We start from the raw sequence: 121,896 nt of genomic DNA on the forward strand, positions 1-121,896 counted from the left end.
GGCCTTGTATTATCAGATCATAAACTGTTCTTTCTATATACCCTTACCCCATTTATTGGAATGAATGGATGGTGCCAAATAATTCACTATCATCTTCTCCCCATTTCAGCATGTGATCTTGCATTTTGTTTATCACTCTATGCTCAAATGCTGCTCTTGACAGACATTGTTGATATCTTACAGACTTTTCTATGGTGTTCCTCATGTCAGCACCTAGGCACTTCACAAACAGCCACTAATTTTCTCTTGACTGTTATGAGCTGTATCAGTGGTATCATCTTTGCTTGCTGAAAGCAAGTTAAGCTGATATATAGGTTGCACAAGAAATCAGTTTTGTGATGTTCCCTGAGATCCTTCAATTCACATCAAATACCTGGATGGAGAACCATTTATAGAGATTCAAGTCCAAGTATGGATGTTTATCTTAGGAGCAGGGCAAAGAGCCAGGGAATTGGTGAACATACACTATTCAGACACTATATACAGATTTCCATTTCCTTTCATTCCAGTTTTTAGATGGAAACAAAGGAGGTATGACCAAAATTGCTCACTAACTTTTGGATTCTTGGAGCTGATTTTCTGTAGTAATTAGTAAGTTCAGACTGCCTTTAGTTGCCTGGAACTAAGTTCCAAGAATACTATAAAAAGGAAAATAGAACAAATTATCACAGTCACTTTGGTTTGGATGAATAGCTGGTATCCTTTAGCTCAACTTCTGACTTAACTGTGAGTACCTGCAATTCCTTTAAGACTTACAGTCTACTGAATGTTAAATTACAACTATGAGATTTTTAAAATTCCACAAATCAGGCATGAGGATTTAAAGTTTGGTATAGAAAATGGGGAAAACAGAATAATTTCAATTTTCAAAAATTGTGATTTAAATTATTCCAGTATGGCCATGGAATTTTATAGAAAAAGACAAATGTGTAATCTGGGCAATACTCAAATTCCTAAATCCAGCAACTGTTTTGCATATGCTACATCATTCTTGACATCAAATTCCTCCTCTTCTACAGCAAATGAGGGATTGCCTGCCTCACATTTAGCATCTTCTTCAACACAAATGTTGACTTATTCCCAGATCCAAGAGAGACAGGATTTTCTGAAAAAGAATGCGCTCGTTAAATGACCCCTGTTGGAAAGGGACTCACACACCTGAGCTGAATTAGCATTATAAAAGCAATCCCAGATATGGTATTGCCCATCCCCTGAATATGAGTCACTGATGTTCTCTTAATGCAATTTTCTTTTGTCTGAGTGTTTCAGGATGCTAAATCAGAAAGAAGCAAATACACTATTAAAGTTATAAAGATTTCTTATTGTTGCTGGCTCATTCCACATCTCCAAGCAGTAAGCATAAAGGAATAGAATTCAAATTTATAACTCATGTTAGCTACTCTGGTCAAGAGCAAATCAATATTTTAACATTATAGCTTGTTTCAGTTGGTCTCAGCTGCTTTCCTACTTGAATATATCCCAGAAAATGCTATATGGAAGTGCGACTTTTATTACTAGACTATATCAGACATTTATTTACATTTTTAAATTTTTTTGTCTTTGACTTCATAATTCTTTTATGCTTATGCATACATACATGTTTCAGAACTTCAGCCTTACAACAATTAAAGATAGAATGTGGATAATTTTTTATCAATACTGTACTGACTGGTCCATTTTGACATTTAATCTCCCTATATGTTTTTCTAGGTTTCTAACACAATATTTGTATGTATGTCTGCATTGCCTTTTTTTTTGGTCCTTTATCTTCTTAAAAAGACAATGTAAAATACAAAATTATTATCGGTATTATTTAAAAAATGACTTGCAATTATCCATCATGCTAATTCCACTTGTGCTGACTGAATTACAAAAAAAATCGCCCTGAGGCAAACACCAGAAATTGTACAAAGAAAGAAAAACCCCAGCAATGACTTGTTTTACTTTCCTTTTCATAGCTAATGTTAACTGTGATTCCAATAAAAAGATGATCAGCTAACACTGAACAGCTGTACATGGTGTTTTGTGCTTTGAAGTGGTGATATTTGGTTGGAACCTCTAGGTTAATAGTGAAGGATGTATGAGGAGCTGCCTGTAGCTGTTAGGCCATGAGTTGTTCAGACCTCCCACCTTCTGCTCTTATGTTTGCTACGTGCACTGTGGATATTGGTAAGGTTCCCTGTATCTCAGTTTCCACATATGCCAAACCAGAAACAACTGTGTTTTAACAACTAACATGTCAAAGAGCATTCACTTGTGATGTTCTCCTCTGTATCACAGAAGTTATTCCTGTCATTGTCTTCTATGGCTTGTTTCCAGTGATGGGGGATCCTGGGCATTCCCATTCTTACTGGCTTGATTTGGAGGGATAAGAGCTGTATCTGCTTCAGGAACTTTTTTTGCTTTGGAACAGGAAATGAAACATTTTAAATGAGCAGGTTTGAATGAGCTGTATCCTACAGGTTTAGAGGCACTGTTGAAGAGTTGGACTGTTACTGTCGATTTTCGGTAACTCTTGCTACACAGGGGAAATTTCAGGAGTGCAAAGGAAAGGTAACATGCTAATATTTAAACAGAATAAAAGGAATTAACCAGGAAATTATAAACTTGTCAGTGTCACATAATTCCTTGGAAAAGTAATGGAACAGATAACATGAAACTGAATTAATAATGCATTAAAAGTGAGTAGCAGAATTAATGCCAGTTCATTTGTATTTATGGAAAAAAATCCTATGAAACCAGTTTCACATTATACTTTCTGTAGTATGGGTTAGGATAAAAGCTCAAGAAAAGGTGATTTTGAGGTCCACCAAAGCTGCAGACTTGACAAAGTAGTTACACCATTACAAATCAATGTTTTGTTTGGCAAATTTAAAAGTGACTAGGGTTTTTCATCATCTTGCAAAGCTACTTAAATAAGCCCTATTAGCAAGGCTTTGTGCATAATATTGGCTAGGGATTTTCTCCTCCTTTTGACAACAGAAAAAGGTATTGTTCCCGGCAGCAAGGGATAAATGTGTTTGGGCTGACTTTCCTAGGTGCCACCCCATATACAGTGTGTCTTTAGTGAGGGTGGTGAGGCACTGGAACAGGCTGCCCAGAGAAGTTGTGGATGCCCTGTTGTAGGCCAGCTTGGATGGGCCACTTGGTCTAGTGAAAGGGGTCCCTGCTCACGACAGAGGGGTTCAAATCAAATGATCTTTAAAGGTTCTCACCAACCTAAACCATTCTATGATTCTGTAATTGCCAAGTTCTAGGCTGCAAGTGGGAATTTTATAGTAGAGTCGCACCAGGACTGGGTGTGGCCAAGGCTGGAACTTTGGAGAGGGGCTGTTGCTCAGCAACCTCTCAGCCTTTCTTAAACATTCCACTGCAGTTGGCACATAGGGTCCCTCTCTTTCACTCTGCCTGCATGGGTATGTCCTGTCATTATTGTTAAAGTGCTAGTTTATATAAATGTTGGCCTTTGTACTTTGCATCCAAGCTCTTGAACCTGAAGTTTTTTTGGCAACAGGTTCTTGAGGTTGTTTAAGACTTCAGAGTATGTTCAGAAGGATGTATTTCGCAGGTGTTTCATGTGTAAAGAATTTGGGCACAGCTAAGTTTAAATTGGCTACTGGTGTCCTCATTTTGGGATTGCCTGTTGCAGAGAGATCACACCTGAGCCTCTGTTACATGTAGGCTGGTTCTTGTGCTCTAAAACAGTGACTTTATGTTGTGACTTTGAGTGGATTTAACTTTTCCTCTAAATCAGTTTTCTTGCATCAGAAGCACTTTGATGTTTAATTAATTTTTCTTTCATGCTTAAAACTAATTTTGTAATGCCAGGTCATGTTAAGACACGGTGGAAAGTTGGATACAAAGTGAAGCAGTCCTAGTGTTTCTGTATGTGTGTCTGTATCTTAATTCCCTTTGTGAAGCCCACACTGACATTGTTTTTAGAAAGGTTTACAAAGTGTAACAGCAATGAGATGTTTTTTCTACCATCTACAATCATAGAAAATCAGTGTAAGACCTTCATTCCAGTTACAAGAAGAATAAGCAATCTTAAGAGTTGAAGCTGATGGTCCTCATCACTTCCTTCCAACACACTCTCTGAGTCTGCTGTCTGAGGAAGGCTGTGAACTAAAAATGACTTAATGCCATCATGCAGGCCAACCTAACTGTGATGACAAACTTCCATAATTTCTTTCTGTTATCTTAATGTGATCTTCAGAATTCATTTTTTAATTGCTAAATTAGATTTTTTTTATTGTGCTCAGCAAGAGGGGAAAATAAACCTGAAAATGGTTCATGTTTGCAAATGCTTAACCACTTGTTCTTAAATCTCTCTGTAAAAAAATAAACTTTTGGACCTAATTTTATGTAGTGATGAAAAACTTGGCTGGAGGTCAAAGACTTGCTTTGTGCACACTGTATTGAAACATTATACGATTATGTGTGCTGGTTTCAATGAAGCTTTTTGTACCTGGCTATCTTTGTTCTTACATATCAATTCTGTATCATTGTACTTCAGAAGCAGTCTTGCAAAAAAGTGGATGACAGGGAGAAGATTTGTAGGGTATTTCATGTAGAGGAATTATTTAGTTGTATTTTTAATTTAGCTCAACAAACCTCTTCCAAAGGACAGTTGAGTCTAGAAAACTATTTATTTTTGCTCTCCAGTTATAGTTTAATACCTTACAGTCATGACACATCTCTACACTCAAAGGGTGAAGGAATATCTTCTTCAGAAGAAACTCAAAAATAGCAGTGAAATGCTGCAATACATGCCATAAACTATGCTTTCTGAATTGCCTTATGACTGTTGAATGGACTCTGCTTATGAATAGCTGTTTCAGGGCTTGAGTTTTCACTTCAAATCCTACTAAAAACTGATGAGTGCTGTATCTGTGTTTGGTTTTTTGCCAGCCTTGCTTGTGAGCTCAAGTAGTCCTCTGCTGTGAGAGGAAGTCATGTTAAAATTATACTCAGCAGCCAAATTCCCTCTTAGTTTTCCTCTATTAAGTTAGTCCATTGCCGTTTTGATTGACAGGTGCTTTGTTTTTTGAACATCTTCATAGCCTGCTTTGATAGGTCTTTTTTGTTTAGATGTGAATTCCTTTATGTTTTCTTTGGTTTGTTTGTTTCTTTGTTTGTTTTTTAATGAAATCAGATTTTTCTACAGTACTTTGTTTATCATCTCCCAAATACCAGGATGATTTTTTCTTGCCTGCTAGGAATTGCTTTGTCCGAGGTTCTGCTACACTCTTGGATTATTTACCTGGGATTAACTGATGCACAATTTTTTGTATCTGGTGATGTGTTTAACTATCACATGTACTAAATCCTATTTTAGAGCAGAAATACTTGTTATTAATCCTGGGTACCAGAGAGATGCTCCCATTCTACCCTCCTGTGCCTAATTCAATCTTTTGTGTATATGGAGTGCCTTGAAAATGTTACTATATAAATACCAAATATGCCCACAGGTTTTTTGCATAATTCTGATTTATCTTTCTTGTTTCTTTTTATTAGGAAAGCCTCAATATGGAAAGAACTAACAATGAAAATCCTGATGATCCAGGTAGCATTGCAGGCTATTTCTGCTTTAAATTTTCTTGACTACACTCTAGCCAAAAGCCTTGTCTTTAACAGTTGAGATGGGCTGAACTACTTGTTGTTTTTCATCTATTAAAGAATTTATGTTGCTATTGCCATTACAAGCTCTAGGGCTGTACTGTAGTGAGCTTAGAACAGGTATTCAGAGGAAAAAGAAAATCCACTTTTTTTTCTGAAATGCTTACAAGATAAGAAGTTGTGGACAGGTGGGAATGTGTCATATAGTGTGTTTTGAATACATCACATTTGCAACAGTACTTACACGACTTAACATTGGTTGATGTGCAGTGGTTTCACCAGAAGGAAGTGAAGGAAGAGAAGGCGATGGCCTGCGTCGCTCCTTCCGGCAGAGGAAAGCTGTTGAGCGCTACGAATCTCCCTTGGAAAGTAGGTGTGCTGGGCTACCTTGGCTGGGCACCTGTGCTCACCAGCCTGCTCTATCACCCTCGCTTCTCAGCTGAACTGGGGACAGAAAGTAAGATGGAAGGCAATCTGTAGGTTAAAGCAGTTCACCAAAGCAAAAGAATAAGGTAGTGCACAAAGAACAAAAAGAGGTTTTGTTTTCTATTTCTATTTTCAAGCAATGTCTGGCCACTTCCCAGGAAGCAGGGCTTCAGCACGTGTAGTGATTGCTCCAAAATGCAAACATTTTAAAAAACAAATGCTCCTCCTTCCTCCTACTTTTCATAACTTTTATAGCTAAGCTGATGTCATATGGTATGGAAAATCCCTTTGGTTAATTTGGATCAACTATCCCAGCTGTGTCCCCTCCCAGGATCTTGCCAGCCTACTGCTTGGGAGGGGAATGCTGGGGAGACAGCACTGATGCTGTGCCAGCACTGCTCAGCAGTAGCCAAAACACCAGCGTGTTATCAACACCTTTCCAGCCACCAAGGCACAGCACTGTGAGAGTTGCTGGGGGGAAAATTAACTCTATCCCAGCCAGACCTAATACAGTATGCTGTACAATACTATATATTATACAGTTTTCTCTTGAGAGCTAATTTCTTGTATGAAAGTGAGGGGTTGTTGATTTAGGTTTCCTTTTTTTTTTTTAAATGAAAATACATGCACAAAACTTCTCTTTATACTTCTTACTTCATTCTGCCAGTAAATTTTATTGAATGCATGTATCCTGTGTGCATTCTATTGTTTTTCTTGCAATTTGGCATCCTTATTGTTGCTTTTCAGTTAAAAAAATTACTTATCAATGCTAAAAATAATAACAATTAAAGAGATTTAATAGTCTTACTCTTGTGGTTTTCAATTTTTCTTAAAAATCAGGTGCGTGTCTTTTTATTTCTATTGTGCACTGATCAAACCACCCAACATCCCCTTCTTGAAACTTTCCCTGAGCTTAGAGATGGATAATACATGTCTCATTTTCTGCCTTTGACTATCCTGATTTCTCTCAAACTTGTTTGTAACAAATTCTAAATTCTTTGCTTTCAACAGATCTAAGAAAACGTAACCAAAGCTCGTCCAACTATACTCCACCTGTCAAAGAGAGAGATTCAAGAAAAAAACCTAAAAGGCTGGTGTATGGTTTATGATAGTTCTCCTTTATGAGACGACTGTTGATATGGGCTGATATGTGTTGTGCTCTTCATATGACTGAATAATGCTTTCAAGGTTTTTTGGACTGGGGATAATTAGAGATTAATATAATTGCAGATTACTACTGTGATTGTCTGAGGGTATAAGGAAAACATACACTGAAGGAGAGGCCATCGTTTTTACTAGTCCTTAGATTTTATTTGAAAATGCTGTATTTTTGGTCACTAATAAGGTGGTGATGAGAGTTGTGACTAAGATTGTGTAACTGAAATTTCATTTTTCTGGAATGGAAGCCATAATGTCCCTCTGAAAATCTTAGGCTTGAAGAGTGCACAAATTAAAATTTAAGACTTAATCTTGAAGGGTACAATTTATTAAAACTGAGGACAACTCACCTGTATGGAAGAACCTGTATGGACGTTTAAATGGATTTTTTTTGTCAATCACTGAAGAGAGTTCACATTTCTTTATAAAGCTATCCTTAAACAAGAAAAATGCCTAATGAAATTCTAAATTATAAGTTGCAATACTCATATTTGTAAGTGCTAAGAGTTGTTAAAATAATTAACTCAGTTTAAAGTTCTTTATTAGTCATGACCATTATACATAAAACTGTTGGAATGAATAACTATTTAGGAAGTTTATGCTCATTTATAAGGTCTTTTGGGTTTACTTGCTATCATTAGAAAATCAAAAATTATCTAACTGCATCATAAATTAGAAAGCACTTTTTTCTTTCTCCTTAATTCAAATTAGGTCTCCTTCAGCCAACCCTCAGAAAGATGAGCTCCGAATAAAGGGACCTCTGAATGATCACACGAAAACTGAAGCAACTCGGAAAGGCAACTTAAATGAAGTTCACAAGGATCACTTGAAAATTGGAGCAAGCCTGGCTGGTGTGGAGCAAATGCAAATAGATGGTTCAGTAAGGATTTTTACTTCATGGTGTCAGTGGGACATTTGCAGTATTTATGGAAGCTTCCAGTAATGGGCTCTCTGCAGCTCCTTTGACTTACAGTTTTCTCTCAATCAATTTCAAATTGCCACTAACTTGTTCTTTGTGCTGACATCTAATTTGTGATGGAATTTTATAGATATTGCAGCTTTCTTTAACATGTGTTCTGTTGACTTCATCTTTAGGCACAATTTCAGGGTGTGGGTGGTCTCTCTGACCACATTTCAGCTTTAAAAGAGATGGTCATTTTGCCATTGCTTTATCCTGATGTCTTCGAGATATTGAAATTTAAACCTCCAAGGTAAGAGACACCATTTAAAATTGTAAATTCTTAACTCAGTTATTTTCAGGAGAATATCCAGCTGGGGTATCAATATATTTCCATGCTTCAAGATTTTCAGCAGTGTTTATGATTCTTTTTAGCACTAATAAAAAGTAATTAAAAAAAAAGGATAGAATACGGCATACATGTATGTTCAGAGATTTACTGTGTCAAAACTAGCCTTTAAAAGTGGAGTTGGAGATTTTTTTTTCTTTAGAGTCTGGCATGCAAGTGGACTTGATCAGTTTGTGAGTAGGAAGGCATTATCTGCTGCTAGTTGACTGTAGTTTGTTTTGTGGAAGCCCAGTTTTGTCTTACACCAACTCTTTTTTTTCTCTAGTATTTTCAGGTATTAGTTTTACAATTGATGGGACTTGCAGCTAGAACTTTGCAGTGTTTTTTATATTTGGGCTAAAATAAGACTCTGTCCCTGTTGTCATCTTATTGCAAAGCTCCCATACCTTCTTGGTGATTTCTCATGGGCAACTCCTCACAGCACTGACTCCTTCCTCTTCACAGCACAGCCAATAAACTGCAGCTCCCCTCATAGCACAGCCAACAAACTCTAACATCTCCTTACCCAGCTCACCTGCTCTTTTGTAGCACTCCCTTCTTATTGGACACAGCTGTGGCCTATTAAGGGCCGGCCTGTTCCTAATCTTTGGTGATTAGTGCAGCTGCAACTCCTCAGGTGTGAGACTACCTTCTGCACTATTTTCTTACATTCTATCCCTCCACATTCCCCCTTCTTACACAGCTAAGTGAGTTCTTTGTTATGAAATGAAATTATTGGAGATTCATTAGCTTTATATATCCTTGGTCATGGTATATTGAAATAAGACTTTAAATTATTTGCTTCCAGTGAATTTAAAAGTATTACAAACAAAAGGAAATCTGTGTTTTGCTTCTTTATTCATTGAAATTCTTTTTGAAGCAGCAGTGCATTGACTCTTCTAGTTGATGGAAATACAGAAATGCAGAATACCTTCCCACTTTTAGACTACTTTCTCTTCCTTAATCAGCAGCAAAAGGAGACCAAATCCAATAACTCAAAGCTTTTTAAGGGAGAATGAAATACTTTGCTCTCAAATCTTGACTTTTGTGAAAACAAGAATGAATATGCAGTTTATCACTGAAAAAATGAACTGATGATTCCTAAGATATCTCAGTCTCAGATTCTGCACTGGAAATTTGCTCTTGTTTTGCTTCACTCTACTGCAACCATCTCTGTTGGTTTGTCAGAACTGGGATGCTACTATCTTTTTGTACATCTGCATTATTCTCTTTATTAATTTTGTTTCCTTTGTCTTGCAGAATTGTGTAGGAACACTTTTGACTTTTCTCACACTTAAGCTGTTACTAAAATATCCATGAAGTGTTCAGCCTAGGAGTGCAGAGTTGTGTATTTTAGGGATGGGGGTTGAAATAAATACTTTTCCATTACATTTTTTCTTATGTGAATTTTTTAAAAAATTCTTTCTTTTAAATTGTAGAGGCTGTTTATTCTATGGTCCACCAGGGACTGGAAAGACCCTGGTTGCTCGTGCACTTGCTAATGAATGTAGCAGAGGTGACAGGAAAGTAACCTTTTTTATGAGAAGTGCTGCCGACTGCATGAGTAAATGGGTAGGAGAATCTGAACGACAGCTGCGTTTAGTGTTTGAGCAGGTAAGGTTGAAACATGCCATGTGTTCTGTTGGAATTGTAGCTAACTTTTTGTGGTCAAGAACTCACTCTCTTTCATGTTTTGTAATCTTCCACTGAAATGGGATTACCAGTGTTCCCTTTCTCAGTGGAGTCTCTTGAGATGTATTGAAAAGATTAGTAAAGCAAACAAGAAAATCACCACCACCACCACCCTGAAAAAACCCTTCACCATACACACAACTCAGTAATAAAAATGGTCTCAAGAAGCAAGAGATGGTAGCTTTAGGTGACAGGGAAACAGATGCACATGTTCATTTAAATTAGTAATGGAAGGTCACTTCCAGAGACTTTGAGCCCTGTCTGTTCTCATGGTTGCCAAATAGCAGTAAAAAAATCTGGTATGATTTGTTTCCTGTCACCCAGTCTCAGTGGGTTGACAGGCTGCTGTTTTCTGTTGACAAGCTGCTGTTTCACCTTAGGTTAATTAATAGAGATCCCTGATAAAAAAAAAAAAAATCTAGTTCCAGTGCCTTTCCAACCATAATGTGTTTCTTGTCTTTCAAGTAGTAATATTTTCCTGATGTCTGTGTTCCTGTGTTTTCTTTGTAGGCCTACCAGATGCGACCTTCAATTATTTTCTTTGATGAGATCGATGCTCTTGCTCCTGTACGGTCCAGCAAACAAGATCAGGTTCACAGGTAGGACATGTTTGATCTTTGTGAAGAGAAGACCACAACCTATTTATCTTGATGTAACACCTTCATTTACCCAAAAACTAGTAATTCAGTGCTAGTGAATTTCAGATTATTTTTAAACAATAAATGGAAACAATTCACTAAGCTTGATATCAGTACAAGGTCTGTGTTACCTTATCTGTATTTTGCTGTATTAAAAGAATTCTTTCACTGATCAGTATCTTGTCAATAGAAACCTGTCGTTTTTGAATGATCACTGGACAAGGTTATGTGGGACTGAAGAAAATTTACTAAACCAGTGAATGAAAATTATGTTTTTCGTTTAGCTCTGTTGTGGGGACACTTCTGACACTCATGGATGGTTTAGCCAGCAGAGGAGAGGTTGTGGTAATAGGAGCGACCAATAGACTGGATTCCATAGATCCTGCCTTACGAAGACCTGGGCGCTTTGAACGAGAATTCCGCTTCAACTTGCCAAACAAAGAGGTCAGAACTTCAAATCAGTCTGATGTGACAAAGTCCATCTTTGTACCAACCCCCTGTAACAAGGCAGCATCGTGGAGCAGTGCAAGTCTCCATCTGTAGTGTACAGCTTGGACACAAGAGGGATATCTGGAGACTTTCCATTGTACTGTGAAAGGCAAACCTGGTACTGAATATATAGAGGAATAAGATGATGTCAACAAGTACTTGTCTCTCTCTTGGACAGAGATATGAAGTACACTGCACAGGTGCAGCACTTTGAGTTCAGTGGCAATAGCTAAGCAATGAAGAAATTTGTTTTATAGCAACAAAAATATTGGGATGGGGATGTTTGGGAGAGAGATGGTGTACAAAACTGTAACCCTGCTTTTGTGTTTTTTCTCTGACTATCACTGCTATTTCTTGGTAATTTTTGGAGCAAAGATAAAAGGCTAATTGGATTGAAGGCTAGTAAAAGTGCATGAAACACTGCATTTAGCACAAACCTTTGTATACAGTATCTATGTGCTTTCAGGAACAAGAGACAAGGTGTCATGAAACAGATCTAATACACAATTCCCTGCTGTGGAAGAATTCTAGAAGTGTGCCATAATTAATCTGTGAACCAGAAGATACTTCACTGAAAGTCTTGCTGGGATCAGAGATGATAATGGGCCATGTTTGACATTTTCTGGATGAGTGACAGTAGTCTGAGTCATGGTTTTTGTTCTTGGTAGGAACTGTAGCAATTTTAAATATGACTGTTTTCTTTGAATCAACTGGCAGAAAAGCAAATTTGATAAACTACTGAAACCTCACTGTGAAATTTTCACAAAATTTCAGTGTGAAATTTTGCTAAATTTGAGAGAATTTTCTTTGATGCAGAATGTCCATTTGCAGATGAGGCCTTTACTGCAATTTGTTCTTCAAAATCATTAGGTCTCATGCTTATAAAACTCACTTTTTATGGAAGATGCACCTGCCTTTTATCTCCTACACAAGTTTGATGTAAGAATTTAAGAATGAATAAATTTCCTGCTTAAAGAAGCAGCAAATGTATTAATAACTGATGTTTAAAATACTTAGAAGTTTAGCAGACAAGAAAAGCATTTGTACTAGTGTGAGAGGTTTGGGGGTTTTGTGTTGTGGTTGTTTTCTTAAGAGAAAACTTAAGGCAAACTAAAATGCAACTGTTTTGTTTCTAGGCAAGATTAGAAATTTTCAAAATTCACACACGAGACTGGACCCTGAAGCCATCAGACAACTTACTTCAAGACCTGGCTGAGAAATGTGTTGGTGAGTTTGAAAGCAGTGTGGTTCCTTTTCCCCTGGGCAGCGTTCAACCACTCTGCCCCCAGCCTGTATCACTGCACGGGGCTGTGACAGAAGTGCAGGAGCTGGCACCAGGCTTTGCTGAACCTCATTCTCATTGATCCAGCCTGTCCAGATCCCCCTGCAGAGCCTTCTTGCTCTCCAGCAGATCAACATTCCCACCCAGCATAGTGTTGTCCACAATCTTACTGAGGGTAGACTCAATCCCCTCATCCACATCATTGATAAAGATATTAAAAAGGACTGGACTCGGTACTGAGCCTTGGAGAACACCACTAGTGAACCCTCTGCCAATTGGATGTAGCATCATTCACCAACACTCCTGGCCAGGCCATCCAGGCAGTTTTTAACCTATATAACACAAATATACGCTGATGTAACATTTGGTTCTTGTTTTGTTTGTCAGGATTCTGTGGTGCTGATATTAAAGCCTTATGTGTTGAAGCTGGGCTCTGTGCTTTGCGCCGCCGCTATCCACAGATACATGAAAGTGACAAAAGACTGAAGATAGATGCCAGATCGATTAAAGTAACAGCAAAGGATTTTGCCATGGCCATGCAGAAGATTGTTCCAGCATCACAGAGAGCTGGGGCTTCACCTGGGAGAGCACTACCATCTATTTCAAAGCCTCTGTTAGAAAACACCCTGGAAAGAATTTTACAAGCCTTGCAGAGACCATTTCCCCATGCAAAGCTTGCACTGAAGACTCAAGGTATTACAATAACATCTAATTGTTATACTTTGCAAGTGCAGAGTGGGAGCTGTGTGTCAGTGGAGAACTGTGAGTTCTCTACTGGAGCCCCCTATTACTGACAGTAGCTCACATCCCATTATAATTTCATAGATGGATCTAAGGTTTCACATATGAGGCACTTCTTTCCAAATTGTAGCATCATAGAATGATTTGCATTGGAGGGACCTTAAAGGTAATCTAGTTCCAACCCCCCTGCCTTGGACAAGGACACCTTCCACTAGACCAGGTTGCTCAGAGATCCATCCAGCCTGGCTTTGAACACTTCCAAGAACTGGGCATCTATGACTTCTCTGGGCAACCTGTTTCAATGCCTCACCACTCTCAGAGTAAAGAATTTTTTGCGATTATCCAATCTAAACTAACTCTCTATCAGTGTGAATCCATTTCCCCTTGTCCTCCTACCACATGCTCTTGTAAGGAGTCCTTCATCTTTCCTGTAGGTTTTCTTCAGGTACTGGAAATCCGAAAGTAGGTCAACCTGAAGCTTTGTCTTTTCCAGGTTAAACAAACCAAATTTTCCCAGTCTTTCCTCATAGGAAAGGTGCTCCATCGCTCTCATCATCTTGATGGCCCTCCTGTGGACTTGCTCCAACAGGTCAATGTCCTTTCTTTGCTGGGACCCCAAAGCTGATGCAGCCCTGCAGGTGGGGTCTCACCAGAGCAGAGCAGAGGGCAGAATACCCTCCCTTGGCCTGCTGCCCATACTGCTTTGGATGGAACCAAGGACACAATTGCCTTTCTGGGTTGCAAGAGCACATTTCTGGGTCATGTCCAGCCTCTCAGCCACCAGCAGCCCTAAGTCATTCTTGGCAGGGCTGCTCTTGATCTATTCATCCCCAGCTTGTGTTGATACTGGGAATTGCCCTGACTCAGGTGCAGCACCTTGAACTTGGACCTGTTGAACCTCATGAGATTCCCATTGTTGCAGTTCTTGAGCTTGTCCATGTCACTTTGTATGGCATCCCATCCTTCAGGTGTGTCAACTGCATCACTCAGCCTAGTGTCATCTGCAAATTTACTGAGGTTACACTCAATTCCCTAATCTATGTCATTAATGAAGATATTAAATAACAGTAGTCCCAGTAGGCACCCCTGAGGGACACCACTTGTCCTTGATGTCAACAGGAACTCTGAGCAATTGATTGCTACCTTCTGGATATGACCATCCAACCACTTTCTTAGCCGTTTAATAGTCCACTCATCACTTATCCATCTGTCTCCAATTTAAAGAGAAGGACACTGTGGGGAATGATGTCAAAAACTTTACAGAAGTCCAGATAAATGATGTCTGTAACCCTTCCTTTGTCCACTGATATAATCAATAATTATTACGAATAAAGTAAATAAATGCTTAAATGAGGGGAGGAGGGTTTTTCTGGTATCTAACAACTACAGAAATTGTTCCTGATCATCTTAATTCTAAGGAAAAAACCTCCCAAGGTTTGTCAATAGAGAGATAATACCTGATGCAAATCATAGGACATGGGACAGCTTTGCATAAGCTTGTGCAATGCCCTTAGATCTCTGGTAGGGTGTACCCTTCAGATAATAGCATTCAAATAACAAAATGCAAGAGAAATGTTTTCTAGCACTGGTTTCAAAGGTGTATTAAAGCAAGAGCGAAATATGAACTATTCAGTAAAGATAACAAATTTCTCTTGTCTTTAAATACTATTTTAGGGAATTATGGGATTGACAGTGATGATGACAACTCACCATCAGTCTCTGAAAAGAAGCCTGAGAGCAAAAAGGCAGAATTCCGCACTTTGAGCGGGTACATGTTTGTCCTCTTTATGGTGACATTTTTGAGATGGCTGCATCTGTAAAATGTTATGTAAATATTTGAGGGCTGCCAGATGAAGGAGTTAAGAGTGTGTTGAGGGGTGATCAATATTTGCAAGAATTCAACAGTGAAGATCCAGCTGGGTACTAGATCTAACTGTTTTGACTACAATGCCCTAACTTGTCAAACTGATCAGCCCAGCCTTCTTTTACTAAGTCAAACTGGTTCACAGACCATTAAAACAAGCTGGTTTAATCCATAGTATTCCTTCAAAGACTCAAGACCCAAAAAATGCTCATTCTGTCCTTTTAGCTTAGAAAACCTGTATGGATTTATGTAGCCATCTTTTACCCTTCTGCCTTCCAAGATGGTTGAATCAGTAGCAAATGATGTATCAGAAACAAAATCAAGAAATGGTTTGTTAAATCACTGGGAGAAAAATTTAGATGATGCCTCCATTTTTCACCTTTACCCTACTGATTTTTTGTTATCTTTTGACATTTTAATTGTCAAAGTCACGTAGTCCAATAGTTTTAAAAATAGATTATTGTCAGATATTTTTCTCCCTTCCTATGGCTGTGCTGCCCAGAAAATATGACTTGCTGAGGTTGGTTAGGTTTCTAGGGTCTTTTACTTCAACAAGTAAAGGTACAATAGTAATGTGGTGGGAAAATGCACAAACCTCTTCACAAGTGTATTTTATGCAAGTAAAGCAAGATGACTAGGAAATTAATGCCCAAGTCAAAGATGAAACAACTAGAATGACTGAATAAAATGAATATAAATCTTACACATATTTAGTGTAGTGCTTTAATTTAAGCAATCATGTTCTTCTTCAGATACACATAATGTATTTCACTAATCATATTAGTTTTTTTCCTAGAAATGTGGTTTTGGCCCTTTCTTCCCACCATCTCCAGGAACTGTGGCCAAATTTTAGTTAAATTTGACAGGTGTAGAGATCTCACTTAAAGTCAAGACAAGCTGTGTATGGACAGTAAAGAGACCCAGACTGGTTTGAGCTGTAAGAATTGCTATTTTGCCCTGTTATCAGATTACTGACCAGCTGTTTTGTGTGTGCTTGTCTGAACATTCCCCCCTGTTGGATTTAAGAACTGTTACTTAACCCAGCCAAAGGAATAATAGACATGCTGGGAACTGGCAGGATGTTTTAGCAGAGGAGTGATACCAATTTTTGAGAAAATAGACTTTGATAAACAGACTGGTCTTCTTGAACACAGAATCACAGAGCAGCTTATTATTTAGTAGAACATGGAACATATTTACAAAAAAAAAAAAAAAGGGAAAAATATTTAACATCTATGTACGTGTTCATCACACTTTTTTAAACTTGTTTTCTTCTTACTGTTGTAGAAATGCTTCTTACCAGCCAACATCTTTCAGGCCACGGTTCTTACTAGTTGAAGAGCCAGGATGTGGGCAGGCTTTTGATTTGGCACCTGCCATATTACATGCCCTGGAAAAGTTTCCAGCTTATACACTAGATCTACCCACCTTGTTTGTTGGCACCGCATCACAGGAAGAAACATGTTCACAGGTATCTCTTTTTGTTGCTGTTGTTGTTCTCATAGGATTCTTGAACTGTATATAAACTAGTAAAATAAGCACAAATCACTGTTAATGGAGTTGGCCTGATTTGAATTTGCTGTTACGTGTTTACTTTTGTTTGAAAATTTTTCTTTTCTTGTAGATGGAATGATACTGAATAAGGACATTTTTACATAGCCATGTTTCATTTCTATTTGAAATGAAAGAGGGAAGATGTCACTAGCAGCTTGGGAAGGTGGGAGGTGCTGCTAATAAGCCCTTCTTTGTGGCAAGTAATCCTGCTGGTCTTGATGGGATCCAGAAAGTTGGTTTTGTTACTTCTTAGGTCTCTGTGCTCCCAGTAGCTGTCTCTGCATCAGCCTGATGGTGTCATGCACTTTTTGTAACTTTATTTTTATTGTATTTGTAAAACAGCCAAAGTTTTTGTGAAAAGAAGTTTTTTAGAATATACATATGCAGTTTGTACTACTGCAGTGAAATGCAATGAAAGCATTCCAATTAATGGAATGCTTAAATGTGCAAACTGCTGTGTGTCACTTAACTAGAAAAAAAAATATAAGCAGATTACTGCAGTTTTGATTTTTTTTACCTTTAGGCAGGAAATCAATTTAATTACTTGACATTGCTGTATTAAAATATTTTTATCTTTATTAGCAGCATTTTAGAGCTGTACAAGTCGGGACAGACTCATCATGTGACTGGATACTCGTTTGCCATACAGGAGGAGCAATTTTCCTTTTTTTATGTCATGGTTGCACCTATGGCTATATAAATACCCTGACTGCTGCATGGATATATCACACATTTGTGACAGGGACTCCCTACATATTCTTACTCTGAAATGATGCATGGAGAAATTTGCCATGTGAAAGGACTGTTGCCACTTCCCTCATGAAGTAGATTTGTGTGCTCTTCTGTGATTGAAGTGCCATCTGTAGGCAGTGGTTTGTGGTCTTTCAAAGCACAGCATCTGGTCTGATGGATACTTTGATAATGAGAGGAATGAGAGGCTCTGAGCGATTTAGCTCTTCAGGCAGGCTAAGGACTAGTGACCTCTTATAAAATGTTCTTGAAATTATGATTTGTGACCAGGCTTATTTTACTGTGCTAGCCCTTTTTTTCAGGCTGTGCTCCAGTCTAACATGGGTATGGGCAAATGAACTGAACTGGAAATGGTGCAGGCACAGTTATGTAGTGATTTCTCCAGGCTAACACATCTTGCTGAAGGGTTAGTCTTGATTTTTCGGGCACATCATCACATCATCTGAGTTTTGAGGCTCTTTAGGAGTTACCTGACCCCTAAGTTTCTGTCTGCATAGCAGTGTCTATGTTTGAGTCAAAGTGAAAATGTTACCTTATTGTTAAGGAATTGTTCATTCATTGGTTTGTCTTGATGTCTTGGCTTTATGCACTCCTATTTCACGAGATAGTCTGACTGATACGTGGTTACTCAGTGGCCTGTTCTACATGATGCAATTTTCTTATCCAAGCTTTCATTTTACCAGTTGATACGAGAAGCTCAAAGAACAGCACCAAGTATCATTTATATCCCACAAATCTCTTCGTGGTGGGAGGCTGTTGGACCTACACTGAAAGCTGGTTTTACAGGGTTGCTGAATAACATTCCATACTTTGCTCCAGTTTTGCTCCTTGCAACATCTGATGTGCCACATGAAGATCTCCCTGAGGAGGTATTTCTGCCAATACTTTTCTTTCTTTGTTACTCAGTTTCTTGCTAATTTACAGCTTCTTGAAATGTTGGAGTACTCTGCTGCTCTTAAGCAGATTTATGCTGTTATTACTCAGGCATCAGAACCTCTTAAAATTTTCTTAGAATAAAAAATGCTGAAAGCATTTGTCTGAAGTGTTTTCTGAGTGAAGAGATTGACTTTGACCCAACTTTTTTTCCCTTCTCACACACTTGTGCTTACTAGACAGGCATATAGATACACTTCAGACAACCAGTTCAGTAGCTTTGAGATGGTTTGGTGTGTACTTAGTGAAGAATACACAGTGCTTGAAAGAGAGCTGGGAAAAGGATTGTTTTTCTGAAAACATTTTTACTGAAAAAGTGCTGTGGTCATACTGTTAGTGATAGAATGTAATTTCTAATTTAAATTATTTCACAAAAAAATCAGTTTCTTCATCTACGTGGAAACTTGGCAAATTAAAAAGCTAAGGACTAACTTCTGTTTAAGCAACTTGGAAAACAATTTTTAGTTGTATTTCTTAATGAAATTAATTAAGAACACGTGCTGTGCTTTCTAGAATCTGAGAGTGTTCATTAAAGGAAGGTGTTTAAAATATTATATGCTGCTCTGATTATTTTGTGTAAGTAGCAAAGTTTTTATAAAATTAATAAGTACCTTCTAAAATCAAAAAAAACCAACCTAAGAATCCCACATTACCAAAAAGTTATCACTTGTCTGCCGATCCCTGCCTCTTCCCTCTACAACTGTCATAAATATTCAAGCTAAAGGGCATCAAGCTGGGTAAATGTACAATAAGTAGTATTTGGGGAGGTAAATGTCACCCCTTTGTGATTGGTTTATCATACTTTTTCTCATGGATCTTAAATTCGAGAAGGTTGATTAGAGAAGGTATTTTAGTCTGCAGTGCTATGGGAATCCAGTCTTTTAAGGCCAAGAATTTGACTTTTAAAGCTTGTTTTATCTAGATGAGTATTCAGTGTAATTTAGAAATGCACTCATCTGTTTGGAATAGAAAATAAAAAGTCTTTGTGGCCTTATATCTGAAATCTCTTTTCTTCTCATGGTCTAGATAAAAACATTGTTTAATACTAATCGTGAAGAAGTTTTCAATATCCCACGGCCTACCTGGGCTGAAAGGAGAGGGTTTTATGAGAACTTGATTATGAAGCAAGCTGCTGAACCCCCTGCATCAAAAAACAATGCAGGTAAGGATTTTCTACATATAAAACTTTGTTACTGTAAGTTAACAGCTAATACAGTATTTGCTTTGGTGATAATTCTCTGTCAATCATCTTTCATGTACTTGCATTTGAGCACCATGAATTGACTAAAATTTTTCTCTGTTATTGCAGAGAGGTACCCTATTTCAGGTACAGGATACTTAGCTGATACTCTCTTCCACATTAAGAGAAATCCTGACTTAAATTTGCATTATTCCAGATTCGCAGGCACACCCTTCTGCAAGATGTTCTCAGGTGGATGGGCAACGACAAGTATTAGACAAGAAAGCAATCAAAATTCTAAAACGAGGAGTGTTTGTAGATTACTCTGAGCTCAGAGTAAGTCTAACTTCAACTTTGTTAATACTGAAGTAGGACATTTTCTTTATGGTTGTGAATTAAGTCAGTTGTTAACCAATGCCAGTTCAAACAATTTACAAGAGGGATATATAGCTTGTGAAATAATTCAGCCTGTAAGGGACTATAACAGTTGTTTCTGCAGCTGGTGTAAACTGCTGCTCTTGCTGTATTTTAGAAGATGGGGTTCTCGTCCTAATTTTTAATGTAAAAGGGCTTGTTAGATTTTAATATAGCCCAATGACAACCTTCTATTACTGTTAATTATTAATGCAGTTTTTATGATGGATTGTGGTAAGGTTGTTTTGTTTTTCTGTTTGCATGTTTTCATGTATTAGGAACCAGAAAAGGACCTTGATTTTTAGCAGTTATGGCTGTAAATCTGAAATTAGCCAGTTGACCTAAAGCACATCCTGGATAAAATACTAATACCCGCTTTTGCAGAATTCTTTCAAAATCCAGTGTTAGAATTTTACATTCTTACAGTTACAGAGTTATAAGGTTTTTCTAATCCCCTATAGGAGAGGAGTTGTTATCCTAGGCTATAGCTGGGGAAAGGGTCAAAAGTGGGCCTAGCTGCAGGGGGTCAAAGAGGTTCCTTTGCTTGAACTGGAGAGGGTATAAAAGAAGGACCTGACTTTCAGGGAATATTGCTTGGTCGAAAATTGGGGAAGTTGCTGGTTGAACTCCTGGAGTTTGGTCAAAGCAGAGGAGGCCACTGTTTATCTGTCTGAGAAAGGGAGTGTTGTTTGGATGTTTCCTCTGTATGGGGAGAATACGACCAGAGTGGTATCCCCTCTGATGAAGGGGCTTATCCAAACAATTTCTGTCACATTTTTAAGCTGTGACATAATTTGTAGAAGTGAAACTAGCTTTCTAAGGCTGGTGTCCTAAGGAAGCAAATTTTAGGGGATTTTGTTGTTCACATCTGCCTGCATATGGAGAGAAACCACATAGGTTTTTCTAGAGTCAGAGTGCTAATAGCATGTACTCCGAAGTTATTTCCAGCTGGAGAAAGGGTAAGATATTTCAGCTTAGATATATATTTTTCAGCTGTGAGGAGAAAGCTACAGTCATGAAACATGTCTGTTTAGAAAACTTATTTCCTTAACATGACTGTCACTGGAACTTGACACTTGTACTAGAGAACCTCATTGGAACTTTCCTGAAGTCAGTAAGCTGCATGAACCTCCAAAACATATCTGCTTGGTTTTGTATGGGATAGGATTTTTTTTATTATTTGTTTGGGTTTGTTAAGGTGGTTTGATTGGTGGCAGTTTCTGTTTGTTTATTTGCTTGGTAATAAGCATACAACTTGATGAACAAGCAGAAAAGCATGCACTCACCTGTGTGGCTGCAATTAGAAGTTGTTTCACTGGAGATGTTGGCCATGCACCGCTGTCATGTCCTATGTGTTGTGCTTGCAGCAGCTGAAAGCTGTGTGGGTTTTGTGCCTCCTAGCTGCAGTTGGATAGAAGGATGTTCAGGGAAATACTCAAATGTTGTCCTAACTGATCTGAACAGGGCTGAGTTAATGGCAAGCAGCTGTGAGGCAGTAATATTTTCATTTGATGCAGCTGCTTTCTTAAGCTATATCTCCACAACCTCACACACCACAGAGTTACTGGACAGCAGTGGTGCCACTAGCTTGCTAGTGTTGCATTTCCACAGATTATCACATTCACATCTCCACAAAAAAAGGAACTGTGACAGATTGGCAATTTGCTACAGGCAATCATTCTGCTAGTTCATCCACTTCTGAGTTTAAAGATAGGAGCTAGCTGGTGTTTGGCACAGTAACATCCAGTTAATGGGTAGGGGTGAGCACCTAAGGAGCTTCTATTTCCAGCTGGCACAGCTGTACCTGGAAGATCTAGAACTTGTCTTCCAAAGACATATTTTCCAGAGCCCTGTATTGGATTTCTAATGAAATACAACCGTGGCTTCTCAGTGGCAGCTACTCGATAACAAAGTGGATTGTGTCATTCCCCTCTGTTCTGGAGGCAGTTGATTGGCAGTTATGATCATTGATGTCATAGATTGATGAGTAAGAAAATATTGTATGAACTTTAAACCTTCCTTTTGTCTGAAGTGTGAGAAATTGTTTTCTCCAGTTAAATCTTGTGAGATATTTAATCAGCTCTCCAAAGTGCCACTTTTATTTCACAAGATATGAAAGTAGGACATACCTTGTCCTATTCTGAATTGTAGTTTCCACTTTTTTTTCTTCAGAAAGTGTTGGATGCTGTCGTCACAGCAACTGAGAATGTCAGTATATCGAGCATGGCAAAACTATATTCTGTTCTTAGCATGTGCATTTATCAACAGCGGGAAAATCCAGACAAAACCGTATTAGTGGAGGTAATTGTTTTTGTCTTATAGCACCTTCTGTCACATGGTATTATGTGTATGTATGTTATGCATATGTATGCGCTCACAATTATTTATCACTCTTTACTGCTAAGTTGCCTGTGTTACAAGACTTTCATTTCTGGATAGAAGACATCTACTCATATTGCAAACCCATTATTGAATTTTGCATAATTGTTGGTAATTTTGGCAGAAAAAGGCAATGGGTCCACCTACACAGGCCTCTCAAACCAGTAATCTGTCTGTCACTCGTCTTTCTGAAGAACTTTTCCAGTTTTATAAAGAAGGTGGGGGGCCTGTGAAAGGAGAGCACTTTTCTCAGTCTGTCACTTCCTATTTCTTCCCTTGCAGGCAGGCACATATGGTAACACTTGGATAGCACTCATTCCATTCTTGAAAAGAAATTAAATATGAAACATTACAAGAATTTCAGTATTTTCTGTAGGCTCAATAGACTTCCTTTTTAACTTGGCATGGCTCAAGCATCTTTAATATGATATGTGGGGAAGTTTCTGCCTACGATGCTTTGATGCTAATGAGTCCAACTCTCTAATCTCCTCCACTGAGAGAGGATTTCCGAGTTGTGGAACTCAGCAGAAATCTTCCAGAGGCATCCATGGTCCCAGGCAGGCATTCTCAGTATTAACTTGTTTTAGATAGATTGAGTATTCAGTCTTTAAGATCCTTGAATCCATTTGTCTTTCGGATGTTTATGCATGAAATTACATAAAATTATTTATGCTTCTAAGTCTGCCTCAAAAAAAAAAAAGAAGAGGAAGGCTCTTCTCTTTAGCCAAGCAGGCCATTCCTGAAAAATGTGCCCTTCTCTCATCTAGCAAAATAATGTGTTTTAGCATGAGGAAGGATTTGTTTGTGTTATATCAGGGCTTGTGGGCTCTTGTGACTGGACTTGACTTTTTGTCTACTTTTAGCTTTAGTTCCAGCTTTCAGTAGTGGCTCTTCAGGAACTGTCTTCTTTTTTATTGTAGAAAGCACCTTGATAGAGATCCATTGTTCCTTGAGATAGATCCCTGCAGTTTCTCTGGCCTACTCTCTGTTTTGGGTGCCTAAGGACTTGTTTGAAGCTAGTGGGGCTAGAAAAGAATTGTGATGGTGGTAGCACATGTATTGGCTAAATATCACTAACACTTGTATATACGTAGAGATTCTTGATTCTTTTGATGAAGAAGTTATCAGGGTTCTCAGGCTTGTATTTGCACTGACTTCTAATCTGTCTTCTTTTTTTTTTCCCCATTATTAGGAAATGAAGAAAGAAATTGCAGCCCTCAGTTGGCTGTGATACTTGGCTTCAGTGTACTTGACATACTGAAGTAATGTATGGCTCCCAAATAGATAAGTTATATTTAGCATGTTTCACTAATTGTAACAGCTATAGGAAAAAAGATCAGAAGAAAGAAGCTAAGTACGTAACTGAAACCAGACATAACAGAGTGCTGAACCAGTGACACTTAGTGAAATGACCAATATAATGCCAGAGTATGAGGAACAAAACAAGGCAAGTTTATTCAACTAGGTAATTCCAGAAGTAGATCATGCCCACTGGATTGAGAAAGGATCTGTCTGAAGAAGGGAAGGCATCAGCTGAAGAAAAGTGGGCACCAGCTTGAAAAAAGATGGAGCATGTGGGCTAATTAGCATCTGAAGCAAGAGAATCATTCAACCAATAGAAGATTGAATATTAATGAATAGGAAGACTGTGTAATTGGGAGCCAATCAACATTAGTGTCTGGAAATTTTTGATAATCAGTATGCCGACTTTGTGGATTTACTGCCTACCACCCTTTTCTGCACAGAACTGAAAATAAATCCAATACCTCTACTTTGTATGGCTCAGTCTTTTGCACACTGGGTGAAAGAACCCGTTTCAGGACAACAATGTTTTCTTTTCAAGAGAACAGCATAGAATTCTTCTAAAGTGTTTTGATTCTGATTCCTGCTGTTGTCTCAAACCTTCCAAACATTTTTTATTGCTGGAAGACACTGGAACTGCTTAATTTTTTTTTTGCTGCAAGTTTATTTCTAGTGAAATAAAGAGAAGCTGAGAGGCCAGGAGTAGGACACACTTGTGGCTCTGGCTGCCCTGTCACCTCACAGGGATGGGTCAGGAGGCACCCGAGTGCCCCGGGGTGCAGAAGCAGGCAGGCTGGGGTGGCACGGCCGCCTTGCAGGCAGCCATGGTGCAGCCACCTCCAGGGCTCCAGCTCCCAGTTCATCTCCTTTGATCCTCCTCCCTCAGGAGCTGATGCATCTGGATGTGCTGGTTTGCTGATTTATTTGTTCTTCCTGTTTATTTTGATTCAGTTTCTTACCTGTAAAGTTATCTTACAAAGATTATCTTAGACACTGCTTTGGTCTTATTTTAATAATGGTCACACAGAGAGTGCCCATATTTTGATGACAAAAAGGCATCAGGACCAGTGCTTAAGACAAAAATACATAACCTCTGAGTGCATTTTAGCTGGCCTGAAGTACCTGTGAAATACTCTTTAGTCAAGTGTTTATATGTTCTACTTTAGATGCTTTAAAAACAAAACTCTGTTTAGAAATCAGGACTCATTTGTGCTTAATTAAAACTCATAATCTAAACTGGTGAAAATGTTACTTAAACTTTTTTTAATCTTGGTCTACCTTAGTAAAAAAGAGACAACTTACATGACTATAAAGCATGTCATGTAGCCCACGCTTTCTGCATCTCAGTGTTGCTACTTCAACAACTGAATAATTCAACTTGCAGGAGTTCAGTATTTTTAACATAGCTTTCAAAAGCTAAAATTCTTATTTTTCCAAGTCAGGTTCTTCTTTCCAGACTGCCTTGCATTTCCATGGGAAGCACAGACCAAGTTGAACTCAGAAATGGTCTGCCCTGCCTTGGAGTGAGGCTTGTCATGGACTCTGTTTCCTTCCCAAGGAACACTTTCAGGAGTTTCAGCTGCATGGATTAGGGCTTTCTTTGGATTTTCTTTATCCATCAGTTTCAAAACTACTGAACTAAGAAAGAAGAAATCCTTGGAGGGGTGGATTGATGTTTTTTGGTGTTTTTTTCCTTGCAAAGGATTGTGGAATCTGCTTTAAATTGCTGCTTTGCTTTTACAGTCTAAGCCATGAGCAGACAGTGACAGTTTCTTTTGGAGAATGCCATAGGTGACAGTATCAAAGATTTTACTAATGTCCAAGTAGAAAAACATCCACAGCCTTCCCCTCATCCACCAAGCAGGAACACCATGTTGTAAAAGGAGATCAAGCTCAGCAGGCAGCACCTACCTTTCATAAACCCATGCTGGCTGAGCCTGAGCCTATGTTTGTCTTTTATGTTCCATATGATGGCATTCAAGATCCTCTGGACCATGACCTTCCCTAGCACCAAGGTCAGACTGACAGGCCTGTAGCTTCTGGGATGCTCCTTCCAACCCTTCTTGTAGATGGATGTTATATTTGTCAGCTTCCAGTCAACTCCAGTTAATCAGGACTGCTGGTAAATGACTGAAAGTGGCTTGGCAAGTTCTTCTGCCCGCTCCCCCAGTACCCTTTGGTGGATCCCATTAGAGCCCATAGATTTATGGGTGTTTTAAGTGATGTAGCAGTTTAGTAGCCATTTTCTCCTGAATTATATAGGCTGTGTTCTGCTTCCAGTCCCTGTCTTCCAGGGTAGGGGTCGAGTACCCTGAAGTCTGCTGTTTCTATGTTTCCTTTTGTGTCAAGTAAAGGATGGAGATTCTCCATAACTCTCCTTTTGTTGCTTATATATTTGTAAAAACATTTTCTCTTGCCTTTTATGGCCCTAGCAAAGTTGTACTTGAACTTTGGCCTATTCATTTTCTCCCTGAATAACCTCCTCACATCTTTGTAGTCCTCATGTACTTCTTCACACTTCTGTCCTCTCCATCGACTTATTTTATGTCTTAGTAGCATTTCCATGGAGAAGTAGAAGAACCTAGTCTGGTTTCTGCTGCTTTCAGCATGAGATTTAGTTTGGTGTACCTGTTATGAAACTTTGGATTCTAAACTGAACAAGCCCTGTCCCATGGCCATCAGAGATTTCCTCACATAGTAAATGTGAATAGTATCATCCTCCTTGCAGAAACACTGATATGAACAAGATCAACAGCCATGAAAAAGTCTATCTTCAGTTCCCTTTGGGTTTCTGTGGGTAAATGCCATCTTTCTGAAAGAAATCTTTTAATGTTCCTCTCAATGCTGTCATAAATGGAAGAGATCCAGGAGGAAACCTCTCCTAATTAGACTTTACTCCCAGGACAAGGTGTTTTTCTGCTGCATTAAGGGTATAAAAGTTTGGCAGAACACAAACAGCCTTGTGTCCCAGCTGGTCTTCAGAGGGGCTGGGTATGGCTGGACTTAAATTCTGATTAGAGGCAGTATACATTGTTCACATAAATATGCTCTTGCTTCTTTTCCTAGGAATTTCTGTCTGACAACATTGAGTGTTTCAGTGAACACTGTGTAAGATCAATGTGAAAAACATGGCATCTGTTTTAGACTCTAGTTTTGACAAAAGCATGAAAATACTAAGGGAAAATGTCAGTTGATGTTTTACAACATATTCTATTTCTATGTGTTCAATTCCTGTTCAATTTATGCAATGAAAAGAGCAAGCATGTACAATGAGTTGTGTCATGGTAAATCTACAGCTAAAAGTCCACAGGGGAATATGAGTATGTTAATGTAAGTACCAGTGTCTCAAAACCAGAATCACTCTTCTTAGTAAACGACTTCTTGCATAAAACCTATGTATTTCTTTGCAACTCCTTTGAGATCTCCCCTCCTCTTTGGTTACTGAGATAGTAGTTGCCCTATGGAGTATCAAGACAATGGTTAGGAAATGTCTGTCCTTTGAGTACTGTGTGTGTATGCTATGCAGCAGACTCAGAGTCTCCTTGGGCCCACAGGCTTTTCTTTGCATGGTGTAGAGCATCAGATTATAAACCTGGTAAACCTCCCCAGTCTTGGGGAAGTGTACAATGCAATGCAATGTAAGATTTGTGTACAATACTTTTAATTCAGCAATCCTTTTCTCTTTTCCTCTGTCCTCTTTCTTAATGTAGCCAGTTGGTAAAGCCAAAATTGGGTCCAAAAAAAGGAAGATTATAAAGGTAAGTATTAGTAATCCCTTAGGTGTCTCTTTTAGTCTGGTTTCTGAGAAGGATTGCATTTGGTCACTTTGTCTGTTTAACTTGGCTCCAAAAACTTCTGAGCTCATCAGTTAAATTCAGCTGAAGTTGTGAGGATACCACAAACATAATGAATTTCCTTGGAATTTCATGTAAAGATGTCGGTGCAAACAGGAGGGGATGCTATTGGTTCCTTTAATGGTTGGGAAGAATGCAGTGTGAATTCCTGCCTGCTCTTAGGCACTAGAGAATCTGTTCTTTAGCTCAGATTTCTTTGTAACTTGGATTTTTTGGAGACTGCAGGACAAAGATTAATTGTAAATCATTCTTGAAGAATGAGGAAATATTGCAGTATTGTAACACATGTGAAAATTAATTTGTTCATAAGATGCACAAACCCACTGATAGGAGGAAGTTGAACATACTACCCTGGAACCAAATTGCTGTGCTGAGTACACAAGCAGGCTTGGTGCCATGAGGCTGCTTGCTGGAAGCTGGGAAAATCCAGTAGCTCTGGGAAGCATCCTGCCAGTCTTGGGCTGAATGTGGAAATGGGCCTGAAATGCCCTTTGAATGTAGTAACTCAAGTGCTGCTTGTGCAATATAAATTGTTATTTACTGAGCTCACAATTAGTTTTATATTTGGGATTATGAGATCAAAGGCTAGCTGCACTTAAACTAACATGGTGATGTGTCTATTACTTTGTTCTTTCCACTTTTCCAGACAGAAGTAACTGGAATAAATTTGACCCCACATGGAACAGAAGTTGGATGTTTGTTGTCATCATGTGTCACAGACATCTTTTATGGAAAATCCTTTCCTTAGGATTTTTCCTCCTGAGAAGCTGAGAGGCCTCAGGAACAAAATGTAAACAATGGTCACCTGCTGCTGTGGAATGCAACAGGTGATCTGTGATTGTCCCATGTTGGATGTTTGTAATTAATGGCCAATCACAGCCCAGCTGTGGCTCTCTGCCACAGACAGAGAGCCGAGTCGCAAACCTTTGTTATCATTCTTTGCTATTCTATTCTTAGCCAGCCTTCTGATGAAACCTTTTCTTCTATTCTTTTAGTATAGTTTTAATGTAATATATCATAAAATAATAAATCAAGCTTTCTGAAACATGGAGTCAGATCCTCACCTCTTCCCTCATCCAAGAACCCCTGTGAACACTGTCACAGTCATGGCTTTCCAGTCTATAAAAAAGTTGCTGGACAAATTAGGCTTTTAAATGGGTAGTTTAAGCTTAAGTACTTTAAGTTGAATGCTGTGGTCATGACAATGACTTTCAATTCAGTATTTAAAGAAAAAAACTCCATCCACTCTACATATTTTTACATTTTGCTAGAGCAACATCAAATAAAGGGAATAATATACTTTCTGTCTCAAAGACTTTATACTGCATTATACTTTAGTCACCAGAACAGTGAAGACCAGAGCTTTCACAAAAGCTACAGGAAAAAATATATTCGGAAAACAGGAGAATAACTTATTTCTTCCATTTCTCCTTAGTCCCTTTTTGCACCAGGTAAGTTGCAGACTTTGACATTCTTTCCAACAGAAATTTCTGTTGAAGCTATTTCTGTTGATGTTTAGACCTTTCTGTTATGCTTCAATTTTTTCCCCTGAATTGTCTAATAATCTCAATTTGGGGTCTTGAGCTCATTCTAAGAGAAAAAAAATTATGGCACTGTTTTGAATTGACTTTCAGAAGCTGCTGAGGGAAAAACACATCTGCCAAAATGTGAGTTTTATCATTTCACTCTTTCCTCATCTGTAGTTTATTCTTGCTGCAGTCAGTGGTGGGCCTAGTTCAGCAGAATTGCAGTACAAGTACATGCAAAATATCAAAATGTCACCCAAATGTGAAAACATTCAGGACATGGAATTAGTGTCTTGAATTTTGTCCCTAGAAGAGGAAGCTTTCAAATTTGCTGTCAGAAATGGCATCTCCTCTGGGTGTTCATTGCCATGCTTGCTATCTTATACTTGCTGCTTGATGAAGTTTGTTGTTCCACTAATAGACAGGCCTTAGTATGTGTTCTGATGTCTAAAAATGCATTTCTAAAAGTATTTCCTCTCTGAATTTGTCTCCCTTCACTTTCTGGATTGATTTTGCCCTTTTCCTTATTTTCTGTTACTGAATTTCTGTTCATCATATATATATTATTAGACTGATCAAGACATTTGAAAACCTGCCCTGGTCACAAGGGAAATCTTCACTAAAATTAAGGGGTTCAAAAGTGTGTTTAATGTGATTCTTTCCTTTCTTCATTTTCTCTTAAGAGACCTCTGTCAGCATTCTCTGAGGACACTGAAACTGGACTTTGTATCTGAAATGCAATCACACAAAAGAAGTAATGCAGATATTGTGTATGTGAAATGGGGAATTTTCATTTGGACTGCATAAATTAGATTCCAAGTTAGGCCACAGTTTCACTCCAAGGAGTTCTTTTCAGCCACTTGTTTGCCAAGGCTGCTAGCACCTGTTCCAAAGCAGTAATTCCCAGGAGACTCTGAGTCCTGGAGACGACTTGCATTTCTTGTTCTTGATGGGTGATACAAAAATTCCTATTTCATTGTTTGAGTGCAGATTATTCAGTGTGCCTTGTAGCAGCTAGTATCAGGTTCATAACCTTAACTGGGACCTGGCTGAAGTGCATCCAGCCATTGATCATGTCACAGTATTTCTTCTAAAAATATTGATTGTGTAATGCAGACATAAGAGTGAGTTTTTGGAAAGGTATCTCAGCATCATGTGGAGATGCCTGAAAAAAATTTTAAATTACCTGTCACCATGATTTCTGCATGGTCAATGGTTCCATTTAGCCATCTTCCACTGAAAGCCACACAAACAAGCACTTGAGGTAGGGGGTGTGAGCAGCAACCTTCAAATGCAAGAATATGTCTCAGATCACAGTTCCTTTAGTGTCTGGTCCAGTGGAAGCATCTCCCTTCACCCATGGTTAACAAAACAGTCTTTGATTAAATGCTGAAAGTCTGTCATCAGAGAAGTCCTTTAACAACTAGGTGAGGGTAGAAGAGAAACTCACTTTTAAGCTGTACTGGGAGCAGAGAAGCCTCCCTTTCCCTCTGGTATCTCTCTTCACTAGTAGGAAAGACTACTGATTTATGTATTAGTCTTGCAGCATTTAGTTGTGCTTTAGTCTAAGTGCTCTAGACACTTATTACACAGGTAAAAGACAGAGTTACTACTTCTCCAACCCCCGCATACCTTTCCAGCCACTTCAGCTGAAATCTGGGTGGGCACTGGTACTTGCATCTTCCTTATCAGTGACTTTGAGGGCCAGGCAGTGTTCATCTGCACCAAGATGGTAGTGGAGCCCTGTGAGAGGGGTTTTCCTCACACCAGTGAAAGGGTCAGGAACCAGCAGCTCCAGGTAAACACTGCCATCACCGTGGCTGATCCCATCCCCTGTGCATTTACTGTAAGAAATGTAATTTTCCTGTTTGTGCTACAATATCAGCTGAGGTGCTCTAACAGGCTGACAAGTGGAAGGTTAATTCCTTCAGAGCCAGAAGGCTATTATGCTCCAGACCCAAGCTGGAGTAAGGTGAATTATATACTGTATATGGTGAATTATATACTGTATTATGAACTGCATACTGGCAGTACAAAACAGAGATCAGTGATCTGGCAGAGGAAGAGGCAGAAATACACCTGCAGGTAGCTGCAGCATGATGCTGATCAGTGAATAGCTGTCTGTGAGATGATCTGAAACACATGAAAATTGAGAAGCTGGGAGATGGGCGGGGAAGCAGTATTCATCTTTGTCTGCTGAATTTCAATATAGCTTAAGAAATCTTCCTCAAATAAAAAGTCCTAATTTGAGTTTGCAAATACAACTTTAAATTAAGGTAGGACTATCATGAGGCTTGCAGCAATCCCAGTGAAAGCAATGGCTCCCATTAACATACCAGGGTTCTATTTCTCTATTGGCTTGAATCATATATAAGATTGAAGGGTCTTGTTTGAACTTTCATTCATGTAAGCGTTAACGCATTTAAGAACACCCCGCCTACATTATAACTCTTTGAAGATCCTTTGAGTGTGTTTTTCTTGTTTCCCAAAAATTCTTTTTAAATTTATTAAAATGCATCTCTTAGAACATTTTCACATGTTAAAAAGAAACACTTGTCCCTTTACACTGTATTGATCTAAATGACATTATTTAAAATTAACCACCAAAACTGATCCCTTGAAAATTTCCCTTAATGTATTTTTCGAGAGTTTTAAGGTTTTTTCCCCTTATTGTACTTGCAGATAACACCTCTTCTTTCCAGTCTCCTTCTTTGTGCACTGAAAACCCTCAGTAACTGCTGCAGTGTTTAGTACTCTGTGGCTGCTCTTGCACATCCTCATGCTACCAGTAGCTGCAGTAACCTACTCTTCTGGATAAAAAATGGGAGTTTTCAAGCATCCTGCATGTGTTCCCAAGAAAAGGCAACTGTGTGACAGCATAGGAGTCTCGGGATGAACTGAAAGTCTGTGATAAAACACACCAATCAATACAACTAGGAAATAGGAATGAGTCTTTTTCTCCCATGGCCTCTCTTACTGTGTCAGCAGCCTGAGTTGGAATTGGAGAAGCAGATTTATCTGAGTTTTCCTTTGTCCCAGAATTTGGTATCCTTTCAGTCCCTTAAGTGTCCATTGCAGGTGCATCACACTGCTTCATTGCTGTAAAGCAGATGGAAGTCTGCTGCTAAGGGAGCAGACACTTCTGCCACAGTGGGCACAGCCTCTGGTAAAAAAGCTGAATGCACTAGTTTTGCATCATCCACTCCCTATATCTGCATACAGGGTATTTTGGAGAATAGAGTGAAACAAAAGCTTTGGTGAGGCTCTGATGGCCCTATACATGCTTGTAGGTTAATCCTAAAGCATCTTCCCTGAGTGCCTGACACTGGAGATCTCCCTTTACAGTGGCTCAGCCTGCAGAATGCACTTGCTTTTCTTCAGGAAACACTTGCAAACACTTTCTTGTAGTCACTGTACTCACTAAATTTCCCCATTTTTTTTTTCTCCATCAATTTCATTTCCTTTGATGGTATCTCTGCTCCAGAGTGTTTCTAAGTCCTTATTTCAGGTTCGGCTGGGGATCAATTTTGGCAAGCTTTGGTCCATGTCCCTGCACTTGATGGCAGAAAGGCATTTTCATGGCTTTTGACTTTAGGTAAATTTTTTTTTAAGTGTCCATGCTATGTCCCTCATATCTTCCCCTCCAAGTTGTGTCTTCCTCCTTGACTTTTTCCCCTGCGTTTGCAACATCTGTGAGCTTAGTTTTGGCATCTTTTGGTCCTTTGCAATGCAGCTCATTTCCTCACAGACCATTTTTTGAAGACACTAAGTCTCCCAAAGTTCTGGTTTTATTCAATTGCATTTGATACTGTCTCCTTCAAATTCATTTGATCCTATCTCCTTTCCAGAGTGTTGGTAAGCCTTTCTTTTCGGGTTCGCAAGATTCCATTTCCCTTCCTGAAAGGAAATGAAATTTCCTTTTCAATGGGGACCAATAGAGGAATCTGTGGTCCCTGCACTAGATGGCATGCCATACCTTTTGATAGCTTTGACTTTAGGAAAGTTTTTCACTTTGTCTTTGGAAAGATTTCTTTCTTTTTTTTTTTTTTTTTTAAGTATCCATGCCATGTCTTTTATATCTTCCCCTCCAAGTTGTGTCTTCCTCCTTTGACTTTTTCCCCTGCTTTTGCAAGGTCTGTGAGCTTAGTTTTGGCCTCTTTTGGTCCTTTGCACTGCACCTGATATAATCCCGGTCCATTTTCTTGTTGTCACGAAATTTCACAATTTTTTTTCCTTCCTTTGATTTCATCTCCTTTGATAGTATCTCCGTTCCAGAGTGTTTGTAAGTCCTTGTTTCCTGTTTAGCCTTCAGCAGGTATCAATTTTGGCAAGCTTTGATGCATGTGCCTGAACCTTATAGCATACAGGCCTTTTCATGGCTTTTTTCTTTGGCAAATTTTTTTTCTTTTTTTTTTAAGTATCCATGCCATGTCCCCCATATCTTCCCCTCTGAGTTGTGTCTTCCTCCTTGATTTTTTTCCCTGCTTTTGCAATATCTGTGAGCTTAGTTTTGGCATGTTTTTGTCCTCTGCACTGTACCAGATGTAATTCCAGTCCATTTTCTTGTAGTCACAAAATTTTACAATTTTTTTTCTTCCTTCAGTTTCATTTACTTTGATGGTATCTCCATTCCAGAGTTTTCATAAGTCCTTCTTTTGTGTTTCGGCGTTCATCACGGAAATAAAATTGAAGGAGAATTTTGGCAAGCTTTGGTGCATGCCTCTACGCATGTTGGCATACAGATGTTTTCATGGCTTTGGACTTTGGCAAATTCCGGTTTTTTTGTTGGTTTTTTTTTTTCAGTGTCCGTTCCATATCCCTAATATCTTCCCCTCCAAGTGAATTAATTGGTGTTTTTAATTGATTTTTTTATGTCAACACTTAAGTTCTATATAAATTTCACTTTGATTTCCTCATGTGTGTTTGGATGCCCCCTTCTTCTACAGGGTTCAGCAGAAACTCCTCTTGTAGCAAAGGCTGAGATGTCAAACACTGAGATGTGACTGACTATGGTGCAAGGGACATAGCAGAGAGAGAGCCATCACCGAAGAGTAGGGTAGTGTATGAATACCTCAAGGCTCCCAGGAGCTACAGTACCTGCCATATTGTAAAGAGTGCAATAAAACTCAGGTTTATGTGGAAACACTCAGCTGCTGCTGCATCTGTTCTTATCTGCTGGGTCTGCAGTAGCTGCTACTCCTTCTTATGATCTCATTTCTTTAATGGCAGTGACTCCTTGGGTGAAATTAGTACTTTTAATGGCAACTTTAAAATAGTAACACCCAAAAAGCAGAAGTATCTGTTGAAACATGCAGGAAGTAATTATACATTATTATTTATATACAAAGATTACAGCTCAGCTGACAAATGGCTCTGGTCCTCTTGACTGTCAATAGACAATTCAGAAGCAAAGGGATCTTTGGGTTAGAGGCCACTTTGTATCTTTACTAAAAGTATGAGGGAAAAAAAAGAAGACATATTTCTTGAGACATTTAATAACACCACATCATCATAGTCAGTTCTGCATGATACAAGTGTGCAGCAGCTTCTCTGAGAATTGGCTTGATCACCAGGATGTTCTTTTCCATCAACAGTGCTAATTGAATATACAGCTGGGTAACTCCAAAAAAATTGCCAGCAGTGAGACAATTGAATCAGCAGATGTTAAGTGGTGATTATTAGGGATGTCATTTGGTTGTTCACACATAGGTGTCTAACTCATTTTGAAGTATCCTACAATATTTAAGATGTCCTCTGGGACTTAATCTCTAGATGTAATTTCGAGGGGTCACAGACTTCCCTGAAGCTGCTCTCTGCTACAGAAGATTATCTCAAATATCCCAAAAGCATCTTCAATGGCACTTGACATTTATTTGTATGCAACAGAACCAAGCCCCTCATTTCTGAGCTCCAATTCCAATTAGGTAAGTAGAAGTAGATACCATCATCCTGCTGTGATGTTTTTTCAGACTATCTGCTGGGTAAAGAGCACTGCATTAACCGCTGTGCCAGAGGTCATCTTTGCAATCACAGGCCCATTGTTAGGAGTTAATCATGATAACTACTGGAAAAGGGTATCATCAAAGAGCCTTTAAAATGTGGACAATATGATCCTAATCATGAAGTTTTTATTCCTGTATTACATGACTTCCTGGAGCTCTGCACATTAAGACAGCATTGTCTGTTTTCTGAGAAAGAAGCAGTAATCAGCAAGAGTTAAGGTCAATGTTTTTTGTGCCTTCATCTTCCAGCTTAAAATTTCTGAACCAGAAGAGTTTTTTTTTTTTTTTTCTCTAACTATAGTAGATATGGTCCAGGGGATTTATATTTAAACTGAATGCTGAATACTATAAGGAATGTGAATCAATAACCCCCAGAAAATAATTTCTTAGGAGAATGAACAATGATACAATCATGAACAGTGGGAAATGAAACAAAAATGTAACACACAATAACACACATTTTATCATGAAAATCAAACATCAAGAGGGTAACTCAGCAGTCTTTTGTAAATGCATCTTTTAAGCATTTAATAGACTATTTGCCTGATGGAGTGTAATAGAAAATGAAATATTGAATATTTTAATATTCAACAGGATCTTGTTTATTCTGTCAAAACAAACAAAACACACACACTTCCCAGCTGCAGTAACAAACAAAGGGTGCATAACATTATCTTCAGAAAGCACTTGAGCTGAAAATGCTTATAAAACAAAACAGACATTGAGAAAATGTAACATTTAAGATCTTAAATACTTTCATGTTTCTTCCTTTCCAAGTTAAGCCATAAAAGCTAGTACATCCCATCTACAATTTTTTTTAAATGAGTTTTAAGAAAATCTTATCATGGTTCTAGAAATGTTTTGCAGGCAAAGCAAAGCTGTTAGGGCACTTTGAGAAATTAAATGGGTTCCTGATCCTGCAAACTACTGAGTACTTCTGAGTGTAATCACTTAATATTTCCCAGGCTTTGCTCAACATCATGCTTAATTAAACTTTTGCTAATAAACCTGAAGCACTCAGTTTAGCCCCATAGCTCCACTGACAAAACAGTTGTTCAGTCAAGCCTGCATGTGTATTTATTTTTAGTTGATGCATGCAGTGTTTGCATTCTACTTTATAAATAGAAGATATGAAAAAAAGTTTAAATTACTTAATAATGTAAATGGAACTTATTTTTTTAAAGGGTATGTTTTGTTTGGGTAGTTTGTTATATTTGAAAGGGAGATATTTCCCAAAAAAAACCCCATATCTTTACTATATTCTTATGTACTGCATTTTAGGATTAAATGTTCATAAATTTAAATCATCAATTACAACTTTGTTCTTATTGAAAAAGCAGGGTTAAGAACATAAATTGTAAATTTAGCCATAGAAGAACGACATTTTTTCTCTCTGTGATGTTATTAAGAAACTTAATAGGACATTATAGGACTGTCTTGTCCCTGGCAGTGCTCAAGGCTGGGTTCAATGGGGCTCTGAGCAATCTGGTCTAGTGAAAGGTGTCCCTGCCCATGGCAGGGAAATGGAACTAGATGATCTTTAAGGTCCCTTCCAACCCAAACCTTCTATCATTCTATGACAGAACCTTTCTATACTGCATCCCTTCACTGCACTTGTCTGACAGATTCTTTTCTGTGGTCTACATTTATTTTGCTTGTAATTTAAAATCATCAAAAATCAAACAAGAATTTTAAAACAAGTTAACTTATCTTCATTTTTCTTCTTTTTTTAATAATTTGAACATACTATGTATTTTCCCAGTATGATCTACTAATAGGCATCATATTTTTTGCTTGGGTTTTCATTAAATTTTCTTGAAATTTTCCCAGAAGAGCTTTGCCTTGAGAAGGGCAGGTAAGAACAAGTGTTCTCTGAGTCAGGCTTGAGTACAAACTGAAAAGTATTTCTGTTCATCACACATCCCACTGCAACCTAAGGGGGGAAAATGCAGCACATCTTTACCAGATAGATGGAGAAATTAATTGTTTTTCTGTTTAATAAGAGAAACTCTAAAACCTGAAGTGGAAAACAAAATATGGAAAACAAAAATCTGCAGTCATTTACAGCTAGCAGTGAAGATAAGAGTTTGTGTGGTTCCAAGCCCAGCTATGTTTGGGAGGCTGTGCTCCAGCTGGTACGGGCGGGAGGAAAGTCATGGGGAACTCACCCAGAGGCCCAAAGGAAACATCACTCCTTGGAGATCTCCTCTTTTGTCTCCATAACCTGTGAAAGACCATGAAAAATGTGGCCCATCTGTATTAATTGTACACAGCTTTTTTAAGAGTAGATGTGGTGTCATTTTATATGAAAATGAATTTTATTCCTTCATTAATGGTAACTTTTTCTTACTTTGTTCTCTTTCCTTGAGACTTTGTTTATTTGTGAACTAACATTTAATAGTAAAACAGCATCCAATTCACCAGTTTCTCTGAAATATTAGGCTTCCTAATAATCACTGCTAATTCATGAAAAGCTAGTGATGGTGATCATGGTAAAGGGGCTCTCAGAAACAGACCAATAAAAATACAAAGAAGCAGGACCATCAAGATCTTCCATAACTGATTTTTGAGCTCAAAGAATAAAGTAGGACCAATGTCAACTATGCAGCAAAATAAGTAGAATAGGAAAGAAAATTAAATATATCCATAAATCACTGGTATAGGCAAAACAGTCTGGTGGGTGTGGGCTGTCCTTCTGACCAGTGCTCCCCAGCTTGGCTGGCTTGGATGCACGTAGCAGCAGCAGCAGGAGCTGCTGGATGGGAGCATTTCCCTGGAGAGGAGGAGTTCAGCTTCTGAGGCATGATGGAAATGACTGTTTGAAGTGGTCAGATTAGCTGACTATGCACTGTCATCTAGGGAGCAGATGTCTAACCATGACATTTTTTGGTGCACCAGCCAGGAATCGAACCCGGGTTGCAAGAATGGGAGGCAATGCTAGGGGGAGGCAATGCTTACCAAAAAATGTCATGGTTAAACACTGGCACAATGCCAGTGCCTCCATGAGAATACTCTGTCCCTGGTTTCTGCTGTAAGATGTGACCAGGAATAAGCAAAGCAGGCTCCCACTTAGGAAAAAAAAATTATTAACTAAACTACAAGGGAAAGGGGAAAAAAAAGAAACACACAAGGAAAATGAAAACTTCACAAATACATCTCCTCCTCCTCCCCACCAAATTCCCAACACAATACATCACCCAAATCATCGACTCTCGGTCTGGCACCACCCTTCAGAATAGTCAATCCTCAGTTCACCAAGAGGAGAAGGAGTCCTTCTTGTGCCAATGGTGACCTCTTCCTTTCATGTCCAGCGCTCTCACCACTGAACATGGACCAGAGGTGCTTCTAGGGTCGACTTTTAAGGATGCTTCGTCCCACTCCAAAAAGGCACAGTCTCAACTTTGGGACATCTGTGCCCCCCATATTTTTAACCCCCTGGGGCTGAGGGGTACCCACACGGAACCCTCTTGGTCCTGAGGCATTGCCTCCCCCTAGATGCAGTCTCTGTATCACAAGGAAACATGGCTCTGTCCATGGCTACACAAAAAGAGTCCAGCATAAGCTACTCCATCATCTCTTCCACCTGAGTTCTTCTCTATTTCTCTCGTGGCCCATTTCCTCTTGTCTCATCTATATCTCTCTTCTCATTCAGCTCCAGGAAGATTAGCATTTGTAAGGTTTCCATCATCCAAGGAAAGGGTTAAAAATCTGAGGCTCTGTCTGTCCAGAACTCCCACGGCTGCCCTGCCGGGCACCTTCTCGCCGCACCTCGGCCGGCCACTATTAAATTTCAAGGTGGCACAAGCACAGGCACAGGCTCTCTCTCTGTCTCTCCTGGGGCAGGGGGTGGCTGCCCGATGCCTCTCAGTGCTCCTGCACCCTTCCACCCTGCAGGGGCCTTCCCCTCCCTTCTGTCCAGGGCCCGGCCTACCTCACCCGGCCGCATGGCTGCCCCCGGGCCTACCTCACCCGGCCGCATGGCTGCCCCTGGGCCTACCTCACCCGGCCGCATGGCTGCCCCTGGGCCTACCTCACCCAGCCCCATGGCTGCCCCTGGGCCTACCTCACCCAGCCGCATGGCTGCCCCTGCCCCGCCCAGCCCACAGCCGGGCAGGGGAGCTCTGAAACTTTCCCTGACCAGAACCCAAGAGAGCCTCCCAGGGGAGAGCCCTGCTTTAACCCCGTGCTCTCAGAGGCGGATCCAATGTCCCAATGGCCACATTAGGTGCCAATATTAAAATCTGAGCATCCATTGGCCTAACCACAGCATCCCAGAAAACATATTTCCTGTCAAACCACCACAGATTACTATTTGACAGGTCCATACAAAAGGCAGTAGGAGACTTGTATTCAAAGTTCAAGTGGAGTTATAGTGACACAGGATGAGAAACCTTTGGGTATATGGCAGCATCTTTGTAGAAGAGGCATTACAATAATTTGTGCTACCTAAAGTACAGTGTCTGCTTCAACCCCTGCTCTTAAAGGTAAGCATTGCATTTTAATTGTGTGCTTATAAAACTTGAGTTTTAACAGTACTGGAAATTCAGAGCTCCATAGCCAATATGAGAGAGGATACCTAAGTGTAAAACAACAGCCATTTTCCTAGAGGACATTCAGCTTGACAGTTATAGCTGCTCCCTTCTGAGTATTTCAGAATTTTCCTGAGGATTTGCAAGTACAAAGATTATGTAGCTATACATGAAATATTGTCTGTATGGTATAAATTAATTGTATCAATGATTCCTGTGACATCCTTTGACATTCTTAAATTGTTTCTTGCATTAGTGGCTCCTTTTAAAAATTAAGCTATAAATATTTATTTATGTACACGTTTGTAGAGAAATCCAATGGTTTAAAAATCACTCAGCCTCTCTGGAATATTAATGATATTTTTATCTGCACTGTGAGTATACAAAGGGAATTACTGAATTGGCAGGTACTAATTCTAGTTTTGTAAGTAACACCCGTAAGTGAAAAATAAAAGCCACATCACTCACCAGTTAAAGACATTTAAAAAGGGTGATCTATGAAAACCTTTAATGACAATTTTATTGTAAAAGGTCAATAGTTCACTTTATTTGAAGAGTGGTGTGGTCTAACTGTATTTATGTATGTGACATATAGATGATTTTTCACTTACACAAGCGGTCTAGCTCCAGTTACACACTGGGAAGAAAATAATTGCAACGCTTGATTTCTCAGTCTGTCTTGCATTAGACAAACACTTTTGCAAAACATATTGTTTCTGTTTCTCCTGTCTCTAAAATTAATACTTATCTTTAAAAATTAACATTAAAATTAGTATTTGATTCCCAGAATTATTTGAAATTATTAGAGCATTACTCTATAATTTGATAAGAAAAAGGAAACCTCCATGCATTATAGCTATCAACACAGAAGAAAGGAGTCAATTGCCTCTTCTTCCTAAACCTCAGACTATTCTCATTTGTTTATGTCTATGTTAGTACATCAAGTCAGTGTCTCAGGTCTGAAGGCTAAGAGGAACCAAATTCAGATCTCATGTTATTCTCTGAACTACATGGGGCAATTTTCTCAGAGATCCAGACCATGCCAAGGGAACAAGCTGACCATTAAACCAGTAATTCTGGGACAGCATTTGACACATCCCTAGCACTCTAATCATTAGTGAGGGTATGATCAGAAAATGGAGATAAAATTAAGAAAAACACTTTGAAAAACAGTCCAACTGCATGGCCTTTTCATTCCAAACCTCTTCTGGAATGTAATCTCATAGAAGTATGGCAGGCTACACCCACTCATATTTCAGATGCTGCTATGACAAAATGTCTTTTTAATTCTGAAAGTTTTATTTTTCAGCTTCTATGCAGACCTAAAATGCAGACAATTAAGTTCTGATACATCTGAAGTGGATTATTGCATCATTGTGTGAATGAAATGCCTTCCATGGGACTAGTTGTGGAACCAGTTGTGTTCAATACCATACACAGGATATTTGATCTTGAAAAAGATAATGAAAATAATTTATCATTAGGGAAATATAACAGGAAAAATGTGATAAATATTGCACTGATTTAATGCTCCAATTAGCTTAACTGCTACTTGAATTTAATTAAATATTACATTGCTTGAAGATGTCCATGGATGATTTGCAAATGTACATGTACAGAGGAATGGCACTAATTTGAGTGATTAAGGCTTAAAGATTTATTAGAGGATCTTGCAAGATCTACAGTAACCAAAATGAGATCACAGAAGAGGGTAAGTCTTACAAAAACACCTGTCTTTTTAATGAAGCTATTACTGCTGATGCCAGGGTTCATCTTTTAATTTCTGGTTTCTTGCTTCATTCTACACTGTGATATTCATGCATCTCTTGAAATGCCTCACTTCCGTGAATAATCTTACATTTCCCCTGGCACTTTGCAGGAAGCAAGGTGCTCTGTTATGTTTAAAATTCTGTGCTCTCTGAAGTGCATGAGAGTTTGACTGCTGTGGGATGTCTTGGAGCATATGCAGGACCATGTGCAGACAAACTGCAATTTAATTGGAAATTATACATTTCATAGCTTAATTGTCTACTTTTCATCCTTTCTTCCAAAATACAAAATTTCATTGCAGACACAATTTGAATACCTTTGTCACGCTGAAGAGGGAAAGAATTAATTAAATCCCGGGTTGTCAGTCAAGTTGAGAACACAATATGGAAATCCCTGTTAAACAGAAGGCAAGTAGCTGTGCTCAAATTGTGATAGAGACTAATGTATCTTGTGAATCAAGATGCCATCTCCAATCTGTAACATAATGAAATGCACAGATTTTTCCCTGCCCCCATTCCCACTCTTTTTGCTCCAGTCTGAAGTGCACTCTGTAATGCATTATTAAGCCAAATTCTGACCCAGTTTCTTAATTATCTGTAAGCTACGGAGAACTTCTAGCAGAATATTAACTAAGGCAAGAGATGTAATACAGACAAACCCATGATGGCATTAGAGAGAATCATTAGCATTTTGCTAAGAAAATCCTTCATTTGTAATATTTAACTTAACCTAACATGCAGAATTTATATTTTAAAGGGGTTAAGCCACTAAAACAACCCAGGGGGAAAAAAAGAAAAGAAGAAAAAAAAGAGAATTAAAAAATAAAATTAAATAGAAATATTTGGAGAAGCATTCCTGGATTCACAAACTCAAAATACTTATAGCATACTGAAACATTTCTGGAACAACAAGATTGTATCCACTGTTCTCAGTGGATACCATGGACAGTTATTACAATCTAATATAACAATATGTGCCCTGCTATTTATTTTGGATGATCTGTAAAATGTAACCCGCTATGGCATATACATGTGTACCAAAATTTTGGGGTGTACAGTCAGGATTCAGAACTGTCATAGATGACAATTTGAACAAACCCTCCAAACACTCTGGTGCCTGGTTAGTATCAAGTAGCTGCAGTTTTATACCTCCCTGCACTGCTGCATATTAGTGCAATATGAAAATTTTTCTTGGTGAAAATACAACCACAGATATACAAAACGAGAAACAAAGAACACATGGACCTCTTCCTACAAAGCTGCAGGAGTACATGAGTTTGAAGACTTGCTGTATCTCTGAAATAAAAGTGTTTGAGTGAATGAAAAACATACTGAAAGAGCAATTTATTTAGTGAGAACAATTTTTAATACAAAACATGTTGCAAAATTATTTGAGGAAAAATACTTTCCCCATCCCAGAATTGGATGATTTGTGGTATGTGCATATAGAAAGTCAAGCTTTAATTGTAAAATTTAGACAGCAGAGAAAGCCTGCAAAATGTATATATAATTTTGTGGAACAGGATGTATTCATTCAGTTCGAAGATCAAATAAAACCCATGCAGTCCCCTTAACATTGAATTAAAGAGTCACCTAACTGCAGAATATGGAATTTTAATATATGTTTTTAAAAATATTTCTTTCATGAATTCACCAATGAAAAAATCCTACTGTTTGAGAAACAATAAGAGTCAGTTAAATACAATGTTTTATTTGTAACAGTGTCAAATGCAGCTCATGAGGGAAGTTGGTTCTTTGCAAAACATCAGATGATTGGAAAGTGCTGATAAACTTCATGTACATTCAAGTACATTGCTTCAATTTGAAGTGTGCTTTTGCTACTGGAGAATCTGAATATATCATTCCTTATACTAACACTGTGAATTTCCCACTACAACCTTCCAAATATTCCTCTTCTGGGAATTAAGGTGTCCAAAATTTCTCCAAAGTGATGAATAGTAAGACTGAGGCACCTTTCCTTTACAGGTATGGAAAAAACCTCAAAATCAATATTTTGTACTCAAGCATCTAATCCAGCACACAAGCATTGAAACCAAAAGACCAATTTTTAAAGGCGATTTTTGTAAAAGACCACACGTTTTTCCCTTTTCTTTCTAGACTAACCCCTGTAATCAGTAAGGCCCAAGCATTCATACCAGACTATCCTCTACAGAGCACAGACACCTTTTCTCATGCATTTGCAGTTCATTTGTGTTTGACTGTAATCAAGCCAGGATTTCATCAGCTGTCCCTCAGCCCAAGGAGAGAGCAACTGTGACCGCCCGTGCTCCAGGGACAAAGCTGGACACCAGGACAATGTTTACCAATGTCAGTATCTCATGGAAACCACCTGTGACACCCCGACCCACAGTGCTTGGCTCTTTCACCTCCTGAAGTGCTTTGATCCAGCAGTGGACTGTGAGGAAATATGCATGGCCTCTTAGGCTGGAACCCATTCTGACTGATGCAGCCATGGCTGGACAGACCACCTGAAGGCCCTGATCTTGTCTCTGTTGGGGACAGAGAAATCCATAGTGAAAATAAGCTGGTATCTATTGTTCACATCTTAGCATAATCACCAGTGCTATTATTGTTAAAGGAAAGAGAGCCCCCTCCCCTAAAAGCAAAATCATCTCTTTAGACACAGCAACATTCTGCTGCCTTGTGTCATGACACTCCATGGCTGTTGCTATTTGTCTCACAAAAATGTCCAGTAATAGGGGTTTTGTGCCTTCTCAGGCCTCCACTTCTTCCATCACTTCCATCACAATTGTTCGAGGGCCAGTCAGGATGAGGTTGCTTACTGTCCTGTAATCCACATGGAGAACATTGAGGCCGTTGACAGACACGACAAATTGGCAAACCTGAGGAGAAAGCAAGCAGCAAAACGAGTTATGCATTAGACTTTATTTTGTTAGGTAATTACACAGATGTACTATCAACTCTTGGGCAGACAAAACCTCCAGAACTCTTCACATCATCTGATTTGGTCCTCTTAAAAGCCCCCACATTCTTAGAATTAATCTGGCAAGTTAATTTTCCATAATTTTTTTTGAAACATTACTTCAACATACAAATCAGTGGAATTCAACTTTCCAATCTTTTAACTTTTGAGATTCATCAATCATTTATCAATATCAATCATTTTTTCTTACAGCAATGTTATTTTTTCTTGTATCAGTGATATTTTACAGTATCAATGGTACTTTGCAAACAATATGGTATCCAGCTAAGGGGTCCCCAGCAGAGGAAGGACAACTGTTGGAGCAAGTCCAAAGGAGGCCACAAAGATGGTTAGAAGGATGCAGCACTTCTTCAATAAGGAACTAAGGCTAAGGGAATTAGGTTTGTTCAGGCTGGAAAAGATGAGATTTCTGGGTGACCTTATTGTGGCCTTCCAGTACCTAAAAGGAGCCTGCAAGGAAGACAGAGAGGGACTATTTTCACAAGGGCCTGGAGTAACAGGTCAAGGAGGAAAGGCTTTAAGATGGAACAGAGTTGGTTTGGATTAGATATCAGGAAGAAATGCTTTACTATGAGTGTGGTGAGGCACTGGCACAGGCTGATCAGAGAAGCTGTGGATGCCCCATCCCTGGAACTGTTTAAGGCCAGGCTGGATGGAGCTTTGAGCAACCTGGCCTTGTGAAAGGTGCCCCTGTTGACAGCAGCGGGAACGAGATGGTCTTTAAGTTTCCTTCCAACCCAAACCATTCTATGATTCTATGAAGACAGCTCTGGCAATTGCAGTCTTTTATCTTTAGTTTGTCTTAAATGCTTTCTTAGAAATCATTTTAGTCAGCTCTTGGTAATCACAGTAAAAATATGCACAATGTTTCCAGGCTCAGGGCAAGGTCTGGATGATGACTTCACTAGATTCAGTGCCAAAACCTCCAACGGTGTAACATCAACCAAATGGATCCAAATTTTGAGAAATACTATCATGGAAGATGAAGTCAGTACTAGGACAGATTAAAATGTCACTTCCATGTGATTGGTTTTGATTTCCCTCATCAAGTATGGCTTATTAATTAATTTCAAATATGCTAGTATTTTGTTTGTAAAACCTATAACAAATTTGGAGGTTTTGTATGATCATAGGACATTTTCAAGCAAAATATTCTTGATAGAAATATACCGACCAACATCACTGTGTATCTTAAAACATTGAAACAGAGAAAAAGTCACATCAACATTGTAAAAAATGCAGGAAAATAAAGATAATACTGATTCCTCAAGGATGTTAAGACTTCTCTGTATCTAATCATAACATTACAGTGTTTGGTAAAAAGGTCAAAAAATGTGTGTAGTGTCTAGATCTGTATTTTTAATGATAAAAATATGGAGCCTAAGTGAATAATAATATTGTCCTGATGTTTCAATGGAAACAATACATTCACTGGAAGGCTATCTTACCCATAAGTCACCTTGAATCTGTAGGAAAGAAGCTATGAAACAAGTATCACCAGAAATTTTCATGCTTTATTTTATATGGACACTCTGGATCAATTGTGGGGTCAATTTTATGAGGTTCATCAAGGCCACATCCTAGGTCCTGCACTTGGGTCACAACAACCCCATGCAGCCCTGCAGGCTGGGGAACAGCGGCTGGAGAGCTGCCCTTGGGAAAGGACCTGGGGGTGCTGGTCAGCAGAGACTGAACATGAGCCAGTGTGGGCCCAGGTGGCCAAGAGGGTCAATGGCATCCTGGCCTGGATCAGAAACAGTGTGGCCAGGACAGGGATTGTCCTCCTGCACTCAGCACTGGTGAGGCTGTACCTCAAATCCTGTGTCCAGTTCTGGGCCCCAGTACAAGAAGGACATTGAGGGGCTGGAGTGTGTCCAGAGAAGGGCAACAGAGCTGGGGAAGGGTGTGGAGCACAACTCAGGTGAGGAGCAGCTGAGGGAGCTGGGGGTGTTTAGCCTGGAGAAAAGGAGGCCCAGGGGAGACCTTGTCACTCTCTCCAACTCCCTGAAAGGAGGCTGCAGCCAGGTGGGGTTTGGTCTCTTCCCCCAGGTAACAGTGACAGGGCAAGAGCAAACAGCCTCAGGTTGCACCAGGGGAGGGTTAGTGCCAGGGCTACTTGACACAATGGTGTTCGGTCATAGCTTTGACATGATGATCTCAGTGGTCTTTTCCAAACTATTTGATTCTGTGATATGAGAACAAATTTCTTCACAGAACAAGTGGTCAGACATTTGAACAGGCTGCCCAGGGAAGAGATAGAACCACCGTCCTTGCAAGTGCTAAAAGCCCTGTGTGGATGTGGCACCTGGGAACATGGTTTAGTGATGAGCACAGCAGTGTCAGGTTAATGGCTGGACTTGATGCTATTAGACCAACCAGTCTTTTCCAACAGTAACAATTCTATCAGTCTATGATTTTTCACTTTTCCTATTTAGGCAGAAGAACAAGGCAGAAATGGGTGTGGGAGAGGTGGGAAGCAGCTCTGGTGTCCTCCAATGCTAGCTCTAAAGCAGATTTTCTCACATGCCAAGTCACTTAACTTTTGTGTGCCAGCAACTTCCCTCTCAAAATGTGTAGTGAAACTCAGTTTGTATTTCTGCAAAATGGATAGAATGTAGCTATCAATTTAAGAAAAATTATAGAGGAAGCGAACCCAATCCAAAAATGTAACGTTTAATTTAAAATGTCACCAATTACTTTAATCTCTGCTCCTTAGAGCCTCTGCAGAGGAAGAGTGGCAGCAGCAGCTCCTGAAGGGATGGTAAACTCTTGCACCTTACTCCTTACCCTCAGAACTCCTCTGCAGAGCTGAAAATCCTGGCAGTAGCCTTACTGGCAGCCTAAATGATACCAAAGTATGGCAATCAGTGATACAACTCCCATGGCAATAAAATTTCCTATATATGAATAGTTCAGCTGCAAGTAGCATTGGGAAAATGATTTAGTTTTTGCATGCAGACAAAGCCTTCTAAATGTGAAGGATTTTTGTTGAAAATGTAACCCGTCATTCCTCTGCAATATGTCCAATTAGTATTTAACTGGCATGTCTATTTAGTTTAAAATGCAGATTATTGCAGTATCTGTAGGTTTCAGCTTCCAGTGGTATTTTCTAATACCTTCTATGGCTTTCCAAGATTGTATCAAGTTTTACTGAATTATAGCTCTGGCTCTAAAATAATATTTGGGTTGATTTAAAACAGACCAGCAGAAACAACATTGTCTCTTCTGGCTTAAAGCAATTTTTGGAAGTTGAATGGCTGATCTTTGTTTTACTGTTGCATATTCTCAGTCTTCTTGACTTACTGGAATCCCAGTGTATGGGACTCATGTTTGGCCAGGTTCAATGGATAAATCTGCATGCTGGATCATGGCAGGGGCATTCAGGGGCCTTTGGGCAACGCCCCTGAAAGAGGAACAGAGTTTCAGACCAGCCAGTGACCCACACCAGGGCTGCAATGGTGTAAATGCAGATGGTACAGGCACAACGTGAACAGCAGTCTGGATGCCAAGGAGTGAATTTTTTGTGGAAGACAAGAGCTGACACGTCTGCATTCTCAGTGTGTTTGTTTTATCACATGCCTTTGGCAGCACGATTAGCCAGCAATGTGCACAGCTGAGAACAGCCCCCTTCGTGCCCTCCTTTGCAGTGGATCCACATGGCTTATTAATTTCATCATTCCCAGTGGAGAGGATTAGATGCAAGAAGTCCACCCAGGCCAGATGAGATGAGAAATGCAGCGGGGAGGGCAATACACAGAAAAGCACAGTCTCATCCTAAAGCTGCAAGAAAAGACCCATGAGGAACAAGAGATGGTAGTAAAGAGCCAACTACCCTGGGGCTAGAAAGCTCTCTCCATAGTAATTGCTTGACCAGTGCTCCTGAGGGCTGAGTCTCTGCAAATTCCAGACCTGGCTCCCTCAGGGATGAAGAAATGAGGAGCCATTTGCTGTGTCCTCCAATCCTGGTGAGGAGAAAGAGGTTTGCACAGTCCTGAGCCCTTTGTTATGCTGACTGCCCTCAACTCACTCAGTCTTCCTCTCCCCACTCTGATTTCCCATTCACTGCATCCAGCAAGGGGAAATGAAATGCAGTGCTGCTTTGTGCATTTTAGTCGTTATCAATCCTGCCCCAAAAATCCAAAAATGCTCATATTGTGTATTGCTCTACTGAAGTTAGAAAACAAGCAAGAGCAAGTGAGCACCCACTCACCAGCCCTGACTGGTGAGTCAATCCATATTTTATTATCTGAGGAATTTTCTTCAGGAGACTGGTTTACAAAAACACAATGATTTAATGTTACATTTATAAAAACACATTTGAAAAAGCTGTAAGTGCTCAGCTCATAGCTGCAGCTGCTAAAGGCTTTGTAACTACAAACATGTAAAGTATTTCTGTTGGTTTCCACACATCAGTGACTATAATAGATGATAAACTACAGTTAAAAGAGCCTCAAAGAATCTTTTATTGTTCATTTCCTCATTGCTCTCCAAGGAGCTTGACAAGAGATAACCATCCCTTTTCATCCCTCAGACTTCAAGAAATGACACAGCCCAGAATAAATTCCGACCATTTTGTTGGTCAGGATGTGGTGATCTAAAAGCCACAGAACTAATAATAGATAAATAAAGCAACACTCAAATGAAAAAAAAACCCTCCCTTAACCGATTTCAAATATTTAAGTATTACAGCAGTAAGCATTTATTGTTGAGTATTTCAATTTCCCGCCATTGGAAACAGCAGCTCATGGAAGCAGGGATAGCAGAAAAAGCACCTCTGTCTTTCTGTGAGTTTTCCATCATGCATACAGAAGGTTTAACCAAAACCAGGTGTCCCCCTAAAAAGATAAACTTCAAGTTTGGGCTTACATTTGAACAAAAAGGATCTGGAAGCCTGTAGTTTAAAGAAGTTAGCAAAGATTCGTCATGCCATTTATCATTGGACTGAAGATGGCAAGAAGAGGCGAGAATAATTTGTTACCGTAACATTTGCTGGCCAAAATCGGGATTGTGCTGTACTTGGAACTGTCCAGCCCTTCCTCCCCCTCACTGGTAATTGCTCTTTCCTCCACGGCAATCTTTGGCTGCCTGCCCCTCCTCGGTCCTGCCAAGCTGCCCTGCAGATGTACATCCACACCCCTTGATTTTCCTGCTGGGACAGCTGCCTGCTGCCAAAGCAAGGCCCTGCCCTCGCAGGGGGCTGCCTGCACCAGGGCTGGACAGCTGAGCTGTGTTGATCAGGAGCTGGGCTGAGGATGACTGTGGGATCCTTCTAAGGGATGTCAGAGACTGGCTGCAGGCACGGCTGTGGAACTCTGCAACTGCCTTAAAGCCAATCATGAAACAAAAACATTGCATACCTGTCAGTAATTCTTTGTTAGTTCTGCCTCAGGATGACCTTCATATTTATAAATGATACAGGAATGGTAGAGGATAGGCAGCTAGCCTAGATCCTTGGATATTCAGATGCTGTTTGCACTGTGAGCTTTAGTTAGCTTTCCCTGCAGAGCCAAGCCTTGCTTGCTGGACTTTTTTCAGTGCAATATACTTAAAAATCCTTTAAAAATGTTCTTTTCTAGGCACACTTTTTAGAAAGGTGTTGTGAAAGTTTATAAAGAGCTGGGAATTCCTAGTGTAGACTTTGACTTAAGTGATCATTGCTGTTTGGGACAGCCCTAAAATGACATTTTAATTTATAGATGCAGTGAGTCCAACTGTTCATCTCTGGTATAAAGTAAGTAACAGCCATGCACAGTCAGCATATAATAATTCTCAAAACAGTAGGATAAGACCATGATTACATGGCCACCTTAAATTGAGATAAATTTTACATACCTGCCCAAATTAAGAGGAATACAACTGCCACCAGGCAGCATGGCTGGGATGGCCAGGGACTGTCCTTTACTCCAGCAGCTGCTGGGGGGTGAGGTGCTCATTCTCAAAGGATTTATCATTTACATTTCAGGGCCAGCATCAGTGTCTGGAATCCACTCTGGTTTTGTTTGTTTGTTTGTTTGACTGTGGGATTTTAGTGGGTTTTTTGGTGTTTAGTTGGTTAACTGCTCTTTAGGAAAATACAAACACTACTAAAATTGCAGATCAAATAGGTACCAAAGCAATCAATGTTACCAAATAATGCAGGCTTGAAGTTCTCAAATTCAAAGCTAGATTATGCAATGACACAGTAAAGATAGTGGCAAAAATACTGTTTTGCAGCAGTATTGATACTTCACCTCATTCTCTAGGCAGCAATGGGAATATTCAGGGTCTAAAACTGCAAAGCACAAAGTCTATGCCAGTGCACTTGAGTTTTCTCCTTCAACAGCAGCAGTTTACCTTTACCTTCAAGGTAAACCAAACAAAAAGGTTTGATGGGCTGTTTGATAGCAGCTCTGACATCAGCAATTAACAGCATAAAGAGATGTTGAAAACACTGCCACCAATTAATTTCCACTGAAAGTGTGAATATTACTGTATACATGGCAACTGTATGAAGGAAAATTTTTAAAAATGCTGGAGAGAGCATGAAATCCAGTCTTGCACTAATCTTTTTACTCTGGAGTAGCCAGGATTTCACTCCTGGACTCTCTGTGGATCCAAACCAGATTTCTAGCAGCTGACAGCACAAAGCAGGCCCATGTTCTGCAGCAAAGCACATCCCTTTGAGACCAAGGTAGTTCAGAAGTTCTTAGCACATTGCACAGAAACAAGTTGTCCTCGTTGGGAAAGCTGTGTCTGAAATGAGACAGGCTCAGTCATCCAGCAGGAGATAGACTGGATTTAACCCCTTGCTCTTTTCATCATTTGTATCCACAGTGATTTACATACACTTGGATAGTCTGGGACGTGCTTCCTTGAGTACTATTTCTTCTTATCATCTGATGTGAAGCCAAAGTCACACAGATAATTCCCAGTCACACAAACCATTCCCAAAATGCATGAAAAAATGTATTGCCTTCTTTTCAGTTTCTTTAAAAAAAAAAAAAAACAACCTTATTAACATCAAATAAAAATTATTAATTAGGCAAATGTAGGAGTTATTTTCAACCTTGGAAAGTTGTTCTAATTTTCCTAAGAATAAAAATAAAAGATTCTAAGTATAACTTCTTTCAGAGATGTTCAAACAAAAGTGTATTTGGTTATTTTATAGAGTAGAATTCATACCAGAATTGACAATATAACTATTTCAAAAAGAAAAGTATATCCCAATGGTAATATTTTTGCTTTTCTTCTTGCTAATGAAAATTAAAATTAAATCCATTACAGAGACAGCCTGCTTACATTTCTGTTATACAGATACCCTCAATAATTATAAATAAATGCTTTTTTCATGTCCTACTAATCTGGCAGGGACAAGGATCAGCTGGGAGGCCTGAATAGCTCAAACTCATAATTGTTTCATTATTGAAACAATTCTGAAATTCACTGTGATCTTCCAGAGGAAAGTCCTCCATATGTGGTTAGCAAACCCATCTGTTTTCTGTGTGCATGAGAGACCCACAAGATCCTGATTTCTATTAATTATCAGGCCATGCTCTCAATAAGAACCCTTCCTTATGGGCACCCATGAAATCAGGGCTGAAGGGTTAACATTTTGCAATTGTCAGTGACCTGGACATGTCATCAGCAGGATACCCAACAAATCAAACTTTTCACTCTTCAGATACTTTTGAAAGCTCTGGGCCAGTTCTACAATTGAAAACATACTGGCTGATTCCTGTGATAAGGCCACAGCTCTCACCTGGGAAGGTTACTAAACTCCTGAAACTGAGAAGGAAAACACAAAGCAAAAATAAAAACAATGCAGCCTTTACCATTGCTTGTTTCAAGAGTCAATACAGCTGCTTTGGCTTTTCCTGTCTTGCTGACAGATTTCAGCAAAATTTGGGCAAGGCTTAGGTGCTACAAGAACATAACATCTGAAACACAGCTTTCCAGCTTTCTGCAAGGAGGAAGGGGACATCCAAGCTTCCCACATTGTAAAAGAAGAGGTATCTGTCTAATGGGATCCTTTCCCCCTTGCATGCCCCTTGCTCCTCTGCAGATGCTGGGAAACATTCCTCCCACTCCTGCCTCCCAAGCACCACTGCCCTCCAAGCAAACAGATGGAATTCAAGATGTCAGTTTTTAAAATCTAATTTAAATATGAAATGTGAAGGAATTGAGAAATGAGTGAAAGTAAAAACTTCCATTTAAGGCTGTTATTTTGTCACAAAGGAACAAAAAACTACACCATTTTCATTGCTGTCACCAGCTAGAAAGGAGCTATTTGTAAGTGGAAAACCAGGCAGATTTGCCTTGCCAGTTGTTAGATCTCTTGAATAAATCTTCCCAAACAATTACCACATCATCACCTTCTACCTGACATACCATATCATGGGTTTGGCTACAAGACCCTTAGTGACAATGAGGTTTTCCTCTCTTTAGAGTGCAAAAAGATAATTTTACTTTTAAAAGAAATGTGGAAAAAAGTGTTTGCTTATTAAAAGCTGGACCAGTAATCTGATTTGGGACCTCTGCTCACAGAGAGGGATACACTCAACCTGAGTTGCCAAGGAATCTGTGGGTTCAGATGTCAAACCCCTTTCAAATGGGAGGAAGGTTCATAGCAGGACTTGGTGGCTGCAGTCCCAAGAGATGCTCCTGTCCTTTGTGCTGGCTCTGGGAGCAGCACACCAAAGCCAGGCACCGCTCCCTTTTCATCCTTTTCATCCTGTGCCAGCAAAAATAAATAAATGAAAGGACTTGTCTCCAGGCAAAGTAAGTTCCTTGATGTGCCTGACACGGATGGAGGAAGGAGGCAATAGACACATATCTGGTTGAAGGCAAAGGGAAAGAGGGAGATGAAAAGGAGGTGAAAATAGGATCAGCCTTCCTGGCAGAGCTTACACAGACCAGTAAACTGCAGCCTTAAGTTTTCAGATAACTTAAAGTCCCAGTGAAATCCATGGCAAAAACAAGTGCAGAGAAATCTGAGGCAGGAGAACAACAGTGGAGGAGAGAGAGCACAGAGCTCAGCTTCTTTTACACACTTACACACACAGCCTGCATTTATACTGATACAGGATTTCTTCTGTTTTAATAGGTCACCCATAAAGCAAAGGAATCCCCATGCTCAGCAAAGAGGCCAGGCTACAGAGATGCTGGATGTGGTACCACAGAAGAGCCTAAGGTCTAAGACTAACTTCTACTTAAAAGTAAACACAGGCAGCGCTGAATTTTTTGTTCTCACTCTGCTAAGTTTTACACTGTCACAATGGAATGAGGAAAAGAGATGAAAATCAGAGGTCCTAAAAGTTATGTTTCCACTTAGATTTTTATCTTTGGTATTTTCTTTACAGAGTTCATGCAATCTTGATAGGATTAATAAAGTAAAGCTGGAACCTCACAATTCACAACCAACTGCATGTTGCTGGAAGGTTAAAAAAATCATACCATGGCCTTTCCCCCACAACTGAGGTTACTGGATGGAACAGAATAAATTGCAGATGTGTGTTCAGTTCTGTAAATATCTCCAGCGAAAGTGTAATTGGCTGTAGAGTGGGTGGTGTGGGAGTAGGCAAGTATCCAGGCTTTGCATAAAAAAGATTTTGTCTCTCGGGGGATGTGTTTCGTGTTCATTCTGTACAGCAGTGTGAAGCTGACCCACTGTTCCATCAGGGGGCTAGAAACTGGGTATCTGCAGAGCACACTGCAACTCACAGCAGAGAGAATGAACTCCATTTACAGAATTAAAATATAACTTCATCATTCTTGTGCTCCATCTTGATCTGTGACTGCAGAGTGGCGTGGATGGTTTGCCTGAGCAAGGCTTCATTACACATTTTCATTACATATATATTACATATTTCTTTCCATTTTAAAAAAGAGGCTGAATTTTTTATAGTAATCCAAACAAATTTGTCTCCAACTGAAAAAAAAACCCAATGTGAATTAAACAACATAATTCTTAAACTGCATAATACAAAAAAAAAAAAAAGAAAAAGCATGTAATATAGTAATATCTATTTTATAACATAATACAGTAAGTCACATAATATAAAAAGTCATAGATTATCAAGGGCTTCATCGTTGGTTCAGACAGCCTCTCCCTTCTTTCCTCCCTTCCAAATGATGGGAATCTCTGGGAATTCAAATCCTTTTTTCTTCACCAGAAAGAGAATTAAACCACTGCTGAGCAAACTCCACAAATGGAGTGGACAAATTAGAGAAGGAAAAGAGCTGACCTAAGAGCCCATGAGAACAACTCTTGCTTTGGAGCACGAGTCTCTTGGGCTGCCCAAGTCTCAGCTCTGCAAGTGGTGGAGTTTTGCTGACAGATCACTGAGCAGGAATTATTCACAAAGGTAAATTAATGCTATCTGTACATATCTGGAGAGTAATAACATAAGAACATAATACCCTGAAACACAAACCATCCATAAATATGGAGTAGGGGAATATAGGTCACTGCTTTCCACGGCCCTAATTGGGAATTGGTGTGTAAAATCACTGACTTAATGTGAGTCCCAGTGAGAAATACCCACAGGTAAAGCTGGACCAGGCTGGGCCACATCAGGAAAGCAAACCAGTGACTGCATGTCTAACTTTATAAGCATTTTTATTGTATAGTGCAATTTGATACCTACCACAGAACAGTTCTGAAAAAGTTAAATAACTCAAATGGCTAAAGATGGCTCTGGGTAAAATACTGCATCAGTCTCAGAAGAACAGAGTCTAAGCTTAGAAATAATGTCTTTTACTGCTTGGGTTGACCTTTCGGGGTCTTTTTTTTTTCTGGTATATCTGTAGCTAAACCATATTTGCTAAAACAAAATTGCACATAATGAATAAAGAACTTTAAAACTATGTATCAGTTTACTTACATGGTCAAATATAATTATGATGAACTGTAGTTCATTTAAGTCCCATATTGAATAAAAACAGTGATGAAGTGCAAGCAAGGGAATTGCAGGGGCAGGCAGATTCATGCAAGGCACCCTCAGCACCCTCTGGTATCCAGCATGTTGTGAGCAGGAACAGTCTGCACTGTTTGAGACAAACAGCTGCTCTCTGTTTGCACAGACAAAAGTGCAATTGTTTTTCCATGTGTTTGGCTAGCTAAACAGAGCCTTGGCTTTAATGCAACATGCTTCCCGAATCATTCCCTTACACCATGAAAGGAAGCCACTTTGTGTCTTGAGCAGCAGCAAGCAAAGAGACGGAGACAGAAGTGCAGGCAAGAGTCTTTAGAGCAGCAGCTGGGGAGCAGCAGCATCCTTGAGGTGCTCAGGGCAGAGAGCTGAGATAGCCTGGACTTGTAAAAACAACATCATCTGAGGAACTCTCCAAGTAATCAATTGAAATGAGTATGGCAACTAAACCAAGTACTACAAAATGCTTTTCATCCTCAGCTGAGAGCAGAAATAGTTCAAAATGATAGTTTTTTGCTGAACTGGCCTCTAATTCTATGTCTTTCTTACAGACACTTAGGATAACCTTTTCAAGATTTCAGGCATTCTGCTGATCAGTTTTTCAGATGACAGCAGTCTCTTTAGAGAGGCTGGGCTACCTGGGAGTGAGCTGCAATAGCCCATAACAGCTCAAGCATGGGGAGATGTGGAGAGCTTTGTGGATAATTGGCTAGCTGAGAAAGGCCACTTCGATGTGATACTGTTGGATAAAGATAGGGGAAACAAGCTGGGGATTAAGCAACCAGTGTCCAATCACTGACAGAGGTCATGGTGACCTTCGCTGAAACAGGGAGACGGGGGAGAAAATCGCTTGCCAGAAAATGAAGATAGCCTAGGTAGAGTAGCTATAAGAATGTAAACATAGAAACAAAATAATCATTAGAGCATAGAAGTAGGTGTGGTTGATCTAAGTGTGCTTTAACCAATAATGAGCTCAGCTTTTGCAATATGTATAAGCTTCATTAACACCAATATAAATATGTGTGAGCTATCAATAAACTTTGGGATTTGCCATTCACGCATATTGTGTGAGGCATTTCTTCCACCGATCACGACAGGGAGATCCCAGCTGCTCCATCAGGATCTCGCCATTCAATGGCCTATAGACCACACAGGAGCTTGGAAGCTGTAACAAAGCACAAGCACAGCCCTGTTCTACAGTGCTGATGTCTCTCTTTCTGAATGGTAACAGCTGTAAGACTCCAGAAAAAACCCAGAAAACACTTTGATAAAGGCAGGGTTTTCAGATATCTGGGTTATCCTGTCATAAAACACCACTTACTTGAAAAGAAATTTTAAAACTATAATTTATTAAAATAATGTGACTAAATTTAGAAAATTCACTGGTCTCCAATAATGAAGCTGCAGATTTGGGGGTTTTTTGTATTTGTATTTCCTATTGATGAGAAGGAGCCAACACACAGACACAAGTACAGTGGGTCACTTGTTGCCCAAGACCATTTTTAGGTGACAAGCCTACAAACAAGTTCAGTTCTAAAGTCAACCATACCACTGTGAATGTGGAAAATGGAGCTCTGAGATATTATGAAATCTGCTTTACTCACATAAGGTTTCAGTTGTTGTAAAGAGAAAAAAAATTATTTTATTGCCCAGTAAAACTCTCTCTGTTAAAAGTGTTTAGGAAAAATCACATAGAGGCATTGGAAACCTAATACTTCTATGCAGGCTAAAATTTGGGTCTGGGATAAGCAAGTAAAACCTTGTTAAACCTGTGTCCTGTAAGTTTGGCAGAGGGGAAGATGTTAAAGGAGAAATTTAAACTCAAAAAGTTGAACTCACTATTTTTATATTTCACCTGGGAATTCCCACTGTCTTAATTCCTTTCTCTATAGTGAGCACCATGGATCCTGTTGTTCAAAAGCAGGTCTGACAATCATGAAAATAATTTTTCTGTGTTTTCTTTTGTGTGTGCAGTTTGCAGCTCACATCCTGCTGGCGTGATGTTTGCGTCAATGTTCCCAACCGCATGGTGGGGGGTCTTTCCCCTCATACCTCAGTGTGTGACTTTTCACATGCCAAGTTTTGATTTCTTCATCATAGAACAGTTCCAGATAGTCACAGCAAGCACCTGGTCTCTAGCACAAGATTAAGGTGGCTGATTTTTTAGTCAATTTTATATCCACTGGCTCAGAAGAACAGAGGCTCATGATCCACTGAAGCAAGCACAGTCCCAGACCCAACTACCTGGGGGCGGCCATGCACTCTGAGGCTTGTGCACAAGGGTGGGGTTCACTTAACCTTCCAAAACTGCTTCAGAAGTTCTGCAGCCTCAGAAGAAATTTCTTCAAAACAAACTTACACAACTCTGTGGACAAAGAAGCAAGGCAAACCAAGGAAGCAAGCAGAAAAAACCAGAAATCCACCAAAAAAAGTAGGAATGTAGGATGAAATTCTGACATGTCAGAAGATAACAGGAGCTTTATTATGGCTTTAAAAGAACTAAAATTTCACAATGAAGAGTCTACTGATTTATTACTGAAAAATGGAGCAAAACAGGAGAATTTTTGTAAAGATCAGCAGAGACTGGAATGTGGTAACATTGGAAATAGAAAGTGTCTGTCTGCAGAGTACTTACAACCTGGGCAGGGATGGCAGGGTGGGATGTCACAAAGAAAGTATCTGGAGTCAACACAAACACAAATTTCAGGAGGGGGAGAAGGATGGCTTAGAAAGATGAGAGCTGTACAAACTGACATTTGAAACCTGGGGAGCTGTAGCTTTGCTGTATAGGAGTCACTGGGCCCAGTCTGCAAAATCTCTAAGACTGGAAAACCTGGATCTTATGCTGTGAACCACACCTCCCACAAGGAAACAAAGAAACTTTAGCAAACTTATCAGTACAGGTGCCAAAACAAATCTACTCATCAAATGTTTTGTTTATGTTTGAGAATATGTCAGATTTTCTGAAATTTTCCATCTCTATTTAAACCCAAACCACTTTACAAAAATTCTGGTGGGAAATGGTCAGTATTGCACAGAGGGTTTGTGACAGGAAAAGAGGAGAATCCAAATCCAAACTGGGACTTCCTTGTGGCCACCATGGGGCAGGTTCACCAGTGGAACAGTGTCTCCAAGAGTTTCTCGACACAGAGGTTCAGCAATGACAGGGCTTCCAACACAGAGGAGGAATAAAATGGACAGAGTAGCTGGTGCAGTGAAGAGGCATTAGAGAGAGATCTAATCCTGCACTGGGATTCCCAATACTGAGGAAAACACTTCCATTATTTCAATCAACCTAAAGACACTGTGCTAATGCAAAGGATGGTCAAGGACATAAAGACTGTGTTGTTGCACTTGTAGTAGCCTGCAATGAAAGCAAAGGAGAAATTTGCCAAGCCTTGTCTCCTTCTGGCAACTAAACAAAGTTATGGCAGTGACACACAATGCAGCTTTCAAAACTACCTTCTTCTTCAGTTAGAGAAGCCTCTACTTTGGTGAGAGGGCTGAATTCACAGAACTCCCAGACAAGAGGGTGTGCAATGCAGTTTTCTGCCAAGTCCTCACAGAACCATGTTACTGTGGTAATTTTCATGGCATTAATCCCAGTACAGTAAGAGTAACATGGTTCTAGGGTAGGTCCAATCTGTGTAGAACTGGTAAAAAGATTCACTCTAAAAATTTGGGAACTGCTCATTGAGTTTAATTAAATACACACAGGGAAAGTGGAAACCTTGAGACAGTTAGGGAGGCATCACCACAGCTCACTAGCAAACTACCTGAGCAAATGATGGCCACAGACAAAGAAGAGAAGGCAGACACAGAACAGGAACACCCAGGCACAGACTCATTCACTGATCAGGAAAGCACAATGAGTGCTATACATGTTAAAAAGTTATCGAGCACAACCAGTCAAGAACTCGTTTTTAATGGTAGAGCTTATTATTTTCACATTCACAAATATTTGACTTCTTCCAACTTCCGTTGAATCATTATGCTACTGACTAGCACAGCCTTACTGACTTTTTCTTTAGGGTCTTTTAGAAAGATTTCCACTAAGGATTAAATAAATAATAATGAAAAAGCTACCCAAACTGTTCATCAAACTGTTCTACATTGTGTTCACTGTTGCTATGCTCTTAACACATCCTAATGTCCTGGTCCTGCACTTGAGGAGGAACAACCCCATGCAGTACAGAGTGGGGGCCAACCTGCTGGAAAGCAGCTCTGTAGGGAAGGACCTGGGGGTCCTGGTGGACAACAAACTATCCATGAGCCAGCAGCATGTCCTTGTGGCCAAGAAGGCCAGTGGTATCCTGGGGTGCATTAGGAAAAGCATTGGCAGCAGGTCAAGGGAAGTGATCCTGCCTCTTTACTCTGCCCTAGTGAGGCACATCTGGAGGGCTGTGTCCAGTTCTGGGCTCCTCAGTACAAGACAGACGTGGAACTCCTGGAGTGGGTCCAGTGGAGGGCTACAAAGTCAGTCAAGGGTCTGGAGAATCTTGCAACGAAACGTTGAGGGAGCTGAGCCTAAGCCTCAAGAAGAGATGACTGATGAAGCTCATTAATGTCTAGCTAAATGGTGGGTACCAAGAGGATGGGCCAGGCTCTCACCAGTGGTTCCAAGCAATAGGACAAGAGGCAAAAACTGAAGCACAGAAAGGTCTACTTGAACACAAGGAAGGACTTTACTGTGTAGCAATCATGCACTGGAATGGATTGACCAGGGAGGCTGTGGAATCCCCCTTACTGGATGGGCCCAGTCCTGTGCAGTGTGCTCTAGGATGAGCCTGCTTGAGATGGGAGATTACACCAGGTCACCCACTGTGGTACCTTCCAACATGACCCATTCTTTGATAGTATGTAATGTAACAACCGCTCTTCTCAAGCATGATCTCAATGATGTTCGAGGCTAATGCTACCCGACTCGGTTCACTCTCCAATCTCTGTGATGGATAATAGCAGATAAAATCTGAGGTCCTGGTTACTGCTGCATAAAGTGAAAGACAGAGTCAAAACATTCAATTTTCTTTGGTTTTGCAAAACCAGACTGATTTTGTGGTAAAAAATCAAATTTTCTTAAAATTAGATTTTTCTAAAGTCATAGGTGCTTAAATACAGCTTCCACAATTCTGTAGAGGAGAATGGACCATTATACCATAGTTTATAAATAAATACTATCAGAAAATGAAGCACTTACAGACATGTGTTTGAAACTTATATATACATTTATATTCAAGCCCTACAGCAGTGGCATTCATTGTGAGTAGTGCTAGTGCATGTTTAGCTCTGCTGCTTCTCTATTTATGGACAAGCTATGAAAGCAGTTTGTCAGCAACTTCTTCTGAGTGTTCACATTACCAAATACATCCATTCTCAACTCACTCTAATGTAATTATCGAATTCAGCAGCAAGCTGATAACACAGCTAAAGGAAAATCCCAACCTGCCTCAGTGTTTTCATGCTGTAATTGAAAACAGATGGCAACTTGTGTAATTTATGCCTTTCTACAATCAGTAACATGTTAGTATAAGATAAGAATTCTAAGACTGAATTGCATCTGCTTCAACACCATATGCTAGTGCACAGCATAAATATTTATCCACGCCTACTCCATCTTCTCATTTAAAGCTCAATTCCATGAAAAAATGAAAGTACCCTTCAGATAGCTTCAATTAGCACTGAAGCATCCCTGGAGTGCTTTGAAGGGCTAGAGTCCCAGCGTCAAACACTGAGGTATCTTCTCTTTCCTCAGATTCACAGAGAGGGTTAAATGGAGGCATGTACCTTGTGCCTTATTGATACAATATAAATCCCAGCTTTCAAGCTCCCTCTAGGGTGCCTTTAAGAGTCATGAAGAAGTTTCTCACCTTCAATATCCAACATATCTCTTTCCCACTATCTTGTCAAAGCTGGAAATTGGACTTGGGATACTTTTTTCCTGGGGGAAGGGTTTTTTTCTTAGGAGTTTTAGACTGATTTATCTTGCTTGCCAAACAGTTATGCAATCCTCATGTTTGAGGTCAGGTTGGCAAGGACCATCTAACGAGTTTTGTGTTTCTCTGTAGCTTGAGGTACATTCAACTTCATGAGAATCTCACTGTTCAAATTTCTTCCAATTGCAGGAATATAAGGCATTGGCAAGTCCTCTGACATCACATGGTTTTGGGCTGGTTTTCACCCTGCTGGACACTTATAATGTGTGCCTTTTAGTCTTCCATGTTACAAGTCTGTAATATGCTGTTCTTGTGGCAGTACTTGAATCCTTTGGAGCAATCAGATAGTACAGATGTCCTTTGACTGCATGAAATGGGCTTGATGACCCTGATGAAGTGACATCCATTGGCTTCTTGATACAGTGGCAACTCAATTACACTTGAGGGTTGGTTCTTATTCTGCTAGTGAAATCATTTGAGAAACTGGACCTGAAATGATCATTTGTGAATGAAGACAACAAATGCACAGGCAGAAAATGTATAAAGCTGATCTGCTCCCTGTGCCAGCTTTTAGAGATCAGGAGAGCAGAACCATGCTGAAAGGGTCCTGGCTGCACATTACAGTTCCCAAGCTGAGATCCAAACAGAAGGTGTGGTACCAGTGACAACATGTGGTCCCTCAAACTCCCTGCTGCTGAAATGAAGAAGAACTAGGCTTGAAAAGCTTAAACAGCCACTGCAATTTGTATGATTTGAGGACCTTAGGTGTCACAGCTATAAATAGTAATTTGCTAAGAATCAGTTTAAGGCATCAGACAGCTTTCTATTAACAGTTTGAGTAGGGCACTGATTTCTCCAGCCAGTGGTAAGAACAGATGATCAGCAAAATGAGTGATTAATTTGTCTCTCTCACAAGCCTCATACTTAGCTAGGTCTGCTTGTTCCATCACACTCTGTTGCAGTTATGTCACACTAAATAACAATGTGATGCATAATTTAAGTCACTAGTTTGAAGTCAAGTTGTAACTTTTCAAATAATACTTGCACCTTAAAAGCAGAAATGAACTTATAGAATAAATCACTAAAAAAAGAGAAAAAGAGTTTTGCTGACAATAGCTGGCAGTATTTAGCAGTGTCATCTGCAGAGAACAGATTTTTTCAGCCAGTCAGTAATGAATATTAAAGCAACCTGGGAACTTCAAAATCCTGCTGCTCCTGTCTGCACTGCTGATGACAGCAGACAGCTAAACAGAGCTGCAAATAACTTAGAAGAATGCACCACAACACTGACTCCTTTCATAGCCTTGTGTCACCTCCAGCTCCCACTAGTTAATGCACTTGCAGCAGCCACTCTCCTCACAACACTGTCACAGGCAAACACACTTCAGCAAACCGGGTCCAAAAATACTTTAATAAAGCTAATTGACTAGATATTTATTGAATTATTTTCTCAGCTTCACACCTGAAACTTCAGACTGTGAGTGGTAAACCTATTTACCAGCCCCAGAACAGGTATCAAATCCTAAAGCTTATAGCCTCTCACACATCTTCAGCAGATCATGCTGGTAGGGATTTTGTCAGAAATAAATTGTCTTAAAATTCCCCCAGAAGAGGATGTCACACATAAGGAGATGGCAAGTGGTGCCATGCTGAGGTGCACATGTGTGACAGAGCCCAGGTGTCCCAGTGCCATGCCCAGGCACGGCCACTGCCGGCAGCCAGAGCTCTGTCCCCAGCTCACTGAGCTTTCTGCTCAGACTCCCAACTCACGGCACTTCAGAGCAGGCCAAGAGCCCAGACAAGCTCAAACTGAAAGCAAGCCACCACTAAGTGCAGCAGGCAGGTTGAGCCTGCAATGTTTACTGCTTTCTGTGATACATGGTAGAATTTTAAATGCACAAACCAAGGTCCTACAATGACACCATGGGCAGCAGTCCTCTCTCAACACTATGTCCAGCATAATGCAAAGACAGGAAAATAGTGCTCTCCGAAGCAGGCAAGTGCAAAATCACAAGCTTTACAAATAAAGATGTTCTAAAAACAATTACAGTGGATACATCTCCCTAGGAGGAAAATCCCTGCTGCTACTGCCAAGAACTTTTCTACAAACTGCAACGCCAAGGCTTGGCTCTTCTTCAAATTCTTGCCCTTTTCATCATAGCCAACTTTCCTTGTTAGCGCTTCTTTGGTGCAGCACTCTTCTTGCAGACAAAAGCCTCTTGCACCAGCCCACCAGAAGTTACCATGCCCAGCCTGTTTTCAAAGTGCCCTTCCTGCAGTTTCCACACAGGGGAATGTTTAATTTCAAGGAGCTGTCATCTAAAGCCTGTCATTTGATTTCTTTAAATTTGACAGATTGAGGAGTTCTGTAAACAGATGGATTAAGTGACATAGATTTTTTTAAAATTTCAGATACTGCACTATGATTTACATACTTATTGCTATGGGAACATCTAACAAAAGCCCTTATTTTCAAAGAAAAACACCATCTCTTCACTAGGCTAAAGGTATTCAGCATTTCCAAAAATGGGGCAACAATTTTTGTGTCTAAAGAGGAGCTCATCTCATATACAGCTATAAATTTTTATGTGCAATTCTGCTCTGAAAAACCATTTCATGTAAAGATAACAGCTTTGAAAACAATCAGATCTGTCCTTGCGTAAAATCAAGGCAATATATCCCAGTTTTACAACACTACTTGTTCCTCTCAGGACAGTGAACTATTTGTGTTCTTCAATCTTGAATGGTTCAGGTAGACCTCTGCAACACCATGGGATTACACATATGATACCACAGTGTTGGTTTTACAACTCAGGTTTCAGAATTGCTCCACTGTACTGCTAGTTTCTATATTCAAGAATAAAAGCTGCTGTAAAATACAAAGCTCCCAAGTTCAGGATCTAGAATATACACATGAATTAATAAATTATTTTAAAATTTAGGCCCTTTACATTTTAGGCAGGATCATTATTTGAAAATAACACTCTTCATAAAAAAATGTAACTGTATTTTATATTTAGGTGTTGTATAAAACATATTAAAAAACTTCCAGCTCACTTGGAACTCAAGCTTCTTTGCCAGCAGGATATGTCTGGGTGCTGCATGTACCAACAAGCTCTGCAGCTGCCATTCCCTGTCCCAGGGGTTTTGCCTACCTGTTCTAAAAAAAAAGCTTCAAAGACAGTATGTTCTTGAAAGTTCCATTGAAATAAAGAATCAGCAGCCAGAGAGCAGAAACCCCTGTCCTGCACTTGCTAAGGAGGGTCCCACGGCAGGGCTGGCACCATGCAGCAGGCAGGATGTGCATCCCTGGAGCTGTGGCCTCCAGCTTGGTGGGTGTGAATAGACAGGTGAGAGGCAACTGGGGTGAGTGTGATGGGAATGAGAGATGAAATAGAAGGCTGGACAAAATTCATGGCAAAGTGGGGTACATGAGGAATACACCTGAAACCTTCATCTGTGTTGCTGCTATAAAATAAAGCGTGGCATAAATGGGTAGTTTAATCTTTCTGGCCATTGGAGCAGGTGTAGCAGCTAACTTAATTTTCTTGCTTTTATCAGTACTTAACATAATACTTGGCCTTTATTTTTCTCTTTGTACAAGGCAGAGATTAATTCACAGATATATGCAGGATGTGATCCAAGCCCGCAGGTAAGTCAATGGGCTCTGCATTACAGTGCAAAAGCTAAAAGTGGAATGTGTATTTATTGATTCTTAAATCACTTATGAAGCTATTTCAACTCTTTATGAAAGTATTATCCATTGTTCTTTCCAAATTGTCTTGAATCTTAACTGCTTTACACTGAACAATAGGCTATGCTAGCTTTACTTTTACTAGGTATGTCTGACTTTGCCTGTTCCTAAAAGGCAAAGTCCAGAAGGTGCATAACAACAGTCACATAAATTGTAAAGAGGGAAGCTAAAATTGTGCAGAGTTGAAAAAACATTGCAATTAAAAAAAAAAATCCATCAAAAAATAACACCACCACCACCACCAAAACCTGAAAACCACATGAATGAAAACCCACCTCAAAAAGGGAAAAGTTCAAGAGAACAACTTGGAAAGGATAATTGAGTCTCATGTGAAAAAGAGACTTCAAGAATCTCAAGGACAGGAGAAAATAAACAGGAGGGGGTTTAAAGACAGCAGAACTCACTGTTCAGAAATGCCTGAAACTGAGACAAAGGCACTCAAAAGCACCTCTCCCTCCCCTAATAAAGGAAGCCCAAGACATTCACTGAGCAGCACAAATTTCCCTGGGAAGTCATCCCATTTTGAGAACCCACCTTCATTCCAGCCGCGGCCGCTGGCCCACTGGGGTCCACAGCCTGGATGTGGCAGGGTTTGCTGCCCCGCACCACAAAGCCCCAGCCCACGGCATCACCAACGATCTGGAAAGAAGAAAGGACATCATCACTTTCAAGCAGCTCCATGAAATTCAAGGGGGCAACTTCTAAATGGTCCAAGATGTCATTTCAACATCTCTGTACTTCCAACACATAGTAGAGTACAGGCTGCTATGTCACTCATAGGAAAGGCTCTACCCAAGTGATTCCTCTTGCTTTTAATGAAGTTTCTTTGTTGAACTAGGAGACTGTAAAAGCAATGCTCCCAATGACTAGGTTCAAGAACGTTTTTAAAGAAGGGCCCCAAAAATTTATGTTAGTCAAATTTTCTGTCCTATCATGTAGAAAGACCCTGCTAGAAAAGTTTGGTTTGGGTAGGTGATCCAGTCCTGCAGAGCAGGAGCACCAAGTCCAGATGAGTTTGTGTAATACAAATCTTATTGGCTTTATGTAATTTTACACCCCTTTTACGTATCACACTGGCATAAAGACAGAACAAACAAGTGCTGAATCAGACCTGAAATTTGTGGAAGTACTGATAATGGAGTTTGGGATTTTGAAGTATAAATCTCAGCAAATAAAAATAAGCTCTAATTATCCCACCAGAAAATGTCTGTTTGAATTGCCCATATGCATATAACATGCAGAAAATAAAGAAAAACACTGGAGACCTACCGTAAAAGTTTTTCTAACATATGGGGCTCCAGGCATCAAGAGCTCATCAGCAGTCACAGGTCTCTTTAGTACTGTAGAGGTACAGAAATGAATATTCAATAAAAACACTCCTCTGGAATTTCTCCTAATAAATCTGATACATTGTTGGGATACATCTTTTTGGCCCCACTTCCCATACATGCTTTCCATTCTTGCTGGCTTGCTTGAAAGCAGTAAAAGAACCAAGGAAAAGCCCACAGAATAACACTGAGTATAAATGCTGAGAACTTTGGAAAACTGGGGCATTTAGCCAACAGACTTTGTTGTCTGCAATCAGAATCCCCTAAACACTATCACAAAACTCAGAAGTGGCTTTTCCTGTGTCCAGTGTTGAAACAAGTGACCCACCTTCCTGGCACAGAACAGCTTTCCTTCACAGCTCACTGTGTGCTTGTTAGGTGCTCTCTGCTATTTCATCTGAGTTGGGTTTGAATCACAGAATTGAATAGCAAGAAAATCCTGCTTGAGTGAGGAATTTTCTCAAGAGACTTCTGCAACTGTAGGCACAGACCTACTACTCCCATCTTATCCAGGGACAGACAAGGTAACCTACAGGTGTCTGGGATTTTAAATGAAAGGAAATACCAGTAAGTTTCTGCAGGTCCCCATTGCCTTCCCATGTAATGGCATAATTTTCCTCCAAACAAATTAAATTTGAAGTTCTGCCAGATCAAATCAATACCATCCTGTGTACCACTTCTTATCTGTCCATAAATGCTTCAAAGACAAAGTACAACATAAAGATATATTCTGTTCCCCCCATTTGCCTGCTTCACCCTTAATATTATGGCTGTTTTTCTTTTAGTGATAAATAATTTTGACGGTGTCTGTCTTTTCAGTCACAAGTGGGAGACAAAATTTCTCACAGATGGTATTTGAAGATGTTCTTGAGTTTCTTAATGACATTCATGGGAGCAGGGAGAATTCTAGCAGACAAACCAATATCTTTGGGGTTTTTTTTAACCTTCCCATGCATTTTGATGAACTGTCATTTAGCCAGTGCTGCACTTTGCAGAGCATGTCTGGTCAATGTGAAAAAACTGAGTGATTGTGCTCATTTGACAAGTCAGAATCTGATAAATCATCCATGTACGGCTCTCTTATGTGTCTCTCTTCATTATACGTCCAGAATTTTTTTTTTTTTGATGATTGTTTTTCTACATGATTGGTCAAGTCATGACCTGGGTGTTTTTTAAGTGCTTGCCTGCAAGCAAGCTTGTCTGACAACAAATACACCTCTGCATTGTGTTTATCAGCATGTAGTTCAGTAACACACTCTGGGTCTGGTTAGCAGGAAGCTATTTGTGAACAAAATCTCCTTATAGTGAGCAGAGGATTAAGAATTACTTGTAACATTTACATCTGACAGCCTTATATTAACCTGTGCAAGCTGATGTGTGGATCTGTACTTGTGCTCTGGGAGAAATAGCCCTACATTGTCAGTAATTCTCTAATTCTTAAAAATCAGTCTGTTTATAAGCCCACTGCTGTCTTCTTTCAAATATGAGTCTGTTAAAGCTATTCACAGTTTGAAAATTAGTCCTAGGGGAAAGTTTCTTCTAAAAAATTCATGCAAGGGCAATGTCATCCTATTCTTTTTCTTCCAGTATTGTGTAATCAGCTGCATTAAAATAAACTTGTTCTCACTACTCATGGGCTGACACTTCATATAAAATCAGAACCATAAATGAACAGAATTGTTGGCATACTTTAGATAACACACACATTTATGGATAGCACATGAATGCTATTTTATCTGTCCCAGAAAATTTTCCAGGATGTAATTAATGTACTGGGGAAAAAGAGCTCCCCATACAAAAGCTACCAGAACATTTCTGCAAATTATACCTGAGAGATATTCTGCCAAAACATGATACTGTAGCACCCTTTCTCTAGGGGCAAGCCCCTTGCATGAAGGGGTGAGCATACTGGAAGGTGGTGCCGAGCACCCAACAATAACACATTCCGAGGATGCAATGGCCACTAGAACTGACAGCATCTCCTCTGCTGGGCAGCAGGTCTGCTGGAGGGGTTATCCTACTGAGTCCTTCCAATTATTTTAGTTCAGAGCTTCATACTGAATTCCCAGCAGAGCTTAAGCAGAGGGAAGGAAATGTGCTGAAAGGAAAGAGAGGGAAAATATCCTTCCCTTTCTGATGGCCACTCTGCTCAGCAGGAATGAAATGCACTTTAGTTCACTCATCTCCAGAGTAAATGGTCGATGTTTTGAACAGCATTCACCTCGTGCTTGAGGCACTCTCCTGTAATCACTTCAAATGCCAGCATCCCTCGGAAAGCAAAGATTACACATATCCACTGAAGCCTTACCCCGCTGTACAGTACTCCCCACACCACTGGCAGGGACTTGGTGAATTTGAAAAATAAGGAGCTAAAAGGGCAGCAGCAATCCTGTTTGATATTCAGGGCTATTTCTGAGGGAAACAGAGAAGCTGAAACAATATCTATCTTGGTCTGTTTTTCCCTTCCCAGATGTACAGTAAGAAACAATTTTAAGTGAACTGTGGAAGAATGGGTGTGTTCAACCTTCCGGCGTGGGATAGGAAATCCTTTCAAAAGGAAAATAATCTTCAATACTATTTCTACCTTCTGAAACAGATGAGTGTAAGACTTGAAACAAATTAAAATGTTCAAATTGTCTCTGACAGGCTGAAACAATGCTGCCTCAGTTTTTTTTAGAGCCTGCTGTTTTCTGAGGGTGTTATTCCATAGCAGCTCAAGCAGTCACTGGATAGTTAAACTCTCCTCTGACTTGCACCAAAGGAATGTCTCTAGGAGATTTGAAGTGGTTCAGAGCTTGGCAGTGAAGAGGCAAATCTAGGCCTCTGACTGCACGTAGTCCTAAGAGATAAACTGCAGCTCAAACCACAATTATGGACTTGACAGAGATTACTGGAGGCAGACGTCTGGCTTGTGTTCAACAGGACTTCAGGCTAGAAGATGATAATAGTTCCCTCTGGCCTACAAAACCTGTGACACTGTGAATTTTTAATGTATTCTTGGAAACAGAGGCTTAGGCGTGACGATAGGCATTCTTCATGTCACCTTCTCCCCACAGAGATGTCTGCACCCTGGCTGCTGTGCATGGTAAGCCATGCTGGTGCTCACCAGATTTGGGGTTGCAGAGCACAGGGGGACTGCTGCTGAGCGTGGGGCTGCTGCTGAAGTATCCACTGCTGCCACAGCTGCTCATGCTGCTCCTCCGCACTGCCGACACGATCTTTATCTCCTTGGTGGGACTCACTGCAAGCAGAGAGAAAACACAGAGAGAAAGGGAGATAGTAGCAGTTATTAGGCCATTTCCCTGTTTCTTTAAAAAAAAACCAAAACAGCAACAAGCCATGCTTACACTGGCAACACTGGGAATGGGTTAGTGTGTCCTACATTGTTAGAAGTCACTGCATGAGAGTAATGCTGTAACTAACAGTATGGCTGAACTGTTCCCATTGCAGTGCCTTCTAAGAGGCATTCCAATATAGGGAACTACATTTTTCCAGTTTTCCTTTCCATTCTTTCAGTTCTTTCTAAATATTACTGTACACAAATGCTGCAGGGCTCCTTCCCCTCACTTTTAATATTCTTGAAAACTCCCCATAGAATGTATGACAAATTATTTTGAGTCTGGGGGACGTTAACCAGTTCAGTTTGAACACGGACCCCAAATTTTGATCAGCATCTGAAATGCTGTTGATACAGATGCACCCCAGGGAGCTGTAGGTTTGGTAAAATGAGTGAATGGACAATCCCTATGAACAGGGACATATAATACTCAGCCCTACTTTTTTTTAACACTGAAATCCTTTGTCCAAAACCAATTTTTTAATACTCCATGGAGTCACTCTACCAGCAGCAGTATAATTAATGAGTCACCTGAGAGAAAACTGGTGTGTTTCCTGTTGTCATGGTTCTGCTTGCGCAGGCAAAAAGGGCTGTCATGGCTCTCTGGCATCAGGCGAGATTTCTCGGTGAGGAGCTCCATTAATCGCCGCCGCCGGCGGAAATTCATTCTGCACTGGTAGAGCAAGTTGCTGTCCATAAAATGGTGCTTGTTGGACACTGGGGAAAGAGATGGATACAAAGTCTATGCCTGGTAGGCATAGAAAGAAATCCAAGCCTACCCATGTGCAATTTGTGCACTAGAGACCTTGCTGTAAGGATGCAATGCTCAGAGCTCTCCTCTTCCCCTGTGCAGCCTCAGAAAGAGAAGGAAGGTGGCCAGCTTCACACAGGTGGCTTCAATATACACCCTTTACAGCAGCAATAGCAAACTAGGAATTGTAGTGGCAAATGCTGAGAAGAATCTTTTACATTACTTTGATTAATGATATGCCCTTCTTATTGCCCAGTGGAAATAAAAGTACCTCTCTGGGACAGGTTGCATAATGGCCCATCTCTGTGCATGATTCCTCTGTAAGCCTTGATGCTGCTGGCCCCACAGACCAGACTCAGCTCCTTACAACAAGTTTTGTGTAAATTCATCAGTAAATTCATTTATGTCAAGTTTTGTGTAAATTAATCAGTCTAGGGCAGACCCCAGAGATCTGTCCAACTACCTTGTCCAGAGCTACAGGGCAGCAAAGAATCAAGACCTGTGTATTTCCTCTGTCTTGTTCACCACAGACACTGTGTCCCAGACATTTCCTGCAGGCCACTTCCCCCCTTCGCACGGATACACAAGGTTTGGGAACAGGCACCTGGCCAAAAGTCATTTCTTACATAATGAAGAAAAATCTTAATTGCAACCTGTATTGACCCAGAGAGCAAACCCCAGGCTGCTGGTGTCAGAGCAGGAGCACCAAGTCTACTCTCAGAGTGCAACATCACTATAACATCTACGTCTTCACTGCCACCAATGCTGTGATGAAAAATGCAGTAGCTGGATGGAGCTCTGTGCCAGGTCCTGAAAGTGCTTTGACTCTTGCAGGTCTTGATTGCAGGAAATCTCTCCAGAGTACTCTGCATGTAAAATAGCTGCAGTAGGTGTTTGGCAGCATTTTTCTCCATTTTTGCCCAGCTTCTGTGATCACATTCTGCAGAAATAATTTCCCACAGTTGACCTTTTCAATGAAGAATCCAGATTCTGGATTTTCCCTGTTTATAAATTGCATTTCTTGCAATACTGAGTTTTAAGAACTGGTGGGCTGTAGATATTTATGTTTAAAGTGTAAAGAACAACACAGGTGTGCACTGAGGTCAGCCAAGTCTATGATTACTTGTCTCAGGCACTTGGCCTTCTACTGCAGACACAGAACTTTTGCCTTGCTCTTTGCTCTGCCCAATACATGGGGTCCAAAAACCAGCAGAGTCCAAGGTTCTACACAAGAACCAGAGCCTGGAGCCCTGCTGGCTGCTTTCCTTTCATTCACATCCCCAACACAGTCTTCCTTGCTCTCATCCCTTCTGAACACTCCCTGTGTATCAGGTTACTCTCTATGGAACTACAGAACTACACCACACATGACAATCTTCCAAAATAGGCTGTATTTACACATAAACTGCTGGTAAGCTGTTTGATGTTTGTGAGCTCCAAGAGGAAAGAGTCCAGTCCAGTCACCTCCAGGGATGTCAAATCACCCAGACAATAAGGAAGATGCCAGTCCTAGATATGGTCCTCAGGGCACTGTCTCCTATGTGGATGCAGAAACTGCCATATGAGGTCAGACCATCTTGCAAAGAAGCGTGTCCCTTGCCTGCCTGGGTCACTGTCAGAGAGACCACTGCCTGTACAAATGGACTTCTACCTTTGGGACAGGAATAATCAGCACACAAGAACTTTCTGAACTGCACATGCTGGTGCCCAAGCTGCCACACAGGCCACTGCCCCAGTCGCATGGCATAGGCTGTAAGGCATCCCTTAGATTGCCTGGCTCTGTCAAAGATCTTTGGAAGAGCCAGTGCCACTTGGCTTTTGTCTGCTCCCTTTTGATGCTGAATCTGTCAGGTCCTCAGGGATGCAAAATGGCTTTGTTAAGTCAAATTTAGCACCACAAGTACCTCCTAACGGTGTTCTGACACATTAATTATTGCAGGCACACACTGCTGCTGTGCTCCCCATTTTGGATACATATCATATGCAATACTATTAAACAGCTCTTACTAACAACCACTATTTTTGAAGAACGGAAGTAGAGGAGGAGAAATCTGGCAATCTGCCTACATCTCCCAAAGGATTTGCTATCAGAGGCAGAGTTAGTGCGTAGGTGTTTGCAGCTACCAGTTTCATTTTAAGATCACTGACATAATAAGTAAAAGTAGCAATATCTTCAATATCTTACCACATTAGTAGAATAAACTAATTTAAAGACAAAAAAAATTTTTGAGGCCATCTCAAACTCAGTCTTAAAAAGGCAAGCTTTACTTATTCAGCACTATTGTGATTCATAATCTTAAATGAAAGAGGACTCCACAAATGCTTCCTTGGAAATAGGGCTGCTGTGGCCAACCACTCGCAATGGAAGAAATATCAGAAGGGTTTCTGAGTCAGGTTAAATATTATGACACCACAGTTTTTAACAAAAATTATTCTGTTGTTTGTATCATTAACTGAAGTGCTCTGACAGTACTCAGAAATTATGATAATCAGAGATAAACACACACTCGTGCTGCAGACATTGTAAGCACTCTGAAATTCAAGAATTACTGACCACGAAACTAGATAATGTAAACCTTTTTATGCCATGATACTGAACACATCTTAGAATAATAATACTTGTTTTGAATTAAATATTGTAATATTTATATAATTAAACTAGCAAGGCTTAGGTTTTCCACTGAAGTAATTAATCTCTGCTGTAATTATTTCAGTCCATAGAAGGATAAATTTTTATACAATAGATGAGTGCAGTGGAAAAGCTAAGTCCAATGACTGTGTGTTGGAGAAGATTTGTATATGATTTACACAACAAAGAATTTCTAGCCAAAATGCTTAGGACATGTAGCATTAGTATAGAATTTGGTGTGCTTCTTGACTTTCATATTTTAACCTCCTCATTTCTAAGGATAGTTCACATATCATGTGCTTCTAACATCATGAAATTTTTTACATATTTAAAAATAAGCTAAAAATATAAACAGGAGCAATATAGCTCAGACTGTCTCCTTGTGCATACATCCTCAAATAAAGTCACCAAAATTATTACTGTGCCTCATGGGGCTTTCTTTTTTTGTTAAATCATCTGAGTTATTCATGATTTGTGATTAAATGTCCAGGCTGTGACTCTGCCTAAGGATGAGTGTATATGGAAAGGTGTGGAAAAAGGAATTTCCACACCATGGATCAGAAGGAAGAAGTTGAGGAGGGGGAGGCAGATGTGTGTGCTGGCTGCCTCTGAAAGCACTCCTCAGGTGCAGTGGCTGGCTTTAAGCAAGAGGAGAAGTGAAACATGCCCAAATCAGAGTTCTGGGACTGTTGGATGCAGAGCACACACAGAGGTTGGGTTTGTTACATGGCAGCTGCTGGGTGAGAGGTACAGGTGCAGTCACGGCTGCTCAGCCCGAGTGCTTCAGCAGCCCACACTGTGCTGCAAGCAGCAGAGAAAAGGGGGAGTGACCAATTTCCAAACCAATGGCACAATGCTGAGAGGGTTGCACAGACTTGCCCAGGAGCAGCTTCTTTAAAGGTAATTTAGAGGTTGTTACCTCTGGATGTTGACTCAGAGGCAGTAGCAGATAAACTTGTGGCAGCTGACAAGGCTCTTGCTCCAGGTATCTCTCATGAAATGTTCTAGAGAGGGATTAACATTACTACTCCTGAATTAGTTCACTGCCCTTCATAGTGCAGCATAGAAAAGCAAACTGGCACCCAATTCAGGTTGTTTTTAAGAGCCAAGCCACGGCTGATGAGTGTCAGGACCCCTACATTATGGATGATGCAAAGAGCAAGGTGGGGTGGCTTCATGTTTCTTGCTCCAGTTTAATTCAGGGCTGTTCAGGTGGCAACATGTTCATGTTGCAATGTGCACCTTATGCAACAGAAAGAAATGCACCGAAGAGAAAAAAGTAAAAATATGGCAACTGGAAACCTCCAAAACCATCCAAGTATACAAGAGCATTTACTGTCCTGGAAGGAAAGGCACCAACACTAACATATACTCACCAATGTCAAACTTTGGAGGTAGAGTCATAACCCCCCAGCCTGATCTCCCACGTACACAGGCCACAAAATTTCTCCCAGAAAAAGAATTTAACAATTATCTTTTAATCTTACAAAAAATTTAGTCTACTCATGCTTTAAAGAATTTATTGACCACTTTATTCTTCCTTTTACAACCTATTCAAGCCTTCAGTCATTTGCCCTGACAGAAAATAAAGTTTCAACTCAAAGCTGAGTTTGTTTAACCTTAGCTGCTAATCCCTGGATTTTGTCATGCCTTCATTAGAAAGTTATGCACGATCTGGTCAAAAATCTTAGCAAAGAAGTTTATGAAGAGGTGAAGCCAACTCTCAAACATATCTTTTATCAGCTAAATCAATGCTACTCCCTAAATTCTGACCTTTTTTAGCCCTTCTGGAGACCTCTTTGGAACTTCTAAAAATCCACATATCAGAACTGCATACCCACAATTACAGCCTCACTCCCCTTTTCTTACTGGGTATTGTTCTTTCTGTACATCCCAGGCCAATCATTATTACTGCACTGTACTGCACAAATAGCATAAAATGGGAATAATTTGTGCCCTGCACAGCACAGCTCCACAGCAAGGAGTGGAGACTTTATTCTCCTTTCCTAGATGCATTGCCTTGTAGTTATACTATTAGCTATACAAAAAAAAAAATCTCTTTTGAGGTACTCACAATTTAATTAATAGAGTTCAATTAATTGTTTCCTGTCTCATATATCCTCAGAGTTTGCAAATTTCATTGTCAAGGATTTTAGCTGGTCATTCACCATTTATGTGACTGTTAAGATGAGAAAAATCAGAAAAATTTATTTTGGATTTCCTCTGTTTGGGAGCATTTAATGTTGCAGCTTTGGTGCTTCTACTTCCTGGCTGCTTCACAGTTTCTGTTCAGATACATAAAATATAAATAGTAACATTCATGCAAATCTTCTTTCAGCTTCTGATTCTGACATAAAATCCCAGGATCTGCATAGAGCTCAAACAACCTTTTCTTTTCCACTTTTTCAAGGAGGCTGATGCACAGCAGAGATAGAAATATTAGCTTTACACTGATTACATAGGACTGAGGGAGCTTTAGAAAGTACAAAAGCCTATTTTAATAAATGGTATGACTCATGCCTGAAAAATCAGGCCATTTTCATAACTGGCTTTTCCCCCAAATCCCTCCCACCACTTCAATTCCCCATGATTTTTAGCGCTGATAATCTGTGTACATCTCCACCGTGGTGATTAATGCTTTCTCCCAGCTGAAAGCTGCAGCCCCAGCAGGACACATGCAGTGAGGGACTCCAGCTGCTCTGCACGTCCCCACAACCAGCACTGCCACCAAGCAGGCTCCTGGCTGGAGCCAGGGAACGGCTGCTCCATGTTGAGGGAGCAAGGGAAGGAGATCAAAGTCATGAGGAGCCAGATGAGCAGCTTTTCCCAAGAGAGCAGAGGACACATTGAAGCGTGTGCTTGTTTGTGTGACACTGTGCCTGTGCTAGGGTTAAGAGGAAGAGGCCATAAACATGAGCAGAGTGCATGGATTTTTCAGTGTGGATATGTCATATTTTTCTCCACTTAAACACAAAAGCAGCACTGATCTCTTTCCAGCAGTGCACAACACATTTCCAAGTCTTTGCACAAGGCAGCAGCCCCAGTCTATTCAAAAGTACACTTTATCTTTTTAATGAGGTAGTTTCTTCTATTAAAATGATGTGAAATGCAGTTTGAAGTTGCAGGAAATCATTCTAGACCTTCACTCTTACTGGCTGCAATAGTCTGTGCCTTCATACAGCCACTCACAGATGACCATATCAGTTTTGACCTCTAGAGTGGCAGGATATTACCCCAAAAGAGCAACATCATGCCAAGAACAAATGCAGGATGATGAGACATACACTGACAGGCTGCAGGGGCTGGCAGGGGCTCGGGGGTTATCTGAAGGAGAGCACAGCTGGAGCTGCTTCCACCTGCACCCAAAGTGTGCCCAGGGAAGGGTCTGGCTCCCCCTCCATGTAATTTTGCTTTCTCCCTCCCCTCTCCAAAGCAGAACGAGTGCTTAAAAGGGAAGGAAACAAATCACCACATAAAATACAAGTTCCTTAAAAAAATACCTCTCTCTATGGATAGCACACAGCTTGCTGACCCAGCCTCCTCTGTGCCTCAGGCCTTTGGCCAGCATAGTTTTGGTCCCTTGCCAGAGAAACAGTGGAAGTGTGTGTCCACTTTGGCTTTCACAAAGCAGTGGTGAGTCCGCGGGCTTGGCAAACAGCGACGCTGCTGAGAGCTGCAGGGCGGCTGCGCAGCGTTCAGCCAGGCACAGTGCCCACCCCAACACAGTGCCCACCCCAACACAGTGCCCACCCAGCTCACAGTGCCCACCCCTGACACAGTGCCCATCCCTGACACAGTGCCCACCCCGACACAGTGCCCACCCCTGACACAGTGCCCACCCCAACACACTGCCCACCCCAACAGAGTGCCCACCCCAGCCACAGTGCCCACCCCTGACACAGTGCCCACCCCAGCCACAGTGCCCACCCCGACACAGTGCCCATCCCGACACAGTGCCCACCCCAACACAGTGCCCACCCCGACACAGTGCCCATCCCGACACAGTGCCCATCCCGACACACTGCCCACCCCAACACAGTGCCCACCCCTGACACAGTGCCCATCCCTGACACAGTGCCCACCCCAACACACTGCCCACCCCAGCCCCAGTGCCCACCCCAACACACTGCCCACCCCAGCCCCAGTGCCCACCCCAGCCACAGTGCCCACCCCTGACACAGTGCCCACCCCAGCCACAGTGCCCACCCCTGACACAGTGCCCACCCCTGCCACAGTGCCCACCCCGACACAGTGCCCACCCCTGCCACAGTGCCCACCCTGACACAGTGCCCACCCCTGCCATAGTGCCCACCCCGACACACTGCCCACCCCGACACAGTGCCCACCCCTGACACAGTGCCCACCCCTGCCATAGTGCCCACCCCTGCCACAGTGCCCACCCCGACACAGTGCTCACCCCAACACAGTGCCCCTGACACAGTGCCCACCCCTGACACAGTTCTGCCAGCCCCAGTGCCTACTCCTGACACAGTGCCCACCCCAGCCCCAGTGCCCACCCCAGCCCCAGTGCCCACCTCTGCCACAGCACCCAGCCACCCCTGGGCTGCCCCTCTCCCACTGCCTGACACACGTGTGCCTGGAGGAGAGTAACTGGCGCTTTATTCAGCACTGGACAATGCTTTTCCCACTCCACTCAAAGCCTTCCTGTTTTCCTGCTAATCTGGCACTGCAAATGCATTTTAATCATGGCACCTATTCAGATTAGTTTCCTTGTACACATTGATGAATTCCACCTGCTTGGATCTCCCACAAATCCAGGGAGAGAGACTACAGATGTTCAGTCAGCACAGGGCCCTGGACTGGATCTTGGATTCCCTGCACTGTATAAACACAACACTTGCATTTCCACCTTTTAAGAATGTTTATATGCAACACAGACCATAGATAAGCCCACCTGTGCATGTATTCAACCATCACGTTAAACTCTTGGCAGTGCAGCTGTAGTAAATTGTATTTTTTTCTTATTTGGATTACAAGGAATTCACTTTGAACAGACAATGGATCTAAGCTTGAACTGCTCTTGTTTCCACTGATCCTCTTGTATAAAACTGCAAGGCAGATTCTGGCCCTGCAATACAAAATCCAGAGAGCTGTTCCAGCTCATCCTAATAAGGGTGAAGTCAGTAAGCATGTCCAGAAATAAATAGGTCCAGGAACTGTAAGTGGGTCCAGAAAAAAAAAGCTGTGCTATAACTGCAGCTGAGCTACAACTAGGGAGGGATTTCAATGAACTGTAGCATATTTATGTAGTCCAAAGAAAGTCTAGACAACTTTTATATTGTCTTTAAAGCATGAGGATTACAGTAAACTGCCAAAAAGTTCCTTGGGAACTGAAATTCAGAGTATCCTGTTTTTATTGAGGGGGTATGTTCTGATCAGTGCATTAACGTGTTATTTCTGCTGCCTTAAATTAGGTATGCAGATACATTTTTCTATATACATTTTGTCTTTCCAGCCAGTTTGCCATCTATTTGTAGTATATTTTCAAATACACATTACTTACTCTAGCATGAAAAGCCAGTGTTGAATCACACACATTTAGCAGTCTTTTTGGTTTGTATATGAGGATTTACCATCTTTAATTTAGTAAGTTTACAGAACATAGCCAACTGCTTTTCTTTGCTTCCAAATAAAGTATGGAAAGTACAGTCTGTGGCAAGGGAAGCAGAAGATGAAAAGGCCCATCTGGGTATCTCTTTTTTTTTTTTTTTTTGATGCAGCTGTTAAAAACTGAAACCCATTCTCTGTCAGAAAAATAAAATTCAATAGTTAATATGAAAAGAATTTTTTTATATGTTATTTACATAAAGCATGTGGCTCTTTCAAAAACCAAATCCATTCCTGCTGTAGATAAAGACAACAACAGCAAGAGCACAATGAGAAGCTGACATACTAAGGATCTAGGGGTTTATACAATTACAGTCAAAGTGCTTATTCTTTGACTTCTTAAGGGGCAAAATCATGAAAAATATGCAAAGTGGTCTCCAGATTTAGCATAAGCAGCTGAATTACTGTGGGTGAGGTTACTGTCCCTGCACATGGGAACTGTCACACAAACAAGTGAGTGCTTCTGCCTGGCATCAGCACGGGGGCAACAGGATTTAAAAAAACAAAGTTGTATTGCAGGACATCATAGACTAACTGAAGGCTTGTGTTTTACTGAGATAAATCAAGGCATCATCTGTAAAAATGTGATGTTTTATAATTTTTATCATAACGAAAGCTTGCATATATCCAAGAGCTGATGTGATTCAGGTTTTAGATTAACTAAAAAAATGTTTTAAAAAAATATATGTGTTGATTTTGGAGAAGAAAGCATATGATCAATTAAGTCAAGGATTTATGGTATGCTTCAATGATACTTGTAAGCTTCTATCTGCAGTTGATATTTCCAAGAAAGGGGTTCAAAAGAGAAATCTTGAATTAAGGAAGAGTACATTTCACATACATGGCAAGTTTTCACTTTGCAAGTGAATCATAATCAGCTAATCATAACCAGTTGGACATCTAAGGTAAATATAGCAGCACAGACTTCATTATTCACTGCAATTTTAGAAGAGAAGGAAAGCTTTTCAACAAAAGCAAGAGAAATAATACTTTGTTAGATATATAATCCACTTCCACAATTATAACAAACTTTCAATTGCATCATGTGTCTTGATGTTTAAAACAAAATGCACTGATCATCTTCAGAAAGAAAAATCTGCTGTATAAAGGTATAGAGTCCTTGCAAAGAATAGGGACAATTAAATATAGATATAAGACTTTCCTGCAGAGACAGGGACACAGCATGTGTCAACATTTACTGCTCTCACTAAGTCACTGCAAAGTGCTGGTTTTCATCTCAGAAAGTAATTTGCACAGTGGAGTTTGCAGATAAAAGATTAACTCTTGAAAGGAGATAAGCACTTGCTTCTGTGCTAAGCCAGCAGAACACGTCTACCTTGAACCCCCCAAGTCTGATCTAGTGAAATTATCTCAATAAAATTTTATAAAGTTGAAAGGTACTTTAAAGAAGGGTGGAGGCCAAAGATGCTGATACCATGTCTAACACATGTTACCACATATTTCTTACCATAAAAAAATCCTAGGACTGACAAAATCATATAATCATTTAGGTTGGAAAAGACCTCTAAGATCATGAAGCTCAACCATTCACCTGACACTGTCAAGTTAACCACTAACCCAGGTCCTTAAGTGTCACATCTACACATATTTTAGATTCCTGTAGAGATGGTGACTTCATCACTTCCATGGGCAGTTCTAATTCAAGACAAACGTTTCAGAGATGAAATTTTTCCTAAAACCCAACCTAAACTTGCCCTGGTGCAATCTGAGATCTTTTCCTCTTCCCCTCTCACTTGTTTTCTGGCAGAAGAGACCGACCCTTACCTGGCTGCAGCCTCCCTTCAGGGGGCTGGAGAGAGTGACAAGGTCTCCCCTGAGCCTCCTTTTCTCCAGGTTAAACACCCCCAGCTCCCTCAGCTGCTCCTCACCTGAGTTGTGCTCCAGACCCTTCCCCAGCTCTGTTGCCCTTCTCTGGACACACTCCAGCCCCTCAATGTCCTTCTTGTAGTGAGGGGCCCAGAACTGGGCACAGGATTCCACATGTGGCCTCATCAGTGCTGAGTACAGGGGGACAATCCCTGCCCTGGTCCTGCTGGCCACACTGTATCTGATCCAGGCCAGGATGCCATTGACCTTCTTGGCCATCTGGGCTCAGCTTCTTTTTCAATGGGCACCTTTCCAGTCACTCATCTCCAAGCCTGGAGTGCTGGATGGGGTTCCTTGCATGCGGTTGTTGTGACCCAAGTGCAGGACCCAGACATTGGCCTTGTTGAACCTCACACCACTGGCCTTGGGCCATCATTCCAGACTGTCCAGATCCCTCTGTAGAGCCCTCCTACCTTCCAGAAGATCAATATTCTCAATCAACTTGGTGTCATCCATAAAGTCACTTTTGCTGCCCTTGATCCCTTGATAAAGATCTCCTTAACAAAGATAACTAAGAGGGCTGGCCCCAATAATGAGTCCTGGTCCCAATACTGAGCCCTGGGGAATACTCCAGGCCTGGCGATCCGACCAATTTTTTGCCCTGTGAAGAGTGCTCCCATCCACACCATGGGAATACAGTTTTTGGAACCCATGGTCTACCTGGACTTCAGTAAAGCCTTTACCAAAGGGTTCCAAAGAAGATAGCTGCTAGGCTGTCATCTCTAAAAGAGACTCTTAGACCCCTCAATCATTCCGGAGAGCAAAGCCTCACCAGACCTATTCTGCTGCTGGTCTGAATCTGGGAATCCACATCCCAACCCCGTGGAGCAGAGTGGACAGCCATTGCAAAATGCTCCTTGCTGAACTGTGCTGTGGTCACTGCTCAGGGAAGATGCTGGGGGCACGTCAGGGAAGAAATCACACCAAGCACATGGACTTGAAGGTCAGCAGCAGCTTGGGAAACCACAACTACAAAAGAGACAGAATGTGATGTGGCATGAGAAGGTGAGTTCGGCTGCTCAGGCCCCCATTTCTCACAGGCTCAACGGGCAGCACACACGGTACCATCTGTGGTACAAGGCAATCCCTGTGTGTTTACATCCCACAATATATTGAAAAGTATTAATAAGTGAGCTATGGTTTGGTTGCTGCCATGGAAGAAATGCAAATATTTATCTTGCAAGTTGTAGGTGCTATCCTAAGACAGCACTGGTTTCTCTTAACAGTATTAACCAGATTAAAATTTAACTTATTTAGCACTGGAGATTCCAGACTTTAAAAGTTTCTGCAAGGCAAGCAGATGTTTATCCATCCTTCAGGCTTTCATACCCAATGAGTCCTTGGAGGAGGACAGGAAGACTTTGCCTGTCATGTCAGCAGTGCTCTGCTGTTGTGGCTGCAGGTGCAGGGTAAGCTCTTTGGAAAGGGTTATAAGCAAGTATGAGCCAAAAATGACTCCATAAAGAGCTCTGTGAATATCCTCTTTTGTCCTTGGACATCTCAGTATCTCTGTTTTTCAGACTGAGAAAGGGCTGTGACTATGTGTGGGTGCTCACACTGTCCTCCACCTGCCCCCAGACCATCCTTGCTTTGGCCTGATCTACCTGGCAGCTAGCAGAGAAATTCTCCTGATGCATGTGAATTTTGACCACAGTAGCTAATCTGTCCCACCATGCTCATATGGAGAAGAACTAAGAAAGATCCAGTCTCCTGGAGGAAAATTTTATCTATTAACATTACCAAGCTCTACATACCTCACCAGATGGGCTTTTCTACAGCTGAGAAATTTGTTCTGCACACCTTTTGTCCCAGCCTTTATGTGCATCACTAAACTTATAACTCTTCCCACAGTCTTTATTTCTATATCCTGGATGAAGGCCATCAGTGCTCACAAATGCCAGGTAACTACTGGCAACTACAATCCCAACATTAGCCTTCAAGAAATGCAAAATGCAAAATTCCCTGTTACTTATGGGGGCTTTATTCCATATTACATGGGATACCAACACACAGCAAAGGAAATCTGGGTCCTATTTGTGAAAATGGTGGTAATGGTGTTTTGTGGGTTATGATTTCACAGATTCACAGAATATTCTGAGTTGGAAGGGACCCACAAGAATCATTGAGTCCAACTCTTAAGTGAATGGCCCATATGGGGATCAAACCCACAACTTTGCATTATTAGCACCATGCTTCAACCAATGGAGCAAATCTCAGAGATTGGTGTGGGCCAGTGAGATTTTGGCAGGAAGCAATTCAGCACTTAAATACATTTCATCATTTTCATGCATGGCAGGGGAAATATGTATAGTTACATAGGTCCAAAGAGATCAGGAGGATTATTTTAAAGCTGAGAATTTGATGCTTTTGCAACATTTATGCAATTCCTCTTAAACCACTGTTTTCCTTTTAAAATTAGCATCGGTGTTTGTTTCCTGTGTGAAACCTGGTTGGTGTCAGACCAATTAAAGTGAAGAAAAATGTGTCAGGAAGCCATTTTGAATACAGTGCCTCAGCTGCAGAATACAGCTTCTCTGAGTAATTGAAATGAAAGTCAGTATTAGAAAAAAGACATTGCGTAATTCAGCTGTGGCTGGAAAATTACTACTGAGATTGGCAAATTGATGCAACTATTTCTATTACTTTAGGTGGGGTAGGAAATAATTCATAAGAATAATACAGCAAGTTTTATTTTATTCCATATTGTGGATATCAAACAATACTGCTAGAAAAAGATTGCCTTTAGGACAGGAAATGTTTTATTCTCCACTGCTGTTCAGTCAAGAGTCTTTCTGCTGATTCTGCCAACAAGGATGCCAATTAGTGTCCAGTAACATTTTGGTATTGCTGATGAGAGACAAAACAAAGGAAGCACAGTATGGTGAAATGAATTTATGGTACTAAGCCACAGAAAAATAGCTTGGATCTAGAACTCTGTAAGATAGGGTGTGGGGAGAGAATACCTTTCCTGCTGTTTTACAATTTATATCCCTAATTCTGTACCAGAAGTTCTCATTTTGAGCTCCCTTCTCAGAGGAAGCCAGCATTACAAGACCTTCAATGTGCACAGATCATATCCAGTTGCTAAGATGAACCCCAAACCAGCTCTATGTTAATTCTGCCAGTACTTTCATAAATATTCCTAACACTATCTAGACAAATGGCTGCAGTGAAATGAATGAAATCCCCTTCCACAAAGGAGAAAGTGTGCACAAAGGTGTTCACTCATAGAAGACAAATCTCAAGGACACCATTCAGTTTTACTTTACTCCCAACATCCCCATCAAGTCCTTGTGAAATCCCCACTCAGTTATGTTTGTTTTATTAAAAACTGGGTGAGGAAGATGACAGTACCTTGCAGCAATGACCTGGTGACAAGTGAGAAGACCACTTCCTCAGCAGTCAACTAATTCCCAGAACCCTGTCTTTACTTCATGAGTTTCAAATCTCTTTCTAAGGAGGAGCTTTGCACATGCTCTTGCCTACAAGAAAATGGTGGGCAGGGGACAAACCTGCAGAATGGCCAGGGCTATCCCTACAGGAGCAGGGCCAGTGTCACTCAGGAATGACCCCTGAAACCTGGCTTGACGGGGCAAAATTATTTCCCTGCAAATGTGCCCTGCTGAGCATTTGTCTTAGTTAATGAAACAATGGTTGATCTGCAAGAAAAGCCACATCCTGCCTTTCTTAGCTCTGCAAAGATCTCAGTATCTAAGAAAACCACCTTTGCAGCAAATGTTAGGTCCTGACTTTATTTTCTCTGCAAAAAACATCTTTATCAGCAAAAATCTCACTTATATTTTTTTTAAACTTTTTTTCTAAGTGTCCTGGTTTGGGACCCCAGAACAGTAAGGAAAATTTACCACATATGTAATACACAGAAAATGTTCAGGTAAAAATAGGAATGAAATCATGGCTGCTGTAGAGAGGAGGGGTAGCATACCTTTCCTGTCCATCAAGCTCTGAGCAGTTGGCACCCCATAAATCATAGGAAGCACAGGAGTAATTATAGAACTGGAAGTTGATCACTGTAAACATTCAGAAGTAGCTTCTAATAATTGAAGTTAACGTGAACATGATTAGAACCATGACAGAACTGTGCAGGTCACTTACATGCCCACTTTGCTCTATTCATTAAAACCAGGTTTTCTCGTGAAGTAACAAGCAACATAGTCAGTCCAGCACCTTTGTACTAACAGCCTGCTGGTATCATCTGTTTGCTCTCTGTCAGAATTAGGTTTAATGCAACAACACTTGGACCACCAGGATATGATTATTTTCCCATTTTGCACTAAGTAATGTAGGTAACAACTTCTGTCATTCTGTTGTCATCTCCTGGCACCCCTTCATTGCTCCAGAGGTACTGCCACTTCTATGGTGGGAAATGCCTGGTCACAGAAAGGCAACGTGCATTGAGAACAGATAATGACAACACGTAAAATGGGGCCAGGGGTGTTAATTTCTTCACCCTTGTGGCAGTAGAGAGAGAAAATTCTGTCTCCTCCACCCTTAACAGAAGGAGCTTCTTGGTGAAGGTGTATTTGCCAGACACATTAATACTGGACCATGAAGAAATATTTGTTTCCTGCCTCAAAGAAGTTATACCACCAGGACAAATACAATAACACTTCAGCCAAAAGTGACGTCCTCCTTCCTGCTAGAACAACTCTGCTACATGCCCAAGGGGTAAAGCTGCTTTTCTAGCATCAGATATGCTCTGTTCTGCCTACAAGTAGGGAGATACACAGACCCTGAAATTTTTATCCTGCATACAGAAATTAGCTTATTTATGGTTCTAATCCCTATTTGATCCTTACAAATCTATTTACCTCAATTATATACATTGCAGATGGCAAGTTCTACAGGTTAATCACTACAAGTGTAGGAGTGTTGGAACCCAGGACATGCCTCTGGCTGTCCTGGATGGCTCGAGCCCCTGCCCAGGGGACTCAGACACCTTGGCATAGAGCCCAGGACACAGGACACCTGTGACTTTGATTTTGATCCAAGGAGCAAATTACCACCTTTATAAGAAGAATTATAAGTCAAGAGAGTTTAAGTAGATTAATAGTTAGTCATGGGGTGAAAAATAGATTTTTGGGGTTTTAGAATGGGGGCTCAGGGTCCCAAGATAGAGGAATTTGGGCATGCCTTGTCCTTCTTTTTTCTTCTCCATAGCCTCCATGTTCTGGGTGATGTTGGCACTTTTGGATTGGTTTAAGATAGAAACTCACTGTCTAACATAGGTGATAGGTATTGGGAAGTTATGGTAAATAATGTACATGTAGTTTTTAGTATAAAAAGATAACCCCACCCCGAGGGCGGGCAGTGTGCCTCAACCCAACGGGCCAGACAGATCTGTGGTGGGTCAGGGAAAGAATGTTATAGATAAGAAATAATAAACAACCTTGAGGACAAGAACAGAAAAATCTTGACTCCTTATTCGACTGCCAGGCTGGGAAAAAGAGGCTTGTACATATCTCAGGGTCACTCTGACTAGCAAAGATTCTGAGATAGGAGTACTGATTTTCATCCACATCCTTAAGTTGTCATTACACAGTTTCAAATTCCTGCTATATTCTGCATTTGAGGAAGCATTTTCAGAATACAATGCACTTTTGAAAAAGCCATACTTCTACTGAATTAAGTTACTTAGACTCCTATCTGAAATGATTTAGAACCTAAACATATCGTGATCAGAAAGACAAGGGCCCCTCTGTCATATTTTATGAAAAATCCCTTCGCCAGGATTTTTCACCTGAGAAGCTGAGAAGCCTCAGAAAAGAAATGTAAACAATAGTTATCTGATTGCTTGGAATGTGGTTTGGAGGTTGCTTACCTACAGGTGCATCTATGATTGGTTTAATGTGAATTGTTTTAACTTAATGAGCAATCCCAGTCCAGCTATGTTGGGACTCTGGTCAGTCACGAGTTTTTATTATTCATTCTTTGCTAGACATCTTCTGATGTCTCCTTTCTCTTTCTTTAGTATGGTTTTAGTATATCATTTTGATTTAATATAACACATTATCATAAAATAATAAATCAGCCTTCTAAGAACTTGGAGTCAATTCCCATCTCTCACTCCGTCCTGGGGACCCTCACAGCACCGCTCCGTGTGATCTGAGCTGCAGGCAGGGCTGCAGTGGGCACAGTTTCCCCGCCTGGCATGGGTTTCTCACCGTGCTGGATGATGCCGTGCTCCAGCAGCCTGCGCCCGAGCTGCTCGGCCTCGCTGCGCGTCGCCGCCTCGCCCTCCTGCACCAGCCACTCCACGAACTCCGACGCCACAAAGCTCCGCTCGTACTTCACTCCTTCCTCTTCCCTGGCTTGCAGAAGGCTGTTTTCAGAGCTCATCAGCCTGGTATGGTGAGGGGGAAAATTGGTTCTTCAGAAAAGCAGTTCCAGATCTATTCTGGCAAATCTCATTTATATCAAGCAATGCATATGAAGCTTTCACTGACTTACTAAATCTTTCCTCAAGCTATCAATCTACTTAGGAAGTGAATGAAATCTGCTTAGTAAAGAAATTTACACTTAATATCCCTGTGTGAAGTTAATGCTTTCTTGTTTTTTTCCCCTAAAAGAAAATTAGTTTGGGTTTTGCGTTTCCCTATTTTGTGTTTAACATTCTCTAAGAGTTACTGCATAATCAGCTTTGAAAAAAAAAAAAAAATTAGCCTAAAAGCACCAGAATGTAACTAATGTGTTCAAAGCTTCTTAATTAATATTTACAGTTAGGAGGACTATGCCCCAAAGTCATTTAGATGACTTTGAAAATTCTCACCATAAGCTCTAAAACAGCTGCAGAAAAATTCAAGAGAAGGAAAAAAGGTAGTTCTGTGGATTGGGGGTGGATAAATATTGTGCATCCAACATTTGATGATGCAGCTGCAGTCAGCGAGTTGCACATGAACCTGAATGCATTTTAACATCTGAGGCTCACAGTTGTCTGTGCCCCAGCTGGCTCTGTGTAACACCAGTCAGAGGAACATCATGGGATGTCCCAAAATCTCCTAGCAACTGGCATGTGAGTAGCTGAAGGATATTAATAAAACTCTTCTCTATTCAAGATACCTATGCAAATGACACAGTCCTTAAAAAAAAAAAAAAAAAAAGCCTCAATATTTTGTTAATGCAAAAAGCAGTTTTAAAGAAGAAATGAGAATAATTTCTTTGTAATACAGAATTCCACTTTTTGGGGAGAGACTGAGCACCACAGTATCCTTATTAACCTAATATTTTTCATAACTATATTGTTTATTGTAGGCTAATAATAGGACTAGTGGTAAGACTTTCAGAGTAATAGTTCAAGAACGGTTCTTTCCATGTAAGAGTAACAGGTCCCCTCCCTTCAACAACTATTTTGAAATAAGGGCACATCTGAACTACAACAGTCATATTCTGGAAGTGCTGAATCTTTGCCCTTCTGATGAAGGAATTGAAATTCAAGTAAATCCATACATGAGCCATCTGCTTCTTAAACTGACAGCATATCCAGAGATTATAGAATATAACTTCATCTCCTTTGGAAAGCATCAGAAAAATCTGTGCCATAGGAACACAGAGAGAAGTTTCATTTGAAGTTACAGTGAAGAGGTTTGACATGGTCCGACCTCTGTTATTTCATCTAAAAGACTCTTCTCTTGACTTGAATGAGCACTAACCTGAGGCCTGAACCTACAGGATCTGACCACCAGGTAGCAGATCATCAAACCAGGCCAAGGCTGCTCAGCCACAGCTGTGGGTCAGTGGCAGCACAAGGAGCTGCTCGTTTGGATGGTGTGTCATTGCCAGCACCTCTGAGCTGAGTAAGAACTGAGAAAGCCACATTCGCTGAAAACAACGTATTGACTCCAGAATTCTTGTAGAGATTCATTATGTTTTAATATTTTAATTTACAAGCATTTTTTCCCACACCATTTTGTCCCACACTCACCACATCTAATACAGACCTACTATGCTCTAAGGGACTATCTTTAAATGTTTCTCATTCACCAGGCTTTTCCCCCCACAGGAAAGAAATGGAAACCCAAGGCTTGTGTCTTTTTGTACCATCTGCTGCATGGCTACCCAGAACTGGCTACCCAGAACTGGTTACCCAGGCTCTGCAGGCACCAAATAAAAAATCCTTAGGATTACGTTAATTGTTCTTTGATGAGACTATAATTAGTTGGCTGCCTCATTGAAATCACAGATAGAAAGGTCCTTGAAAAGGCAGTGCTAATGGTTAGATTTTTACAGAGACACAAAAGAAATCTGGAAAAATATCAAGTGGAAAAACACTCAGTTTGACATTTCACACCCTTCTGCATAAGCCCAGAATAGCACTGCAAAGGATTTGGACTTGTGAACAAACAGACACGACAAATTGCCAGTTTAAGAAGCCCAGACATAGCAATCCATGGACTTACGTCACTCACTGAAGTAAATCACTGTAAGTCCATGGCTGTCAACAAAGCTGTACCAATTTACATCAATCAAAAGCCTGGCCTTTCATTAGGCAGAACTGGAAACTTCCTTTTACTCTTCCATTTTCTCCTTGTTCCAAAAAAACATGAGGCTGTTAATGCCAAAATGTATTATTTGCTAAAACTGGTGTTGTCCTGCATTAAAGGAATGTATTTATCCAAACACCAACATTCAAACTCCTTTTCAAAAGAAATCTTTAACCTTGTTTTTATCAAAATAACTACACCAGAGGATAAAAGCAACTCAACCACTGATGAGTTAAACTGAAAGTGATTCCAAGAATGCAGTCTCAAAATTATCTGAAAGATTTCCTGAAATTAAAACCATAAATCTGCACTTCTTTCACTGTGAAATCTGATTCAAAAATTTCAGTTGATGTCAGCATCATGAAATGACTTATAGCTCCTGTACATGACTGCACCAGAAACAACAATCTTGTGTGTCTGACCAAACCCTACTGAGAATTGCAAACATCATAAAAATAAGATGCCTGCAACAACTTGATTTGTTTTTTAAGCTACAAAAGGTCCATGCTGGATTTATAAAAGATTTGCAGGGAGAGTTTTGTTGAACAGGAAACATGTTTATCTGATTCAACCTATCTGGGCAGTCCTGTAGAGCTTGAAAGCTGACACCAACCTTAGATCTTATAAACTATTCAACTATTTCAGACAAGACTATAGGAAATCCAGCAGTTTTCATCTCTAGTTATAAACCTGAACCTCAAAGCTTACTCACAGACAGGATTAGCAAAGTTTGCAACGATGTGCAGGGAATCTGAACTGGTTCATGATTTTCAGCGCAAATAAATGGAGAATACAATCAGAGACTGATTTTAAATCTTCCAATCCCACAAGTACAGCCGCTGAGGATGCCCACAGTGGGTGAAGGGGGTCATGCACAAGAAAGGAGAGTTCAGGTTCCAAGGTCATGCAGAAGAGAGATGGGAACGGGAGCTCCTCAGCAGAGGGACAGTCCTGATGTTCCCATGTCCCAGGGCAGAGAACAAGGCATTTACCCAAAACAGCTGTCTGAAGGTAAAGAACCTGCCTAAGACATCCATGCATCAACCTGTTGATCCTCCTAAAGCATTTGGTTCATTTTACCCACTGAGGGTACAAATTTGCATGGACTGGTGTTGGGTAATGTCTGCAATTTTGGCAAGCACAAACTACTTTGGCTTCTGAGCCTAGTGGTAGTCCAGCCCCAATCAGAGAGTGGAAAAGAGCAGAAAATAATTATAATGTCTATCTTAAATTAGCAAAGCCTAGTGAAGATCAACAAACTCTACAAAATTAGACACAGATTTTCAAAATGTGTTGGATTTGGACAGATTTCCTTTGGCATAGCTGCATTTCTCTTGCAATCAGGCCCATAGGCATTTTGATAAACAAGTTGAATGTGCTGGTAAATGACTTAATTCGTTTGTGCACGAATACTTTTCTCTGGTTGCTGCCATTTAGTAATTATTTTAATAGCACTGAATTAATATTTTCTTTCTCAAGACAATCAGCAAACTGATACAACAGATATATTACACAATCACACATTTCACTGCAGAGCTCTTCCTGACTTTCAGCATTAGATTTTGAGTTCAAAGTGTATCCAGTGAAATTGTGGTGTTGCTAATAAAGGTGCATAGGCAAGGGAACTAACAAAATCTGAAATCTCTGTACAGAGGATTTGCTAAAATAAACAAAGTGAAGCCCATATAGCCCAAGTATGCCTTCTTATCTCCCATGAATACAAAATACTTCCGATGATCCATGGAGAATTGTGACTACCTTTGACTGTCACATACTGGTTTTGAAATGAGAGGTATTTTTAATTTATACTATATTTAGCACTATATTTAGGGCTGTTTTTAAAAGTTTCTGAACCCTTCAAATACGTTGCCTAGGAGCAAGCACCTCACAAGGATGCAGTTATATTCAGATACAGGTGCCAAGATAGGAACACTCTCTACAGTTATGAATGTTTTTCTTCTACTACAGAGTTAGACAAACTGGATCACAGACATTGGTTTGGGGATATTTCTCCATTCAGAGAAATGGTGATGGAAGCAGACACTATTAGAACAGAGTTCTTTCTACTATGGCTCCTTTCATGCACAAGACTGACACTAGCCTTGCCAACAATATATTATTTTTCTTATGGATAATTAAAACAGAAATATAGACTAAAAAAAGAACTGTATACACTCTAATCTGCTTTTCAGACTATGGGTCAGGCTTGTAGATGCTACATGTTTACTGAGTCTAAAGAGCAAATGCTGTGCTTAGTAAGACACAGAAGAGTTTGAAGGTAGCTGATTCATCTCACCTGTCCCAGTGCATAGAATGGGGGATTTTCTCCAGTGATGCATTTTCTTCTGTCTTGTACAATTTATTACATTTTCCCTTTAAATAGTCACAGTCACTGTGTCTAGGGGAATTTTATATGATGGGTGTAACAAAAGGAGTGGCATTTACAACTATTTGTTTATATTTTGGGTTCACTGTTCTTTCACCAAACTGATCTTTAGAGCCAGCTAACCTTGAAAATAATATTTATTATCAGCTTTTAAACTTGTGCGCTTCCTGAGTTCTTTCTTAGAAGGAAACAAATTTCCTTCATCGAGAAAACACAGCATCTCTCCTGGCTGCTGCACGCTTCTGCTCCAAGCAAGCAGAAGAGTGGGTGGTATTCAGTCTAGAGCAATACTTCAAGCTTTTTGGTAAATAACACATCACAACTTTTGCATTAATTTGTAGCATATGCCAATATCCATTTTCTTCTCTCTGCTTGAAAGTACCATGTCAAAATCTCTACATCCTGAATAAAAATATCTTTAATATTAGGAAGTATGGTTATGATACCTAGTTACTTGATGGAAGTAATCCAGTGGGATATTTAGTATCTCAGTAAAATAATCTGTTCAAATTAGGTAATCAGATGCTCTTGGTTGGGTTAATGGTTTTTTTGAAATTGCTTTTAACATAACTTTTCTGATGTTGAAACTTTGCAGACTGGAACACTGAAGATTCATCTCAGCTATGATTTAAAAGCATACCTCCCTGTGAAGATATGGAGTCTCCACAGACATATAGCTGCTTGTTCAATAATGTTTTAGGAATTATAATTATGCTTTTACATATAAAATATTTCTGTAATCATTTGAATTGTTTTGACAAATAATTCTGTAATTATTTTTACAGAATAGATTTCAAGGGCTTCAATTCACATTGAATTCTCATATAGGATGTATTTACAATCTGGGGAATCAGATTTTAAACAAAATGCCTCAAGCAAATGTGGTAGAAAAACAAAAGAAAAATAAGAGAGGGAAGGACTCCCAAATGAAGTAATGCAATTTCCCAGACCCATTCCTGCATGCATTGAAAGCCTCTGATGTTTCAAAAATAAATTAACAGGTATCATTTGCCTCACGTGGCACTATTATCAACATATTAGGAATACTGAATGCAACATACTTTTCATAGAGTCTTTGTCCTCTCATGAACACCTTCACCTCATTGTCCAGTGGAAACGTCCCGTCATCTTTCCTGAAGCGGTAGAACAGTTTGACATCCTTGAATTCTTTATGCTCATCACAGACTGAAACATAAAATAATTAAACAAAAAAAAATTCACATACTTGGTAAGTAGCTGAGGATCCATTTAGCAGGTACCACTGCTGAGCTTCAAAGCAAGCATGTGCTGTCTCAGCACACAGCTCTACTCCATTCTAATGAAAGGCTGAAGAAAACATTGAGAGGTAACCAAATTTCTTGGTGAGGGGGAGAAGTGTCCATCAGTTTTGTGAGTATTACTGCAAACATTAAGGGCAAAAAGGCATCCATCCACTTCATACTCAGAAAACATTTTGATGAAAACAGTCTATTGTCTTGTTTGCTTAATGGGCCACCAGAGTAGAATGCCCAATAATTTAAGGTTTGCCAAACTTCTTAAAGTTATTCCTATCAGTTAGCAGTGCTGTAGGAAACCTGAGACTTCCTAAAGTAACAATTAAAACCAAAGCCTTCTGCCTTCTTAAAACTGTCTCAATTGCTCTGCCATGCCAGCTAGCAAATGGTAGGTACAACATGAGCACACCAAGAAATGCCAGATTAGGTTTGTAGAACCACAGCTGATCATGGGCTCTTGCAAATGCAGAACAGAGCCCCATCAAGGGCATAAACCTATGGGAAAGCTATCCCAAGCAAGCTGCTCCTAGCACAGCTGTCAACCCACAAACATGGGGGACCTTCTGCACCACAGAAGCAGGAACTGTCCCTTCACTTGACAGGGCACTTGAAAGAATGTTCTAAACATCCTGCAGAACCTGACAGAACCTCTCTGAATTTATCTGTCCAAGCTCACTTCACAAAGTATTTTATTAGAGTGCAATACATCAACATTTTCAAGAAACACTTGTTCCATTTCTAATATCTAGACACACATGTATAAATAAAATTTCTTCTACAGTTTTCAGTTGGATGGTAGGGTAGAAAATGCTTGAAGGTTGTTAGAGCTTTCAACAAGCATTCAGCAATAAAATATCTATTGCTCAATTAAATTAAGTCACTCAGGCATCCACGCAACTCTTCACTGACATTTTCTCAATAGAGGATTAAATAGACAGATTTGAATACCCTATAATTACTTTATTCTTTAACTATCTACCGTGAGTCCCAGTTTCCATAACAACCTAGAATTTTCATTTAATAGCTGAGCAGAAGCTGTAGAAGTGGCACTCATTCAATATGTGCATTTCTGACTTTAATTAAGGTGTTGTTCATGTACTGCAGACAGCAGCAGCATTGCTGCACATACAGTGACCTCTGCATAAAGTCAACATTCGACTGTTCATAGTCACTCAATTTTCTCTTTAAAAAGAAACAAATGGTACATTTGCCATTCTGAAATGGGTAATACTAAAGGCTTGAAATTGAGGCCTTGGATCTTCTTTGCTCATGTGCTTCCCAGCCTCTTTGTGCCCTAAAAGGCAACTAAATGCTACCAGTGAATTGGAAGTCTTTTCATCAGCATGAATTGTTATTCAAGAAGCTGAAAGGAACAGATCTCAAATAGACAACAAGTTTAGGAGAAAATTAATCAGGGCACAGCCAGACCACTAACTTTCTTGCAGCTGTACCAGCACTAATGTTTGTGCAGCTGCTGTGAGGGCCAGGGCCAGGGAACTAATCCACGTGAGAAAAATGATTTTTTTTTTTTGCTAGCTGATTTTTCAGATGGGTTTTTCAGCTGGAGAACTGTGCTCTTAGGAGCAGGGAAATGAGAGCTGCAGGAAAGGGGGGACACAATCCAGCTGGAGCTGCTCTGGAGACACAACACAGTCTCCAGTAAGTTTCCCCCCACCATGGGGAACATCACTCTTCTTCAGGCTCTGATCTCCTTCAGGACACAGGTGACCTTGCACAGCAGGACAGTTCAAGAAATGCTCCATACCTGGCAGGGAAAGGATCCTACCTGTCCTACACTTGGCTGAAGAGCAGGAGTGGGATTTCCCTTTGTCTCACAGCAGTCAATAAATTGAGCTTAGAACTTTTCAGCAGGTGATACTGCACTTACCATGGTGGATAATGCTGTGATCCAGTAACTTCTGCACCAGTTTAATGGCTGTCTCCCTGTCAGAGGCCTCTTTGTGGTCGATCAGCCAGTCAATCAGCTCTTTGGCAACGAAGCAGTTCGGGTACGTTTTGAGGTGGTGTCGCCGATCCTTGATGACCTTTTCCTCGTGCAGTCGGAGCCTGGGGGTCAAATCACCGTGTAAGGATCATTTGCAAAGAGCCTCTGTGACAGCAAGACTGGGATGAGAGCAGAGCAGTGGCACCCACGCCCCGCTCACAGGATGGGCTTTGCAGGTGTTGGGCAGAAAAGTCACACATCCAGTGCTGGCATCTCACAACCAGGGAACCCATAGCACCCATTTGTTACAACTTTAAACCCCATAATTGGAAAAACTTGTTTTCTGCTCAGTGGAAAATTTAAAAAGCTCAAGAACAGCACAGCATATTAACTCCATTAAAATACTTCCCGTAGGTCAATTAAACTGTCAATAATTTGGAATTAATTTTCCCACATTACCACTAATGTGTTCCATATTATTTCATAGTATTGCTGCTGTAGATTTTTTTAAATCTCATTAGTTTTCGCAGCTGTAGCTTCTTGCTTGGTTGCATAACTGCATTTTGCCTCCAACTGCACGAGGATAGCACTTGTGATTTAAAATTCAGGTGTGAAGCTGCTCCAACACAGTGTAATCTATCATTAAAAAGTTGCCTTCTACTCCAAATAAAGGAAACTGATTTCTCGCTTAGGCATGTGTTGACAAATGCTCTCTGCAAAATCTCCCTCATCATCCTGAAAGCAAGTTGGTCCAGACGCTTGGGTCAGAATGCAAGATCCTGATTAAAGTAATACCATGAAGTTTTAGGGTTCTGCATCTTTATGTTTTGTCATTTTTTTCCAAATAAACAAAATAAGGAACATTAGCAATAGATTAGGAGATAGAAATTTTAAACTTGTTTGAAGTTTTATGCTTTCTTGTTCCATTTTAATGAACCAAATCAGAAAATCTGGTTTTGTAATGCCTATACGACAGTTCTGAGGAAATGCAGAAACAACAATGCTTGGGCTCCTATCAAAACCAGAAACATTGCTCTTCATTTCCAAGTGGCCAGGGCCCTACCTTGTAAACACTCTTGCTGGCTGCAGAGTCCTGACTAATGCTGTAATAACTCTAGGAGGTACAAGGGTAATAGCACAGAAAGGTGTTGGCATGAGCCTCAAGAAGCACAGAGCAGCAGTATGAGAAATTTTCCTCTCAGTGAAATTCCAGTATGAAACAATAATTTCTCTTTAAAATCATAAAAAGGGAAAATATTTGGCTGAAATCAATGAAGGAAATTTATTAGGGCATCAGACAAGATTTATGTGGGTTTCTACCTAAAAATAGTAGCAAAGCAATGCTTTGTTCTGCAGCATTTAGCTTTGAAGTACACTGGAATTGCCAATCTGGGATGTAAATTCAAAGCCAGATTTGCAAACATCATTTAAAAAAAGCAAGACTTTTATATTAAAAATACTGATAAATCAGATTAGTATTCTGGAAAGAAATGCTGATAAATATCCCACAGATTGTGAAATTCTCTGAGCTAAAATACTTTTGCTTAAAGCATATTTTCCAGATGTGCTTTAACAACTGTCACTATGCTTAGAAAGAAAAGCATTCACAGTTTTAATTATAAAACATGCAATTATCAGTATGTCTGATGGAGCTTTACAATTAAAATACATTCCAGGTTCTGTTAATGTTCATCTGGTCTTATGTCACACAATAACCTGCAAGAACAAAACTAGAAAAAGAGTGTATCACACAAAGGCAGAGAGCCCAATCCAGCTTTCAGTCAGCAGTGTAAGTCTGAATGGATGGAGCTCATCTGGCAGAAGAGGAAAAATCCCTTCTACAAAATTCTTTGTCCGCATGTTGCATAGGAGCACAGGACTGGTCTGACATTTCACAAACATACCAGTAGTCAAGAGCCCCAGAAATGAGCGTTTATGTCTTAAATTCCAGCTGCAGGCTCTCCTGCAGTTGGTGGGCTTATAAGTATTTCAATTCCTCTGTCATGTCAAAAGACACAGGTTCCCACTACAATCTTTTGCCTCACTCAGAAAAAGGGTCCCTCTCTACACCTTTTTGTTTATATTTATAAAACTCATAGGCATTTCATTATCTGAATTATTTCCACTCTCTTGCTAAAGTGGATCCAAATTTGCTAAGAGGATACAAAATCATTAATCAAAGAAAACATGACCACATAACCCTTAACAAACCTGAATTTCCACATGAATGTGTGAATTTCTTCTGCAGTCTATGACAATTATGTCCATACTGACTTATGTCCAGGCTTATTTATTTGGAATAACACAAAAGGAATCCAGATTTCCTCTCTGGTGGCGTACGCTGTTCTCTTTGTCAAGGCTCCCTCACCTCTGCAAATCTGCTAAAAATCAAACTCTATGGAGGAGAAGTAGCTCAATAAATTGACACTGTACATAGTTTAAATTACAAATATAGAAGCCTCAGGTAAAGTTATTGAGTATATATTGCAGTGTGCTAATCAAAGGTTCAAGCAGGAATTCAAAAAATGTGTCTGTGCTCAGAGGTATTTTTCAGAAGCCAAGTCAAATGGAATAAAAAGGAATAAAATGTACCAGTGCATACAATTATACACTGGAACCAATACTCAAGTGAAGTGGTAAATTCTTTATCCCTTGGCACTGAGAAGCAGGCTTCTCACCCAAAGTCCTTGATGTTTTCCCTTTAAGTAATGTTAATCACTTTATGTCAGCTAGTCTGCATGATGACTGGAAAACACCTAACTTAGCATCAAACACATTTTTCTCACTAGAAGAAGTTTTTTCTCAAGAGCTGTTCAAGAGAGTTAGCTGACTGACAAACCCTGACCAGTTTGAGAGGAGAAGGGGGAGAAGACAGGCAAACAACAAGGGGTGATAGGGGGACACCTTCATTCAACAAACCTTTGGAATACTGACCCACTTTCTGCAGCTTAATAGCTTAACACCAGAAACCAATTTTGTGTGTACCATTACCTCACCCATATATAATTCCATATATTATTCAAGATCACCTGCCAGATTTTGCATGTGAGGCCACAGTCTGCCCTACCTGAGGAAAACATTGTGAGTGAGATCCAGAGCATTTGAGCAATTGCCTGTGAAGCTCAACAGGCATATGCAAGCCTTTAATATTTACAAATTTATATCCATGGCCCTTACTCATGCTTACAACAAATAAAGGCTGTATTTGCAAGCATGCATGCCAGAATAGTTTTCTTAGGGGCTTGTCTAAACAGGATTTGCTCCTAACTGACAATATGTAAGGAGTCTTGCTGCAAACAGAAGTGTCTTCCTCCTACATAGCATGGAACAAGGTAACTTGGAACACACTGCTCCTGCTTTGCAGTAAATGTGTTCAGAGCTTTCTGGAACAATGTTATTTGTTCAGATGCCATTAGGCAGTTTCATGATAATGGAAACATCTAAATTTTTGCCCAGAAGTGAAGAATGATGCACTAACTTGGGATGAAATTGCTCTTGCAGCTACATGAAACTTGCATTTTGGCTTTCACCAATGGGGGCATTTTTATTTCCACAGGGGCATTATGCATTCTGAAGTTCCTTGTCTCTTTTCTGAACCAGTGGGGAAGGATTTATGAAACAGTGCCTGCACAATTAGCTTTCCAACCCCAGAAAAGGCCAACATGCTGGATGAATACATATCATTAACTGAACCACAGTCCAAATATCTCACCCAGCTACTTCCCTCTTTGAAGTCTAGCAGTTTGTGCTTGGCTAACATAGATCTTACAATGCATTATCCAATCTTGAGTTCTACAAGTGAGAAAAAACCCAAAAACCTCCTGCTCTTCCAGGTAATTTTATGAATAATTAATCTGCCAGTTCCGACATCCTATATAGTCCCTATGCTTATCCGAGCAGGGCTCAAAAAATGTGCAAGGAACAGGTCCCTGACACTCGAAATAAACAACATGGTATGGATACTTTCATAATGTGCTCCACCCTTTCACCTCTTTTAGCCTTCCTGAGACAATCACACACATGAAATGCACATATAATAGAACCATAGAATTGCAGAACACACAAACAGTTTGGGCTGAAAAGGACCTTTGAAGGTCATCTAGTCCAACATGAGCAGGGACATCTTCCATTATATCAACTTGCTCAGAACCCCTCTACACTGACCTTGAATGTTTCCAGGGATCTGCCACCTCTCTGGGCAACCTGTTCCAGGATTTCACCACCCTCATTAAGAAAAATTTCTTCCTTATATCTAGTCTGAATTTACCTCTTCTAATTTAAACCATTACCCCTGTCCTATTGCAACAAGCCCTACTAAAAAGTTGGTCTTCTTCTCAGCCCCTTTTAAATATTGAAAGGCCACAATAAGGTCTCTTCCCCAGGCTGCACAGCCCCAACACTCTCAGTCTGTATTTCTGTTTTTACAATGGGTGCTCTATCTCTCTAATCATCTTCAGGGTTCTTCTCTAGACCTGCTCCAACAGGTCCATGTCCTTCCTGTGCTGAGGACCCCACAGCTGGACACAGCACTCCAGGTGGGGTCCCACCAGAAGGGAGTAGAGGGCAAAACCAATTCCCTCAAACTGCTGTCCGCAATGCTTTGGATAAAACAATGTGTTTTTTAATGGAAGAACAAAACACCAGTCAGGAGATCACTTAAAATAGAAATCCCTATCAGAATTTACTAATTATTGAACAATTCACACTGATGATGTAATTAGTCACAGCACAAAGCACGTCCTGCCTCAGCATGCTCAACTGCTGCTGAGGAGTTCTGGCATGCTCATGTGCCACTGCTCACGTGTTACTGCTCGTGTGTTACACCTTGCATAGCACCCTTGGCTGCAGTGACTATCCCAGACTGAGCACTGCCAGGCAGCATTCATTGAACTACTACAATTTTAACAAATTTGGGTAAACTGAACAAAACTGTATTAGATCCCTTGAAAATTAGCAGCTATATGCAGAGAGGCAAAGCCCCGCACGTGGTTTCTGCCATCTTAAAATTCTTTCATACGTTTCATGTATATATGAAACTTCTGTAAGAGAAGGATTTACTTATTTCCAAGGAAAACTAGTCATGATGTCCTTTGTGAGAAACACACATGGACAAAAGAAGCATCTTGCCAAAGATCAGGACAGTTCATGGTGGCCAAAGAGCACAGATTTTTCACACCTCTTCTCAAAGGACATCCTACGTCCTCCACTGGTAGGTAGAATTGCCCCTTTCTGTTTGAAATAGAACAGTTTTGTATCCTCCCAGAGGTCACAAAGTTTGGTGTTTCTAACATAAGCATATGACCTGTCGACGGGATGGTAGACAGGCATCTTACTAAAAAATCACATTTTCCAAAGCGTCTCAGTGACTTAGAAGCAGAAGTCCCTGAACTTCAAAACTTACAAGTCAGTTACACACCTGATTCTTTACAAAATAAATGAGTATAAGGTGGCATTTGTGTATATATACACACCCAGGAGAAAACTACTTAAAATGTCCTTTATACTAAACTTTTGCCTTTGCACTGTCAGCAAAAAAATAAAATAGGTCAGTGAGGATATGAACTTTGTACACAGAAGCAATCCTGAAGGTACTCTGTGAATGCAGTGTGTGTTGCTGGGACAAGCATTTCCAGCTGGGCTTGCCAAGTCTCAGCTGAAGTGTCAGCGTTTCCCTGCTGCCTGTTCCTCTTTCTATTTATGCTTCAGCTCTGCAATCACTTCATTCTGTTACTTGATATTCACAGGAGCTAAATTACCCTTTAAAACATGGGGTCTTACTGGAAATAGGATGAAGATATTTCTGGTTTTGGTAGCTGTAGCAGAGCAGGAATTCTGCCATTTCAAATACATTTAGAAAGAGTGTTTTCAGAGCAGCTCCTGATAGCAGTTCACATCACTGTGATAACCTCCCCTTTTTTGCCCACAGCCATGTATGCAGTCAAAGTGAGAAGATGCCAGAACACAGAGCCATAAACCATCTCTTGGTGCACTGCAGAGGAAATCCCAAAGCTTCCAAAGACATGACAGTTCACCAGTGTCCCTGTGGCTTTAAATAAAATATCGTGTCTGCCTCTTTTATGAAGTCTTTTTTAATACATTTAGAAAGTACTAAGGCCACTAAGCCTGCAACCAAAGGTGCACAAGGACATCCCCAATGTTCATAATATCTTACTAACACTGTCAGGGATCAAAGCAAACTCTGGGGAACAGACACAGGCATTGCTCAGGGTCTGGGATGAAATCAACATGATGTCTCTCAGAGACTCTCTTTCAGCCCACAAATTCAGGCCAGAAATTCAGAGCCACAGCCTTCAGAGTACCCCAGACTGCAGAAGAAATTAAATCTGTGTATTTGTATTGATCTGTCATAAAACTAGAGATCCCTTGTAAAACCTACAGAAGCTGTGAAGTGACTAATCTCCCTGCCTGCCAAGCCATTTCACTTGCATTTCACTTTAAAGCAAAATGTGTTCAAACATTAATATTACATCTAACTGCCTGTGCACTTGAACCTTGAGAGAAAGTCTTGCTGGAAAGCATAAAACTGGGGTTTATAAATAGGAAAACACAGAATACAGGCAATTTTTTTTTCACCTGCCCCTAGTCTTACTAGGAAAGCAGAAGACTGCCTGTCTCAGTCAGGCTGCTCACTTTTGGGGCTGAAGCTGTCACAACTCAGCAAATCACAGCCCTCCCTCTCTAAATGGAAGTCAGACATAATTGTGCTTCTCACTCAGTTATGGATGAGCTGGGATGCACCACAGGACAAATGTATGCAGGCCAAACTCTCTGGGATACTACTGTGTGGATGGATCCCCAAAAGAACTGAAGTACTTTTCACTCAAAACCAAGCCATCTTTGCTAATATCAATCAACTAGGTTTTGCATCCACATTAATTTTCTGTGTCTCCATTGCATGGATATTCTTAGGCTTATTAAATCAATGTGTACTGTGAGAATTAATTTTTGCAAGGATATTTTCCCAAATCTAAACTGAAGTCCACCAAAATTTCAAAGTACAGACCAGAAACCATAGCAGAACTGTTATTATCCTATGACTGGATTAACATGGTAATAAGCTCACCAGCTTTTGTTGACTTATGCAAAAATACCTCTCAATAAAGGAATTATTTTATGGATAGCAAACTCAGGAAGATGCAGTGAGGTCTCAAGGGAGGCCACTGAAAATCAATTAAATTTGTGTCAGGGAATGCAGGCCTGTTATCTCAGTAACATGGCTGGAAAAAGAGAATGTTCCTTTGAAGTGCTAAATGGGCTAAACAGGGAAAATACAGGTCAGAGAGCCCAAATCCTACTGCTACAGATATCTCTTCTAGCACTGCCATTCAGGAACCTGGAGAGACAGACCAGCAGCTGGGAAAGAGGATGCTCAGCTACAGGCCTGCATCACTGGAGTCAACAGGAGGGGTTCCCCAAGGACACAAACAGATGTGGGTCCAGAAAGCCCTGCTGTGTGACAACTCCTCTCCTGGATGCACCTGGCATGCCATGGAGGTAGGGGAACCAAAAAAGTTACAGGCTGAGGTCCCTTGTGCAGCAAGGCTGACACCTCTTTTAGCCAGAGGGCAAAGCTGACTTTAACCTTGGTAGGCACTTGCACTGTGTGCAGCAAGTTTCAGAGCACCTGCAAAACAGGAACACCCATCTCTCAGCACGTCTGGGGAAGAGCAAATCTGTAATGCCCAGAATGCAGCACAGTACTGAAGAAGCCTGGAGTGCAAACAGCAAAAGGGGTTGCCATGTGCCAGAGATAAACCCATAAATCCATGGGAGAACTGAAATCAGTCAAGTGCCTAATCTTGAGCGCAGTTTGGTATTTCTCCCACCCTGTCAATAAATGACAAATAGTTTTGCTGGGACATTATATGGGTAACTCTGAGCTCAAAGTCCCTCCAGGAATGGCTGCTCTCAGCCTGAGAACCACAGACCTGCAGGAGATTTTCTCCCTGATATTCTGCACTTCTCAGAGGAGCACCAACTGTTTGGACTTCTTTCAGTGGTCCTTGGCAACCCTGCTGAAGGCAAGAATAAAAAACCTGCCTACATCATTAATAAAGTGTCATACTGCAGTAATATCTCAATTGCTTTTCACAATTGTTTTCCATCTCCACACAAAACTCTTATCTAAATACTGTGCTGAATCATGACTGTCATTAAACATAAATATCCAGTAACTAACAGGTAAGATAATGAGTAATAAAATGCTTTGTGTTACGTACAATTGTTAACAAACTTGATTTTGTACTGGGGCTATGACTCAAAATTTTTTTATTCACTTCCAACAAATATGTAGGTCCATCTTGAAATGAATACAGATGCAATATTATTTCAATATACAATATGTTTCATTAAAACCACCAAACTTTGTTTATCTGCCACATTCTAGATTAATAGCTTCCTATCTTTCATGTTTATTATAACTTCATTTCTAGGATTTATTTTTATTTTGAAGGAAGCTGTGACAGCAGTAAGTGTAAAAGTACTCACTAGAAAAGGCACTTTGCATTGAATTTCTTTAAATTTAAAAAAATCTAACATGTTTTGACACTGATACACACTTTTTTACCTCCTCCAGCTCACGACACCACAATATGCAGGATGCTACACTGACCAAAGACATGATTCAAGGGAGTTCTTTCCCCTGTCTTCCAGAAGTCTATTGAAATTCAGTGGTTGACCACTAAACTTTAAAACAAAGCTGGAAAACTGCTGCAGATTTTTAAACACTGAAGGTAATGATCCATTTGACTGGATTGCCTAGAGGCAATTAAATTGTTAGAGGATGACCTTCACAGTTCATAACTAGACATGGAGGAACAGGTAAAACTATAAAATGTAAGGCTGTGCACTAACAACAAAATGCTCTGCTGAAAACTGGGAACTCAGAGTCTAAAAGCAACAGAGTAAGAAATAGCTGAATATGCAGTAGTGAAGCTTTCACTGGGTACAGGCTGAGACCATGCAGAAATCAAGGGCAAGCTCACATTCTACTAACAGAGATGTTCCCAGAGATTATGGGAAATTCAGTTGTTTATGTCATTGTACCTGTTGCTACAGAACATCTCATTTGTGACATCTCATTCAAGAATGATCAGCTCAAAGAGATGCAATGAAGCTCTACTCTGGTATGAGAAATGATGAGCCAGTCTCATGAGCAGAGAGAAAAAGATACTGGATTGGGAGTCTGGCCTTACCTAGACAAAAAGTGAGAAGAGCAGAATTGCTGTCTGTAACATTTCAGGTGAGTTGAAAGCAGAGAGCAAGAAAAGCTATTCAAGTAATGTTGAGGGATCCTAATGCAAGAATTAGACAAAGTTTTGGAGAAAAGATTTCTAAGTCTCACTTAAGGCAAGAATAATAATAATAATTAATATATCAAAGGATTATGTGTTGTAATATTCTTCAGATGACCTTCCAGTCCTGTGGTTTATAATTACATGATTTACACTGCTATCTCCAAACAACCTTGGGAATACTGTAAGGTGGAAAAATATCAGAGGCTGAACTTTGAATGCACTGTACCAGGATTCAGACTTTTTAAAGTCTGGTTCATGTCAGCAGCAAAAAAGGAAAGTTCAAATGATGCCTATATTCAGACACTTGCTGTTTATATCAAAGCTTTTACTACAAGTGTAAATGCAGATATACAGACATTCTTTGTGTGTTTGACAAAGCTCAGTAGCTGTAAGTATGAGAGATGACCCCATTTTGTGAACATGCTTCCTTGTTTTTGCCACAGGGTGTTCCCTGGTTTCCATTTTTACTGTGCAAGCATCCAATAGTCCTTACCTGGCTGATTGGAAGGATGGGGATTTAACTGGCCAGCCAAGACCAAATTAGTGGCATGTTCTCCTCCAGCATCTGAAGGAAACCGTGCAACCTTTGTGGCATACAACTGTGTCAGGACAGAGCTGGGGATGTGCTGTGAGGAAACCCCATCAGCTGGGTAGCAGCATGCATAGACACCAAGGGTCTGCTCTGCTTCATTGCTAAATCAAAGTGTAGAAGCCAGGAGCAGCTGCAATGGCTGAGGATCCTTCTGCCAGCTGCACAGACCAGCTCTGCATTTTACCCTTGGCTGAAGTCTCTACATGTCTGAACTCAGTTAGCTTTCCTGCCTCCACGTGCAACATTCACTCATCCTCTTGAGATCCAGATCACCAGGTTTGCAGGGACCTCCAGCTTCTAACCTGAGATCCTGTGAAGTTACTTCAAAGAACATGTCTATATAGTCATAGTCAGCTTGGTCTTCTTAGCCTGGAATTTGTCTAATTTTATATAGTGGCACATATTTATTTTACTTATTGAAATAATATAGAGTATGTAATTATTAAAGTGAATAAATCAAAATAGGTTAGAAGTCTAAATCAAATGGTGTTACAGCCTTTTAGAGTTCCCTTAAGTTGTCTTGTCTTTGAGAGTAAAATATAAGCCAGTATGACCTTTCCAGTCAGCTGGAGGCAACAAAGCAGCATAATCCTAATTAACATTCTGCTCATTTATACATTTTCTTCTTACAGAAAATCCTGTAACATTCAATAAGGTCTCACTGCCAAAAGAAAAAGAAAAAATAAACCACCATGTGCAGATGAAAAAATGAAAAATGTCTCAGAAATCTACTGACTGCCCCAGACTACACTGAGTTCCAAATGAATGCACGCCAATGGTAACAATGATTTTACTCAACAATTTTGCAATATAACACTACTGCATTTACTTTTTAAACACAGAAAGGATTGCTCTCTGACATAAATGTTTTAATGGCAAAAAACCATCCTATGTGCTTTAAATCTCTATCTAGGTCATGCAAACCCATGACAGCAAGAATTATGGTATGTGAATTTAAGGGGATTATTTAATGGGATGAAGTTGCTCACTGCCTAAATTCTGGTAGGCTAATGAAGAACTTCATCATTAGGAAAAATCTATTATTAAAAATCATAGTTAAATACTGAATCTATTTAAAACATTTTCCTTTTGCAAAAATCTAGTCTGGGGATTGTTTTGTTTGATTAGCTCAGCATTTTTCTACATCTCATATATTATGATATGAACAGATACACAGCTGTGGCACAACCACTCTATGAATAGTTCCTTCTGCCAGGATGCTATCAAGGATCTTGTCTTGTTTGATTAGGCCTTGTCAAAAGCTCACAAGTATATAAGCTTTGAAAGGATTAATATTACAGAAGCATTCTTCCTTAAGACTAAATGGAAGTTTTCTTTTAAAGTAATAAATAAATCCCTAAGGAGTCCAGAGAAGTTCTGCTGCTCTACTGAACAGCTTGCTCCCATTGCTGGGCCATGTGTTTGCCATTTCTCCTTGTAAGCAATATTCTCTCTCCACACATGCAGAAAGCTCAGTGAACAGGTATTTATGTGATCTGACAATAAATTCAAAATGTGATTTCTTACTGCTTTAATAACTCAGACCATGCATCCTGACCCTTATTCACCAAGTAAAAGCATCAGCTATACACACACATCAGCCCCAGTAGAATACTGCTGGATTTAGATTACAACAACATGGTTATGTTTACAGCATACTCCAAAATTAGTCTTGGGCCTCAACTAGAATCCAAAACACATGTTGCACAGACAGTCTGGAGATACACTTTAGATGGGCAACAGGACAAGAGGAGCCGAGTGGTTCAGGCCTGCACGGTGCCTTTACACAAACTCAGATATTCACCTATCATTGGTCTAATGGCCCAACACTGTGTGTTAATCATCCTCAAGATGATTCCTCCCCTCAAGACCAGCCCTGACACCACCTGCACGAAGAAAGGAAGATCTGTTGGAGCTTGGCTCTGGTTGCTCCTCAGGTGGTTTGAACAAGCACAGCTGGGCTGACAGACCACAGGCACTTCTTGCAGCTACCCAGGCAGGTGGAGCATGGCTAGAGCATGTGCCAAGGTTTAGTCCCTTATTTGTGCTGGCTATTAAAGCACACTACAGTGTTCATTAGGTCTTAATTTGAATGTAACCAAAACCAGTTGAATGAGAGAATCACAGAATCAGAAATGTTTATGTTGGAAAATACTTTTAAGATCATCGAGTCCAACCCTTAAACCTGGCAAGTCCACCACTAAACCAGGTCCCTAAGTGCCATGCCTTTTAAATTCCTCCAGGGATGATGACTCCACAACTTCCCTGGGCAGCCTGTTAGAGTGCTTGACAATCACTTCAGTGAAGAAATTTTGCATAATGTTCAAATCTAAACCTCCTCTGGTTCAACCTGAGGCCATTACTTCTTGTCCTATTGCTTGTTACCTGGTAGAAGAGACCAAGCTACCCCAGGTACAGCCTCCTTTCAGGCAGTTGTAAGGATTGATAAGGTCTCCCCTGAGCCTCCTTTTCTCCAGGTTAAACACCCCCAGCTCCCTCAGCTGCTCCTCACCTGAGTTGTGCTCCAGACCCTTCCCCAGCTCTGTTGCCCTTCTCTGGACACACTCCAGCCCCTCAATGTCCTCCAGTTCTGGTCTGAGGGACCCAGAACTGGACACAGGATTTGAGGTGCAGCCTCACCGGTGCTGAGGGGAACAATCCCTGCCCTGGTCCTGCTGGCCACACAGTATCTATATGATCCAGGCCAGGGTGCCATTGACCCTCTTGGCCACCTGGGCACACACTGGCTCATGTTCAGCAGCTGTTGACCAGCACCCCCAGGTCCTTTTCCAAGGGCAGCTTTCCAGCCACTCAACTCCAACTGGAGCATTGTATGGGGTTGTGAACAAAATGCAGGACCTGACACTTGGCCTTGTTGTATCTCATAAATTGGCCTCAGCCCACTGATCCATCTGGTCCAAACATCTCTGTAAAGCCCTCCTGCCCTCCAGCAGATCAGCACTCCCACACAACTTGGTATCATCTGCAAAGCTGCTGAGGGTGCCCTAGATCCCCTCATCCAGATTGTAGATGAAGACATACAACATTTCAGTCCATATGTAAGTAGGCTGTGCAGATATGAACTGCTGAAATTGCAAAAGGTTTGTGGCCACTGAAGACATGAAACCATTGATCAAGTGACCAATGCCTTTCTGTGCCTTTTCCTACATGTTTTTCATTTTCTGAGAGGGAATACTGATATTTAACATAAAAAGATATGCTGTGTAATTTTCAGCCTGTAAGCAAAATTTCACAATTTCCACTCCACTGGAACTTTTCCTTAGCCACTATATGTTTAAATAAATTCTTCTTTCCATTTTTATTGTGCTGAACAGTTTCAGGATGCCAGTTAAGAATCCTTTCTTTCTTCCTCCTTTGGCCCTATAATATCTTTCTCAAGAGTACTGTTGTTACTGGCCCCATCTAAACTCAGATGTTCCATATTCATCAGAAGAGCAAGCAACACAGGGTACAAACATATTTTGTATGAAATTATGTAGGAAACACTGTTTCAGCTGGTGTTGATTTACAGATTCAACCCAAAAAAGTAATATGAAGTTAGTAATACATTAGTTTGGAGCAGCTCTAGCCACTTGTAGCCCAACAAAGTGAATGCAAGCAATTATCCTTCAGCCACTGGTGTTTGATTCATTACAGTAGGCCCAAAGCATAGCACATGGAAAAACCACCACTTTATAGAAAACTAAGGAGATTGGATTTTCCCCCATGAGGAAATATTTTTAATGGACCTAGGCCTTGCAACATTGTGATAAAGCACAATGGCATATAGAGAAACCAAAAATCTCATTATTTTGTGTGTGTTGAAAGAAATATATTTTTATTTTATTATTATTTATTATTTATTTATATTATTTGTATTATTATTTTTAAATAGGTGGAATAATGGTAGGACACATGCTTGATATAATCATGCCTTTGATTGTAGGACAGACTACCAGATGAGATGTGCCCCTCCAAGGGAAGAAAATGTTAATAGTTCAAATACCTTCCTCCCTCAACATGTGAATGAAAATCCTCTTTCCACAAGCAAGGTTGGAGCTGCAGGACTATGCACAGAAACCTGTGCACACAAATGAACTCCCAAACTGGTCCCTCCTTTGTGCACAGTGAGGGGATCTGACAGTGTCATGCAGGCAGTGAGAAAGAGGAGCAGGTGGCTGGCCCTGAGATTACTGTTCCTCCTGTAATGCCAGCATGGCACAGCCAGCAGCATTTCTGGCACCATGACCTACTGGCCTTGCAGCACATATTACTCTCTACTGTCTCCAATCTTTTCCCTATTCTCACTCTTCAAGGATTGCTATAAAAGTAGCGTGTCACAAATATGTGCACTTTGGTTTCTGCACCCCAAGTTCTTGAGGCATGAATCTACAGATCACAAAAAACTTGGAAATCTTGGTGGTGGGAAGAGTTGTGATGTTGGCATTTGATGAATCTCACGTGATCTGAGGTAAAATCCTAGCCTAACTTAGGACATTGAGGTCAAGGGAGTCAGGCTGTCACCTTCACATCTTCCTAAAAATCTCAGTTGAAACAGAGAGATTTCAAAAGTTCTTGGGAGTCATTTGGAAATTGATACATTTCTCATCCTTAAATTTGCTTGAAAATCTGGACAATGTGAGAGCAGTGGTACAAACTAAGGCAGCTGATTTTGCACTGGAGTAGGTTAGGAGGCATTCTTAGAAGCTCTCCCACCAGTGTCACTGAGTGGATAATTTTCTCTGGTTACCAGCCAATAACAAAAAGCTGATAATATCAGCCACCACAGCTTAAAGAAGACAACACACTATGCCTTCATAAAATATTCATTTGGAAGGGATCTCTGGAGGTCATCTGGTCCAATCTATACTGAAAGCATAACCAGTTAGTACAAGTTGCTCAGGGTCATGTCCAGACAAGATTTTAATATTTCAGAGCTTCTCTGGACTCCTATTCCATTTTTTTACTTACCCTCACAGACAATAATTCTTTCTAAACCTCTGATTAGGAAGTCCCTTGCAAATTTTGACTACTGCCTCTTGTACCATCCCTGTGCACTTTGGAAAATTCTCTCCCCCTTTCCCTATATAATCTCATTTTAGTATTTGCAACCAGAAGAATCCCCCAGGCCTTTTCTTCTCTAGGCTGAGCAGATCCATCCCTCAGCACCTCCTTGTATATCACATGTCCTGGCCCAACCCCAGCCTGAGAGCCAGCCCTCCTTGGGGCTTGAGTCTTGTAAGAAGACAACTTTTTGCAGTCTGTTTTAGAGTTGTATAATTTTGCATAAATTAAAGATAAATAAATAAATCTTATTAAAATAAAATAAAGCTTTCAATAAACCTTGCTTTATTTCTTCTGTTCAGTGTGTTTTTATGAACCCATTTTCATCCCTTCTCTAATTAGACATGTAGTAACATGATACCAATGGCTCCTATTATGGACCCATTTTTCTTGTCACTTATTAAGCTAATTTAATCTCACCTATTTCTACCATTTGCCAAAAGACTTGAAAAGTGTGAGTTTATTATATGTGCTAAGAGTTTTAAAAATAATGTCCAATGCAAGTCTTTATGCTTCCAGACACTCTCAAAATGGTATTTGTACAATCTCTTTTGGGATTTATACATGATAATGCTACTTTGAACTTCTTCCCGTGACAATTTCCCTCTGTTTGCACTGAACAACCAGCAAAATAGCAGTTTAAGCTAAGTTACTTTTTCTACATCTTAGTAAAAATAAATTAATTTCAACTAGAGGAAAGTGTAAGTTAATTATATCCTGTGCATCAGGAAACAATTAACAGCTTTCTATTACATCGCCCTAATTTCTAAGCTATACAATTATATGCTACTGCAGAAAAGGATGTATGATTATCAAGACAAGGATCTTTTCAGAAAAAAATGAAAGGAAATTTTTCCACAGCTGACAATCAGTGCTATAAATAATGCCTAGCTAATATCTTTTCAGAAGTAATTTCCATTATTTGCAATCCTAACTTTGAGTGATGTGTTGGCTGTGTGTTGTCAGATTCTCCTTCCAGAGAGGATGAGCATAAATGTTGGACTGATTCCTCAGATAAACCCTCAAAAAGTCAGCTTCCTGTGAATATTTTGCAATACTCATTGGAATTAAATAAAAAATCATTGTTTTTACTAACCAAATTGTAATTATCTCTTGCATTCGCTTTGCCTCTTAAACCAGGGCCAAGACTGGCTTGTACAAACACAAAGGGACAGGCAGGCCTGCTTTAAGCAGCCCCAATGCCTTGAAGATACAAGTCACAATGCAAGGAGCAACAGACATGACATACAAACATTTCTTTTTACCTGCCAATAAACCCATTTGGCCCAATACACAGGTAAGGGGTGCAGACAGAGAGCCAGTGGGTTGTACAGCTGTTGAGCTGGACACCAACAGAAACACTACAGAAAAACACCCCACAGTACTTAATGTGAGAAGCAATGAAGCAAACCAACACAAAGCTCTGTAACACAAAGTCAAAGGCTACTGTGCTGGATGGCCACCATACTGCTGGGGATGGGAGAATCTTCCCAAACCAGGTACAGCATATAAGATTCATACAGGATAAATATCATAGTGCTGCATGAGCAGAACTTTGGTCTCTGCAGACTCCTTGTGCAATGCCCCTTTCAGGACAGATATACCACTCCCCCAAAAAGTCTAAGTTCTGTTTAAAGCTCTCCATCCCTATTATTTTCCACCTCAAGTCTTCTGTGCACTGTCCTCAACAAACATGATCTTGTTTGAATCTTATCTAGCATTACAGCTTGGAAATACAGCTGCCACAGCTCTTGAGAAGAATAAGTGTCTGTCTCCCAGATTCCTTCTACTGGCTTCTCCTCTTCTGTCACACCAAACACAGTATTACCATACTTGACTCTGAAGCTCCCATCTTTGCTATCACCATCTCTTAGGTGTGTTGGCTTTTGCTCTGATCAGCCATTTAGTAACTGTTGTTTGATTTTTTACCTTCAAGTGAGCATCTCTGTGTTTGCTGCCTTAATAGAGAAGGCACCCTCACCCAAACAGCCACAGACCCATTTGGATGGAGTCACCCAAATCTTGTCTAGCATTGCTATGATCTCTGCCAAAAACCTGATGTAAACAAGGGTCAAGCATAGCAAGAACGGGGGTGAGAAGGGGCTCGTGGCCTGGCAGAGCTGTACTTTTAACTTCAAGAACTGATTCCCTGACAAGACAGTCTCACTGTGGGGTCCTCATCCCCTGACCTCAGGCCAGCTGATCTTACCCCTTACACCATCATCGGCGCTAGTTTGACAGGATGACACCCTGGCTGAGCCCCCCTGACTGTTCACCATGGGCTCAGACATGCACCAGTGCAGTGCACCAGCCACACAGCAGAAGCCCCAGTCCAAGGGAATTGGGCTGCTCTTTTCTGCAGCAGTAGCCAGACACATTGAATCAACAGTCCTGTAAAACCCACAGTGTGACCTTCCCCTGGCTTCTCACAGAAACCAGAAAACGCTCATCTGCCTGCAAATCCCTGTGACACAGCTGTGGTAGCCCATGACCCAACCACACAATTGCAAAGAAATGGAGAATTACAGCCTTGTGATGTGGAAACGTGCTTCCATATTCGCTCTGAATTAGCAAGTGCAATCAGAAACAATTTTTAATTATTTGCAACTGCACCTTTGAGGTCTGAACACATTTACTAGATTGAGGCACTGCTAAGATGAAAACTATTAAAACTGCAAAAGGCTGATAATCAAGGGCAGGGTTGCCTTCTGAAGTAGTGCTGTCACACTGGTGATAAGCTGGTCATGCAAATTGCAGAGTACAAATTTCAAAACACATGAAATGTCAGTATTTCAACGTCTATTCACGTACAATACTGTGACAAGAGTGCAGAGGTAAAGGTAAAAGCCTTGAGAGAAAAAAAACATCGTCAAACTTAGTCTCTGTTCCTGTCCAATAACAGCATGTACATTGGGCATTTTAAACTCAATATCATTTTTACAATGTCTTCTACCGGAGCCTGAAATTTTTTAATGGGAATCCAGCAAATTAAACCCTGAGGAGGTGGTCAAGCAAACCCAGCAGTGGCTGCTGCCACCATTCCCTCTCCCTGTACTTGACCATGTGTTTGCACTGCCTCCTTCACCCCAGTGCTGGCACTGGTCTGACTTCACACTGAACCTGTTTAGAAAGTTAAATTTTTCTTATTTGGCTTCAGCTGCTTCAGTTCCCTGAACTTCTGATCCCAGACAAACACCAGTGCGAAGTGCAAGGGAAGTGATAAGAGCGGGGCAGCAGCAGCCTGCAGCTGGATCCGCTCTATCAGTAAACCACAGCCTCAAACCGTGCCTATTCCAGTGACAGGGGGGAAGCCAGCACCCATTTCTCCCCCTGAACTTCTTCAGAGAAAGCTTTTTTGTGGTCATGTGATAAATTGGTTTGTAAAACTGACCCAACTGAAATACCAGCCTTCCAAAAGCTCTGCTGATCACTCCCGCAGCGCAGGTCACCATCTGCTGATGGTCCAGAGGTGCTTAGGCCAGTCCAAAGGACTGAGGAGGGAACCGGAAGGCAAGAACACCTATTTAATTCCACTGGTTTATGCATTAAAATTGTTTAAAATATATCTCCACACTTGGGAGTTATTTTTCTCTATGCTTTCAGGATGCCACTCTTGGGCTCAAGGTCTGACCTCCCAAACCAGAAATCCCAGTCCTGACAGAATCCCACCTTGGTGGCTTCACACAGACCATCCCTCACTGTCCAGAACCCACCACTGCTGCAAGACACTACAGACAACCTCAGGCAAGATTTGTGTTGGAAGTGCTTTATTTTTCCTCAGAGCATACAGCAGCTACCCCTGATGGGACCTGATAAACAGCTCAAATTCCTAGGCACTACACAAACAGTAAATTAGAATGACAAGTGATAGGAAGAGTTCTCTGTCATGGTGCCAGCCTATGGCCACTGCTCCCACAGAAGCAGGGTTCATGCAATAAATGCAAACCTAGATTGATTTTGGCACATTCATTCTGCCTTCCCTGCATGACCATCAACACTGAAACAAGTTTCTTTCACTTTTTCATAGGCAACTCCTCTAACATAAAATAAATAAAAAATATTCTTGCATATGCCATACACATCAAATCGCCTGCCGCTCTCTGCTAACCTGAGACAAAAGTTAATCATTGACTCCATCTGGAATGGAATACATAAAATATACAACACGAACCACTCATACAACATTTGCCTTCTTATGTACACAGTGAAAGAATGATCACTATTTGCACATGCGTTGTTAACTACTTGATCTCTCAGCTGCACTTGAGGAAAGCTGCTGAGGGCAACAACTGAATTATTAAAAGGCACAGCTACAAGGAAAGAAATAAGGAAACAAAGCCTTACATCTTCATTTCTAGAAAAATTGAATAGCCCAGATTTTACTGAACGACATGAGAAATTGAAATTCCTGGCCCAGAAATCTCTTACATATATGTATATATACAGATGGGGTTTGTCATTAGAATTAGTACCAACAGGCAAGATTGAAACACATGAAAGGGTGAATCAAGAATCAAAGACTCTAGAAAAATGAACATATAAATCTGAGAAACACTTTTTAAAAAAAACATTAAATAATTTATAGTATACACATAATAATTTATAGTATATATACATAATAAAAATATGTAATTGAAATTGTTGTGATAGAGTATAGTTAGTGAGAAACCTGATTTCAGAACACTTCATTTTGCAGCTTTACCAACCTTTACTTTAACATCTTTTCTTTCAGTGTATCACTCAGGTGAAACCTTACAAAGAAAAATGACAATTTTTTGGTTGCTTGATTCTGGAAAACAAATTGATGGAAGTGAAATTATTTGTACAGAGAGTTCTGGAGGAGTCTGCTCCACAGAGATCTGATGATGTAATCTCTGTGTTCTATCCACGTTGAAGAAATGAGCATACAAGGGTCTTCTCAAGTGAGATAACTGAAAACTACTTTTTCAGGGTTAGTTTTAAACCAATTCAGCTCTTGGGAAATGCAACCACTGTTGAAGAACTAAGGAAGTGGCAAGAAAAATGTTCAGGGGGTAGAAAAACAATCATTCCCTGAGGAGGAAGTACAAAATTGGATTGTTTTAGGCAGATTACAAAATCTCATTTTAAGAGATTCTGTCAGTTCTTCAAATGGCATTGATGTTAGTTTAACATCTAGGGATGTGACTTGAGAATAAGTGACCTCTAGACAATTATATATCTCAAATCCTTTTAGAGTCTAAGCTTACAACAGAGTCTTAACACACTTTCAAGCACAGTGATGGCATTTAATAAATTCTGTAACTGCACAGTTTATATAATCCTGTATCACAGCAATACATTAACACTAAGGTTCTTTTGATATCATTGCTCTAGGAACTATCACTTTTTTGTGTCATGGGCTTTCTGCACCTTACAGTGCTAATGAACTTTTCAATCCTACCACCATGAAAAAAATGTTGACTGTTTATTGCTTAGAATAAGAAAAAAGCTATGAACCTGTAGGTGCTGCCATCCTTCACAAATTAATGACTCTGAAAGTTATGCACTCCAATGTGGCTTCTGAAAGTGATAAGGTTCCTGAAGTAAAATCTTTGGAAGACCAGTGAAACTGGTTTTGTCTTACAGCTTCAAAATGTGTAGCTGTTTATCATGTAAAACCTTTAACTCTGTGAAACAAAACTCATACACCAACTCTGACAAAAAGGGAAATAAATTTCTGTTGAAACTTTTGTCTCTTCCAAAAGAAAGAAAAATCTCTAAGAAACATGCTTCATATTTCTCTAAGTAGAAAGAAAGACGATCCTGATTATAAAAACTATTCTATCAAAATCGCTGCCTCATCTAAAGAAGTAAATAAAATAAAATAATAAATAAAACATATTTATTTACCCAACTATTTAACAAAAGTGTGGATAGGGAAAGATGTAGTTTCTTGTAAAAACTGATGATAAAGAGGGATCCAAAAGTCTGCAGAGACATTAAGTATCATTGAAGTTACACCTACTACAGAGAACCGTACACCATATACAATGGCAATAATAGGTGTTTAAATATTGCTGCTCAGCCGACTGGAGCCTGAGGATTCCTGAATTACTAGGCACATTTTCTGCAAGAAATGAGGGACTCTTGGGAGATACACAAGATTTTGGTGACAATCTGGCATCAAGAAACAATTAGCAGATGAGGAGATTTCAGACACCCTTACCTCAGAAGACAGGCAACAAGCATCCATATCAAAACATGCCCATTGAAACTGCTTTTGGTGGCCCGAGGGCAAGATCAGCTCTATCCAAGTCAGTGCTCAAACCCAGACATAATACTTTAATCCTTCTGCCAAACACTGCTGAAATGGGCACAACCTGTTGCCTTCAACTGTGAGAGAAATCAGCTTGGAATTGCTCTGCTTCTGATAAAATTCTTAACAACTTCAGTAGTGCCTTTATTAAGCTTCCAAGAATGACTATCAATGTGACACCTCCCTTCAGGCACTCCCAGCAAGGTCAGGGAAGCTCAGGGACATTCACTTGCCCAGGGCTGTATCAGGCAGGGATGTAGCAGGGTGGAGGCCTCCAAGGGCTCTCCCAGTCCTGAGGAATCTGAAGGCCCCGTGATCCTCTCAAATATTTTAAGGACAATGCTGTTGCAACCTCCTGAGAAGAGAGAGCTCACCACTGAACAGCTGTAGGGTCTCTGCAGCAGAACAAAGGGAAGAGCTGAGATTTTGGGTGGCTGGAGCTGTCAGACAGCCAGAGTCTGCAGTTTGTCTCTGCAGGACCACTGGTGCCAAAGCTTACAGACGGGTCATGACCAGCCCAGCTTTCCCCTTGCTCTTGCCAATCTCTTGCATGGCAACAGACACTGCCAAAGGGTCTGTGCCGGTGTGTCACAGTGCTGAAATCTTCAGCTTTCCTTCACAGCTGTCAGCTTCATAATTTAAAGGCTCACCAAGAGCCAAACTTTTAAGTCCTCAGTTTAAAAGATGTGTTTCTATTAAGCAAAAGTAAGAGTTAGGTATTTGCTCAGACAGCTACTGGGTATAGAGGCAAAGGACACTACTGGATGTAAAAATTTACCATGTTATCTAACATACAGCTCAACATACAGCTCAACATACAGCTCTTATTTCTTTTTCCATAAATCACCCCACCCATGGGCCAGGATTTACATCACAGCCTATGCCAGCAGCCAAGTTCCTGGGCACCCGCTGACATTGCACACATCAGGGCAGAGGCTCCTGACCTTGCAAAGGCAAAACACACATCACAAGCAACCAAGAGACAGGAACAAGGAGAAGGAAAAAACTCTTTGTCCTACTCCTTTCCCTCCCCCAGCCACTGTGCACTTGTCTCGGGGGTGGAAGAGGACACAGGGCTTCCATTCCCACCACAGGCACTACCAGTGTGCAAAGTCAGGCTTGCCAAGGTGCTGCTCAGACAACTTTGACCCTCACTGCATCAGATCCCTGCCAGAGAAGGACAGACATGCAACAGCCCATGGGAATGAGAGCTGTGAGGCAACACGTGAGGCCAGAGCAAGACAGGCACTAGGAACTCTGCAAGGAATTTAAAGCAAGCAGCTCTGGTAAGTATTTGAGTTTAGACACACGTGCTGTTTGGTCTAGTACAAGAGTGCTTTAAATACCTCCATTTGGTTGGGTTTGTGTAAGTAATACCATGCTCACAGTTTCACTTTACACTTTTACTCCTCAGTTATGTGCTCATCTTGCGTGCACTTTCACCCAAATACACACATAATCACCTGTCTGGCTGCATCAATCCCACTGGGGAATCTTGCAGTTGTAAGCATCACTAAGAATAGAGTACAGTATGCTGCCTTGAGTGCACGTGTGTGCTGGTTTTCTATCATCTGTTTGCCTGCCCCAAAGGCTGCTGATATAAACTGTCTTTGATCCTGAAAACACTCCACATTTTCATTTTGCATTAACAATTATATGCTTATCTTGGACAGGAAAAGGGAAACTTTAAATGCAGGGTTGGCTAAAACTTGTCTGCCAGCCAGTCTTCTATCACTTATTTGTGGCTTTTATTGCCTGGAAAACTGAAGAATACGAGTCCTTTGCACAGAATATCCCAGAGAAATATCACAGAGAAACAGAATGAAGTTAAGAAAAAATTGGGGGGAAGCAGACAATTTTGGGTGCAGTTTCACAATAGGGTTCCAGCTGACCCAATAGCTCACTGCTATCCAAATGGAAATTTTGTGTCTTGTCTACCACAACCACTTCTTCCTCCTGGCTACACATTCCCAACACCAATTTTCTGTGGCTTCTTGAAGTCAGCAGATCAGAAAATCAACCTACACACCAAATCACCACACTGGATCTGTTTTCAAGAAGTCCAAGAAGTTACCTGAGCAGGCACAAAGAGGTGGGACTACTGCTGGGTAGAAGGAAAAGGGCCAGAAGAGTGGATCTCCCTGCTCAGCAGCAGCCAGACTGACTTGCTCATGAACTCCCAGTCCAAGCAGATCTAAGCCACTTATAGATCCATGAAGGAATGTCCACAGGTAACTTCACAGGATGGGCAATAGTTATTTTGTATCTGCAAATCATCTTTGACTGTGTTTCAATACCATAATAAATAAAATGACAAATGTAATTCTTGATAACAACACAGATGAGTTTATTCTAGGAGCCAGACTTGATAACATTTCCTCAGTTTCTCCTTTGGGAAAGATTGCAAAGCTTTTGCTTTTACATTTAACTATGAGGTATACAGAAAGATTAATGTGATCCTTATAGAAATTTTGTATTAGCCTGAAATCTTCAACTTCTAGTAACATAAATTAGAAACAACAGAATTCTTATCTGACACTTGGATGCTCAACTCTGCAACAAATCCACCATGCAGGACCTGTGCCAGTGTACTCTGTCACCCTAAAGGCTACTTTGAAGCAGAATCTCAAACTTGGAGGAGGCACTGGTGTGTACTGCTGCCAAATCACCAAAATAACATTTACTTGCCAAAGAGGAGTATCACTGGTGTGCATCACAAAGTGGCACTTCTCCTTCCTTTATGGATGCAAACAGTGTCTGTGCTAGCAGCAATGATGGCATCTGCCAAAGCAGGGAACATTTCTAACACTTTCCAGAGTTTGTCTGGCATCTGAGAAAAAAGTTTTAAAAAATTTAAGAAAAACTACTGAGAAAAGATTTTTATTATCCCCTTCTAGTTACTTATATAACACATTATAGTGAGATTTTTCTTCCTGAATCACAAGATGGTCCATCACCAAACCGACATTATTAAAATTACTTTTTCTCCTCTGCACTGTATAGGTACAGCTGGCACACATAGCCAGCATACACCGCAGAATTAAAAATTAACTGAGTCAGGCATTTTTGTTCAAGGCTCCTGCGCTGCTCACAACTCCAGTCACACAGCACTGTTAATTGCTGCTGGCACTGACAGTAGGGATCCCCATCCATCTGCTGGGACCAGCTGATGCGAAATAAAAACAGTCCCTTGGAGTGAGGCTCAGCTCTGCGGGGTCAGTGCCCGGCGCCGCTGCCAGTGCCGGCCGGGCTGTGCGGGAGCGCTGCCCTGCGCTCGCCCTGGCTCTCCATGGGGTGCTGAGACACTTTACCTCTTATGGTTTCTTTGGGGTTTTAATCATTAAAGACGCCGCTCTCCTGCAGCGTTTGATGCCTTTAGTGACGCAGCAGCCTCTCCCCAGCCGCCTCCTGCTCCACGCAGGGGAGCGGAGGTGCCGCGGCAGAAGCCCCCGTGCGGTGCTTGCCCTCCCCGGGCTCGCAGCGCCGCTGCGGCCCCTCGTCCTCGTCGCTGCTGGAAGCGGGGCCGGAGCCCGGGGCCGCGATGGAAGCGGGGCAGGTGCTCCGGTGCAAAGAAAGTCCGCGGGGACAGACCCTCACCCTGTGCCTCCCAAACCTCCCCCTCCCGCCGTCAGCGGGGCTGCTGCTGACCCCGGGTAAAGCGGGGAGGAAGGCACCGCTTACCGGAGCTGCTCGCCGGTGAGCAGGACCTCGGCCATGTGCTCCAGCTCCGCCGCTTTCTGCTGCATGCTGCTCATGCCCTCCTCCATCGCCGCCGGCCTGCGGGCACAGCACCGCCGGCTGAGGGGGGACCGGCACTCGCCGCCCCCGGCCGCGCTGCCCCCGCCGGCAGCCCCGGGGCGCCTCCCGCCCGGCTCCGGAGCTCTCCGGTGGTGGCGGGCAGCGACAGCCACCTCCTGCCGCTCCGGCTCACCTGAGCGCCTCAGGTCACTTTTCCCCTCGGCAGGCTCGGATCCCTCCCGCCGCTTCCCGTGTTATTGTGTCACTGGCAGGCGGAGAAACACATGGCTGCAGCCGCCGCGCCGCAGCCGGGCTCGCCGAGGCAGCAGCGGCCCCCCCCGGCTGTCACACGGCAGGGTCGGCGCTGCCCCCGCGGGAAGGGGCCGGCTCCCCGCCGGGGGCTGCGAGCCAAGCGGCTGCTGCCGCTGCCCGCCCCGCCAGCCCCGGCCCGGGAGGCGGAAAGCGGCCGCGCACGGGGGAGCGCAGCGCTCCCCGCCCGTGGCTCCTTCCCGCGGGTGCAAAGTCCCGCGTCCTCCCTTCAACGCGGGGCTGCTCGGAGGAGCAGTGAGCTCGGGAAAAGCCGATCCGACTGCGCGGGAGGAGATGCGACCGCTGCCCGCTCAGGTAGTGCGGGCTGCGCCTTGGCAGCGATCCTTGGAGATGCAGCGCGGGGCGGGCAGTAGAAAGGGAGCTGGTGATCTGGGGTTTCAACCTCAAAAACTGTTACTGCCCTCCTGCTGTTCACATTTCCGCTTATCTGCCACCCAGGGGTTATTTTCAAACCCTGATCCCCTGCTTACATCAACTCTTTGTCTCCAGGAGACAGAGGATGCAGAATTCTTGCGGGCAGAGGAACATTTTGTCTTGGAAACGGGAAATAAATTGCAAGGTCACGAATACTGTCAACATTTTTGATGGGGGGAAAAAAAATCGCCCTTTTCTTTAAAAAAGTCCAGGAGGAGGCATCTTCTGCAGTGGTCCAAGGATGGTTTTCATTTGCAAACACATGCAATACCTTGATTGCCTACTCATTGCCTTTATAGCTGTCTGAACATACTGAACATACATTTGTGCATGGAAATTGTTTCTGCTAAAGCACTTGCAATACTGTCATCGATTCAGAACCAAAATAATAGAACCACAAGAAAAACTAAGAAGGAATCAAGTGAACCTAGTAGCAATGAGAGTGCAGACAATGGGAAGGTGTTGTTTGCATCACCCATAGTAGAATTGTGGCATTTATTACCAAAGGTGGCTCTGGATGTAAAAGAATGGACTTGGAACCAAGGAGAAAAACACTTGGAAAAGAAATCTACATAGGGTTACTAAGCAGACAGCAGCCACATCCAGCTCAGGAAATTCTCTGTTCTAAAAATAATGGCCTCACAAGGCAAGCACTTGTGTGACATTTCATATGTGCTTTCCCTGCTGCTCCCTACTCATCTGTTTATAGCCACTGAGATGAACACAGGACTAGATGGACCTTTGGTTCAATCCAATAGAGTCCTTCTAATGAGCACCTTTGTGGGTCTCAAAGAGCACTAGAGGTCCATCAATGGCAAAGGGAGAAAAACACAATCTGCCTTTGTTTTATTTAGGCCAGACAGAGGAACACCTTAGGACTGTAAGCACTGCAGCCTGAGATTATTTTCTGTAAATTTGGAAGGCATGCATTTAACCTGAATACTTGCAAACAGCCTCTAATTCCACTCATACTGCAAACATACAAAGTACAGATTCACAGAGCTGGAAACAAAAAGAGAATTGAAACAACCATCTCATCTGACCTTATCTTTAAGACAAAGAACTTACACAGCAATTTTTATCAAGCACTTTATCACATGACTGAAGGAAAGACAATTTCAAGAGAATGTACATTGCAGACCATTTCTGGGTAAATGCTTGGCTCTATCACCTGGCTTTGGCTGATTTCATCCATTCACTGCTGTTAAAAGGAGATACACTGTTCCTCCAGGCTCTGGCAACACAATCTGCAATGTGTCTTATGTTAGTTTTCCCAATTTTAGGTCCTCTGCTTGTTACAATTCAATTCACTAAACAGGCAAAAGGGTAACAGAAAGTGGGGAACTTTCTTCTGAGCTAGTAAGCAGAGCTGTGCAGTTGGCTGCAGGATGCAATGAATGCCAGAGCTGACACCAAGGTAGAGTGGGCCTTGGCAGCTTGAAACAGGAACAGTAGAGGAGGAAGAGGGAGAAGAAGCTGCCGTCATGCAGTGACAAAGTGTCATGACAGGGTGCTTGTGGAACTGCAGCCTGAAATCCATATCCTCCCCTGT

At 40.8% G+C, this 121,896-nt stretch overlaps 2 protein-coding genes and 1 long non-coding RNA gene across 5 annotated transcripts; 1 reads left to right on the top strand and 2 right to left on the bottom strand.

The window, feature by feature from the left end:
* Window positions 1-5,529: 5,529 nt before the first annotated feature.
* On the top strand, window positions 5,530-23,363 carry LOC129120188 (ATPase family AAA domain-containing protein 2-like). The gene is made up of 18 exons (XM_077173355.1): window positions 5,530-5,566; window positions 5,890-5,988; window positions 7,057-7,141; window positions 7,915-8,083; window positions 8,299-8,414; window positions 9,929-10,103; window positions 10,692-10,780; window positions 11,104-11,263; window positions 12,445-12,535; window positions 12,978-13,283; window positions 15,006-15,099; window positions 16,483-16,666; window positions 18,183-18,368; window positions 19,459-19,594; window positions 19,830-19,948; window positions 22,199-22,327; window positions 22,530-22,623; window positions 23,269-23,363. Exons 1-18 carry the CDS (start codon window positions 5,530-5,532, stop codon window positions 23,361-23,363), a joined length of 2,364 nt encoding a protein of 787 aa, XP_077029470.1.
* A 17,888-nt stretch (window positions 23,364-41,251) lies between these two features.
* DEPTOR (DEP domain containing MTOR interacting protein) lies at window positions 41,252-120,230 on the bottom strand. 3 transcript variants are annotated; one of them, XM_054647987.2, is made up of 10 exons: window positions 119,794-120,225; window positions 119,544-119,639; window positions 94,556-94,734; window positions 92,455-92,578; window positions 86,692-86,870; window positions 70,146-70,331; window positions 69,384-69,518; window positions 66,219-66,289; window positions 65,484-65,588; window positions 41,252-44,251 (listed from the first exon to the last, which is right to left on the bottom strand). In XM_054647987.2, the coding sequence occupies exons 2-10, from the start codon at window positions 119,627-119,629 to the stop codon at window positions 44,123-44,125; spliced, it is 1,194 nt and encodes a 397-aa protein (XP_054503962.1). In that variant the 5' UTR covers window positions 119,630-119,639; window positions 119,794-120,225; the 3' UTR covers window positions 41,252-44,122. The 3 variants fall into 3 exon arrangements, with proteins under 3 accessions (XP_054503962.1, XP_054503969.1, XP_077044444.1); XM_054647994.2 differs by having other exon boundaries at window positions 119,544-120,224; XM_077188329.1 differs by lacking the exon at window positions 41,252-44,251 and adding an exon at window positions 56,591-61,684 and having other exon boundaries at window positions 119,544-120,230.
* On the bottom strand, window positions 83,186-86,685 carry LOC129129904 (uncharacterized). The gene is made up of 2 exons (XR_008535489.2): window positions 84,453-86,685; window positions 83,186-83,356 (listed from the first exon to the last, which is right to left on the bottom strand). It is a non-coding gene; the product is annotated as an uncharacterized LOC129129904 (long non-coding RNA).
* Window positions 120,231-121,896: the final 1,666 nt, after the last annotated feature.

The sequence above is a fragment of the Agelaius phoeniceus genome, chromosome 1 (assembly GCF_051311805.1).
Source record: "Agelaius phoeniceus isolate bAgePho1 chromosome 1, bAgePho1.hap1, whole genome shotgun sequence".
Taxonomy (NCBI): Eukaryota; Metazoa; Chordata; class Aves; order Passeriformes; family Icteridae; genus Agelaius; species Agelaius phoeniceus.

Excerpts from the sequence above, each read along its gene's own strand:
- LOC129120188 (XM_077173355.1), top strand. The coding sequence starts at position 5,530 with ATGGAAAGAACTAACAATGAAAATCCTGATGATCCAG. Across the intron at positions 10,781-11,103 it reads AAACAAGATCAGGTTCACAG|CTCTGTTGTGGGGACACTTC; the intron begins GTAGGACATGTT and ends TTTTTCGTTTAG. Across the intron at positions 12,536-12,977 it reads CCTGGCTGAGAAATGTGTTG|GATTCTGTGGTGCTGATATT; the intron begins GTGAGTTTGAAA and ends TTTGTTTGTCAG.
- DEPTOR (XM_054647987.2), bottom strand. The coding sequence starts at position 119,629 with ATGGAGGAGGGCATGAGCAGCATGCAGCAGAAAGCGGCGGAGCTGGAG. Across the intron at positions 69,519-70,145 it reads ACACACCAGTTTTCTCTCAG|TGAGTCCCACCAAGGAGATA; the intron begins GTGACTCATTAA and ends CTCTGCTTGCAG. Across the intron at positions 66,290-69,383 it reads GCTCTGCAACCCCAAATCTG|TACTAAAGAGACCTGTGACT; the intron begins GTGAGCACCAGC and ends GTACCTCTACAG.